The 144179-nt window shown below is 35.4% G+C and overlaps 10 protein-coding genes, 1 long non-coding RNA gene and 2 pseudogenes across 11 annotated transcripts; 3 read left to right on the top strand and 10 right to left on the bottom strand.

Annotated features, from left to right (window-relative positions):
- Nucleotides 1–14875: 14875 nt before the first annotated feature.
- Nucleotides 14876–16309, bottom strand: LOC130049591 (uncharacterized). Its single transcript, XM_056147425.1, has one exon. It carries the CDS (start codon nt 16307–16309, stop codon nt 14876–14878), a length of 1434 nt encoding a protein of 477 aa, XP_056003400.1.
- A 10895-nt stretch (nt 16310–27204) lies between these two features.
- Nucleotides 27205–29743, bottom strand: LOC130049895 (tripartite motif-containing protein 45-like). Its single transcript, XM_056148115.1, has one exon. The coding sequence runs from the start codon at nt 29117–29119 to the stop codon at nt 27212–27214; it is 1908 nt and encodes a 635-aa protein (XP_056004090.1). The 5' UTR covers nt 29120–29743; the 3' UTR covers nt 27205–27211.
- Nucleotides 29744–49422: 19679 nt separating this feature from the next.
- LOC125662089 (tripartite motif-containing protein 45-like) lies at nt 49423–52230 on the top strand. The gene has a single exon (XM_056148114.1). The coding sequence runs from the start codon at nt 49671–49673 to the stop codon at nt 50472–50474; it is 804 nt and encodes a 267-aa protein (XP_056004089.1). The 5' UTR covers nt 49423–49670; the 3' UTR covers nt 50475–52230.
- Nucleotides 50495–51565, top strand: LOC130049590 (uncharacterized). Its single transcript, XM_056147424.1, has one exon. It carries the CDS (start codon nt 50495–50497, stop codon nt 51563–51565), a length of 1071 nt encoding a protein of 356 aa, XP_056003399.1.
- An 856-nt stretch (nt 52231–53086) lies between the features above and the next one.
- LOC125661057 (tripartite motif-containing protein 45-like) lies at nt 53087–55440 on the bottom strand. Its single transcript, XM_048892936.2, has one exon. It carries the CDS (start codon nt 55099–55101, stop codon nt 53809–53811), a length of 1293 nt encoding a protein of 430 aa, XP_048748893.2. The 5' UTR covers nt 55102–55440; the 3' UTR covers nt 53087–53808.
- Nucleotides 55441–71593: 16153 nt separating this feature from the next.
- On the bottom strand, nt 71594–90031 carry LOC125662078 (uncharacterized). Its single transcript, XM_056148113.1, has 2 exons — nt 87378–90031; nt 71594–71646 (listed from the first exon to the last, which is right to left on the bottom strand). Exon 1 carries the CDS (start codon nt 88357–88359, stop codon nt 87436–87438), a length of 924 nt encoding a protein of 307 aa, XP_056004088.1. The 5' UTR covers nt 88360–90031; the 3' UTR covers nt 71594–71646; nt 87378–87435.
- LOC130049589 (tripartite motif-containing protein 45-like) lies at nt 71633–73507 on the bottom strand. Its single transcript, XM_056147423.1, has one exon. The coding sequence runs from the start codon at nt 73505–73507 to the stop codon at nt 71633–71635; it is 1875 nt and encodes a 624-aa protein (XP_056003398.1).
- On the bottom strand, nt 76135–80327 carry LOC130049588 (signal recognition particle 19 kDa protein-like). The gene is made up of 3 exons (XM_056147422.1): nt 80304–80327; nt 79885–80017; nt 76135–77029 (listed from the first exon to the last, which is right to left on the bottom strand). Exons 1-3 carry the CDS (start codon nt 80325–80327, stop codon nt 76896–76898), a joined length of 291 nt encoding a protein of 96 aa, XP_056003397.1. The 3' UTR covers nt 76135–76895.
- Nucleotides 90032–96527: 6496 nt separating the features above from the next.
- Nucleotides 96528–97961, bottom strand: LOC125661051 (uncharacterized). The gene has a single exon (XM_056147421.1). The coding sequence runs from the start codon at nt 97959–97961 to the stop codon at nt 96528–96530; it is 1434 nt and encodes a 477-aa protein (XP_056003396.1).
- Nucleotides 97962–100981: 3020 nt separating this feature from the next.
- LOC125654300 (uncharacterized) lies at nt 100982–104521 on the bottom strand. The gene is made up of 2 exons (XR_008798248.1): nt 104132–104521; nt 100982–102523 (listed from the first exon to the last, which is right to left on the bottom strand). It is a non-coding gene; the product is annotated as an uncharacterized LOC125654300 (long non-coding RNA).
- An 18159-nt stretch (nt 104522–122680) lies between these two features.
- Nucleotides 122681–123094, top strand: LOC130049587 (E3 ubiquitin-protein ligase TRIM63-like). The gene has a single exon (XM_056147420.1). The coding sequence runs from the start codon at nt 122681–122683 to the stop codon at nt 123092–123094; it is 414 nt and encodes a 137-aa protein (XP_056003395.1).
- Nucleotides 123095–126441: 3347 nt separating this feature from the next.
- LOC130046565 (E3 ubiquitin-protein ligase Midline-1-like) lies at nt 126442–128763 on the bottom strand (annotated as a pseudogene).
- A 12390-nt stretch (nt 128764–141153) lies between these two features.
- On the bottom strand, nt 141154–143955 carry LOC130049894 (tripartite motif-containing protein 45-like; annotated as a pseudogene).
- Between the last annotated feature and the right edge of the window lie 224 nt (nt 143956–144179).

Raw genomic sequence — 144179 nt, 5'->3', positions numbered from 1 at the left:
ATTACTGGAATATAATATATCTATCTTATAAAGGGATTTTTTTCCAAGATTGAGACCATTTAAGGCCGAGTATAGATCTATCTAAAGGTTTGAATTCTAGATAACTAAATAGTGATACTGTTCTCCCTGTACGTCGGGGTTTATAATGTTCGCAACACTTGGGGCGGATCCAGGAATTCCGGTGAGGGGGTGCAACGTTTCTGTGAGGCTTGGGGCCGCCATGAGACCGCTAGTGGGTCAAGAACAAAGCCCTGAAGGAAGTCCAGGGGGCGAAGCCCGCTTGGGGTCCCGGTTGGATTTTACAAATTTTATAAGGTTTGAAATATTTCTCCTATGTAGTAATTTTTACTATTTTCTATAATTTTTACATGTAATAAGGTAAAATTAATAAAACGACGCTAATATTAAGGGTTTTTGGAACAAAAAAATGTAAGTTTTCCTATTAAAAGTAATTCAGTAAATCAAAAGATTTTGTCAGTTATTCCTACGAGAGTGGAAGAATTCCTTCTGTTATCGTTTACATTTTTCTAAACAAGAGACCACAATTTACCTTAAATTTGAAAATGTTAGGGGGGGGGGGCTGCGCCGCCCTTAAATCCGCCACTGACATCAATGTGCAGAATATAGTCACACTGAAAATGTGTGCAGAAACGGAACAAAGCTGTGACGTAGGCAGAGTATTCAGAAACATGGAATCCTATGTGGGACATAAATAGACCTAATCCGATTTGGTGGCGAGGTGGTGGTTAAGGTTTAGATTCGATTTATCTATAGACTAATTCAACACAGTAATACGTGGGTAACAATTACTGTATTGATATTTCAAGATGAGAAATACTAAATTTGGACGGATATACAGTTTTCAAACTTTCGGAACTTCCTTTTAAGAATGTATACCTGGACGGATCCAAGAATTGCAGCTATTGGGGCGCAACTTTATGAAGCAGGAGGTTGAATTGATAAAGTGACGCAGATTTTAAGGGTTTTAGGGAAAATGTTCTCCCAATAATAGTAATTCAATAAGATTTTGTCATTGATTTGTCTCTACTTCTTTTGTTGTTTACATTGTTTTTAGCAAGAGACCACATTTTACCTCAAATTTGACAATTTTAGAGGGTGGGCGGCTGCACCCCCCTTCAATCCACCACTGTATACATATATTTCAGATTTAGAAAATATTTAACGTGGTTCATTAACTAACTTTTCATCTTAAATGCTTCGTATAGGCACCTTAAATAAAGCATTATTTCTTCATCGGAAAAGTAAAACAAGTTCTTAATTATATTATAGGAATGGGGAAAATAAAAACGGAGCACACAGGGATTCGAACCCGGGTCCTCTGAATTTTCTTGATGACACCAGCCCGGGATCTTTATCCTCTGGCAGACATTTCCATCTGTCAGTTCCAGGGCTGATCTACGGCACCATGTAACGGAATAGGATAATATCCAACGGACCACACCGAAATGCGAACCTGACCCCCCTGAATGCCTAATCAGGTGTTCTACCAACTAAGGTATCTGACCATCGGTGTTCGAATTCGGCTGACCGCTACATTCCACCCTCCCTAAATTGCCTTCATCCTCAGAGACATGCAACCCAGATTATTTTCGCTCCTGTCAGGACAGCATGCTTTGCAGGGGTGGTCACGGCACCAACTGTAGTATATAGGGGAGAGAACATTTGTGGCTTGGCCGGTATAGTAGCATAGACCCCCCGGAAAAACAGACCCGGGAAAGATCTTCCCCATAGGGGGAAAAAGCGCCCAGGCATATAATTCCCCCTATATACAAAGTCAGTATAGAATTTCCCTCTTGTTGGAAAAACCGTCCTAGTATAGAATTTCCCCCTCCTGTTTCCATATACTGGAATATTTTTCTTCTCATGTAGAAGCTTTTAAATAAATATAGAATGAAGCAAATCCATGTAGCTGAATATAATAATCAATGAAATTTATTATTATTGCTATAAAGAGGTATCTACTTGTTATCAAAAAAATAGTTACAGAAAGAAACAAATATGTGTTTTTAAATTGTTATAGTTTAATGAAATATATATATGCGCTCGTTAATATTAATAATATAATAAAATAAAGGAATTCTGTGGAGTTGTTGAAGTTGGGTTTACACGCTGAAAACTTTGAATTGCGCTTAATAAATACAATACGCTTCCCAAGACTTGAACAGTGATCAATATTATCAGAGTTTTTCGTAAAAAGTCGACTAAAAGATATACATGTACAATTAGAATATCTAAAAAGTAAATTAAATGCACCGTATAAATAAAACTAACCGTTTATTTGAATTCGAAATTTTGAATTAAAAAGACATTAACTTCTTCCCAACTTCATTATTGCAGATGTTAGATACTCGTAGATAACATCAAAGACTTGAAATGTATGATGAATTTTGATATACCATTACACGATTTGAATAATTTCCTTTAAAAAAAAAAAGGCCCCAAACATAAGATGATGATTGTGATACACAAGACCCTGCTCAAAATTAAAAAAAATAATAAGAATTCCTGGGTCCAGATAAGCAAGAAAATTTTAGTAATAGAACTGGAAATGGACACATAGCTAAAATGTAAGAAGGGGGAAAACGCGTACTGTCATTTAGACGGAAATTCTATACTGTGGCGATTTTTCCTGGGGGGGGGGGTAATTCTTCCTCGAGGGAAATTCTATGCCAGACTCATCTTTCCAGGGGAAATGTCTATCCCGGGCCCATTTTTCCGGGGGGAAAGTCTATGCGGGGGATATTTTATGCTACAACACCGGGAATCAAACCCGGGGCCCCTACATTGCTAGTCAGGTGCTCTAACCACTATGTTATATAGGCTATATATGCATATACAAGACCATCATGGAAATTATTATCTTGCATCACCATTTCCCTTTTCCAATGCCTCATGTGAAAAGGGGTTTTCTACAATGAAGAGAATAAAAAGTGGTTGGCGTTGTAGTCTAAATAATGAAACCATGAACATTTTAATGCGCATAGACATGTGTGGTAAGAAACTGGAAGACTTCGAGCCCAGACCTGTTGTCAACAGGTGGTGGATCAGTGGAATGAGGGTCAAGAGACCCAACATCGCACCCTATGGCCCACATCAGTGACTGACTTATCCAAACACAAGACTAAGTAATCATGGGAAAATCACTTATTAAAATAAAGCACAAAAAAGCATTGTTTAATATATTTTTAAAATTTTTGCCTGTAGGTTTTCATTTTAGCCTGTGGATTTTATATCCACAGGCTAAAATTAGCCTGGGGTAAAAATGTTAATTTCGACCCCTGAGAGGGCGATATCCATGGTCCGTATAGTCCTAATTACTACATCCCCCCTCCTTTAATTTGTCAAGTTGTAAAAAAAGATATATCGGACAAATACATATCAAAAGAAATTGAAATGACCAAAGTTAAGAAATATTGCTATTTTGTTTTTAGATTTCAGTCAAACTAGATAAAAGAAAGGGCTTATGGGCCACATCCTTCGCCCGAAACAAATTGCCTATATTTAAAGATCCCCCTATGTAGTTGTATGTAAAACTTAGATCATATCACCTATTGTGATCCCACTTAACCTCCGGTGCCATGATTGCAACAAACTTGAATCTACACTATGTCGGAGATTGATTGATTGAATCTTGCTTAACGTCTAGCTGGAGATTTTTTCACTCATATGGAGACGTCACCAAGACCGGTGAGGGACTTCAAATTTAGGCCAATGCTTGGCGCTTAATTTTTTGCCATTGAGCAGTGAGGGTTCTTTAGCGTGCCACACCTACTGTGAGACGGGACATCCGTTTTAAAGGTCATCTCCAAGGACCCGTGACATTCACACCTGATGCCGAGCGTTTGGCGATGGAATTATTTTAACGACTTAGGTCTGTCGCGCCCGGGATTCGAATCCCGGACTACCTCTTGCGGGGCGAACGCTCTAACCTCTTGACCACCGCGGCGATCTATGTGAGAGAGCTTCCATTTTCTGGCTCAGTTTTTCTAGAGAAGACTTATAAAAGATTTTACCTACATATTAGGATGTAAAAAAATGATCCCTTATTAGGGCCTTACTCTAAGTCCGGGGGTTATGGTTTTAACACACTCAAATATGCACTATGTCAGGAATCCGTTATGTAAATTTGAACTTGCATGAACCAATGGCTCGTGAGAAAACTTTTAAATGACTACATCCAATGTTTTGTGATTATCTCCCCTTTGAAAGGGACAGTGGTGCCTTGTACCAAGTTTGATTGAAATTGGCTGACTAGTTCTGGAGAACATTAAAAATTGAGAGTGCATCTTCATTATCATATATCCTTGGAAAAAAGTATTTTTCCTCATTTCAACCAACTGGAATCCACTTCACCCAAGGATGTTTTGTGTTAAAGTAATTCCACCCTCCTGTGATGTCATCAGATTTTGCAAAATCAATGATTTATATAGATTTATGCATAATAGGAACATAAATTTTGTTGGAGTCTTTTCTGATAGGTATTGTAAAAAATCTTGTTAGGATAAATTATTTCAAAAGTCTTAAGTTATAGATGAATAATGAATGATACGTTTTAAAATATTGAATCCAAGGGCAATAACTCTGTTTTTAATGATTTCTTTATCAAGTCTATTATGCGATATATTTCCTTTATTTTCTACAGACATTCTGTATGTTTTTGTGAAGATTCAGTTTCATGAAATTGTTATGAATGCTATTATATCATCATAACCAGTTGGTATGAAATTTTGATAACGCTGTTTAAGGAAAATTGCTATTTTCTGACGGTGATATATGATTCTGTTGATGTACGTCTCACATCTTAAAAAGTGTGATGACCTATGTATTTTATTTGATAATTTGTTAGTTTTAACTCTAATGAATGAAAATAAATACACTTTTCAAACTTGTATCAGATAAAACCGCGAGTATGGAGTTACCTTAAATTTAGTTGAAATTGGCCTGGTGGTTTGGAAAAAGATGAAAATGTGAAAAGTTTACGACAGCAGACAATGGAAAGTTTTGATGAGAAAAGCTCACATATCCCTTTGCCTCAGATGAGCTAAAATACCAATTCCGATCAAAATTGATAGAATATACTAAATCAAATTGTTGTTAATGTTATGCCTTTTTCATGAAGATATTTTGATAAATTCATTTCAATTGTCAGTCTTTTTATATCAAGGGCATGTAGTTTTCTGATTACAATATTCTTTATGACAACTTTTGAAATAATTCCTATTGGGATTGGTTTAAATTTGAAAATCGGAATATTTCTGAATTTTGGCTATTTCAAATAAATGATTGACGATGTAACTTGACACAAACTTTAACCTTGGCCACAACTTCTTACTAAATCAAAGTAAGTCCATTATATCAATTTTGAATCCATTTGATTTTTCAGTGGTTTGGAAAATGTGTAACCTTGTCGATGTCCCTCCTAATCAGGGGTGGATCTTGGAGTTCTGGTTGGGGGGGGCGTGGAATTCGTTTCCAGAGGCAGGGGGTCGAGGGCCGCCCTAAAGCCCCTAGTTGGTCCAAGGCAAAGCTCTGGTGGGGCCCCGGGATTGAATCCCTCGGGAGCTCCTGAATGTTAGTAATTTCAAGAGTAAAATTCAACCATGTAATTAGCCGTCACAAGTAAAGTTACACCCCCTCTTACAAACACACCTTTATCACTACTCAAATGAGGCAAAATTTATCATCCGTTGATTTTTTTGTCTAATCAAACTTATTTGCTCGACATTGAGCTGTGATTTTAGTCCATCTGTTTGTATTTCTTGGAATTGAATCCCCCCTACTCACACCTCATAGGTAGATCCAGGAATTTGTGAAGGTGGCGGGGGATCTAGTACTTGATCGATCTTTTAGCTATTTTTCACAATCTCCAACCCCACTCATTTACACCTTTTTTGCTTGTGTACATAACATTTTAGGGAGATCTTCGGACAGTTTATACATCTATTTGCTTTCTTTTTACTATTTGTTTCTCGCGTTCTAGTCATTTTTATCCATATATTCAGATTTTATATAAAATCTTTTTAAAAAAAGTGATTCAAAGGTTACTCTCAATAGGCTCTGCGGTAAGTGGTGTAAAATCCTGCATTCTGAGGATTTCCTGGACTTCTTTTTCACTTTTCAATTTTCTGCTTCTTAAGGAGGTTCTCTACATCATCACAATGGCTGACGTCCTTTTAAAACATGGATAAAAATATAAATATCAGCAATATTTGTCTATTCATTTAAAACATTCTTGCCTAACTGAGTAGCTCAGTAGGTTCGCACATCGACTGTTGAATGGTAGATTGCGTGTTCGAGTCCAACGGGGTTTTGAATTTTTCTCAGAGTACTTTCAACTAAAATTGTATTGTTTGACTAAATAAAGTAAATTTGTTTTCAATTTCAAAATATTGTTGTACATATCCAACACTTTTATCCATATCAAATTTCCCTGGTGAAGCATACCTCCTTGAAGGAAACTTTTATGTTGCATATACTGTTTAAGAATTTTATGGGATAGATGTACTTGTATTTAACGAAAATATCATACATGTAAAATTTATACGTTACGAATTTTGATGCAACAGATGTGCACTCGACAAATAATGTCTCTTCAGTGATGCTAAACCCAAATGTTTGAAATCCGGAATAAAAATGAACTTTTAGAGTTATTTTATGGGGGAATATAAATCTAAATATATAGGAGTATTTCGTCTTATTCATCGGGGAATTAAATGATATACTGGTGTTGATAAATTTGAATGATGCTATTACATGCAAATATCCACCATTCATATCATTTTGACGCGAAGTCTCCTTAAAATTGAATAACTTTACTTTCTTTCCGCAAAGGGGGAGGGGACCCATCGACTGGAGCCCTATCTTCTGGATCAACCCTTACATCTTTTCCTAACATGTTACGTCTCTTGTCTCAAAATATGTTTCTCGTTTTTAAAATAAAAAGTAAATTTGGAAAAAAAAAATAATAGCCAATAAAAAAATAATGCATGATTTCGGGGAGGGGGGGGGGGGGGGGGCTGCAAAATATTAAACCATGGTATATATAAACAACTCTCGAGAAACGCATATTAGTATTTCTATTGAAAATATATATATAAAATCAACTCGGAATCTTTATACAGTTATTCATTTATGTGTGTACATTTCTTCTACTTATGTAAAATATGGATTTATAGACTTTGTGTATTTTGACGTTCACCTTTTAGAATCAATTATTATAGATATGATTTGATTTTACTTCTTTTTATAGTATGCAGTGATTTGTAACATACTTTGAAAATTGTAGGGGGGGGGGGGGTCAATAATTCCGCCAGTGCTAATCAGTCCTAGCCTCATGGCAACCTATGTAACTTTACTGGTGCCCCTTCTGGCCTGCCATTGCCTTGTGGCAACCTTTTTGGCTTTTGACCACTTGTCAAACATACAAATCAACCTTCGTAAATGTGAATGTCTTAATATGTACAGGTAAATTTGTCTAGATAAATAAATCTTCTAATCTATTACCGATAAACAGATCACAAACTAGTCCAAATAAAAAATTAAAAAAAAAATGAAAACAGCATCACAGGTGTTGATATAGATAAACTAGAATAACCAATAAGATCCAGCATCACATGTGTTGATATATATACACTAAAATAACCAATAAGATCCAGCATCACACGTGTTGATATAGATACACTAAAATAACCAATAAGATCCAGCATCACACGTGTTGATATATATACACTAAAACAACCAATAAGATCCAGCATCACATGTGTTGATATATATAAACTAAAATAACCAATACGATCCAGCATCACATGTGTTGATATATATACACTATAATAACCATTAAGACAACATATTTATTTTTTAAGATTTAGAATCGACCGGTAATGTTTGCATTTATAATAAATTGGTATATTCGCTTTTTCGCATCTATTCACTTCCGTTCCATGTTAATTGTAATTGTAATTGTAATGAAACGATTTATATAGCGCCCTATCAACATTAGTTCTCTTTACAAATGTGAAAGAAAATTTGCACATACATGTGAATAAAATATTCATAGTGTCAGAATTAAAATGCATAATTATTATATTAATATATAGCGCCTAATGTAATGATATGATTACCCTAATAACATATGAAACAATTTAAAACAAGCCATAGTAATAATTAAATACATAGAAAGTGCATAGGTGTAACAACAAACGGCAAAGGCTTTTTGTATGTAAGGGCACTAAGTATATCAAAATAATCACAAATTAAAAGCTAATCTAAAATAGATGCGTTTTGAGGTCCACTTTAAAACTAGACGGCGAAGGACATTGTCTGAGGTTAAAAGACAGTGAGTTCCAGATACTCGATGCAACCTTGTCTAAATGTCAATTCCCATATGTTTTCGTACGTGTCCGAGGTACCTCGAAAAGATGCAGAGATTCGGATCTTAGTGATTTTGTGGGATTGTAAACTGCAAGGATATCCTTTATGTAAACTGGAGAAATTTGAAAGTATGAAGAGGTATCTTATATTGAATTCTGTATTCAACTGGGAGCCACTAAAGATCTATTAGAACAGGAGTAATATGGTCGAATTATTTTGAGCGTGTTACTAATATTGCAGCTGTGTTCTGTGCCCTCTGAAGTTTGCTGGTGTGTTGAGAATGAACATCATAAATGATTGCATTTCTGTAATCTAATCTGGATGTAACTAGTGAGTTTACTAGAGTTTTACATGCTTCATCATTGATAAATGAACGCTATTTAAATGAACGAATAATCGACCAGTAATTTTTACAATTATAATCAATTGGTATATTTACCCTTTCGTATCTATTCACTTCCGTTCCATGTTAATATCCCTACGTAGCTTTCACACAACAAAAACAGTACTATATCAACAATACACAATACAAATAAAGAATATATGGGTGAAATAGCACTGACGACTTCTTGGTTTCATGCCTATCAGACAGTGATTTAGATATAAACCTTGTTTCAAACAGTAAACTATTACCATTGTAAAATCCTAACATACCGACTAGCATATAGTATAGTATATGAATTTAATGTTTTATCCTGTCTGGGACGACGAGGCAGTACCATGACATTATCTTTTGAGTTTTCTCACTTTGTACATATAACTGTCAATAGTATACATACAAACATTGACATGATGTATGTCACGTGAAATTTTATTTGTATGTTGATTTTTTAGTTCAGTTTTGTTTTGTAAAACCAAACGTAGCTTTATCCTGCTTGGGGCCTCTTTTAAATTGTAAATACCCCTTTATTAAAACCCACTCTATTGGAGCACAACACCGCCAGTTCGTGCTCTCATTAAGAACCGAGCTGTCATGCTGTCATAATTGTTTCGCTGTAAGAAACGTATTGTGTAACTCATATGCATATCATTGCTAGAGTTTGTGTATCTTGTTATAATATGAAATAACTTATATGTATAACAGTGTATGCTGTATATATCCATGGATAATGCAAAGTAAGGTTTCAACCTGAAAACCTTTGTGTATGTGTTCGTTTATATAGCATGACATTATTGTCATAGGTGCTACCTATAGGTGTGTATACCAAGTACACATGTACCACGTACGACAGTATAGAAACCAAACATTTTGGGGATTATGACAACATACATCAGCGTAGTGGATCTGAGTTTAAGCCAGACGCTATTTGAGGAAAGTTTACGCTCAACGCCATAAACCGAGACTATAAACTTAAAGTTTAGTTGTATACCAAATAAATATGTAAATTGTTTCTGTGACTTTATCATTTATGTCATTCTAGCACGGCTATCCGTGACAATATAATACATGTAACATTAGAGTATGCCTAATACATGAAAACAGAAAGAATGACAAACTGTAATGATTTAGAATATTATGTAGAATGAAAAATGTCAACATGAAGAAATATTCAAATTATCATCACAAATCAGTCCATTCCGGTCAGTATGTTGTCCACGACTAAATACTTACATTTATCAGATTTTTACTCCTGTATCCAATGGATATACCACTACATAAACTATTATTTCCTACACCGTTTGTGACGTCACAATTAAACGTCAATTTTACATGTCAGGAAGTAAAATTCTCAACACTACAGTAACGTAAATAAATAGCCTTAGGGGTTAGCATGTGATAAAAAAAACATCTTATTGTTTGTGTCTCAGGGATGGAAAACACACAACTCGCTGAATATTAATCTAGCAGACAAATTTTAACTGAATAAAGTGAAAAAAGGTCATGTTTAGAACACTATAGCTCAGTAACAAGCGTTACGACCCCAGTTTTTCTTCTTCATTCCCTAATTCTCCTTCAATACATAAATCAAAAATACACTTCCCAAAATTATGACATTACTCCAAATGCCAGGTGCGAACCTCTTTAAAAACCTCGATGGAAATATTTTACATCAGCCTTGATCTAGATATTTCTAGATCTATATTAATCTATCCGTGTCCAGTATCTTTTTTTTTTTTTTATTGGGAATCGTTGCACTTTAGGTAGTTTTCAGTCCAGAAAGAGAGAATCACGATTCTCGTTTGAAGACAATGTAACCTTTTGGAATTGAAATATTCCAACGAAAAGGAAAGGGTTGTAATCATTGAAATACCTCAGATCTCCCAATGCACTATAGGAGAATAACAAAACTCGAGATACTTTAAAAACTTGATAGAGAGGAAAGATAAATATTACCTGGTGTTGATGTTTCACATCCGAGTTAACACATCAGGAGATTTTCCGCATATGACCATGTTTTAAACAAAGGAAGACCACACAGTGATCAATGTAAAACTTATATGGTACCAATTGTGATGCAACAGATGCGCATTTCGAAAAATAATATCTCTTCAGTGATTCTCAATGGAATTTTTTGAAATCGGAATAACATTAAACTTTGTAATAGTTGTTTTATGGAAAAACATAGTGCCAAAAATTGGAGTCAAATTCGTCTAACGATAAAAGCTATGTATGGGGGAGATAATCCTTGATTTCAAAATTAATTCCTAAATTTTATCACAACAATAAAATATACATCCGTATTTTCAAGCTTGTAACAAAGTACTTAGCTAAAGGGCTGAAGAGACCCTCGGTGACTAACAGTCCACCAGTCCACCAATCTGATGATTTTTTTAAAATCAAAATGTTCCAAAGAAAGGGAGGGAGTACAATTACTGAAACACATCACATACTCCTCTCAACTGTACAAGAATTACAAACCTGAGATACAAAAGAAGCTTTCAGAGAAGAGGGAAAAGGATAAATATAACCTGGTGTTTATGGACATACTTTTTAAACATAACCAGCCACTTGTAATCCATTTACAGCGGGACAAAGAAATTGGGGAATTTGCCGATCTGATTTGATCCATGCATTTTTAAAATATATACATGATTACATATATATATATATATATATATATACATATTATGAAGTTACATATTTCCATATGTTACTTAGTATGCAGCAATGACAAGATCGATATAGCAATATATATAGAGGTTTACTCTTTGGCATCTGTGTCTTAAATCAGCTGATCGGTGACCTGACTCAGTTTCGTTACGCCGATTTTAGATGAACACGTTTAATTTTTACCAACCTGTTGAAAAATGTTGACATCGTCTGGCAATAGTTGGCTTTCATCTTCATTCCATTCTTGCTCTTTCGTTTAAACACTCAACAGTAGGCATATTTGATAACAATATTATTCAACATGAAGGAGACGTTTTTGCAAATCTCAAAATACCAGGCTGTAATACCTGAATATGTGTATTTTTAATATTTCTTTTTTTCCAAAATGAAAATAGAGCACGGAGATATCGTTCTTACAGCAAAATCGATATTTTCCAAGAGAAAAAAGGCACAGCACTGAGTAAAGGCACGGCTCCGGAAAAAGGACACGGTGCCGGAAAAAGGCACGGAGAGGGAAGAAAAACACGAAGCCGGGAAAAAGGGGGCACGGCACCTCGCCATGATAAAACACTACCAGTGAATCAACCAGACTTAATGAACACGGGAGAGTGTGTAGTTTCCTAAAGACTTAATATCGTGCAGAAATATAGCACAAAATGCACACGAAAACAAATCAAAGGATATGTATAACCTCATTTCAGCTTTACATTTTAATCTTCACATCTAATGTTGAATTCTTAGGAAAGGAGCATTCACAACCAATGTACAAAATCTTAGGTTTATCAGTGTGCAGGGATCGAAAATAAAACCCACGAACTCCCTTTTGCAAAGCTAGCTTCAAAAGCCTGTTTCAGTATGTTCAGTGGGTTGACACTTCGGCTTCGTTCTATAACGTGTATGTGCGAGTCATTCAACGACATCATTGTTTATATTTGATCTTCTATCAAAATTGCATTTATTCACATAAAAAGAAAAAAAAAGATACATTTTTCTGTTCGATTTCATTGAGCATATTCTCAACTTTCTGGTAATATAAGTTTTTTGGAGTGTGCTACCTCTGCACATTCTGAACAAAACGTAGTGCAAATTACCACCATAATCAGTTGTTTCAGATAACAGTTCGAAGGAGTCCGTCACCTGAAAAAAAATCTTACTGAATCCGTACCCGAATACTTTAAGTTTATCAAATTATGTAACTCTGACCCACTAATTAAGAACAACCAGATCTGAACATAACATGCACAGATAGACAAGTTAAATATCCAACAAAGAAAGAAATCATGAAATCTTCACTTTAAAGAAAAAATGTGTGAGTGGGAAATTGCACTAAGGTGGGGTTTCCTTATTACACACGACTAAATACTTACATGTAATTCATGTTTACTGCTTATCTAGTGGATATCACCAATTACATAAATTCTGATCATTACACTATGTTTTCCTGCGCCGTTTGTGACGTCACAAATAAACGTTTATTTTACGTAGTTTGTTTATAACTTATGAGGATGTAAAATTCCCAACAATACATATACGTAAATAAATAGCCTTAGGCAGGTTCATTTTGTAACATGTGATAAAAAGAATATATCATGATTTGTGACTCAGGGCTAGAAAACACATAACTCGTTGACTATAGATTGTATCAATCCACGGACCATGGGGTATCCTATATTTCTAGCATTCTATCCATAGTTTAAAGCATTAATACGGTAGCAAATATTCACATTAATGCCTCGTTCACACGGATGCGCATTAAATTTTACTTCACATTAAATTTGATGCGAAGTAAAATAATGCGCATTAAATTAATTCATATTAAATATCGTTCACACGGCGGTAATATTTAATGCGAAGTAAACTGATGCGCATTAAATTCGTATATCATCTCTAAATTAAAGGGTGTGAGAAATGAATTAAAGGATTGACTGTATTATTATTTTTATAGATCTATATTTTAATGAATATTGGGTAGATACAGAATTTATTGTTCAAAACACTGGGCCTATGTAACTGATTTACACACACAAAGAGTTTAGTCGTGTTTGTTTTATATGTTCCCAAGAAATAACTTGTTATTTCCTCTCACGACCAACATTCATTCTAGACAATATATTGCTTCTTCTTGAGCCCAGTTTAAAAAACATCAGAACGTCTCTTTCACCATTCCACTGAATATTGTTGTGACGTAATTTTTATTACCATTACGTATTATAAGTCTACTATGACGTCACATGGTATAAAAAGCCTTTAACAATGAAAGGCATATTTGTTTTAAAAAATGTAAAAAACGAAAATCATATGATTACTAATGTAAAACATGTTTTGTCTTATTTAAAAGCAATTCCTTCCATATGTATTGCTCATTATGTCTATGTAAATTTAGCACACATTTACGTCTGACTTTATCTAATGACATGATGTTTGTACATGTTTTTAGTGATTATTATCATTTTGATTAGTTTTTCGCATTAATATATATAGCTGACCACGGGTATGATGCATGTGACCCAAATTTGCCATTACACATGCGTGTATATTTAATGCGAATTAGCTTCGCTTTGCGTTCACACGGAGCTAATGCAAAGTAAATTTAATTCGCATTAAATCGCGACGTCAATTTTGATTCCAAGTAAACTAATGCGCATTAAAATCTCTGTGTGAACGCGGTTCAGATTTAATTCACATTAACTTACGTTTAATGCGAATGAAATTCTTCATGTGATCGAGGCATAAATCGCGACGTCAATTTTAATTCGAAGTTAACTAATGCGCATTAAAATCTCCGTGTGAAGGCGGTTCAGATTTTATTCGCATTAATTTAGGTTTAATGCGAATCAAATTCTTCGTGTGAACGAGGCATAACTCCAATAATTAAACCAATTGGACAATTAGAAAGACCACATCCGAAATTGTTTCCGATAAAAATGAGTAAATGTTATCAAATTTGAGAATCCAAAATATGTGACCCCATTACAGATGCAAAAAAAGATATATTGGGTTATTATTGCACCCCCACCCATTATTTTGGATAGAAGTAGTGAATGAAAAGAAAAAAGTGTAAAAAGTTATGAATTAAACCAATGAGCGCTGCCCCCGCTCTCATTTTAAGAAATCGGAGCTTGGACTATTAACAATTTAGGTGATCTTAGTTTATGAAGTCTAAAAATTTCACCTTCACTTACCCCAACCAACCAGGATTTAAAATTTTTAAAGTGGGAATTTTGTGTTCTCAAGAAAATTAGGTTAACCTCCGGCTGTCCCTCTTTTTATTTGAAAAACAATGTTATATGCAAGTAATTTAAGACATAAAAAACTTGACACTTGACACTTGTGAGATAACAATGTTTCCTTGAATGAAGGTACCACTTGCAATGTTTGTATAAGACCGTTGATGTTTCTCTGAATATTTTATTAAGACAAAATTATCGAAATCTACATGTTATACACCTTTATGATTTTTAAATTGCTACACACACAACACATACTCCTCTCCTCCATTAGTTTAATAAACACTGGCTGTGGAATATCCTCGATAATCCTAATGAGACTTCCAGCACCAGACAACACGTGGATATTGTCACTTCCTCTAGCGGCAACAAAGATATTACCGACAGAGTCTACATTAAGTCCACGGGGATCTTTCATTTTGAGATGTTTATGCTGCCAGAGGGTGTCTCCCTGATCCGTGATGGCGGTTACTGTATTCAGGGAACAGTTGCTGTACACAATATGTCCATCTTTTGTTGTACTTATGTTAAATTTGCTACTGCCTTCAAGTTCATATTCTCTAAGTTTTTTACCAGACATATCAATTTTTATAATCTTTTTTCCACATGCTGCATAACAAGCTCTATTGTGCTTTGTTATTCCATACACTATTTCGTTGATATTTATACTCCGCAGTTTATGTAAATCAGACACAGCAAAAACTTCTATAGATTTCGTTGAAAAACACGTCACCAGTAGTTCCTCTCCAGCTTGTATTGCTTCAAAAGGATAACTCAGTCCATCAATGACTTCCGTGGATTTCCAGTCTTTGTTATAAATAAAACAAGTGCCACTAGATTTGCAATTTACAACTACAAAGTTACCATTCGACAGAAAATTCCCAGTCCACACATTCGGATTTTCTCCAGCAATGCTGAATTCATTAACTAAAGATAACGCAATGTCATGTACATCGTACGTGATGTGACGATCAGACTCAGCATATTCAATATCTCCAAAAGATTTCATATTTCTCACTTCTTTCAGAACTTGTGACTTTCTTTCAGATATCGTTATCTGTTTCTTCGTGAATTTAAACTGTTGAAGCTGTAAGAGCCTCTCTTTCACTCTGTAATAAGTAGTTAACATTTCAGCGTCATTCTCTGGCTCTTTAGCTCTTTCAATATTCCGGCAGCAGTAATTTGTACACTGTATACCATCAGTAAGTACATTTGTACAATCACCCAACTCCCCCCTTCCTTTCTTCAGCGCACCTGCTACTTCATCTAAATGTCTGTTCTTCAGCATTTCTAAGTGATCAACACGTTCTTTGAATTCCTTTTCTGTTTCCTCTATGATTTCGTCCACTGAGTTCTCTATTTCTGCTACATTCTTCTCTTGCTCGCTCTTTGCTTTTGTCAGTTTCTTTTCCAGGTTCTTCACATCACCAAAAAGTACATCCAGTTGGCCATTTTCTTTTAAATGTTTTGCCGCAACTTCGACAGTATCAATACTTTCGCATTTTCTGTGACTTGTTCCAAAACACAACGAACAGCAGGACTGCTGGTGATCGTTACAGAAGAATTTGATTGTTTCTTTTTTAAGTTCAGGGCAACCGTGGGTATTTCCTGATGAGGGAATTACGTTACCGGATTTCATCTCGTTCAATTGACATACGATATGGTCTTTTAAGAGCAGTTGTCTTTTGTGATGTTTCGTGCATATTTTACATAGATATTCAGTACATGACAAACATATCCCCGTAGCATTTTCATTTTCGTTATCTCGCAAACAGGGATCACACAGTTTCTCATCAGGCTTATGAACGATTGCCTCTAAAACTTCATTCAACGGAAATAGCCCCGCCCACTCGTCTGACTTATGGAAGGCTCCAGGACAGGGTATGTACTCGCGGCATAATGGACAATGAAATCCCAAACGAGGCTCCGTAGATTTACACACATTAACAATGTAGGAAGATAAACAACCTTGACAGAAGGAATGTGTACACGGTAAAAACCTCGGCGACTTGAACTTTTCGAAACATATAGAACACAATGTAACATCCTCCATCGAAGAACTATCTAGTGATGTTGCCATCTTTATATTACAAATCAACTTTCGGTTTCATTTCAAATTCGGCGAACCCGCTGTAACCTCGGCGATCTATTTTTTTAAACCATGGAATATTACACTGTGGTGTTTGTAGATGAAGTGTCGATTATACACATTGTCATTGCCAACAAGCACATAAAGCATATATTTCACTGTCCTCCTTGTAGATCCAGAGTGTAAAATATCCGAAGCCAACCTCGGCGTGTAGAAACGGGACAATTTCTAGGGACATGGAAACCTATGCGGGACATAAATAAGTGTAATTTGAATTTGTTAAGGTTTGAATTCTATCAAATATGTAAACATCTTTTTTTTTCAATGTTTATCTATTACTGGAATATAATATGTCTATCTTATAAAGGGATTTTTTTTAAGATTGAGACCATTTAAGGCCGAGTATAGATCTATCTAAATGTTTGAATTCTAGATAATTAAATAGTGATACTGTCCTCCCTGTACGTTGGGGTCTATAATGTTCGCAACACTCGAGGGCGGATCCAGTAATTCCGGTGAGGGGGCGCAACGTTTCTGTGAGGCTTGGGGCCGCGATGAGGCCACCAGTGGGTCATGGCCAAAGCCCTGATGGGAGTCCAGGGGGCGAAGCCCGCGTGAGGTCCCGGCTGAATTTTACAAATTTTATAAGGTTTGAAATATGTCTCCTATGTAGTAATTTTTACTATTTTCTGTCATTTTTACATGTAGCAAGGTAAAATTATTAAATGGCGCTAACATTAAGGGTTTTTGGAAGAAAAAATGTAAGTTCTCCCATTAAAAGTAATTCAGTAAATCAAAAGATTTTGTCATTAAGGCCTATCTCTCCGGGAGTGGAAGAAATTACTGCTTTTATGGGTTACATTTTTCTAAACAAGAGACCACGATTTACCTTAAATTTGAAAACTTTAGGGGGGGGGGGGGCTGCGCCGCCCTTAAATCCGCCATTGACATCAATGTGCAGAATATATTCACACTGAAAATGTGTCCAGAAACGGATCAAAACTGTGACGTAGGCAGAGTATTCAGAAACATGGAATCCTATATGGGACATAAATAGACTTAATCCAATTTGGTGGCGGGGTGGTGGTTAAGGTTTAGATTCAATTTATATATAGACTAATTTAACACAATGATACGTGGGTGGCAGTTACTGTATTGATATTTCAAGATTCGAAATACTAAATTTGGACGCATATATATAGTTTTCAAAATGTCGGAACTTCCTTTTGAAAATGTATATCTGGGCGGATCCGAGAATTGCACTTATTGGAGCGCAACTTTATGAAAGAGGAGGTTGAATTGATAAAGTGGCATAGATTTTAAGGGTTTGGGGGAAAAGGTGTTAGTTCTCCCAATCATAGTAATTCAATAAGTCAAAAGATTTTGTCATTAATTTGTCCTTACTTTTGTTGTTTACATTTTTACAAAGAAGAGACCACAATTGACCCCAAATTTGAAAAACAAAAATAAGAGGCCGGCGGCTCCACCCCCTTAAATCCACCACTGTATACATACATTTCAGATTAAAAAAGATTTAAAGTGGCTCATTAACTAATATTTAATCTTAAATGCTTCGTATAGACACCTAAAATAAAGCATGATTTCTCCATCGGAAAAGTAAAACAAGCTCTTGATTATATTACAGGAATGGAGAAAATGAAAACGGAGCAGACAGGGATTCGAACCCGGATTCTCTGAATTCTCTTAAAGACACCAGCCCAGGATCTTTATCTCCTAGCAGACATTTTCACCTGACAGTTTCAGGGGACTGATCTATGAAACAGAATAGAATAATATGCAACGGACCACACCGAAATTCGAACCTGGCCCTCTGAATCTCTAATCCGGTGTTGTATCAACTAAGCTATCGGACCACCGGTGTTCGAACTCGGCTGACCGCTACATTTTTCCCTCCCTAAATTGCCTTCATCCTGAGAGAGACATAACCCAGATTATGTTCGCCCCTCTCGGGACAGCATGCTTTGCAGGGGTGGTCACGGCACCAACTGTAGTGTATAGGAGAGAGAATATTTGTGGCTGGGACGGTGTTGTAGCATAGACACCCCCCCCACCCGGAAAAACGATAGATCTTCCCCATAGAAAGAAAAAGCGCCCAAACATATAATCTCCCCTATGTACAAAGTCAGTATATAATTTCCCTCCGGGCGGAAAAACCGTCCTGTATAGAATTTCCCCCTCCTCTTTCCGGATTCTATATACGGGAATAGTTTTCTTCTCATGTAGAAGCTTTTGAATAAATATAGAATGAAGCAAACCCATCCAACTGAAGATAAAGATCAATGAAATTTGTTATTATTGCTATAAAGAGGTACATGTTATAAAAAAAAAAGTCACAACAAGAACCAAATATGTGCTGTTAATTGTTATAGTTTAATGAAATAGATATGCGTTCATTAATATTACGATATTCATAAAATAAAGAAACTTGTTTGAGTTGTTGAAGTTGGGTTTACACGCTGAAAACACGATATCCATGGTCCGTATAGTCATAATTACTACATCCCCCTCCTTTAACTTGTCAAGTTGTAAAAAAAGATATATCGGACAAATACATATCAAAAGAAATTGAAATAAAATGACCAAAGTTAAGAAATATTGCTATTTTGTTTTTAGATTTCAGTCAAACTAGATAAAAGAAAGGCCTTATGGGCCACATCCCTCGCCCGAAACAAATTCCCTATATTTAAAAATCACCCTATGTATTTGTAGATAAAACTTAAATCATATCACCTATTGTGATCCCACTTAACCTCCGGTGCCATGATTGCAACAAACTTGAATCTACACTATGTCGGAGATTGATTGATTGAATCTTGCTTAACGTCTAGCTGGAGATTTTTTCACTCATATGGAGACGTCACCAAGACCGGTGAGGGACTTCAAATTTTAGCCAATGCTCAGCGCTTAAATTATTGCCATTGAGCAGTGAGGGTTCTTTAGCGTGCCACACCTACTTTGAGACGGGACATCCGTTTTAAAGGTCATCTCCGAGGACCCGTGACATTCACATCTGATGCTGAGCGTTTGGCGATGGAATTATTTTAACGAGTTAGGTCTGTCGCGCCCGGGATTCGAACCCCGGACTACCGCTTGCGGGGCGAACGCTCTAACTTCTTGACCACCGCGGCGATCTTTGTGAGAGAGCTTCCATGTTCTGGCGCAGTGGTTCTAGAGAAGACTTATACAAGATTTTACCTACATATCAGGATGTAAAAAATTGATCCCCTATTAGGGCTTTACTCTACGTCCGGGGATTATGGTTTTAACACACTCAAATATGCATTATGTCAGGAATCCGTTATGTAAATTTGAACTTGCATGAACCAATGGCTCGTGAGAAAACTTTTAAATGACTACATCCAATGTTTTGTGATTATCTCCCCTTTGAAAGGGACAGTGGTGCCTTGTACCAAGTTTGATTGAAATTGGTTCACTAGTTCTGGAGAACATTAAAATTTGAAAGTGCATCTTCATTATCATATCTCCTTGGAAAAGAGTATTTTTCCTCATTTCAACCAACTGGAATCCCCTTCACCCAAGGGTGTTTTGTATGAAATTTAGTTGAAATTGGCCTGGCGGTTTGGAAAAAGATGAAAATGTGAAAAGTTTACAACAGCAGACAATGAAAAGTTTTGATCAGAAAAGCTCACATATCCCTTTGTCTCAGATAAGCTAAAATACCAATTCCGATCAAAATTGATAGAATATACTAAATCAAATTGTTGTTAATGTTATGCCCTTTTCATGAAGATATTTTGATAAATTCATTTCAATTGTCAGTCTTTTTATATCAAGGGGATGTAGTTTTCTGATTACCATATTCTTTATGACAACTTTTAAAATAATTCCTATGGGGATTGGTTTAAATTTGAAAATCGGATTATTTTTAAATTTTGGCTATTTGAAATAAATAATTGACGATGCAACTTGACACAAACCTTAACCTTGGCCACAACTTCTTACCAAATCAAAGTAAGTCCATTATATCGATTTTGAATCCATTTGATTTTTCAGTGGTTTGGAAAATGTGTAACCTTGTCGATGTCCCTCCTAATCAGGGGTGGATCTTGGAGTTCTGGTTGGGGGGGGCGTGTAATTTGTTTCCGGAGGCAGGGGATCGAGGGTCGCCCTAAAGCCCCTAGTTGGTCCAAGGCAAAGCTCTGGTGGGGCCCCGGGATCGAATCCCTCGGGAGCTCCTGAATGTTACTAATTTCAAGAGTAAAATTCAACCATGTAATTAGCCGTCACAAGTAAAGTTACACCCCCTCTTACAAACACACCTTTATCACTACTCAAATGAGGCAAAATTTATCATCCGTTGATTTTTTTGTCTAATCAAACTTATTTGCTCGACATTGAGCTGTGATTTTAGTCCATCTGTTTGTATTTCTTGGAATTGAATCCCCCCTACTCACACCTCATAGGTAGATCCAGGAATTTGTGAAGGTGGCGGGGGATCTAGTACTTGATCGATCTTTTAGCTATTTTTCACAATCTCCAACCCCACTCAATTACACCTTTTTTGCTTGTGTACATAACATTTTAGGGATATCTTCGGACAGTTTATACATCTATTTGCTTTCGTTTTACTATTTGTTTCTCGCATTCGAGTCATTTTTATCCATATATTCAGATTTTATATAAAATTAAAAAAAAAAAAAAAGTGATTCAAAGGTTACTCTCAATAGGCTCTGCGGTAAGTGGTGTAAAATCCTGCATTCTGAGGATTTCCTGGACTTCTTTTTCACTTTTCAATTTTCTGCTTCTTAAGGAGGTTCTCTACATCATCACAATGGCTGCCGTCCTTTTAAAACATGGATAAAAATATAAATATCAGCAATATTTGTCTATTCATTTAAAATATTCTTGCCTAACTGAGTAGCTCAGTAGGTTCGCACATCGACTGTTGAATGGTAGATTGCGTGTTCGAGTCCAACAGGGTTTTGAATTTTTCTCAGAGTACTTTCAACTAAAATTGTATTGTTTGACTAAATAAAGTAAAGAAGTAGGTACAGTTTCTACAGTCATATGGCCCAAAATATTGATGATTTCACTTGGAGCTCAAATCCTGGCATTCAATTAAGGAATAGTTTAGCAAACCCAAAATTCACTCAGTTTGATCAGCAAAATGATTTGTGTCATATAACGAGAGCTTGAAGTTGGCATAAAATTGCAAAAATGCCACAAATTCAGGTTGTTTTCCTTTTAGAAAACATACAGCGCATGCGTCGAGCAAATTCATATTGAAGCATGTTTTTCATTTCAAAATAATACACAATATATATCATTTTCATTTTGCTCGACAAATGCGCACATCTTTTCCTGAGCAATAATTTGTATGACATTTGACAGTTTTCAGGCTTATTTTGAGAAAAAGGTGGGAAATGTCTTATTCATGATGTCATAATGCTATCCATTTAGGACTATCATTCTGATTTTGTTGACATAGTATACCTGGCATTTATTTTACTTTCTTAAAACACTGATTAAAGTTAATTCCAGACACATTTTATAGAGAGAAATTTGTTGGGCCTTTTTATGTATACAACCGTACCTTGTTCTTTGAAAGTTTTCAATTTCAAAATATTGTTGTACATATCCAACACTTTTATCCATATCAAATTTCCTTGGTGAAGCATACCTCCTTGAAGGAAACTTTTATGTTGCATATACTGTTTAAGAATTTTATGGGGTAGATGTACTTGTATCTAACGAAAATATCATAAATGTAAAACTTATACGTTACGAATTTTGATGCAACAGATGTGCACTCGACAAATAATGTCTCTTCAGTGATGCTCAACCCAAATGTTTGAAATCCGAAATAAAAATGAACTTTTAGAGCTATTTTAGGGGGGAATATAAACCTAAATATATAGGAGTATTTCGTATTATTCATCGGGGAATTAAATGATATACTGGTGTTGATAAATTTGAATGCTGCTATCACATGCAAATATCCACCATTCATATCATTTTGACGCGAAGTCTCCTTAAAATTGAATAACTTTACTTTTTTTCCGCAAAGGGGGAGGGGACCCATCGACTGGAGCCCTATCTTCTGGATCCACCCTTACATCTTTTCCTAACATGTTACGTCTCTTGCCTCAAAATATGTTTCTCGTTTTTAAAATAAAATGTAAATTTGGAAAAAAAATTAATAATAGCCAATAAAAAAATAATGCATTATTTCGGGGAGGGGGGGGGGGCTGCAAAATATTAAACTATGGTATATATAAACAACTCTCGAGAAACGCATATTAGTATTTCTATTGAATATATATATATAATCAACTCGGAATCTTTATACAGTTATTCATTTATGTGTGTACATTTCTTCTACTTATGTAAAATATGGATTTATAGACTTTGTGTATTTTGACGTTCACCTTTTAGAATCAATTATTATAGATATGATTTGATTTTACTTCTTTTTATAGTATGCAGTGATTTGTAACATACTTTGAAAATTGTAGGGGGGGGGGTCAATAATTCCGCCAGTGCTAATCAGTCCTAGCCTCATGGCAACCTGTGTAACTTTACTGGTGCCCCTTCTGGCCTGCCATAGCCTTGTGGCAACCTTTTTGGCTTTTGAACACTTGTCAAACATACAAATCAACCTTTGTAAATGTGAATGTCTTAATATGTACAGGCAAATTTGTCTAGATAAATAAATCTTCTAATCTATTACCGATAAACAGATCACAAACTAGTCCAAATCAAAAATAAAATAAAAAATGAAAACAGCATCACAGGTGTTGATATAGATACACTAAAATAACCAATAAGATCCAGCATCACATGTGTTGATATAAATACACTAAAATAACCAATAAGACACAGCATCACACATGTTAATATAGATAAACTAAAATAACCAATAAGATCCAGCATCACATGTGTTGATATAGATACACTAAAATAACCAATAAAAACCAGCATCACACGTATTGACATAGATACACTAAAATAACCAATAAGATCCAGCATCACATGTGTTGATATATACACACTAAAATAACCAATAAGATCCAGCATCACATGTGTTGATATATGTACACTATAATAACCATTAAGACAACATATTTATTTTTTTAAGATTTAGAATCGACCGGTAATGTTTGCATTTATAATAAATTGGTATATTCGCTTTTTCGCATCTATTCACTTCCGTTCCATGTTAATTGTAATTGTAATTGTAATGAAACGATTTATATAGCGCCCTATCAACATTAGTTCTCTTTACAAATGTGAAAGACAATTTGCACATACATGTGAATAAAATATTCATAGTGTCAGAATTAAAATGCATAATTATTATATTAATATATAGCGCCTAATGTAATGATATGATTACTCTAATAACATATGAAACAATTTAAAACAAGCCATAGTAATAATTAAATACATAGAAAGTACATAGGTGTAATAACAAACGACAAAGGATTTTTGTATGTAAGGGCACTAAGTATATCAAAATAATCACAAATTAAAAGCTAATCTAAAATAGATGCGTTTTGAGGTCCACTTTAAAACTAGACAGCGAAGGACATTGTCTGAGTTTAAAAGACAGCGAGTTCCAGATACTCGATGCAGCCTTGTCTAACCGTCAATTCCCAAATGTTTTCGTACGTGTCCGAGGTACCTCGAAAAGATGCAGAGATTCGGATCTTAGTGATTTTGTGGGATTGTAAACTGCAAAGATATCCTTTATGTAAACTGGAGAAATTTGAAAGTATGAAGAGGTATCTTATATTGAATTCTGTATTCAACTGGGAGCCACTAAAGATCTATTAGAACAGGAGTAATATGGTCGAATTATTTTTGAGCGTGTTATTAATATTACAGCTGTTTTTGTGCCCTCTGAAATGTGCTGGTGTGTTGAGAATGAACATCATAATTCAATGCATTTCCGTAATCTAATCTGGATGTAACTAGCGAGTTTACTAGAGTTTTACATGCTTCATCATTGATAAATAAACGCTATTTAAATGAACGAATAATCGACCAGTAATTTTTACATTTATAATCAAATGGTATATTTGCCCTTTCGTATCTATTCACTTCCGTTCCATGTTAATATCCCTACGTAGCTTTCACACAACAAAAACAGTACTACATCAACAATACACAATACAAATAAAGAATATATGGGTGAAATAGCACTGACGACTTCTTCGTTTCATTCATATCAGACAGTGATTGAGATATAAACCTTGTTTCAAACAGTAAACTATTACCATTGCAAAATCCGAACATACAGACTAACAGTTTATATATGAATTTAATGTTTTATCCTGTCTGGGACTACGAGGCAGTACTATGACATTATCTCTTGAGTTTTCTCACTTTGTACATATAACTGTCAATAGTATACATACAAACATTGACATGATGTATGTCACGTTAAATTTTATTCGTATGTTCATTTTTAGTTCACTTTTGTTTTGTCAAACCAAACGTAGCTTTATCCTGCTTGGGGCCTCTTTTAAATTGTAAATACCCCTTTATTAAACCCCAATCTATCGGAGCATAAAACCACCAGTCCGTGCTCTCAGTAGGAATCGAACTGTCATGCAAGATTGATGCATTCATCTGAGCACATTTTCACCAGAATGTTATGACAGCAATTACAAAATAACTATTGCAGACACTTTGACTTTGTTGTAAATGTTGCCCATTTTCAGCTTGTTCGGAGGAGATTTTTATGTAATGATCTTTATATAGTATTTCCTTTGTTAAAAAGGTCCTAAAGCTTCCAACGATCTTTATTTAGTTATGTGTTTTGTGGTTGTTTCGATACCAGTTTTATTTTTCATAAAAGTGTTCGCTACATAGTCCTGTTTGTAAAGTTACGGCGTGTAGTACTGGCCATAATTGTTTCGTTGTAAGAAACGTATCGTGTAACTCATGCATAGAATTGCTAGAGTTTGGTGTATCTTGTTATAATATGAAGTAACTAATATGTATAACGGTGTATGCTGGGATTTATCCATGGATAATGTAAAGTAAGGTTTCAACCTGAATACCTGTGTGTATGTGTACGTTTATATGACTTTATTGTCGTAGATGCTACCTTGTAGTGTGTACTAAGTACACGTGTACCAAGTACAGCAGTATGAAAACCAAACAATGGGGAGCATCGATATATGTGTTGTGTCTACGTATGACAGCAGTCATAAGCATAGTGGATCTGAGTTTAAGCCAGACGCCTTTGAGGAAGCTTATGCTCAACGCCATAAAACGGGATCAGAAACTTAAATTTTAGTTGTATGCCAAATAAATATGTAATTTGTTTATGTGATTTTATCATTTATCCCATTCTAGTTATCCGTGAAAACGTAATACATGCAACATTAAATTATTCCTAAGACATTAAAACAGAAAGAATGACCAATTGTATTGATTTAGAGTATTATGTAGAATGAAAATGTCAACAGGTTCTGTCCCACATGAAGAAATATTCAAATTATCATCACACATCAGTCCATTCCGGTCAGTATGTTGTCCACGATTAAATACTTACATTTATCAGATGTTTACTCCTGTATCTAATGGATATGCCACTACATAGACTATTATTTCCTACACTGTTTGTGACGTCACAAATAAACGTCAATTTTACATGTCAAGAAGTAAAATTATCAACGCTACAGTAACGTAAATGAATAGCCTTAGGGGTTAACATGTGATAAAAAAAAACATCTTATGATTTGTGTCTCAGGGATAGAAAACACACAACTCGTTGAATATAAATCGTATCAAATCACGAACCATGTGAGATCCCATATATCTTGCATTGTATCCATAGTTTAAAGCATTGACACAGGAGCAAATGTTCACATTAACTTCAATAACAGAACTAATTGGACAATTAGATAGACCAGACCAAAAATTGTTTATGCTAAAAAAAAAATCCAAAATCTGTGATCCCCTACATATGAAAATACAGATGGATTATAATTGGGTGCCTACTGTCGTCTGTACCATTATTTTGGATAACAGTAGTGATAGAGAAAAATAAAAGTGTAAAAGTTATGAATTAAACCGATGAGTTCCACCCCTTTAAGAAATCGGAGTTTAGGCAAATTTATTTAGACAATTTTTAGTTTATGAATTTTAAGTCTCAAAATTCCACCTTTACTTCTCCGTACCACTCACGGTATTTATTATGTTGAAAGTTAAGAAGGAATTTTCCATTCCTCATCAAGAATTTTAGGCTAGCCTTTGCTTTTATCTGAAAAACGGTGTTTTGTGCCTGTAAGTTAAGGCAGAAAAAAATACAGCTGATACTCATTAGTATTCTTGTGAGATAACAAAGTTTACTAGAATGAAGGTAATACTAGCAATGTATATGGATAAGACAATTTTCATATAAACATTAATGTTGATTTTTTTCTGAATATTTTATTACAACAAAATTAACAAATTCTACAATTTATACACTTTCATGATTCTACGATTGCTACACACACAACATATACTCCTCTCTTCCATTAGTTTAATAAACATTGGCTGTGGAATATCCTCGATAATCCTAATGAGACAGCCAGCGCCAGACAACACGTGGATATTGTCACTTCCTCTAGCGGCAACAAAGATATTACCGACAAAGTCTACATCGAGTCCACGGGGTACTCTCATTTTGATATGTTTATACTGCCACACGGTGTCTCCCTGGTCCGTGATGGCGGTTACTGTATTCAGGGAACAGTTACTGTACACAATATGTCCATCTTTTGTTGTACTTATGTGAATATTGTAATTGCCTTCGACTTTATATTCTCTAAGTTTTTTACCAGACAGATTGAATTTTATAATCTTATTTCCACATGCTACATAACAAATTCCATTGTGTTGTGTTATTCCATACATTGTTTCGTTGATTTTGATACTTCGCAGTTTATGTAAATCAGACAAAGAAAAAACTTCTATAGACTTCGTTCCATCACACGTCACCAGTAGTTCTTCTCCAGCTTGTATTGCTTCAAAAGGGTAACTCAGTCCATCAATGACTTCCGTGGGTTTCCAGTCTTTGTTATAAATAAAACAACGTCCATCAGGTATGTAATCTGCAAATACAAAGTTACCATTGGACAGAAAATTCCCAGTCCACACAATCGGATTTTCTCCATCAATGCTGAATTCATTAACTAAAGATAACGCAATGTCATTTACATCGTACGTGATGCGACGATCAGACTCAGCATATTCAACATCTCCAAAAGATTCCATATTTCTCATTTCTTTCAAAACTTGTGACTTTTTTTCAGATATCGTTATCTGTTTCTTCGTGCATTTAAACCGTTTCAGCTGTAAGAGCCTCTCTTTCACTCTGTAATACGTCATCACCATTTCAGCGTCATTCTCCGTCTCTTTAACTCTTTCAATATTCCGGCAGCAGTAATTTGTACACTGTATACCATCAGTAAGTACATTTGTACATTCACTTAACTTCCCCCTTCCTTTCTTCAGCGCATCTGCTACCTCATCTAAATGTTTGTTCTTCAGTATGTCTAGGTGATCAACAAGTTCCTTGAATTCCCTTTCTGTTTTCTCTATGATTTCGTCCACTGAATTCTCTATTTCTGCTACATTTATCTCTTGTTCGCTCTTTGCTTTTGTCAGTTTCTTTTCCACGTTCTTCATATCACCTAAAAGAACATCCAGTTGGCGATTTTGTTTTATATTTTTTGCTGCATCTTCAACAGTATCAATACTTTCGCATTTTCTGTGACTTATTCCTATACACACTGAACAACAGGACTGCTGGTGATCATTACAGAAGAATTTGACAGTTTCCCTTTTATGTTTTGGGCAGCTATGGATATTCCCTGATTCGGGAAATATGTTGCCAGATTTCATCTCGTTCAGTTGACATATGGTATGATCTCTTGAGAGCAATTGCCTTTTGTGATATTTGGTACACACCTTGCATAAATATTCAGTACAAGACAAGCAAAACCCGATAGCATTTTCACTTTCGTTTTCTCGTAAACAGGCATCACACAATTTCCCATCAGGTTTCTTAACGATTGTCTCTAAAACTTCATTCAACGGAAATAGCCCCGCCCACGCATCTGGCGTATCGAATGCACCAGGACAGGGTATGTACTCGCGGCATAATGGACAATTAAATCCCAAACGAAACTCTGTAGATTTACACACATTAACAATGTAGGAAGATAAACAACCGTGACAGAAGGAATGTGTACACGGTAAAAACCTCGGCGACTTGAACTTTTCGAAACATATAGAACACAATGTAACATCCTCCATCGAAGAACTGTCTAGGGATGTTGCCATCTTTATAAATGACAAATCAACTTTCGTTTTCATTTCAAATCCGGCGAATCGGCGTCTAAATTTTCGAAAACAAATGGAACACACCGTAATGTCTATAAATGAACTATTGTCAAGCACATACCAAACTAATAATTTCACTGTCCTTCCTGTGGAAAGAGATTATGGGAGAAAACTTTCATTCACACTGTACCACGGGTCACGGGACAAGACTGTGGCGTAGACCCTTAATAGAAAGTATAGTGTCATGAACATGGAAGCCTATGTGAGGCAAGAGTAAATGAAATAAAAACAGTCTCTGCTTCAATCTATCAATACGTGAGTGACAGTTAAGGTGTTCTTCTTCTGAGATCAGAAATATTAACGTTTGATCAACATGCAGGTTTCGAAATATCGGCGCTTTCTAATAGTAAACGGTGGCGAATGTAGATATAATTTAAATATCCAGGCCTCAACAGTAATTATTGAAGTTTTGCGAGGAGGACTGACTCGTACATTCAACGGCTGACTTGGACATTTAAATCTGCGTATTGTATTGAAGCAGAAAATCGTTAAACATATTCAATGTCGAATGGTTGTTATAGTATTGTGGTAGGCCCGTTACGTTTTAAACCATTTGAAACTATTTGATTTGCCTGAGTTAAAATAAACCCACAAGGCCATTAATTCAGTTGTTTGTTGTTGTTTTTTTGCATGCATACATATATGGAAAATATATCACGATTAATGTTTTAGTTTTCCAACGTCAATGCATTATTATGAATCGAATATAAGTTTATAGTTTAGGGATATTTTGACAGTAAATGTTGTTGATAAAAAAAAAAACAACAGTTGCTGTTTATCTCAAAAAATGAAATGTTGACCGTTTCATTTTTTTGATTTGATTACTTATTATTCAAAGTATTTTGTATATTGTTGCAAATGTAAAACGTATATGTTACCAATTTTAATGCACCAGATACGCATTTCGACAAATAATGTCTCTTCAGTGATACTTAACCGAAATGTTTGAAATCCGAAATAACGATAAATTGCTAGAGCTATTTTAGCTATTTTAATGTAGATTCAATCCGCATTTGTTGAAAAACTTTGTTAACACTTGCACAACTGTGTACAACGTAGAAAGGCAGTTAGCATTTAAAAATGATTATGTTGATGTTTTTGAGAAGAAATGGAATGCGTGACATGGATTTATAGTTTTATATGATGTAGGAGATATATGTAATTGTATACATTAGCATTGGTGTATTTAAGGTATTATCAATGTGATAACAGTACATTTGATATACATGTACACTTGACAACCTATCAGATTAACATTAATCTGTACATATCATAAGCCAGAGAAACTTCATTCTTTTCTATCCCTTTTCCTCTTTTTTTATCTTTGAATGAATGCACATTAGAGTAGATGTGTGAGTAAATGGTAGATAAAATACCCGTACTGTCGAGTTAGGTGGGTTTGTAAAGGCATGATGATAAACCCTGACTGTCATTATATGAATAAATGTTGTGTGAAGAAATTCTTTGTGGTTTGCTTATTACAAAATGTATAAATTTGTCATACAGCTTTATTCGGTCATCCACACATATACAACACAAAACATTCTAAACGTACAAGAAGTTCGGAATCACATACATGTATATATCTATTTAGCTTCAGATATGTAGCTCTCTGGGAAATAACCCCTTATAAAATCCTTCAATTCACAGCTCGCGATCGAGGCCTGATATCGCTGTATTTTGTCATCGCCATATCATAATATAAAAAAAATATTTCTAACATTTTTCCCACTACACTTGTGTCCAAACATTCACGAATTTTATGTCCAGTGTTTGTGTTTATTATAAATGAACACCGAATACGTACATATTGGATACAATGGATAGATAAAAAGATCAGTAGGGTTCTAATTGTCTGTTAACTAACATGGTAACGTCTACAAACGAAATGCTTTGAAGGTATGGCGTGTGTTCGGTTGACAACAGACTTTAATGAATGTTTGGAGGTGAGTTTGGACACAAATTCATCGAGGAAACATATAAGAAGTTAGTTCTTTGAGACGGCGATGCAAGAATATAGCGATTTTCCCGATTCAACTGTTAGTGTAATTTTCTGTGAAGTGCATGAACGGTTTTTCTGAAAGGTAGCTCTCGTCCGCCTCCGTGTTATGTTGAAGAGCTAAAGATAAGAAGCTACACATATATATTTTGGAAAAAAAATAATTATAATATTCGTGTTACCAGACTTAACAAAACTGGATATGTCAAAGGCGTAACACAGTGAATCCATGTGCATACACTGAGAACTACCCGTCTACCAATTGGAAAAATCATTTACAAAATTCAAAATGTTAACCTAAATTTGAAAAAGGAAAAATAAAGTTTTATGAAATGACTCAATTTCCCTTTTCCTAAAAACTACAATATCAAAGTTATTTTCTATACATTGAACAACACCAGAAAGACACTCGCAAACAAATATCAACTGTAAACCAGACAACTTACAGAGACTAGACGAATGTCACTAAAATGCTGAGGAAAAAACATCGTCAGGCCTTGAGAGTTCGGGGTTATGAGACAGAGTAGCTCGAGCAATAGCAGAGACCGACCTGAAATCCTGAAATCCACCCATCATTTACTACTTAGATATCCGTCGTTATACATAAAATGACTTTCCTAGTGTAATAATCCCCACATATCTAAAACACTTGACACTCATTACACACATTTAGTGCATTTGAAATACCCATCACATTCCGTGTACATTTCAAAATACATTATGGAACGCGCTGATTTACAAAATGTTGTTCACAAAAAGATAATTAGCCTGACGATTCAAAGGCTATCACAGAAAAAGCAGTAGGATATGTAAATACAAATGAATGTGTAGGTATATGCATCGATCACATGGATACAACCCTAGATTAAACGTATAGATGCACGAAATCAGCGTAGTTAAAGCTTGAATGTATACACTCCTACATTCTCCAGCATTTAAAATTGATATTTCATTTGTTCATGATGCATCAGTTACCTAGCTACACTTTATATCTGAGCATGTGCTAAAGGGGCATTAACTTTACAGGACTAATTTTCGCGAGTTTTGTCCTTCAATGTTTCACGATGGTTTGAATGTCGCGGATTAACACCTTCGAATAGTTCGTCTTTACTCCCTAATCAATGTTTACTAGGATTACCTCCCGTGTTTTGTATAAAACATACTACATACGTTTTTACTTTCGGATAAGTTTTCACTATTGCTGGTAATGAGTTTTCGCTTCAGCTATTAAGATAAAAATTGTCACTTGTAATTTGGAGTTTGTTCACTAGTATTTTCGAATCCAAGAGGTCGTTTACATCTGTTCATTGATGTCGCTTCTACATTTGTTAAGAAAGAACAATCCCCAAGGGTTAGTGCTCCCCCATTGTCAATTCTACCTTGTTCCCCGCAAGATAGACGACCCTGAAGATGCAGGAATCACAGACGTGCACAATGACTCTGTGGAAAAAAAGTTTTCAATATTCTGTTGAGAAAACGTAACTAGGGATTATATGATACACATTCACCTGAGACACGTTAAAGAATAACTAAATATGCATTGATAATGAACCATCAAAAGTTACACATCATTTTGCAAATAAATATAAACAAGATTACAGTTAGGAGTATTCTCCCCATCGACGTCCCTTGCATTTGGGGAAATACGATGATTTCAGACATGTGCGTCTGAAAGTGTTGTCAATACAAAATTTTAATGACAGGTGTAGGGGGTTTTATGTATAAAAAATAAGAACATTTTGTCTGAATTACCATTAATAGTGATAGAATAAAATCATCACTCTCCAGAATGAGTTTTAGAAAGCGGAAGGCCACCAAAGGCATGAATACGTTGCGAACTGACGTTGAACGAATTTACTCTAAAGCCAAAAACATAACATTTCTGGCTCACTTGTAATTAATTGGAACCGGACTGGTGTCAGCATCATTCCATTTGGGTAATGGACAATAGAGTGAGCAGGTAAAATCTTGTTTCAACAATAACTGCGGAGTTACCGTTTAGCGGTTTTTTTCGCGGGATTGAAATTTACCGATTACTGGTTCAAAGGTATGCTAATACTAATACTTTTACCATAATAAATTTTGGCGGACAAGGAAGTTCTATCGCTGTTGCAAATACTGAAGTCGCAATTGAGTCCATATTTGACGAGTGAAATTTTGGCGGAAAGCTATTTAACCGCTAAAACAAGCTAAATTTATCACCCCGCGGAAAACCCCCGCTATGCGGTATCTTTTTTTTGTTTTGATTTTATCATTATAACATCTACTAATCAAATAATGTAAGAAATGTTAAATGAGAAATAGTTGTGTACTTTTCTTAAAGTCTTGAATTAGTAAATGACAAATATATTAAAAATTAAAGCATTTTACAGGTTCAAAACAAATCCAGATTAAAGGATATGACGACAAACACCAGATATCAACTTTACTATCAGTTCTTTTTTACCAAGGAACTACTAAAAATAATTTCCTGACTGAATGAAATTGATTTGAGAACGTCCTAAATTGAGTCGATATGTAGAAAAAAATATTTTGCCGAGTGTGACAGCTCCTTGAATAAAATAGCACTTTGCAATTTTGATCTTTTTAAAGGGCGATGGGAGAAAGACTTTTTAAACTTCTTGATGAAAAGGTCATTATAGTTGTTTTGTACCGAAACATGCACTGACCGCCTCCAACCTCTTTATGTACAAATGAATAATTATTTTAATTATTTGCTCAAAACAATTTCAAAATCATTACGCAAGTCAAGTCGAACGAAATCTTATATTGAAGTTGTAGAAATTGACATGAAATTATCTTTGATTAAACCTCTTCAAGCTAAGTGGTCTATGCAGGCTGTCGAAATTCTATCAAAAGAAAATGATCTGATCAAAGGTGCATTTGTATTTGTTGGCATTTAAATCTGTCTGTGTGCTGAGGGTGTAACTACACATACTATTATTGACTCCTAATAGTGATTAAATGCTACTTTGTACATATTTTATAGTTTCGTGTTTGAAAAACGAGATAACAAAATTGTTTCTAAATGTACTTAATATCTGATGAATGCATATGTAAGGTGAAGATAACGAACAGCGACCAATCTCATAATTCCTACAAGCAATACAAAATAGACAATTGGGCAAACACGGACCCCTGGACACACCAGAGGTGGGATCAGGTGCCTAGGAGGAGTAAGCATCCCCTGTTGACCGATCACACCCGCCGTGAACCCCATATCCTGATCAGGTAAACGGAGTTATCCGCAGTGAAGATTAATTTGTCCATACCTCTATAGTTTAAATAATAAACTTCAACAAGTATTTTTATATATTCAATATCATTGTTTATATTTGATTTTTTGTAGAATCGCATTTATTGATATAATTTAAATATTTTCCTTTCGATTTCACTGAGCATATATTTCACTTTCCTGGTAATATAGGTTTTCGGAGATTGCTATCTCTACACATTCTCAACAAGACATGGTGCGTATTGCCACCATAATAAGTTGTTTTAGATAAAAGTTCAAAGGAGTTCGTAATCCTACTGGATTCGTGTCCGAATACTTTAGGTTGATCGGATTAATTAATTCTGACTCGCTGATTAAGAACAACGATATCTAAACACAACATAGACAGACACGTTAAGTATCCAACCCGAGAAAGAAAACACGAAATGCTTCATTTTAAAGAAAACATTCGGGAATGGGAAATACAACAAAGGCAAAGTCTCCTTGCTGCACAGGACTAAATACCTACTTTTATCACGTTTCCTCCTTTATCCAATGGATATCACCCATTACATAAAATATAATTCTTACACTGTTTACATTGTGAACTGAAAACGTTTATGACGACATACCGTACTGCACAGTCAATATGATTAATAGCAAATGTTACTTCCTTTCGAATTGTTGAGTTTCATAATTCAAAAGAATATTGAAGCAGAATGCAATGTCTTCTATTGAGATCTAAATGTGTATTTGTGGAGATTGTATTTGCTAAATTCATATTGCAATTGGTGGAGTGCAACATTGATTTCAAGAATGAATTTATCATTTTTTCGTTTGATGGAGGTATACGAGAAAAAGGACGGAAAAAGTTTTCCGTCTTTCTTTCGTGATATACATCCATCCAACGACAAAATAATCAGTATATTCAAATGGACGTAGTAATTTGTGAATATACAAATTGAAAACCTTTAACTAAAACCGTTAATTTTTAATGGCGGCTTCCACGAACTATTGCTTACTGTTGAGCAAACGGGTTTCTTGTGGAGAGCAGTTTTAAAAGGATGAGTTAGAGATAAGTCCTGTTGAGAGAAAATTGTTGAAATTGTGTTGAGTGGGACTAAAATTAAGGTTCAATGTCTGTACTAACGTGCATGATCATGATTCTCTTGAGGGTTGTCACGGTGAACAAGTGAGTGTTACAGAGTTTTCTCTCTCTCGAGTTTTATCAGTGAATTCCTAAGGCGTCAAAGATCTCGTAACGTCTTACGGACGCCTCGTCTCGATGCCCACTCATCAACATTTTATACCGGAGTTCGAAACAATAGGAGTCAAGGGTTACGGTATTGCAGTATATCTGAGGCAGTGTGCGGTGTATCTGGTATTTGGGTTTGTGACAGTTGTCGCAAGGTAAAAATTAGACATATTTCCTGAAAGTCATGTTGGTAAAACTTTTAAATAGCAAACAAGTTCAACATAACATCGATTTGCACAATCAATGCAATCCTTTACAAACGTTCTCATGCAACTGAAATAACCGATAGGAAAACTATACGGACGTAGCTTTTGTTGGAAAATTTACAAGTCATTCAAATGAACTCGATATATATCCTGTCAAATTTTTGTTTATCTGTTTGCTAGTGGAATAATCAAAATGAAAGTTAGATATGTATTTGATGACTGTAACTTCAAAGAATAGATATGGCGTGTATACATTTGTAAACAATAACATGCTTCCTAAGAGAAGAGCAGGAAAAATGTGTCTTCACGGAATCCTTCTAGAGATCAATAAAAAGTACACGTGTAGTTATTAGTTATCGGATGATTGGTTAAATAATGTGACCGACTTTCATTTTTGAATAGGATAACTGATAAAACAATACCGATCACATTATTTCTCTCGTATCTAGTACATATATTTTCGGAATCGTTATTACACAATCACTAATGAGTGTGGATGGATAAAAGTAAACTAATGGCAAATTGTTAATTTCATACCCATTTACAAAATCTGAATAGGCACTTTTCACATCATTTCACTGTGATAAAGTTTCCTTTCATTATATGGCGGAGGGTAAGTTGTGAGATTCATAATACTCAAGAAAATTGTAGTGAATTATTCTTCATTAACGGCAAACTGACAACTCAACTGTATGACAAACGGGATGATTTCAGCTTCTCCATCGTCAACTTCCCATATTTGTGTAGCAATATTCCATTATTACCTGCATATGGTGTTTATATATCTCAACTGATTCGATATGCAAGAGTCTGTTCTGGGTATAGTCAGTTTTTAAATCGAGGTAAGCTACTGACAAACAAGTTGATGGTACAGGGATTTCAACAGTCGCGATTGAAGTCAGCATTTCGCAAATTCTATGGTCGTTATAACGATCTAGTTCGTCAATACAACCTCGCATTGGGTCAAATGCTGTCTGACGTGTTTCATATCGATTGTTAAGCCGTTCTTGGCACACTGATTTTGACTGCGGATAAATCCGTTAGCATGATCAGGATATAGGGCTCACGGCGTGTGTGACCGTCCAACAGGGGATGCTTATTCCTCCTAGGCACCCGATCCCACCTTTGGTGTGTCCAGGGGTCCGTGTTTGCTCAACTATCTATTTTATATTGCTTATAGGAGTTATGAGATTGATCAGAGTTCGTTATCTTCACCTTGCATTCTGTAGTGCATTGGAGAACAGTCGTCCTAAATTGGATGCCTACTAAACGAGGTTAATTACGTCACATCGTCTCGTGAAAATAAAGACAACCGACTACATACAATCTGATCAAATTTTGCTGAATAAACAAGTGAAGGTTAGAAATTGGACTGATTATGTGAAATATCAATACCTATTAGAGTAAGTGACAAATTGCAAGTCAATGCATCGAAGTCATGCAAACTAAAATGCCGTGGACACAGAATGAATTGCAATCAATATTTGTCAGTATACCGTATACCGTATTCATCAACAACGTAGATATTCTCTATGTATGACTTTGCACTGTATTGTTGATCAAGTATTTTATAATGACACTGCATGACAATGACTATTCAGTGATGTCTAGACTTATTTACAGGACCGTATACACCTTCTGAAACAGACTACTCTGTATGCTATTAATGGATTGTTCTTAGCTCACCTGATCGCCTGTTACCTGTCATTTGTCCGTCTCTGTCTGTCCGTCCGTCTGTAAACTTTTTACATTTTCGACTTCTTCCCCAGAACAACAGGGCCAATTTCAACCAAACTTGGTCAAGAGCATCCTTGGGTGAAGGGCGTTCAAGTTTGTTCAAATGAAGGGCCATGTTCCTTTCAAAGACGGAGATAATCACCAAAATGCAAAAATAGGGTAGGGTTATTTAATATAAGAATCTGTTTAAGAACCACTGGGCCAGAAAAGCTGAAAAATACAAGAAAGCTTTCTGACATTGTGCAGATTCAAGTTTATTCAAATCATAGTCCCGGAGGTTGGATGGGGTCACAATAGGGGATCAAAGTATTACATACAAATATATAGGAAAAATCTTTAAAAATCTTCTTCTCAAGAACCACTGAACCAGAAAAGCTGATATTTATGTGAAAGCTTTCTGACATAGTGCAGATTCAAGTTTATAAAAATCATGGCCCCCAGGGGTAGGATTGGGCCTGAAGCGGGATCAAAATTTTGCATACAAATATAGGGACAATCTTTAAAAATCTTCTCAAAAACTATTAGGCCAAGAAAGTGGAAATTTACATGAAAGTTTTCTAACATAGTGCAGATTGAAATTTGTTCAAATCATGGCCCCCGGGGATAGGATGGGCCATAATAGTTTTATACAGTTTCATAATAGATCAAAGTTTTACATACAAATATATATGGAAAATCTTCTCAAAAACTACCAGGAAAATTGAAATTTACATGAAAGCTTTCTGACATAGTGTAGATTCAATTTTATGGAAATCATGGCCCCCGGAGGGTAAGATGAGGCGACAATAGGGGATGAAACTTTTACATACAAATGTATAGGGAAAATCATTACAAATCTTGTTCTGAAAAATCACTCGACCAGAAATGTTTACTTTCACATGAAAGCTTCCTGATATACTGTGAAACTTCTCCAAACCGGCCGGCTCTCGGACCGGAAAAAACGGCCGGTTTAGAGGGATGGCCGGTATACCGAGAATTTAGCAATGATAGACGTTTTATCTCAATATTCACAAACTAGGTACTGTTCACTTTGATCTGGTGATCTATGATCAATTATCGGTGGAGATTAAATTAGTCCGCTTGTACTTAAAGGTAATTATGAATTACAAAAAATATTCTCGCTGAAATCATCTTTCAAACTGAAAATTTATAACAGGATACATAAAGAAAACACAGAGACCTATTATTGGAATCCCTCTTACCTATAAAAACTCTGTTTACATTCATCGCTTATGTCATTAACAATTTTGTTTTGACGTTTTTAAAAAGTACAGTAGTAAATATGAAATTGTAATTTGAATATTTATTTGGAATTTTAAGTCTATGGAAACCAAGAAAATTTAATATATCTTTTAATAATTATCATTAACAGTCATGGGTTTGTTCTTTATTAACTACCGCTTATATCCATACGACAGTATGGTGATACAATATGACGTTCGATTCCGTATTCATTTAATATGTTCCTAACTGTTTTTTACATTTTGTACAGAATTTGGAAGGGTCTCTTGGATTAGCTAAGTGTCAATTAACACCCTTGACAGCACAGGTAAACAATAGAAATTAAAGAGGCCACTAGTGTGTTTCACACCTCCGGTCGATAATTTCCCACCTGGCCGGTCAGTCAGTCAATTTGCACACCTGGACGATCAACCTCTGACCAAAATTTTCTTGTCTTCAAAACGTGGCCGGTATGTTAAGGGTAAATTACACATGTTTGTTAACAAATGTACTTTAAAAAAGTGGCCGATGTCCGGTTTTCAGGGGTGGCCGGTTTTGTAAGACTTTCTTTGTAAGGAAATGTTAAGATTTCTGCCGGGACTTTGAAAATCGGCCGATATTCAGGGAGAACCGGTTTTCTGAGGGGCCGGTTTGGAGAAGTTTCACTGTAGTTCACATTCGAATTTTGAAAAAAATCATGACCCCCTGGAGTAGGTCGGGCCACAATAGGGATCTCAGTTCTACATGCAAACATACAGGGGAAATCTTTACATATGAGCCAAGGTGACTCAGGTGAGCGATGTGGCCCACGGGCCTCTTGTTTCGTGTAAATCTACTGGTGATAAATGACAGAAACAGAGAGAGGATAATTTTTTGTATGTATTAGGTTTCATAAATTCATCGTATCTCTCATCACCATTCTTCAGAGCATGGATACGGTTTCAATACAGAGGACCTTAAATAAAATCTCAAGACAGAGGGCCGTAATAAAATCTCAAGACGGAGGACCTTAAATAAAATCTTAAGACAGAGAACCTTATATAAAATCTCAAGACGGAGAACTTATATAACATCTCAGGACATTCAAGGCAGAGGACCTCGAATAAGAGACTTTAGATAAGAGATCAAGATGTAAGACCTTAAATAAAACTCAAGATGGAGGATCATGAACAAGCTATTTTATATATGATGAAAATCCACATTTGTTTTGCGAATATTACTTCCAAACATTCAGTGTACACACACATATCTGTCCACAAAGCATGTACTGCATTTAGTGGGAGTCCCCTCCGTGGAGTGTATATATCTCTTTGTCTACACAGCATGTACAGTATTTAAAGGGAGTCCCCTCCGTGGAGTGTATATATATATATATATATATATATATATATATATATATATATATATATATATATATCCATGTCTACACAGCATGTACTGTATTTAGTGGGAGTCTCCTCCGTGGAGTGTATATATATATATATCCCCCTGTCTACACAGCATGTACTGTATTTAGTGGGGGTCCCCTCTGTGGAGTATATATATATATATTCCCCTGTCTACACAGCATGTACTGTATTTAGTGGGGGTCCCCTCTGTGGAGTATATATATATATTCCCCTGTCTACACAGCATGTACTGTATTTAGCAGGAGTTCCCTCCGTGGTGGGTACATATACCCCGTCTGCTGTGCATGCTATGTGTTCTGTGGAGTGATTTGCTTTCATACAGGGCGATGTTTACTAACAGTGTATGCTATGTGTGTTGGTTATCAACAGTTTGGATTTAATATAAAACTTCTTAACAGCTGATATACCTGTAGAAACCCAGTTTAGAAAAGGTCCTTAGTTTCCCTTGCTTGTCATAAGAGGTAACTAAATAGGGTGGTCTTTCCAATGAGATAGCAAAAGCCTAGACCCCGTGTCACAACAGATGTGGCAATATAAAGATCCCTCCTTGCTCAAAAGCTGTAAGTTCAGAGCATAAGTGTAAATTTTGCAGCCTTTCACTGACAATGGTGACGACTCCATATGAGTGAAATGTTTTCAAGCGGAACATCAAACAATATACACCATAGTAGCCATTAACATTGTGTCATTGACAGTTGGCCTAAACTGAATTTGTAGCATGCATTTAAATTCAAGTTAGATTGCCAGCTAATGATATGTTTTTGTCTATCCTTAAACAGCTGTTTAAATAACCAACACTACTTTGTGACAAATCGAAACTTGCTGTTTTAGTGACCACAGTTTCAGGATGCTGGTATTTTAGTCGTTATGTGATGATATGATAGGATTGATTTAGCTAGAATTGTGAGTAAGCTTTCAGATCTAGAAACATGTAGTCATGCAGTATCCATCATTTCCATGACATCATCATGTCAAAAATTCTATGTCTGGAATTATGAAATTATCCAATGCCATTTTGATTTCTTTACTACAAACTTAACATTATTGGTAATCTCTATTCACTGGCAGACTTAATTTCCATGCTCTTCCATGTTAATGATCTCTATTCACTGGCAGCTTTAATTCCCATGCTCTTCCATGTTAATGATTTAGATTTGTTTTCAAATGATCACATATTGTTTACTAGATGTTTTCCATTTTCATTTCAGTTGCGAAAAGCTTACTTTAAACAGTTAGAAGAAATCACTAGCCTAAAAGAGCAGATATCGTTAAAAGACAAACGGATACGGCAGCTAGAGGAAGAAATCTCAATGTTAAAAATCCCGGTCACTCGGGACGACGTCGGACCGGATCACAGTGACTGCTGAAGTGCCAACTCTCAAGTCCCCAATGTGCTAGTCCTTGTTCTCGCATTAACCATTCCAGCCAGTCCAAATGTAGGTGTGCATTTTCTTGACCAGTAGAAGTACAAGTCGACAGAGACCGGTCTTGCGTTCAATACACCTTTGAACTTTTAAACTTTGTTTCCACATTGCATTGCGTCCTGTTTTGGAGGTAATAGAGCTATAGCATGATTTCAAGAGACAATGATCTGGATGCAAAATTGAACATTTGAACTTTGCTTCTGAGTTGTAATGTGTTCCTGTTTTGGAGGTAATAGATCTATAGCAAGATATCATGTGACATTGATCTGGATGTAATCTATTTATAGCAATATATCACGTGACATTGATCAGGATGTAATCTATTTATAGCATGATATCACGTGATAATGATCTGGATGTAATCTATTTATAGCAAGATATCACGTGACATTGATCTGGATGTAATCTATTTATAGCATGATATCACGTGACAATGATCTGGATTTGATCAGCCATGCGATGTGCCAGACAGTGAGTCCCTCTGTAAGTTTATGATTTTAGACACTCTAGAGTCTATTACAGTACAATAATATCAACACACAACATCACAAGACCTTTGCTAGTTTTGTGCTTGTGCTGTCAAAATGAGGGACGTGAATTTGGTGCGACTTTTAAACGGGAGATGAGTGACGAGAGGTTGATGTGACTTTATTGGGATATGGAAGGTGTCTTTTACCTGTATGCATTGTGGTATTATTATCTGAGATGAGTGACATTGTGAATGTATGTATATGGGTTTTTAAAGAATGAGATACATTCCACGTTCACTAATCATCTGACTTTGATCAACCTCGTTTTTAATCGAATGTTTTGTGTAATTTAGAAATGCATTAGCTGTGTATGTACTTATTGTAGGACCTAGATTATGGACAATTGTACCATGTTCATGACCATTTTTATTTTTAGCTCAGACCTACAGAAGAATATAGATACCTATGATGCATGCTTCCATATTAAATCTTATGTATAGTGATTTATTCATCAGTATAGTGTAACACGGTTATAGCAAACCTCCAGGGCTTGTGAAGAGTTGGGTCATTCTCCACTCATAGGCAAATTATCATTCCACAGTAAGTGTAAATTCATTATAACTGTGTTCATTATAAGCTTGTTGCACTGTACATACAGCTTTGTCACAGTTGCAGGAGACTTCCAAAGATCAATTCTATGAGTTACTGTAAAAAAATCACGGTCATGATTTACATTTACTACAAGATTTGATAACTGTTAACAAAGATTGTCGTAACCAATGAGTGATTTTACAAACTGTGTTTTATTTATACAGGTACAGCAGTGTTGTTTTTTTGTGATTTTTATGTGATATTCAATGTGTACAGTAATCTCTATTCTTTGTTTGTTGACGTGTTCAGGGGTGGATCCAGGATATTTCAAGGTGGGGTTATAATTCACGATGTTAGAAACCAATTTTGTACTTGCAATTTTATTTAGTAGTCACAAACTCCTACTGTCAGATAGGATTCACTGTCAGATTGGATTCATTGTCAGATGGGATTTGATGGGATTCACTGTCAGATGCGAACCAATATTAGGGAGGAACCACTGTTAGATAGGAAATCCACTGTCATTATTGGGAAATCTACTGCTGGGGAATGAATTTTCATTACTAAAGAGCTAAGCATCAACATGACTGAAATGGGTACAACACTTGTGGACATCCCTGGTATGTGAATAAAATTTGGTTTTAACATGGAAGTTTTAATATCCCTTTACAATTTTATCATAGAAACATAGAGTTCCCAAGTGCCTGACTTCCTGTAGTATACTTCCTCCCAGATAGATCCGCCTATGCTTACTGGTAATGCTTATTTAACACTGATTCATTATTTAGATTGTTCTAGACTACACTTGTTTCGTAGTTGTGTTTCATCTCAGAAATTGAGGGTTTTTTATTTTTGTATGTTTGTGTGCCAGATAATTAGTACATCTTCAGAGACATGCTTGTGAATGGTGAATCCATAATGTTATTAAAGAGGGAGGAAGTTCTTTGTTTGATATTTGCATGGACAGAGTTTAATAATTTTCGGAAAATTCCATCCTTAGATTTTTGGAGCTTTGGTGGGCGTTTCACAATGTTCTCATTTTTGTAACATTGAAAACACTGTAGACATATGACTTCTGATACTAATGTGACAGGATTAAATTGATCGTAGATAAAACAAATTATTTCTAATACAGTTAAACATACTTATAGTGAAGTGCTAAGGTGAACAATTACAGTAAAACATGCTTATAATAGTGAAGTGCTAGGGCGAACACTTTTATAGTAAAACATACTTGTAATTAATTACTGGGGATGAACAATTTCAATTCATTATAAACGTGATTTGTTATACCTCAGAAATTTATAGCACAATTTAAAAATTACGGGAAATAAAAGTCACTTCGCTGTAAACGTGAATTCATTATAAGAGTGTTTGATGTAATTGTGCTTTACTGTAAGTTTGAAATTATTATAAAGGTGTTTTTATTGTATATTTACATTTTCTAAACTGGAAGGAAATTTTGTTTGATTTTTTAAGGAAGCTACCTACTTGTAGAATATTAAAGTATACCTCTAATTAGACAGAAACTACCAGACACAAATTGATAATTGTTCATATTGGTGATTATATATTGGGCATTAAACTCATTTTGCTCAAATAGAACTGGAATACAGATACACTTAAAGTGTTTGGTAATGTAGACAATGTTCAGTTTGTCGTAATTTGATTTTAGTTAAGTTTTATGTTTTATGATGTAACAACTTGTGTATTCTGATTTCAGAATTACCCCAACCACAAAAAATATGCAACATGTCCAAATGTTCTTGTCAAAAGAAAATTAAATCAAATATTTGACCATGGTCGACATCTTTAATTTTTACAATTGTAGCACCAGCTTCCTAGAATCCCTTCCTGTACGTGTTCTATACAAAACTAAAAACACTGATATTCACATATTTTAACACATTGCATCTACATCACGCTATCATTGACAAGTATAAGTTGTTTTTATACAGAAGAGGACTGCATGTTTTATGAAAATAAGTCGTTATGATTTTATTTATGAAAATAAGTAATTCTGTGTTTTCATCTAAACTTGTAGCTCTGTTTCTTTTTATCAAAGCAGGTGATTCAGATTTTCTTTTAGCAGATAATGATAAGGTTATTTTTAGCAGATAATGATAAGGTTATTTTTAGCAGATAATGATAAGGTTTATTTTTAAAAAGTAGAACTGATTGTTTTTTTAATAAAACAAATGAGTTGGATAATATTTTTATCTTTACGAATAATTTTTATTGTTGGTCACATTTTTGATCACGGCAAGTAGAGCTAAGTTATGGTATAGACAAATTTAACTTATAATGTACATATTAACTTTACATACATTCCGGGAACTTGCTGTACTTTAGATAGGAGCTAGTCTGTATTTCTAGTGCTGTAGGAATATCGGGATACATGGCTTACATTATGAATAGAATATATGTCAGCTATATAATATGATTATCTTAAACATGTACAAGCGATATTGAAGATAAAAGCATGTTAAACGTTGGATTTTTTCGGATGTCCATCCTACTGATTTTAAATTCAGATCTTAACGTTGGACATTATATCACTGTAAGTAGTACAGACAATCTCTTGTTATACAGTAAAAGACAGTTATAGCGAACCTCCAGCGCCATTAAAACAGCACTACAGACAAAGTCTAGTTATACAGTAAAAGACAGTTATAGCGAACCTCCTGCGTCATTAAAACAGCACTACAGACAAAGTCTAGTTATACAATAGAAGACAGTTATAACGAACCTCCTGCGCCATTAAAACAGTACTACAAAGTCTAGTTTTACAGTAGAAGACAGTTATAGCGAACCTCCAGGTCCATCAGAAACAGTTTCTTTTAACCAAACTTCGTTATATCCAATATTGTTAAGGAGAATAAATATGACTTCGCAATAAGCTTGATAAGCTTGAATTTGTTATAAACGTGAATTCGCAAGAAGCGTGAGTTCTCCATGAGAGTGAATTCGTTATAACTGCGAATTCGTTATAACCGTGAATTCGTAATAATATTGCTTTACTATGTTGCTGCTAAATCATTCCAAATAAGTGTCCAAAAATTATGGTATCGAGTTAATTCAGCCATAGCTTAACTTTCATAGAGTAGCAATAATTCAAAGTAAACTAATGTGTAGTTAACAAATGTACCATAGAATCTCTGTTCAAAATAAAATACGTGTGTCTTTCTTTACACAATCACAGATCTGTCTCATTCATCAGGAGATAAAAAACAAACCCAATATCAATCCATATTCTATCAACAATGTTTGTTAAAATGTTATCCATCTATTAAAACTACCACACGGAAGACCGCCAGCGTGTATGTAGGATTAGTATTGTGTGAGCAAAGAAATGAATGACAGCTTTTTATATATTTACTTGTATAATCAAAATGTAATACAGGAAGTATTGCTGCTATTCCGATGAACTGTATTTAGTATATACCGTTTGTCTATAACAGGCATATATTTTTATGTCTTTTGTTTGTCTATAACAGGTATATACTTTTTTAATGTATTTTATTTGTCTATAAGATGTATAGAATTCCATGTCTACACATGTACGCATTATTGTAAATGAAAAGAAATAAAACGTTTTTGTATTTATTTGCATTTTTTATTTTGGACGCTGCAGATCTTCAACACTTTCGCTTGCATTAACTTACAAAGATTTCCTTTGAACAGTTTTGTTAATTGAAAGAATACACATGTTAAATATAGATAAATTAATTCTATACACTCTTTAGAATTTTAGATAATGTTATTATTTCTTATGTAAAATATAAACTTCTTTTTGTTTTGATTGATTGTTTTGATGTTTTCCGCCACACTCAACAATTTTTCAGTTATATGGTGGCGCCCAGTTTTTATTGGTGGAAGAGAGAACCCAGATACAATGTACCTGGGGAGAGACCACCGACCTTTCGAAAGTAAAATGGGAAACTTTCTCGCTTACCGGCACGAGCGGGATTCGAACCCGCGCCGAAAGAGGTGAGAGGCCGTGTGATTTTCAGCGCAATACTGTAACCACTCGGCCACGGAACAAATTCTTTAGTAAATGCAACGTATTTAAAAAAAAAAGCATTGATTAATGTAAAAAAAAAAAAAACCCAACCTTTTTATGTTTCATTGTAATTCTAAATAATGTATGAATGTGTTGGCTCATTACTTGTGATTAAAAATATAGTTCTTGACACACTGATTTTGACTACTGATAAATCCATTAACCTGATCAAGATATAGGGCTTAAGGTGGATGTAAGCGGTCGACAGGGGATACTCTCTCCTCATAGGCACCTAATTCCACCTCTGGCATGTCTAACGGCCTGTGTTTGCCCTGCACTTAATTTCGTATTCTTAGGTTGATCATTGTTTCTTATCTTCACATTTTTAGGATGGGTCAAAGCTGTGTACCCAAGTAACTCCGGATTGCTGTGGCGACACTCTCATAATATCGGCCAAATGTTGAACCAAGTTACACACTTACCCCACTAACTCGGACATATAATCTCGACATTCTCACAATATCGGCCAAATGTTGAACCAAGGTGCACACTTACCCGACTAACTCGGACATATTATCTCGACATTCTCACAATATCGGCTAAATGTCGAGTCAAGTTGCACACTTATCCCACTAACTCGGACATATAATCTCGACATTCTCACAATATCGACTAAATGTTGAGTCAAGTTACATACTAACCCAACTAACTCGGACATATAATCTCGACATTCTCAAAAAACATTGGCCCAATATTTGTCCAGCGTTTTGTTCTCATCTAACCTCGGTGCCCTAGGATGATTGTTATAGTGTTGTGACGATACAATCTGATTCAAATCAGATCCTCTCTCACCGATACACTGGAGAGGGATCTAACAACACTAAGTGTGAGCTCATGCCAACTATCTACACTGTATTGCTTATAGGAGTTATGAGATTGATCACTGTTCGTTATATTCACCTTTCTATCAAATGAAGGCTCTCGTCAACGTGAAAGTTTCCTGTTATATCGGAACATACTTGGTATTTATCATGCGCATGTCGATAATTACCGAGAAACACGGGATAATAATCGAAGAAGGTGGTGGCGGCCATGATCGATGTTAGAATACCACAGAAAATATATTTAACGATAATGGATGTATAATATATACGATCGTCATTTGTTCTTCCTTTAACGCTGATATTTGGAGTTCGTTTGAACACTTCATGGATCGATGCCAATTTTTGTGTACACTTCAGTAAAACGATTCCTGATTAGTCCTTCATTATTTGTCAAGTTATTGTTATTGGTCGAATCTTTATTGAATTATTCATGAGACGGTGGTCAATAACACGACCTCAAATGCAATGCTGTCAGATCTGTCTCCAGTGTAACGGTTAGAGAAGACCTGATCTTGATACGCAACTTCCGAGATATCAGCTCTTTTGTGATGGCGGTACGTTCTGTATTCTGTTGAACGCTTTGGTGGGTACAAGATGTATAAATACAGTATAGACTGGCTATCTAAATAAGGATGAAAGCGTAAAGAACAAGGTACAATTGTGTACATAAAAAGGCCCAAAAAATTTCTCTTGATTTAAATGTGTCTTGAATCAAGCTTGATCTGTGTTTTGAATAAGTTAAATACATGCCAAGTACACAATCTCAACTTAAATCGAAGTTATTTCTAATTTTATAGCATTATTACGTCATGAATAAGAGTTTTTCCCGCCATTTTTCAAAAAGAGTTTGATAACTGTTAAATTTGATCCAGATTATTGCTTAGGAAAAGGTGTCCCCATCCGTCGAGCAAAATGCAATTAATATATATTGTGTATTAAGAGAAGGCGAAAAATGTATTTGAATATGAATTTGCTCGACACATGGGCTGTATGTTTTCTGAAGGGAAAACACCCTGAATTTATGAAATTTTTCATTCATTTTGGCATTTTTGGCAATTTTATGCCAACTTCACGCTCCTCTCATACAACACAAAGTAATTTCGGATCAAATTAAACGTAGTTTTGATTTGCTTATATATTCCTTATTTGAATGTCAGATTTTGGGACCCCTGCTGAATTCATCTATTTCCTGGACCAGATGACAGTAGAAACTGTACCTACTTCTTTTCTTTTTATCAACCGTTGGTATACATTATACTGACAATATCAAGAATATTTTGTTTGAATTACGCCATTGCATTAAATATGAACTTATTGTTTATTTCCTCTGCTATGTAAGTGATACTTTTATCAAAGAAAGATGGTGATTATCAATTTTTGTTTGAGCTATTTTATTATCAAATACTCATAAACTTACTAAATGTGTGTGTTCCAGCAGTTCGGGTTGCTGCATGACGCCTGATAATCACCCTTTAGACAATATATGAACACAACGATCAGCATTTGTACCCACCGCGTGAGTACAAAAACATTTTGCGCCTCACCGTCCGTAAGAGGTCAAAAAGGGAAATAACTCTTGGGCAGCTCGGTAATTGTGTATTAGATTGCGTCTTGCGTATCATTATATTGTGTGGAATATAAAGTATATGATAATAGATAGCTCCGGAATTTTTAAGACTGCATGTGCGTCTAAATTTAGACTTTTTTTAAATCCTGGAATATCAAGAGATTAATTGTCACATTGAATTTAAACCTTTAATCTCCTATCTAAATTACTTATGTCCGACATAGGCTTCCATGTTCCCGAATACTATACTTCCGGGCAGAGATCTACGTAACAGACTTGTTTTATAACTCGTTGCACTTTTATCAGTGTGAATGCACGTTTTGTCCAATGATTCTCATGGGAAGGACGGTGCATTAGACTCTTAATATACAAGGGCAGTGAATTTATGGTTTATTTTCTTGTCAGCAATGACAACGTCTACAATCGATATTTCATTTACAGACATCACAGGGTGTTCCATTTGTTTCGGAAAATTTATAACGCCGAGGCTAAAACGGGTACGCTGAATTCGTACTGAAAGCGAAAGTTGAATTGTGATAGAAAAATGGCAACTTCACTAGACAGCTCTACAACGGAGGATGTTACATTTTGTTCGATATGTATCGAAAAGTTCAAGTCGCCGAGGTTTTTACCGTGTACACATTCCTTCTGTCACAAGTGTTTATCTTCCTACATTGATAATGTGTGTAAATCTACGGAGCCTCGTTTGGGATTTAATTGTCCATTATGCCGTGAGTACATTCCCATTGATAATGCCTTGGGTGAGCCAGAGAAGTGGGCAGAACTTTTCCCTGAAAACGAAGTATTAGGAAAACTTTTACAGGAATCAGAACAAACACAATGCGAGACTTGCTTACGACAGAGCGAAGTAGAGTATGCAACCGATTTTTGTTTCTTTTGCATGGAATATTTGTGCAAATTGTGTACAAAATATCATAAAAGAAGTCTAACAACACTTGACCATAAGACAGTACCAGTGAATAAAATGAAAGGAATGAATATTACACCGAGAATTGGTAGAGAAAATATGTGTTCAACACATCAGGATAGAAAACTAGAGCTATTTTGCAACGATCACGAAGAGCCATGCTGTGCAATGTGTGTCAGTACGGAACACAGAAAATGTGAAAGTGTTGATGCTATAAAGAAAACTGCTGAGACTCTCAGAGAGATTCTTAGTCATAATTTCGACAGCCTGTCTGAAGACATACATATTCTTGAAAACAAATTAGTAGATGCAAAGAAGGAACAAGAAAGGTTCGTTACAGAATGGATGATAAAGCAGACCAGATTACAGAGAATACCACGAGAGAATTTCGGGTTGCTATCGATCACTTGCAGCATCTGAAAAATGAGTATCTAACAAAAATGGCTACCGCTGTAAAGAGAAATAAAGAAAAATACGAAAAATGCATAGACACGCTATCAGATGGAATTCAATGCACAGATTACTGTTACAGAAATATTGAGGATTGTAGAAAAAGTCAGGATGACATCGATATGGTTGTGAAGTACTATAAAAGCAGAAAAATATTTGAACAACTCAAAAATTACGAATTTACACAAATACGCATAGGGCTTAAGGAAGGAAAGGATCCTATTTTGGAAGATATCATGGATCTTGAAAGTTTTCCTGGTGCAGTATTTTCAGAGTCCCTATTTGATGTCAAGTCTGATCTGAGAAGAGTTGAGTTATCTTTATTAAATCATTTTAGCATTGATGCAGGCTGCGTATGTGATGGTACGTTTTTATCAAATGGAGAGTTCGTTCTATCATGGCTGTCGACAAAAAGGCGGGGTTGTAAAAGGAGCAACAATGGTAAATGCTTCTTTTATAACAAAGTGTTTGCGTGCACAAGATCCATTGACTTGTCTTCAGAACCTTTCGGTCTGTGTGAAAAGGCACGAGAATTATTAGTGGCATGCCACGGTTCAAGATCCATTGAAAGGGTATCACTTTACTCTTATTCCAAATCATCAAATATGATATTCACCAGTCTTCACAAAAACTTTGGAATAGCAAAGAAGGATGCTTACTTTTACTATGCATGCAATGACAAAATCGTGAAGATAAACGAGTATGAAAGAATAATGAAAGAGTACAGCGCAGAGACTGGCGTGAAGCACATCGTCGCCACGAAAAAACACATAATATACAGTAACAGAAAAACACACGTCGTAACAGACGGAGGTCAAACCGTGTGGAAATGCGACAGTCCACATCTTAAATTTCTGTGTGGCCTTGACACGGACTCTGATGGTAATATCTATGTCGCTGGTAAATCCAGTGACAATGTCCATGTGTTGTCCAGTGAAGGCAAATTAATTCGACTTTTTGAGGACATTCCGAGACCATACTTTATGAAAATAAACAAAGCGAGAAATACATGTTGCGTGTGTAGCAATCGAAAACACATCAAAGTGTACGAATTCAAATAATCCCAGCGCTCCTCTCTCAGTGTTGTGATAACAGTGAAGTTTATGCAGAACATTAGAATAGTATTTTTTTCTATATGTTCAAATGTTGGATATAAAGAACAAATATGAAACTTTGATTCTCTGTAGTATTGTAGTTGTTAATTAATTGTAGTTGTTAATTAATTGTAGTTGTTAATTAAAAAGAATGAACAAATGGAGATAACGAACATCTGATTTGCACTTGTATGGCGTGCGTTTTGTTCTGATGTGATATTTCAACTCTAACACGGTACGAACGGACAAGAGTCATGGGCTTGATGGTATTTTTCACAGCAAGCAGTGTCACTTTTCGTCTATATGATTGTTCTATCGTATATTTCCGACTGAGCAAAACTAAGTATATACACGAGTGATAAAACTTGCATTCTTAGTCCGGGCATAAACATAATGCAGGGACAAATTTCGTAAATGGCTAACTACGAAATGTCAATATCTCGGCGAAAAATAAATACCAAGAAATAGTGACGACTAATTTCATAAAATAACACTTGAATGTTAATTGACACACAGTCAAGAGATACTTTATTCACTTTAATTACATATTTTACAGGTTAGGGAAGGGCCTGATAATCATTCTGAAAAGGTTAAATCGGGAAAAAAGATTAATATCAATTTCACATGTTTTATTTCTATCAATATCAACTTTGATTCGCTATGTCCTGAGTGTTTTTGATGAGCAACGAATGTTTTAAATAGATTGTTTGACATTTTATATTCTGCAATAATCTAATCCTCTCCTTTTTTATTCAGACGTTTTCAGGATAGGGCTAGAAGTCCACGGGATCTTCGTAATGATGCCAATATTTTTTTAATGAATAACCTTTAATAAAATCCTTGTATTTGTATCAAATGCTGTTGTTTACACAATAAATACTACCGACTTTGTGCTTGGGCATGTTTGAATGATTGATTGATTATTGTTTGAGAAAGGTGTTTTTAATTAAATATATTTACAACATTCAAGATTCTTGGTTTGCTATGCCATGCTTATTATCGTGAGATCTCGTCAGTAAATCTACTGAAAAACCTCAACATTGACAATCAGCGCGAAAATGTAGTTACTTGAGTCATTCCGACAAAAAAGGACAAATCATGTGGTGGCCGAGAAACGTACACTCTGCTGTTGCTTTTTAACTTGATATTTTAATACCGACGAAATCGCTTTCACCTCCGTGCTCGTCCATTGATGTAAACACTACCTTATATGGCATATGCAAATAATTTGACAACTGGAAGTTGAAACTTCAGTACATCAAAGATGGCACACAAATATGAATCAAGAAATTGGAATACATCGAAAAGTTGCAGGTTGTAAATTCATATATTGACTAAGAAATAGAGAATAGCATTTCAATTACGTAATGGAAGTCAGCAAATGTTTAAAATGATCGAAAATGTTGCGGGAGTGAATCACTCTCGCATTTGCACCATTACGGAGATCCTAAGGAGTTGTAGCCCCCTCAAAAAGAAAGAAAGAAATAATCGGAGAGGGCTGCATTAGCGCAGCTAACATTTTATAGGAAAGGTGAAGATAACAAACAGCGATCAATCTCATAACTCCTATAAGGAATACAATATACAATAGGACTGTTGTTCAGAATCAATGTAATGTCATGTTCCTGGGAAACTTAAACTTCAAACACTCTTATGCGTTTTGATATATCAAAAGCACATATAATGCCCCTCTCTTCATTTAATTTAAAGAATGTCGGGCTCGGGATGTCTTCGAACACCCTAATAAGTTCCCCGGTTCCAGACAACACGTGGACGTTATTGCTATCTGTTCCTGTAACGTATATGTTACCGACAGAGTCTTGATCGATTCCACATGGACATTTCAGGTTACGATTTTTATACTTCCAGACAATGTCTCCCTGATCGGTTATCGCTGTCACTTTTTCTATTTTCCAATCACTGTACACAATAAGTCCAGTGCTTGTTGCAAGTATATTTACATTATTTGCCCCTTCTACATCGTATATTTTCAATATCCTACCCACGCTATCGATTTTAATGATTTTCTTTCCACACGCAACATATATGTCACCCCTCCGGTTTGTTATTCCAAAAACTGATTCAGTCATGGGAATACTTCGAAGTTTCTGTAAATCTGATGAAGAAAATACTTCAATACTTTTTGAGCCGCTGCAAGTCACAAGAACTTCTTCATCGTTTTCTATCAAACCAAATGGTTTCTTAAGACTTTAACCAAATATACTGGGGACCCAATGTTTGTCCAAAAACATGCATTTCCCATCATCTCTGTAATCCGCTATCACAAAAGTGCCATTAGACAGAAATATACCATCGCACACGACATCCCCATCAATGCTAAATTCCTTTATTAAAGACATTTCTACAGTTCGAACATCAAAATAAAGTTGACGAGAGGATTCGGTATGGTGAACGTCAGAGAGAGCTGTCATATTCAAGATTTCCGTCAAAATAGGATCCTTTTTTGCAGAAATCATGATGCGCTTTCGTGAAAAATTCACGTGTTTTAAATGTTCATACGTTATTTTCGACGTATGAAACTTCATTATGAACTCCGTTTCATATTCACTGATTCGGGCTTGTTCAAACATTTTGCTGCAATACTCTGCACATTGTATTCCATCCGTTAAGGTGCCTATGCATGTTTGCAATTTTTCCTTGCTTTTCTTCAGAGAACTGGATATTTCTTCTATATGTTCATGTTGCAATTTCTGTAAGTGGTCAAGAAGAGTTTTAAAATCCTCTTCCGATCTTGCTATCATTTCATCAACCGAATTTTCGATTTCCGTTATATTCTTCTCTTCTTCGTCTTTGGCCTTTTCTAATTTACTTTTAAATTTGTTTACATCATCCATAATGGAGTCAACCTTGCCACTTTCCTTAAAAACATGTACAGCATTTTCAATAGTGTCAAACTGCTCACATCTCCTATGCTCCATGCCACCACACATTGCGCAACAGGGCTGTTCGTGATCAAAGCAATATAACCTAATCTTTTCATCCTTATGGGTGGCACAGCTGTTTGAGATATCAACAATGGATGTTCTGTTCGCCGATTTCAGTTCATTTAGTGGAGATACTTTGTGGTCTCGTGACGACATATTCTTCCTGTGGCATTTCGTACATATTTTGCATAAATGTTCTAAACATGAAAAGCAGTAGTCCGAGGCCTCCTCTTCTTCTTTTTCTCTCAAGCATGGCTCACAAAGCAATTGGTCTGATTTGTCTACAATTTTCCTCAACATTTCATTCACAGGAAAAAGCCCCGCCCACTCGTGTGGCTTATCGAAGGCGCCAGGACTGGGCGTATACTCACGGCATAATGGACAATTAAATCCCAAACGAGTCTCCGTAGATTTACACAAGCTCACGATGTAGGAAGATAAACAACCGTGACAGAAGGAATGTGTACACGGTAAAAACCTCGGCGACTTGAACTTTTCGAAACATATAGAACACAATGCAACATCCTCCATCGAAGAACTGTCTAGTGATGTTGCCATCTTTATAAATTACAAACCAACTTTCGCTTTCATTTCAAATTTGGCGAATTTGTCGTAACCTGGACGTTCAACTTCTTTTTCGAAACAAATGGAACACATTATGTTTGCATCTGTAAATGAAGAGTCGATGGTCGACGTTGTCATGCCAAAAAGCACATAAATCATAAATTTCACTGTCCGTGTAGATATAGAGAATACAATGTCCGCAACACCGACGTGCAGAAAACACACACTGAAAATGTCTTCAGAAACGGGACAAAACTGTGACGTAGGCAGAGTATTCAGAGACATGGAAAGCTATGTGGGACATAAATATACCTAATCCTTTTTTGGGGCGGGGTGCTGGTTAAGGTTTGGTTTGTATTTATATAAAGAATAATTTAACACGACGATACATGGGTGACAGTTAATTAATGTATTGATATTCCAAAATTAGAAACACTAGATTTATTCGCAGACCATTCAATTTCAATTATAATTTTTGTTTAGATGGAGGAGTTCGCTTCCTGAAATTGATTTTTACTAGATCCGTGCCTAAATGCTTTAAGTTTATAAAATTATCTGACTGTGGCCCTGTGGTTAAGGAGAAACATATATGTAAATAACAGGCACACATAGATTAGATAAGTGTTTGGCTGAATAAGAACTCATCTCCAACCGGAGAACGAAATGACAAATTCCTTCATTTTAAAGACAGAATGTGGGTGTACAAAATTGCATTAAGGTGGAGCTCCCTTATTGCACGAAAACAAATTCTTACATTTCTAACATTAACCCAGGAGCAAATATTCATATTGATTTAAATAGCAAGACCAATTAGATTGATTGATTGATTAAATATTGTTTAAAGTCCCTCTCGAGAATCTTTAACTCATATGGAGACGTCACCACTGCTGATGAAGGGCTGCAACATTTAGGCCTATGCTCGGCGCTTACGGCCTTTGAGCAGGAAGGGCTATTTATCGTGCCACGCCTGTTGTGACGCGTGACCTCGGTTTTTGCGGTCTCATCCGAAGGACCGCACCATTTAGTCGCCTCTCACGACAAGCAAGGGTTACTGAGGACCTATTCTACAGTTAGAAAGAGCACAACCAAAATTGTTTATTTTTAAAGTATAAATTGAAATTTCAAATCTTCTTCCCCTACATAGGAAATAAAGATGTATTGGGATTATCACAATTCACTACTGCTATCAAAATATGGAATTTCGAGGCTAGAGAATGAAAATATGTGCTGGAAAGTTATGAATTTAACCCATGCAGCGAAGGGTCAGTACCCCCCCCCCCCTCCTTTCTCCACTGATTTGAGGATTCGAAGTTTATATCATAACATTTATTTCTCTTGTTATGATATTTATGATTTTCCGGTATTCGGGGTATCCCTTATAGTTACAGGGTCTTAGCTCAATGAAATCACTACGAGTTCATTCTCCCCTTATGAATTACTAACCAATTCCTTTAGTGATAACTACGGAACCAATCTCAATTCCAATGCGAAAAGTCCAACCCGTTAACTTTGGTGTATAGCGTCCTCGGCACCTAAAAACAGGAAGACTTCGTCAAAATTTAGCAAAGGAATTCTTTATTTTTAACACACACATTTAATAAATACAATTTTATATTTACAAATATAAAGTGAAGTTTAAACATCAACAAATAAATAATCAATAAAACAATCCATTATCTTAGCATATTCAACAAGTTCATCTTATAAACTACAAAATCACATAACTTCTTACCTAAAAACAGCAATACTTCGTCAGAATTTAGCGAAGGAATTCTGACGACTTTTCGCCTTGTGCGCGTTTTTATACCACCTATTATTATTCTTAAATAACTCCTATCCTAATAAGGGGATTCAGCATTATTATCTCCCTGTCTCTGTGTGAGAAGCTATTTATTTCTGATCCTACCCCAGTGGTCAGTTAGTGCATCCTTACCCACTGACCAAGTACACAAGTTATTTCTAAAATATGTGCATTATCTATCAACCTGCAAGTGTCCGTAATTATTGTCGGCTTGCCGAGTTTACTCAATAATGCTTATCGCTCCATTATTTTTGTTTATCAGCAAAATGCAAAGATCATTAAACTATGTCATTTTCTTTTAGAAAATGTATAATTTCATTTACAATGTACACTGAAATATTCATTATGATATTTAGGTAAAATGTTCCTGTTTTAGTTCATGAAGTCTCCAAATCCCCCTTTATTTCCCCATCCCATCCGCCCACAATTTAGGATTTTGAAACTAGTGGATTCTAAAAAATTCTAAAGAACTTTTAGTAAACTTGAAATCACAGAATTTTCCCCAAATCAATAGCATTAAAACCTATGACTTTTCAACACTATACACGACCATTCCTCACGATAAATTAAAGACTAGACTTTTTGACATCATAGACAGTTGCTTCTTCAACAAAAACGGAAAACGGAAATATTCATATCTAGTGATCAGTCATTCAAAAACTTACTTTGTTAAACACCACTCTGATTCCACGCACAAGTACTCTGAAGTTGAAATAAAAAATATGCTAGAGTTCCTCATTGACAATATCTTCGTGGTCTTTGGTGATCAGGTCTTCCAACAGTCTGTTGGAATTCCCATGGGCACGAATTGTGCTCCTTTGTTAGCTGACCTGTTTTTATATTCATATGAAGCATAATTTATTCAAAAACTTCTACGTGAAAAGAAAAAATCTCTCGCTGTGACCTTCAATTCGACTTTTAGATATATCGATGACGTTTTGTCTATTAACAATGATAACTTTCATTCATATGTCGATTTGATATATCCCTGTGAGCTCGAAATAAAGGATACCACAAAGTCGTCCACTTCTGCTTCATACTTGGATATTTTATTGAATGTAGACATTAACGGCAAACTAACAACTCAACTGTATGACAAACGGGATGATTTCAGCTTCTCCATTGTAAACTTCCCACATTTATGTAGCAATATTCCATGATCACCTGCATATGGTGTTTATATATCTCAACTGATTCGATATGCAAGAACTTGTTCTGGGTATAGTCAGTTTTTAAATCGAGGTAAGCTACTGACAAACAAGTTGATGGTACAGGAATTTCAACAGTCTCGATTGAAGTCAGCATTTCGCAAATTCTATGATCGTTATAACGATCTAGTTCGTCAATACAACATCGCATTGGGTCAAATGCTGTCTGACGTGTTTCATACCGATTGTTAAGCCGTTCTTGGCACACTGATTTTGACTGAGGATAACTCCGTTTACCTGATCAGGATATGGGGCTCACTGCGGGTGTGACCGGTTAACAGAGGATGCTTACTCCTCCTAGGCACCTGATCCCACCTCTGGTGTGTCCAGGGTCCGTGTTTGCCCAACTATCTATTTTGTATTGCTTGTAGGAATTATGAGATTGATCACTGTTCGTTATCTTCACCTTGCACTATCAAAAGTTAGATCTGGTGGCATTGCTTTGCTGTTTAGAGATTCACTTGTGAAGTGTGTCACAGTAATTAACACAAATTGTAAATATGTATCCTGGTTTAAAATGAACAAATCACTGTTTAATATTGATGAAGATATTTATTTCGGTGCTGTATACATCCCTCCTGAAGGAAGTAAATACTCATCTCCTGATTGTTATGTTGAGATTGAACACGAATCAATCAATATAAGTAGAGAGTGTAAATATGTATGTTTGATGGGAGATTTCAACTCGAGAATTGGAAAATTAAATGATTTTGTTGAAGTGGATGATTTTTTAACAAATGTCAAACAATGTAATTCTGTTGAAATTGAAAATATTGATATTTTATCATTTTTTGACAATATCAATATCTCCGCAGTCAGAACAGCGCAGGATACCTCAACTAATAATTTTGGTTATAAATTGATAGATTTTTGTGTGAATAATAATCTATATATTGTAAACAGTCTTTTGGGTAATGATAAAGGTGTTGGAGATTTTTCCTGTAAAAACAGAAGCACTGTGTATTATGTGTTATCAAGCAGAGAACTGTTTAATATTTTAATGAAGTTTGATATTTTAGATTTCTGTGCTTTATTTTCAGATGTTCATAATCCTATTTCTTTTTGTATCTCTACAGTTCAGAATTTTACCACTTTAAAAAAAAAAAATGAACATCAAAGTACAGGTGAAAATCAGCCACGTGTGAAATTGTGGTGCGCGGACAAAGCTGACGTTTTTCGTAATGGTATTGACGTTCAGGCCGTAAATAATATTGAAAGTTACTTGAATGAATTATCCACTAGGTCTAGTATTTGTAAAGCAGACATTACCAAGGTAGCAAATGATATATGTAATGTGTATTTGAACACAGCCAGTGAAGTATTTGGAGTTACAAAAAATGTACAAAAAATGAAAAATAAACCCTGGTTCAATAGAGAATGTAGAGCTGCAAGAAGAAAATTTCATTTAGCGAAACGACTTCATAATAGGCACACGACAGCAGAAAACAAAGACAATCTTAAAACAATGAGTAAAAACTACAAACGTATAATGGATAGTTGTATGAAAAAGTATAAGTTTGAAATAGCACGTACACTGTCTGAACTGCGCTCTACAAACTCTAAAGAATATTGAAAGATCTTAAATTCATCAAATAAAAATAAGAAATGCGCCGTCGATATTAACGAAATGTTCCAGTTTATGAGGAATCTTAATTTAGGTGATTCTAATGACGATTTAACAGGGAATTTTGATAATTTTGATTTTGTTCCAAACGATGGAGATACCTCTGATGAGTTCCTTAACACTGTTATTACTGACGACGAAATAGAAAAGGCTGCTAGAAAACTTAAACACGATAAAGCACCTGACTATGATAATGTATTAAATGAACATATCTCATCAACTTTGTCAATATTTTTACCTGTGTATAAGAAACTTTTTAATATGATTTTTGACAGTGGCTTTGTTCAAGATGAGTGGTTACTTGGAGTTGTTAAACCTATATACAAAAATAAGGGTGATCCAACATCACCGGAAAATTACCGCCCTATTACTTTGTTAAGTTGTCTCGGTAAACTTTTCACATGCATTTTAAATAGTTGACTGGAGGCATACGCCGAGGAAGTTAATTTGATTAATGAAAATCAAGCTGGGTTTAGGAAAAACCATTCAACATTAGATCATATTCTTTCTTTACAGTTTTTGTCACACACTCTAATGAGTAAAAAAAGAAATTATTTTGCGCATTTATTGATTTTAAACAAGCATTTGACACTGTGTGGAGAAATGGTCTGTGGAACAAGTTAACTACAAACGGTATCAAGGGAAAATGTTTTACTTATATCAGAAATATGTATATGGGAATTAAATCAATGATTAAGATAAATGGCATGTCAACTGACTTTTTCACATGTAATGTTGGGGTAAGACAGGGCGAACATGTATCCCCATTTCTGTTTGCTTTGTATATTAACGATCTTGAATATTTTTTACAAGAAAAAGGCATTATTGGCCTACATAGTGTTACTAATTCAATTGAAGAAGAACTTATGTTGTACTTGAAACTTTTAATTCTGCTATATGCAGATGATACAATTATAATGGCTGAATCTGCTGATGATTTACAATGTGCGTTGAATGAATTTTTTATATACTGTACCCAGTGGAAATTGAATGTTAATGTCGATAAAACAAAAATTTGATATTCTCAAAGGGTCCATTGATGAAAAGGCAATTTTACTATAATGGGGGTGTGATAGAGAATGTAAAAGAATTCAAATATCTCGGTATTATATTTTCTAGATCAGGGTCTTTTTGTAGAGCTAAGAAACATTTATGTGAACAAGCCCAGAAAGCTATGTATGGAATTATAAGGAAAATTAGATTGTTTGATTTACCAATTAGTTGTCAATTTGACCTGTTTGAAAAAGTAGTTTTACCAGTTTTAATTTATGGATGTGAAATATGGGGGAATGAAAATTTACAAGTTGTAGAGCGCATTCACTTAAAATTTCTGAAACACATTTTTCAGCTGAAAAGCTCTACGCCCTCATTTATGGTATATGGTGAAACAGGTCGTTTCCCAATCTATATTAATATGTATAGCAGAATGATTTCATACTGGGCTACATTATTGCAAGGTTGTGACTTTAAAATTGTTAATGTACTTTATAAATTTTTGCATACACAATATCTTAACGGTACTGTTAAGAACCCCTGGTTTGAATGTATTCATCGAATTTTAAACATGTGCGGTCTTTCAAATATATGGAATCAACAAAAGAACATAAATGTAAAATGGATAACAAATACTGTCAAACAAAGACTTAAGGATCAATTCATTCAAACATGGTCGAGCGATATGTTCAATTCATCTAAAGGTAAAATATACAGAACTTTTAAAATAGACTTTGGACCAGAAAAATATTTAGAAATATTGTCAAAAAAATTTAGAACTATTTTTCTTTAATTTCGCACCACAAATCACCGCCTCCCTATAGAGACTGGTAGATGGATTGATATTCCATATAATGAAAGATTTTGTGTTTTGTGTAAGGAATCGAAAATTCCAAACGAATTCCATTATATATTAGAATGCAATGCTTTGTCAAATATTAGAAAAGAATACCTACACAGTTGATATTACACAAGACCTAATGTTATTAAATTTCATGAAATTATGTCAACCAGTAAGGTTAAAACACTTAAAAAACTCTGTATGCTTATCTCGAAAATCTATGAGTTAGTCTGTCCTCCTTAATATATTTTCTAAATACTTTTTCAATACATGTATATTTGTACATATTCTGACCTTATTCTTACTCAAATGTATGTTTACTTAATGCACCTCATGTACCATGTATAATGTGGTTTGAGTGAATAAAATGAACTTGAACTTGAAACTCGGCCATTTTTAATTGTTTGTGAGGAATTTTAAGCAGGCTAACTTTCCGCCTTCCACGGTCCCTTGAAACACGGTTTTAGACAGAAGCTATTTCATATTTTATATGATACTAGTGAGTACATTTGAAGAAAAACAATGACTGATCGATTGATTGTATATTGTTACGTATTGTTTAACGTTCCTCTCGAGAATATTTCACTCATATGGAGACGTCACTATTGCCGCGGTAAGGCTTCAAAATATAGGCCGCTATCCTCGGTGCTTATGACCATTAAGCAGGGAGGGATCTATATCGTGCCACTTTTGCTCTGACATGGAGCCTCGATTTTTGTGTCACCATTTACGACAAACATTTACTGAGAACCTACTGTAACCCGGAGCTCCACAGGAAAAGAAAACAACGAATATCCTCAATAATCCTAACGAGTCTGCCAGCGCCACATAGCACGTGAATATTGTCATTTAGGAAAGCAGCAAAAACATTTTGCATGTTTACTATAGATAGACTAAAATTAACCAATAAGACAATATACTTATCTTTTAAAAATTTAGAATCAATCAGTAATTCAAAAAACTAAAATAATTCAGTGTACTTGTTCTATCATATATATTCATTGCAATTTCATGTTAATAATCTTAGTTAGCATTCACACAAGAAAAACAAAATACAAATGTAAATGCCATGATATTGCTGCTTGCTCTAAATAAAAAGTAGACAACAAAAACTAAAGGCCGATACACAGCCTACACAAAAATGGCTGCAGATGACAGAAGGGTGGACAGTGGGTCTATAAAATCCAGTTGGCAGATCAAACATAACTTCTCTCTTGTGTAAAATCAATGATTGCCATGTGACCCAAATTAGCTCAACTGAATGGTTAAAAATGAGAAATCAAAGAATAGGATAAACAAGGAATTAGAGATCAACATATAAAGATTGTAAAATAAGTTCCAAATAGCCGCGCTAGTCCGTCAGTCCAAGACCGAAATCAGGGAGATCGATAAATATGAAATATTATCCCGCCTTTGAGCCAGTAAAATCATAGTAAAGTTATAATTGAACATACAATAATATTTCAGGTGCCTTAGAAAACTGGTATTTATATTTTTTTCAACCCATCTTCTTTTTTCTTAAATCAGGAGACTTAATCGTATTTTCAGAAGCATCAAGAAAATTAATTCACATACAAATATCAGTATATTTTCATAGCGAGGAAAGTATTGTGACGCTTATAATGAATATAATTATATTCTACATGTAGTGGTAAACTTCCAGAGTTTTTCAAAGAGATATATGTAATTATTAATGGCCTTGAGCTAATCATTTATGAAAGAAGAATTTTGGAAAATGGAGACAATTTTATTTAATTCAGCCATATCAAAAGAATGATAATGCAAAAGATTGACAAATTACTTACAGCACCAATACATGGATGTCAATAAAAATATCCTTTAAACTCAGGCGTGAAACATTTATCTAATGGCAAACCCGATTAATAACAACGCATCTCGGAAAATGGCTTATGTCATGCGATTTAAGAAGAATTTATTATTATTAAAGTTTTTAAATGAAAAGGTGTAGATAACGAACATTGATCAATCCCATAACTCTTATAAGGAATACAAAATATAGAGTTGGGCAAACACGGACCCCTGGACACACCAGAGGTGGGATCAGACAAACACGGACCCCTGGACACACCAGAGGTGGGATCAGACAAACACGGACCCCTGGACACACCAGGGTAGGATCAGGTGTATGGGCAAGCACATCAACATCTTGTTTATTGAATCAATCAACTCTTTAAATTCATTAATCAATGAAATAAAATAATCTCATCACAACAACAAACCATATGTATGTTTCCATATTTCTATACATCCGATATTATGAATTTTCGCCAACTTAATGTAACTGGTAACTGCCACGTAATTGAGCTGGCGGTTGGCACTTGGTTTAATTTGCGACCGTCATTTATCTAACCGGTGACCACTTAAATTATATGGCAGCCGTCCCTTAATTTAGACATGCCGACTGTCTATTTAATAAAACACCTTTGTACTACTGAGTTATTAGTTTTGTAAGAGTTGAAAATAGTCCACAGACTCGTAGAATCAGTTGTTAAAGTGTTGGAACAGCCGAAGGAGAATTTGTCTTCTAGAAGTGCTAACAAAGCATAATTAGGATCTCAAAATCTCTTTTGTCCAAGCTTTATACTCCTAAATTGATTGGAGGTCAGCTCCCTTGGTCTTTCAATTCATCAGTTCAGTCAAGGTTAAATATTTTACTTTCATTAGTACCATTAAATGAGTGGAGTGATGGCTAACTCCATCATTTATCTTATTTTACCTGTAAAATAACATAATTTGCATGTAAAATAACGAAATATAAACGTTGCCAAAGGTTGAGGACAGCACTTGCTTCCAAGTACAAAATACGTTAGTCTATAAAGTACACAGTAAGATTTTTTCGTGCGCGAATATATTTGTCGACATTTGATATGGACATTCATATAACGTTGTGAATTAACAACACAATCGGTTTCGGTTACAGTAGTTGATCCCCTTTTATTTTTGGAGAGAGAGAGATCGAGAGAGAGAGAGAGATCGAGAGAGAGAGATCATATTATGATTATCAGTATAATAATAACTAAAGAATATGAATTTAATTACTGACACTCGTCTGGTAGATTAAGTAGCGGTCGCCATATAAATTAAGTATTGACCGCAAGATCAATGCATACTAATTATATACCCTGGCACCCACCGGCTTTCACGCATATAAAGACGCTGCTAACTTCGGTACATTTTCACAAGTCAAGGGTTATTGATTCTTTACCTCGCATTAACCCTTTAACATCAGTGATTATCAAAAAGTTGGGATTGTTCTGATTGTTTCCACACAAGAGTGGGAACCAATGAGAAAGCGGTTCTATTTATAACAACGCGAAGCGAGAGATTCAAATAAAAACCTGTGTATTGATATGGCTATTGATACGGCTATTCGAATCGTTTTAAACAATATTATCTAATGCGCAAATATTTTAAAACTTGATGTACAATCAATAAACATAATTAGTGGTGTAAATATTACAATCAATACAGCAGTATGAGATTGCGTCATTTGTATCCATGTACACTATAACAAGATGCAATGATTTCATTGGATGTTCTATCTATAGTAGGTTGTGTAATGATCTAAATGAGCCGAACTTTTATATAGCGACTGATGTCAAGTGTTAGTGCGAAGCATAGAGGCTAAGCCCGTTTTGGGCCCAAACTCTTGTGATATCATTTATTGTATTCGGGCCCAAATCGGGCTAAGCCCCTGTGGTGCGATGTAACGAATCAATAACCGTTGACTTGTGAAGATGACTTCGGTAATATACAAGATATCCATGACAGTAGGGGCGAGTCGCCTTCATCTTACTAATGTCTACTGTGACACCCTTGAGGAGGTCATTATGTCTTAAACACTGGCAATAACTTTAGGATGAACAAAAAGTGGTGTTATAATTCGTTCTTAAACACAGGTGGAAAGGTCCGTGATATACTTCAATATTTACATTGATGTTGATGCAGTAAATTAGTTCAATCCCTTCTCAAAATCGATTCGGACACCTGTAACGGACACACATTAGGCATTGTCTCCCCTATTATTGTTAGCCCCCATCCCCTCATGTTGATTTGGTGTTCAAGTGTGTGTAATATACTTATATTTGTAATACGTTCCCTTTGTTGGGATTAGATATGATTACTTATACAACACCTAGACTTCATATGGCTTCATATCCGATTCTGAATTCTCATTTCGTAGAACCCTCTAAATACACATTGGCAATAAGACATACAATAATTCTGAAAAAATCCTATTGCAAACGTTATCGTACATTCATCGTGATCAATCAAATTTGTCACCGAATTTCAGAAACCGGTACCTGTGCACTTCACGTGTCACGGGTGGGTCTACAATGTTCAAGTCGCTGATTCAAACTCGTCTTTCTCTGTCATTTCATGTCTTTGCCTACTTCATTTGTTTGGTAGATAGTAACTATTTCCCGAAAGTATGCTTTTTGATAAATACACCTAGTCCTTTATATCACCTTTCACATGTAATTCGTACACAATTTTATCAATTTCAACACTCTAGACCCACTTGTGAAACGCGAAGGAAGTATGAGACGGAAGCACGGGTTTTCTGAATTTCCCGACGAATTTGGTTGATCAATATATATCTAAGACATTCTATGTAATATAGTTTTTAAAGCAATATTGTGTATCTTATGAGAAAATCGATTTGATACTGGTCGCAGTAGCTCAGTGGTAGAGCTTTCACTTCGTAACCGGGAAGTCAATCCCAAGACGTAAACATAGATGATGCCTGCTCTTTCCCAAAACGTTCTGCATTAAGAAGGACCACGGATCTCTCCGACATGACCTTAAAACGGAGGTCCGTGTCACGGCAGGCGTTGCACGTTACACATATAAATTTATATATCCGTACGATAGATTCACTACTCTGGTCTTAAAGCGCGTAGATTGTTTTCTATGAATTCATACATCAAGGCATGTAAAATGTACCAATGTCGTGAATACTGTGCAGCCACAAGATGAGCCAATCAACATGGACACAAGAATGAATATTTCAGAACAAACATGTGAATTATTATAGGACTGTATTTCGGCACAACATCCCCTCATTTGTTCTTCATTACATCACCCAAACTGATAGTCCTTGGTCCAAAAATGCATTATTTCATTTCCAAATAAAGACATACAAAGACTCCGTTAAAAGTTATATGTTATTAGTTCAATCCGCAGCCTCGTTCCTGGACGCTTTATAAATAGTTTTCGTCGTATCAACTTGTACACCTACGTATATTCTGATAGCTCTTGATTCAAAGATGTTAAATTTTAGAAAACTAATATTGTATATCACTGCAGATATTGACTCTATAACATTTTACTACTGCAATACGGCACTATGGCGGCGTTTAGTGCTGCCCATAATATTTGGAGACAAGAAAAATGTTCCTGGCGCCTTTTTACAGCTTTGTGATATTGAGAAGTTTGTGAACAGAAAAATCCTATTTTAACACCGCATCGTCAACGTACAACCAACGCAATACAGTGAGATGATAACCAGTTTTTGTATTTCCATTCTCCTTGAATGCTGATTTACATGATTGTTTTTGTATCAATCAAAACCTGGCGATTTAACGTAGGTCGCGGGTTTAGACCTTTTTTACCCCCTCGAAAACCCCACCTGAAAATTGGACCGATGTATCTTGACAATGTATATGCAATTCTGTGAAAATTGTTTTTCATTAAAAAGCACAGTTTTTTTTTTTTAGTAATTAGGTTTTCAACATACCATTGTTTTAACGGCAGTGACACTGTTTTCCATTGAATTATATAGGACATAAGTGATTGACTTTGTGTGATTCATCTTTTAAGTAGACAGAATTTGGGTACTGTTAATTTTGTTAATATTAGTATCAAAGCGAAACAAAAACAATTTGATTTTTTTCTGTCTTTTTTCGGGGGGGGGGGGGGGGGGGGATATCGCGTTCGTTTTATAAAGAAAGAAATATCAAAGTTTGATTTTAAAAAGAGAAGGAATTCATCAAAGCAGAACATTTTAACAAACAACGTTACAATTAAATAATCGCGACGTCATTCAACGACGTCATTCATTTACTTTTCATGCGTCACTTCAAAAAGAACTCAAAACAACGTTATTGACTCTTGGTTTTAAGGGGAAATCAAATTTGTATGAACAATATAATTAATTATTTACAAAATACATGTTGCAAAATTTCTTAACTTATATGAATGTGTACATATATTGACCTATATATCTTATTCGTTTTGCAAGGCTAATAATTGAAATTCTTTTCTTCTTTTGCCATCGCGTGATCGCATTAGCAATGAATTAACTAATATTATAGTATAATTTCAATTATGAATCCCACTAAGGTTGAATGTTTAGTTTCACATAGTTTAATCAGGTTTTGATATTCTAACCAGAAATGGAACCAAAGTTGTACCTATCTTACACTATATTCATGTTTATCCACCCCCCTCCCCCTACAAACACATGGAAAGGCTCACTTTCCAAACCAAACAACGGGTACCTGTAAAGTGCGAAACGAAAGGAAATCTACCGAAACGAAACAAAATCCACCGAAACGAAACGAAACAGGTTGCATAACCGAGCTCTTTTAATTGTAATAATAAAGAATGGTTACAGTTTGGGGAAACACACTAAACGAGGGGTGGGGTCGTCGACATTGGATCCGTCTTTTGACATAGATACATTGTTTGAAGAAGCTGGTGATTGAGAAAATTGGAATCAGGAAGAGCTCTTAACCTCTTATTTCATTTCTAACTGCTGAGGTGCGAGTACTTACAGTAATGGAAAAAATTAAATAGTATAACATATATGAATGCAATTCGGTAAGATATATATATATATATATATATATATATATGTATTATTAAAAATTATTATTGATATATAAAGAGTCTAAAAATTCTATTCATTTGGGTTGTTGCTAAGACGTGGAATTGAAAACGGACGGAGAACGGAAATTTTTGTTATGCAATAATATCAGGAGGAGGTCAGCATTTTGTAAAATCAAAAGGCTTATGAACAAGAGAAGCAGAAATTACAAAGAGAACGGGAGGACATACTAAAAATCCACCGTTTGATATACTACATACAAATACAGAATATCCGCATATATATATATTTGTCTGTAAAGCAAAAAATACTGAAACATATATGTATGTCCAAAGGTGGATCCAACGCCGGCGACTCCACCCGGCGGTAAGTGTGTTTCTCCGGACCTCTGAGATTGTAACGCTCCGTTCTGAAATTTATGGATCTGAAACTAATTGCACATGGAATTTAATCAACTTCGGATGTGTACTTTGTACTTACTCACCTTCCCTTTCCAACTTTTGAAACTTTGTATCAGTCAAGCCGAAAGCCTACACCAAAGGGGAGGCGAATCTTATTTATACGTGGTAACTTTCACAGGAGCCTAAGATACCATTTTTAAATATTATAATTAAATGAGTTCGGTTATGCTATCTATTTCGTTTCGTTTCGGTGGGTTTCGTTTCGTTTCGTTTCTATTTCGTTTCACACTTTACAGGTACCCACCAAACAACCCCTTGAAAACATGAACGCGTTTTAAAACTATGCTTATTTTTAACTTGTATTACAGATTCACTTGAAACGTCTGTTACTTTTTCTAATTAACTTCACTCTCTTGTTATTATAGAATTTAGAGTTTTCAGCCCGTTGTAGTGTTTGAAATAACCGTGCACCCGACCGTCCGAGATGCATGAATTTTACCACGGGCGAATAAATTTCTTGGTATAGACACCCGATCGGACGTGAAAAAATTTCCGCTAAATGAAATTATTGTACCTGTAACAAAATGGACAGATCTCATCAATTTAGTATATTTTACTGCATATTCAACTGTATATCAAATTTCAATAAAAATAATGAACTAGAAACGAATTAGGTCCGTCGTACTCCATTAGAAGATGTATACTTGTAGTAATACATGTAAAAGTAAGTTTTAAATATGCAGTTATTTTCTCAGGGTTAGTAGGTCTTTGGCTGGGCGAACAACTTTACAAGAAATCAGCCCTGCATGTCTAGCTAATTTTAAAAGCGAATTTCAAATACTCTTTGATGTGGGCAGTTGTAAGAATACCTGTATTGTATACTTCCTGTTCCCCAATGATGCCGGCATTCATTGTGTAAATATGATCGATTCTCTCTCTCTCTCTCTCTCTCTCTCTCTCTCTCTCTCTCTCTCTCTCTCTCTCTCTCTCCCACATCACCAACCCACCACTCAAATGTTTATTTATTAAATGAATATTTAAAACAATAGGTAGATCTTGTTAAAGGTAAGGTATTTGAACAGAGAACTTTGCATCTTCCCCAACTCAATCGAGTCATTTACATTATGTTTTTTGATAGTATGACTTATAAGTATATCATAAACTCATAGTACATGTGATGAATTACAATAGCTACCGTTATGGCCACATAAACAATTAGAATAACAAGTAACAATTCCAACGAGACTATAATGACCAAACAATTTTCAATCGACAAGCATTGCCCGGTCTTAACCAGTATTGACCACCGGCCCGGTCAATACTCATATTGACCACATTTCTGCCAACACTGATTATAATAAAATTCAGCCCGTATGTATTACAATGTAAATAATGTGTACATGTACTAAATAGGCATTCATACTTGATATAAGAAATCTTATCGAAGGTAAAGTTAGCAACCGCGAATTCGTTAGTTAGAGCTCCTCTGGTGTCATGGCTAGCACTCAAATGCATGCAGGGATTGCTCTTTTGCAAATTGCTCCATAGTTACAAGTGAGAATCCCGAATCGTTTGGATATGGAGGCGACGCGATAGGCATTGCCCGGCGTTAAAGAACCCCCACTGCTACGGTCGTAGCCGATAAGCATTGATCTAGATTAGTGTTACTTCCCCTACAACTGTTGACGTCACAATATACGGGGAGTATAACAAGAATATGAAATGCAGGCAAGTTATAAACTTACACCTATTTCAATGGAAATAAATGTACAATGTACAATACTGCTTAAGACCGGTCAATGCTTGTCGATTGAGAATTGTTTGGTCATTATAGTCAAATACAATTGTACAATGATTTTGACTGCGGATAACTCCGTTTACCCGATCAGGATATAGGGCTCACGGCGGGTGTGACCGGTCGATAAGCGATGCTTACTCCTCCTAGGCACCAGATCCCACCTCTGGTGTGTCCAGGGGCCATGCTTGCCAATCTATCTTTTTTGTATTGCTTGTGGGAGTTATGAGAATGATCAATTTTTTTTAGTCATCTTCACCTTTCATACAGTAAATAGAAATCATTACCCTTAGTATATATTTTACATATTGTTGATTGTTTTAGAATAACGAATACATAATCCGTATTTTATATCATTTTTATTTACTGAGACTGACAACTGCCGATTATGTACAGTGACAATTTATTCGCTTCTTCTGACAAGCCACCGAATCAACCAAAACAAAAAAACAAAAAATAGTAGAGTTTCCTACATACTTGATGTACAGCAATACAAATACATGTAAATGAAATATTGTATGTGGCGAAAACATTGTAAGATATTTATAACCTCATTTTAGCTTTAAGGTTATACATATTGATTCACTATCAATGGATTCAGTCTTAAGTCTGACGACGTACTGGAATCAAAAATAGAGCCCAAGACCTCCCTTGAGTGAAACCATTCAGCAAGAACAGTGGGTTGACACAGACGATTTTTGTTAAGTTAAAATTCAGCGAGTCATCGAACGAAATCATATTTTATATTTGATTTTCAATTAGAATTGCATTGATAAAATTGTCCAACGACTTGTATTTTGGCATATTTTATCTCATGGAATATTTTAAAACAAATCACAAAAATCTACAGTTTATACACTTTCATGATTGTGTAATAGCTGCACACACAACAAACACTCCTCTCTTCCATTAGTTGAATGAAGGCAATACTTCCAATGTATGTATAAGATAACTTGTGTGAACACTAAAGTTGATTTTTCTTATTTTATTAAGGCAAAGTTACAAAATCCTACAGTTTATACACTTTCATTATTTTGCGATTGCTACACACACAACACATACTCCTATCCTGCATTAGTTTAATAAACACTGGCTGTGGAATATCCTCGATAATCCTAAGGAGTGTACCAGCACCAGACAACACATGGATATTGTTACTTTGTTCAGCGGCAACAAAGATATTACCGACAGAGTCTACATCAAGTCCACGGGGTTGTTTCATTTTGAGATGCTTATACTGCCAGATGGTGTCTCCCTGGTCCGTGATGGCGGTTACTGTATTAAGGAACCAGTTACTGTACACAAGATGTCCATCATTTGTTCCACTTATGTTAACATTATTATTGCCTTCAACTTTATATTCTCGAAGGTTTTTACCGGACATATCAATTTTTATAATTTTACTTCCACATGCTACATAACACGCTCCATTGTGTTTTGTTATTCCATACACTGTTTCGTTTATATTGATGCTTCGCAGTTTATGTAAATCAGACGCAGAAAAAACTTCTATAGACTTCGCTAAATGACACGTCACCAGTAATTCTTCTCCAGCTTGTATTGCTTGAAAAGGGTAACTCAGTCCATCAATGACTTCCGTGGATTTCCAGTCTTTGTTATAAATAAAACAACAGCCACTACTGCTGTGGTCTGCAACTACAAAGTTACCATTTGACAGAAAATTCCCAGTCCACACATTCGGATTTCCTCCAGCAATATTGAATTCAGAAACTAAAGATAACGCAATGTCATGTACATCGTACGTGATGTGACGATCAGACTCAATATATTCAATATCACCAAAAGATTCCATATTTCTCACTTCTTTCAAAACTTGTGACGTCATTTCAGATATCGTTATGTTTATCTTCGTGAATTTAAACCGTTTAAGCTGTAAGAGCCTCTCTTTCACTCTGTAATAAGTAGTTACCATCTCAGCGTCATTCTCCGTCTCTTTAACTCTTTCAATATTCCGACAGCAGTAATTTGTACACTGTTTACCATCAGTAAGTACATTTGCACAATCACTTAACTTCCTCCTACCTTTCTTCAGGGCACCTGCTACTTCATCTAAATGTTTGTTCTTCAGTATTTCTAGGTGATCAACAAGTTCTTTGAATTCCCTTTCTGTTTTCTCTATGATTTCGTCCACTGAATTCTCTATTTCTGCTACATTTTTTTCTTGTTCGCTCTTTGCTTTTGTCAGTTTCTTTTCCAGGTTCTTCACATCACCCAGAAGTACATCCAGTTGGCCATTTTCTTTTATATTTTTGGCCGCATCTTCGACAGTATCAACACTTTCGCATTTTCTGTGCTTTGTTCCTATACACACTGAACAACAGGACTGCTGGTGTTCGTTACAGAAGAATTTTATTGTTTCCTTTTTATGCTCAGGGCAACCGTGGATATTTCCTGATTCAGGAAATATGTTCTCTGATTTCATCTCGTTTAATTGACATATGGTATGGTCTCTTGAGAGTAATTGCCTTTTGTGATATTTGGTACACATCTTACATAAATATTCAGTACAAGACAAGCAAAACCCGATAGCGTTTTCACTTTCGTTTTCTCGTAAACAGGCATCACATAATTCCCCATCAGGTTTCTTAATGATTGTCTCTAAAACTTCATTCACAGGAAATAGCTCCGCCCACTCGTCTGACTTATCGAAGGCTCCAGGACAGGGTGTGTACTCGCGGCATAATGGACAATTAAATCCCAAACGAGGCTCCGTAGATTTACACACATTAACAATGTAGGAAGATAAACATCCGTGACAGAAGGAATGTGTACACGGTAAAAACCTCGGCGACTTGAACTTTTCGAAACATATAGAACACAATGTAACATCCTCCATCGAAGAGCTGTCTAGTGATGTTGCCATCTTTATGAATTACAAATCAACTTTCGGTTTCATTTCAAATTCGGCGAACCCGTTGTAACCTCGGTGTTCTGAATTTTCCGAAACAATTGGAACACAGTGTGATGTCTGTTGATGAAGTGTCGATTGTCGACATTGCCATTGCCAACAAGCACAAAAGGCACACATTTCACCGTCCTTGTAGATCTATAGTCTAAACTGTCCGCAACAACGACGTGCATAAACTGTCTCCAGAAATGAGACAAAACTGTGACGTAGGCAGAGTAGTCAGAAAGATGGAAAGCTATGCGGAACATAAGTAGGCCTAATCTGATTTTAAGGGGGGGGGGGGTAAGGTTTAAATTCGATTTATATACAGGCTAATTTAATACAGTGATACGCTGATGACAGTTGTATATGGTATTCCAAGATTAGAAATGCTAAATTTAGACGCAAACGCAGTTTTCAGAATGTCGGAACTTCCTAAAAATGTACATACCAAGGGCGGATCCAGGAATTGCAGTTATAGAGGCGCAAGTTAATGAGGCAGGGGGTCTGGTGGACCCAGGGTGTGAAGCCCCCAGGAGCTCTTGGAATTTACAGATTTTTTAACGCTCAAAATTATCTCTTATCTAGTCATTTGAACTATTTTCTGTCATTTTAAATGAGATTAAATTAAAAGAAAATGACGCAAATTTTAAGGGTTTTGAAAAAAAAAAGTACGTTCTCCAAATAAAAGTAATTCAATAAATCAAAAGATTTTTTCATTTATTTCGCCGAGACTGGAAGAAATTATTGCTTCTTTTATCGTTTACATTTTTTTTTTATAAACAAGATATCCTTAAATTTGAAAATTTAAGGAGGGGGGGGGGGGCGCCTTAAGTCTACCACTGTATACATACATGTAAGACTATAGAAAAAGTGTTTCATCTAATGCCTCGTATAAGCATTTTGTATAAAGCATGATTTCACCATCGTAAAAGTAAAACAAACTCTTAATTATATTACAGGAATGGAGAAAATGAAAACGGAACTTACTGGGATTCGAACCCGGGTCCCTGGAATTCTCTTGAGGACATCAACCCAGGATATTTATTCCTTGACAGACATTTTCACCAGTCAGTTCCAGTGGCTGATCTACGGCACCAAATATAACGGAAAAGGATAAAATGCAACGGACCATACAGAGATTCGAACCTGGACTCCCTGAATCTCTAATCAGGTGTTCTACCAACTACCGGTGTTCGAATTCGGCTGACCGCTTACATTCCTCCCTCCCTAAATTGCCTTCATCCTCAAACACACAACCCAGATTCTTTTCGCCCCTGATTTGAACACACTTGAATTTGCACTGTGTCAGGAATCCGTAACGTAAATTTGAACTTGCCTGACCCAATGGCTCTTGAGAAAACTTTTAAATGACCCCATCACATTTTTATGATTATCTCCCCTTTGAAAGGGGCATGGCCTTTCATTTCAAGACAATAGGGTTTCCCTTCACACAATGATGCTTTGTACCAAATTTCATTGAAATTGGCTTGCTAGTTCTAGAGAAGAATAAAATGTGTAAGTGTATCTTCATTATCTCTCCTTAGAGAAGGGCATTGCTCCTCATTTCAATCAACTTGAATCCCCTTCACCAAAGGGTGCTTTGTGTTAAGTTTAGTTTAAATTGGCTAGGTGATTTGGAAGAAAATGAAAATGTGAAAAGATTACAACACCAGGCAACGAAAAGTTTTGATCAGAAAAGCTCACATAACCCTTTGCCTCAGATGAGCTAAAAATACCAATTCCAATCAAAATTGATAGAATTTACTAAGATAATCAACTTATTGCTAATTTTATGCACTTTCATGAAGATATTTTAATAAATTCATTTCAATTGTCAGTCATTTTATATCAAGGGCATGTAGTTTTCTGATTACCATATTCTTTATGACAACCTTTATAATAATTCCTATTGGAATTCGTTTAAATTTGAAAATCGGAATATTTCTAAATTATGGAAATTTTATTTCAATATTTGACGATGTATCTCGACACAAACTTTAACCTTGACCACAACTTCTTACCAAATCAAAGTAAGTTCATGATATCGATTTTGAATCCATTTGAATTTTCAGAGGTTTGGAATATGTGAAACTTTGTGCATGTCCCCCCTAATCATCCCTAGCCTCATGGCAACCTCTGTAACTTTACATGTGTCCTTTCTGGCCTGTCTTAGCCTTGCGACAACCTTTTTGGCTTTTGACCACTTGTCAAACATACATATAAAACTTCGTTAATGTGGACGCCTTAGGTCCAGGCAAATTTGTCCAGATAAATAAATCTTTTAATCTATTACAGATAAACAGATCACATGTCACAAACTAATCCCAATAAAAATATCCTCCTCAAACTGATGCATGAAATGGTGAAGTTAATGAACTGATCAATCTCATAACTACTATATAAGCAATACAAAATAGAGAGTTGGACAAACACGGACCCCTGGATAAACCAGAGGTGGTATCACGTACCTAGGATGAGTAAGCATCCCCCGTCGACCGGTCTCACCTTATTATTATTGATTATTATCTTATTTGTCAATATCCAAATAAAAAAAAAACCCAGCATCACACGTGTTGATATAGATAAACTGAAATAACCAATAAGAGAACATATTCATTTTTCAAAACTTTGAATCGACCAGTAAGTTTTACATGTATAATCAATTGGTATATTTGCTCTTTCGCATCTATTCACTTCCGTTCCATGTTAATATCCCTACCTAGCTTTCACACAACAAAAACAGTACTACATCAACAATAAACAATACAAATAAAGAATACATGTGTGAAATATCACTGACGACTTCTTAGTTTCATGCATATCAGACAGTGATTGAGATATAAACCTTGTTTCAAACAGAAAACCTTTACCATTGCAGACTCCGAACATACAAACTAGCAGTTTTTATATGAATTAATGTTTTATCCTGTCTGAAATTGAGAGGCAGTACCTTAACATTAGTTCTTGAGTTCCCTCACTTTGTACATATACATATATAACTGTCAATAATACACAAACAAACATTGACATCATGTATTATATATAACATCAAATTATCCCTGTGGTGTGAAGACAGAAGTGATATTGACATAATGTATTATGTATAACATCAAATTATTCCTAGGACGTGCAAACAGGAAGAAATGACAAACTGTAATGTTTTAGAATATAATGTAGAAAGGAAAATGTCACTATGTCGTGTCGCACATGATGGATTATTCAAATTCTCATCACATATCAGTCTATTCCAGTCAGTATGATGTCCACTCACACCAGCCATTGTCATCCAAACACTTCTTCTCTGTGTATCGCTGTTTATCTCCCCTTTATATCCCTGATTATTTCCCCTTTATATCCCTGACTATTTCCCCTTGCGTCCTTTCTTTGACTTTGCGGATGTCTGCTGTTGAGCTGGGGCAGGCTGGGAAGATGCGCCCTGAATCCGCGATTTTAATTTTGGAATTTTCTCACATATAACTTCCAGAACCGCTTTCCCTGCAAAAAAAGAGTGTTGTTTCAACCAATCGATATTCTTTATGATTCTACATTAAACAAGAGGCCAACAGGCCTTAACGGTCACTTGAGTACTAAAAAAAAGTACATGTATCACTACTCGAAAAGACTACATGTGTATTTATGAAATCTAGGGAAAAATTCCCGTTCTGAATATCTAAGCTAAATTCTAATGTTCAGGAACAGTATAAAACAAGATGTGTTTTAAAACTTCAATGCCCTCAAAAGTGCATACACTGATGAAAGGTTTTACATAATATAATATGTGTATTAACATTAAAAGATATGACTTATTTGGTCGCATCTAAGATCAGTGTAAACCCTGGGGTTGTAAAATTCACCATTTTTTGTACATCCTTTTTTGCTATTCCTTAGTATACATTTAGATTTTATACAGTATCAGCAAACTTAAATATGTCCTTCCAATCACTGTTATAATTTTGACACCATCCTTAAACCAAACCCTTACCCCTAGGCTTATGGAATTTGCAATTTTTGTAAAGGACTACCTACTCTTTCTAAATATCCATTTAGTTTCAATTTAGTGTTAATAGCACTAAAGATGTTTAAATGTTTTACACATAAATACTATATACTAAGTTTGGCCCCACACTGGGGTCAGAACCCCTACCCTGGGGATCATGAAATTTACAATTTTGGTAGAGACCATCCTGCCTTACATCACTATGCATTTACTTTGTCTTACACATGTGCAGTTCTAGGAAGAAGACTTGTATAAATTGGTCAATTTTTGGCAGTTGTTGCCCTGTCTCTAAGGCCTCAGGGGTCCAAGAGTCCTGAAATTAAAAATTGATGTCCCCCTTGTTCTTTAGATGTGTCATACCAAATTTGAAAAGAATGGGGATAATAGGTATCAAGAAGTTAGAAATGTCCAAGTGTTAACACACGACGGACGACGCACAAAAGCGGAGGACAACCAATTAAGTTTACTCAGGTAACCTAAAAACCAAGGAGACTTTACATTGTTTTTACTTGAGGCAGGCAAACCTCAACCAAGTGCATTGGAATTTGTTATTCTTTATGTATAAACAAGAGGCACTGTGAGCAATGCTTACTAAGGATACCCTTTGCTTACCCCAATCTCCCAAAGGGTGTTGTTAATAGGTATAAATTACCTTTCCTGAGTGTCTAAAAGAAAGGGCATGACAAAACCTTGGGTAGTCTCTTTTCTAAGAGTGCACTTGACCTTTGACCTTTTGACACCAAATTCCATAGGGAACACCTTTGTCCCATGGGTAGTCAATATGTATGATATGGAGACTGTAGGTGGAAAGGATAACCCTTTAGAGCCCGGAAACTATATTGCTACTTCGATGTCCACTGCACTTGACTTCTGACCTTTGACCCCAAATTCAATAGGGAACATCTTCATTCCATGGGTAGTCCATATGTATGATATGGTGACTGTAGGTGGAAAGGATAACGCTTTAGAACCTGGAAATCCTATTGCTAGATGTCCAGTGCGCTTGACCTTAAGACCCCAAATCTGATGGGCAACATCTTTGTCTCATGGATAGTCCATGTGTTTCATATGGTGACTGTAGGTGGAAAGGATAATGCTCCAGAGCCCGGAAACCATTGCGTCTACAGACGAAAGAACAGACAGACGGACAAACCGATTCCAGTATACTCCCCCCCCCCACAACTTTGTTGCGGGGGGGTGTATAAGATGCAATAAAAATATACAATTGCAGTGTATTTACAAAATACAGAAAATATATATAGAATGTAAAGAGACTAGTAAATATTGGACATATTTTAAATTGCTATCATATCATAAAAGCTGACTCCCTTTTCCAACAAAATATTTAATATGTATAATGCCAGAAAATGGCTGCCTGCTCTGAAAAGAGCTAAGTAACAAAGTCAAAGTTTATACATATTTCAGATTCTTCAAAAATGTGCTTTATCTGATACATGTTTTGATTTAGGTGTAAAGAGGTTTCTCTTTTGATAACGAGATTGCTCATCTGATACCGAAGCTTTGTCAATACGTGACAAGTTATCATGAATAATCATGAGACAAAGACAAACACTGTACCTACACTACTGTACATCATTAATCAATATTCACTTCATATTCTAAGTTGTGGTATAGGATCAGTAACTCTGTTTGATCTGTTAAAATAATAGATCCCTGCAGTTCCCTTACACTTATGTATATGAGTATTCGGAGGTGCGAGTGTGACAGACAAATCCAGTACGGGATCAGTAACTCGATATCCTCTGACAAATCCAGTACGGGATCAATAACTTGATATCCTCTGACAAATCCAGTACGGGATTAGTAACTCGATATCCTCTGACAAATCCAGTACGGGATCAGTAACTCGATATCCTCTGACAAATCCAGTACGGGATCAGTAACTTGATATCCTCTGACAAATCCAGTACGGGATTAGTAACTCGATATCCTCTGACAAATCCAGTACGGGATCAGTAACTCGATATCCTCTGAAAAATTCAGTACGGGATCAGTAACTCGATATATTCTTACATTTCCGGGTCATTGCTACCTCCTTGGAGCAATAGTTTTTACCGTTTTTCGTCTAGGAAATGGTAACTTTTACTTTCAAAGCCTGGAGTTTAGAAACGATGACACTGCCTACGATAATATTGTAAGTTTGGGGCAGCACAGGATCGAGAATCAAATTTGGACCACCCCCTTCCTTCCTTGTTGTATAGCGAACACTCAACCTATTGTGACTGGTCTGAGAAAACATGACCAATTTTCATTGCAGGAGCGAAGGTTAATGGGAGTAGAAACTTCATTTTCTAGTTTGGTGTATACAAGGAATGCTTTGTAGAGTTCTTACTTGTTTTGAATTCTGGCATAACATATCCATCATTTTCATCTCTGAGCTGCACTCGGATACGACCTCGGACTTTTGGGTCTCTGTGATCTAGTTCTCTAGGATATACTTTATTCTGAAAAATTCGACGACAATACTAGAAATGGTTCCCATAACAATGCACAACAAGAGGCCCACAGGCCTTATCAGTCACCTGAGTATTACCTAAATGTGTGGTAGTTTCGGTTTAACTTTTACTTTTATTTCTGAATTTTGCTCCCATGTAATATTGCATTTTAGCAAACCCACTTTATCTTTCGGCCAATAACTTTAATGACAATTTGTTTTCCTTAAATTACTATATAAGGCCATGCAGCCAACAATTCGTCGACACGAGACAGATGGCCGTGCTAGCAACACTTCTCCTCCCAATCTTCCTATACTGGAATCACATCTACTTTATCCATTTTGTCGTTATACTTTCAGTTTGCCACATTTAACTTACTAAATTATAATATTACCTTTGGGTTGGGAGAATTTGTTGATAGTTTGTAGGCTAAGTTCTAAGCTTTAGGAGTGTCTGTTTGTCATATTCATACTGGTAATAAATTCGTAAAGTGTTGTCAATCTTATTTTCATTTCTATTAACTTCATAGTGTAGCTGGGTCTTTTGTAAGTCACCACTATGAAATGAAATAAAACGAGCACAACACAAAGTACAGAGTATACGAACGCAAGATATGTTACAAAGGTATCATTAGTCCCAAGAAGTAGTCCCAAGAGGTAGGAAATTTAATCTAAATAGAATTTTACCTCACTGTAAATACACCAATGATAATACACAAACTAGTATCAGTTTATAAGGCAGTGATTCAGATTGGTGTTGACCACCAACAAATGGCCGATAAGTATTCAAGGTGGCTTACTAAAGGCTTAGTAAAGTCATCAGAAAGGCCCAAATTTTCTTTTTTCGCTCGGTATGGCCGATCGTTTTTTAGTGATTGCCGGCAACGGAAAAATAACTGCTATCCGTCTTGGTTCGTCATAATAAATACAAGTACTCGATTGATCTGTTTGTATAGAATAATGATTTTAATTGGTTTTCGTAAAACGACGCCTAATCAAAATTACTTTGAGAGAAAAAATGATAAACTGGTACCCATGTTTATCTCGCTTCTGTTAAACTGGTTCCCCGCTGAATGATGCTACACACAAACAACGGTTAATCGGTACTTTGGTTAGCCCAAAAGAGCGGATTTCATTGGTCAGTTGATTTTTATGTCTCACTAGAGAGATTCCGAATGGTAGAGTCGGTGACGTCAAACTCTACTGTCCTACGTTACGAACTTTCGCACTTCATAGGCCTACTTCACTGTAACGTAGTGTAGTCGACTGTGACGTCAAAGTTAGCGTCGTTGTTGTTTTGAAAGGAACTCTCGTTATTCGCGTGAAATGACGATGAAGCCCGAATCCTGGCCGTCAAAAATTGTTGTACGCGTAGAGAACCGAGATAACAGGGAATCAGTTTATCTCGGTTCTCTTTGTGTGTGACACTTAACGTATCATGCTATATTCGTAGGGAAGAAGCAGTAACCCCCAATGTTCAAAGTCTTGGTTTTATCAGTTCGAAAATAAAGCCCATGAACTCCGAGGGATTTTTTGCAAATCTAACTACAGAAACCTGCTTTAGTAGGTTCAATGGGTTGGCACTTAGGCTTTGTTCAGTAAAATGTATGTTTGAGTCATTCAACGACATCATTGTTTATATTTGATTTTTTAGTAGAATTGCATTTATTCACATAATGAAGAAAATTCAAATATTTTATTTTCGATTTTAATGAGCATGTTCTCCACTTTCCTGGTAGTATTGATTTTTGGCAGGTGCTACTTCTGCACATTCTAAAACAAGACATGGTGCAAATTACTACCATAATCAATTGATTTAGATAAAAGTTTGAAGGAGTCCGTCCTCTGAAAATAAGTCTTACTGGATCCGTGCCCTAATGCTTTAAGTTTATCAAATTATGTAACTCTGACCCACTAAAGAACAACCAGATCTGAACATAATATACACAGATAGACAAGTTAAATATCCAACCCAGAAAGAAATCATTAAATTCTTCATTTTAAAGTGAGAGTGGGAAATTTCACAAAAGTGGAGTTTCCTTGTTGTACATGACTAAATAGGCCTATTAACATTTATCACATGTTTACTGCCTTATCCAGTGTTTACAAAATGTCAGGAAGTAAAGTTCCCAACAATACAATAACGTAAATAAAGGGAGTTAACATGTGATAAGAAGAAAATCTTATGGTTTGTGGCAAACGGATAGAAAAAAAAACACAACACGTTGAATATAAATCATATCAAACCATGAACCATGGGAGATGCCCAATACATACATATGTATATTTCTAGGACTGTATTCATAGCTTAGAGCGTTAACAAGGGAGGGAATCTTTATGTTAACTTCAATAACAAAACTATTGTTCACGGTGTTAAAAATAAATGTTAATGATTTTGAAAATCCAGAATATACGACACCCTTCAATGGCAAATACAGATATCATGGGTGACTACTGTCGCCTCCCCCATTATGTTGGATAGCAGTTGTGCTTGAGAAGAATGAAAGTGTTAACGTTATGAATTGAACCGAAGAACACTCCATCCTCGTTTTAAAAAATCAGAGTTTGGGCAAAACAAGGTAGGCGATTTTAGTTGATTAAGGATATGCGGGACGATGATCACGTGATGGTTGCGAATTTATTTTAAATTTAGAACCGGACGCAGCGTAGTTAAAGTTCACAATGCTGTACATACACACTATATTACGTCATAATAAAAAAAAAAAGTCCGTCACGACGTTGTATCGCGGGGAAAATGTCATCATATTTTGTCGTAATTTGCTACCACTGTCAAGTGTCCTGTGTAAATCTGTTGAATTTTTGTCAAATGGTAATTTTCATTTTATTTCATGGAATTTACAAGTCTCCTTTTCATATACATTACATATATTACTTGTATATATATAGTATGCGCCACAGTAATTTTGATAGTATAGCCCATAGATGAAAAGAATATAAATTTGAAAGTTATTAATAACAGATATTTTGCCAAGCCTAACCCCAAGTGAACATATGAATGTATAACTTCAAGGACGCCTACCTCAAAATCAAGATTAGCTTCACCCTGTCATATTTCTACAGGAAGTTAGGTATATGAATAGCTTTTAATTGCAGTGTTTGCAAAACAATTCATTGAGAGGTTTTTGAGCAGTGCTTCATTTAGTATCTGGACTACCCTGTTTTTAAGTACTAATTTCCACCCAAATTCCTTAAATTTTCCCAATTTCTTATTATATGGTTATGTTTAAGCATGTTTTTATTATATACTTTATATTTTGCATATATTCTAAAGATTATTGTAAAGATATAGATAAAAATTCCATCAAATTATTTTTTTGATGGAATGATCTTGTAAAATTCACAATTTTCGAAAAGGGGGTAATTCAAAGCTTATTACCTCCCTTGCATACCTAGAAAGTGGCCATGAAATTTACACACATTGTACAGGACATCCTGATGGTGCTTCATGAAAAAAAGAAAAAAATATTCATTGACTAGTTATTTTGGCCACATCGTCCCGTATGTCCTTAAGTCTAAACATTCAATCGTCACTTCCCCCACGATTTACTATTTTAAAAGTGGGAATTTTGTATATTGCTTGTTGAAATTTGTAGGCTAACCTCCGACTGCACCCTATCTTTATTTAGAAAACGAGTCGATAATATGTGCCTGTAATTTAAAGCTGACATGAATTAATAAATATAGTATAATTCTATATGTCCGCCATATTTCTTTGAAAATCCGCCATATTAGTTGGATATTCTATTGTTATATGTATCAGGGTTCGCATGGTATATAAGTTGACGAGTTTTGCTACGCTTCACTTCACATCAGTGTCTTCGATTTACTTGTGCGGGTAGCTTCGACAGGTAACATGTACATCTCCAATATTAATTGATAGGACATCAAGAAGAAATGAAATCACGTTTTGGAACACCACACAGTGCTCAAAATTACAATAAGCATACCGGACAGTAGTAAATCATTTTAAAAGCTTTGGATACATAAATATAGAATGCCTTTTCTTTACGTGAATGTACGTACATTTGCAGTAAATATGTCAAAACTATACAAAAAACGCGGAGAAATATTTCATCTATTATCTATTGATAAAATGGAATAAGCAAAGAGTAGAAAATCTATACCATTGACACTTACTTCAAGCAAAATGCAAATATATAAATACTACTGTAGTTATGCACATGACATAGGTGCTCGCCATGAAAACGCATCGAATGCGGACGACTATTTACCCGGGTCTACTCCTAATATCTGTAAAGGATCACAGATGTACGTGTACACTTGTCGAAAATACTCTAAGTAGTAGTAAAACTCCTTTCATTTGCATAATCCATGAAACAAAACGATAAGCTCCATTTGAATCCCAACAGTAAATACCATTGTACAGACTGTAACACACTTCGCCCACACCGATCAGCTATCTTCAATCAGGGGGAGTATCAGAGTATAATATTTACCCTGTATTGTGCATGAATCCTTATACCGTGTTATTTACTGGTCAGAGAATTGCAGATTTATAAATCAGGAAATCATTTATAGGTACATAAATTGTTCATACATATATAATTTGCATATACAACACTATACGAGTGTATGGGATGAGAGAGAGAGAGAGAGAGAGAGAGAGAGAGAGAGAGAGAGAGAGAGAGAGAGAGAGAGAGATGGTGTGTGAAAATAAATGAACTTAAGAAGATATCTTGGGTGACAACCCCCTTCCCCACTTGACCCCAGCTTGAAAGTTCTGATATAATACATGTAGCAGAAGACACACACCACCACCAATTAAGAAAATTAGGATATTATGAGGCACTCATAGTAGCTAGAGGACTCTAACCACCCCATCCCACCCCAACGATTGAGGAAAATGAAGTGTAAGGGGAAATTATTGAGGCAGGCAAAGTAAAAGACTCTTTAACCCTTCACCCCCACATTAGGTCTTTGAACATCGGACAAAACATCTTGGTTTGTTTGGGTTTTTTGTTTTATTTTATTGCTGTTTCCGTTAATCTTTTTTAAATTATTATTTTGAAAGGCAAGACATTTTGAAGAATTCAATTCTCCGTTATTTCTTCCTGTTGTACCCCCCCCCCCCCCCCTATGAAAAATGACGATACATATCTGATTATTACATGTGAATTATGCTTTGCAACACATGCATGTATACTAATTGTATGGTGTATAATTGCACCTTTTACCAAGTGTTCCTTCATTTACACAGTGTAAGGAATGGTAAACCAAAATCACAAAACAAAATACATAAATACCAATATATTTTTAAGCGTTGTAACTTCATTCACGAATACATAAATACATGTATTCAGAAAACTCGCATGCATGCATTGCAGAACTAGATTATATATGTGTTTTAACGTTTCTGTAACATGCCATAATGATTACTTTCAGGCTCGAGTGTAATTTATTCATAAATATTTTCATTTCGTAAATATGGCGCAATGGATATATACTGAAAGTAGACATACCTCTGTACGTCGAAATTTCAAATTCAAATGTATTTGATTAGATGTTAGTATTCATAAATCAGTAAAATTCGTGTTGAAGTTTTATTCGATATGATACAGTGTCAATATACATGCATTAGTAGGATATGCAAAAGGCAAGAGTATAAACCTTTTCCTTTTTCATTATTAGTATCAATATCTATATGATCACGAAAAAACATTATATAATTTATATCCGGATTCATATACCGATTTAGATATCAATAGAAACAAAGCTGCATAGTTGGGGAGGGGGGTTAATGAGTCTGATGAAATTAAAAGAAGGAACCCCACATTTGCATTCAAGCTCGATGTACTTCAAAATGAATTCATTTCTGCTCTGACTGAAAGCATGATTCTAAATTCGGGAACGAATCTTGTATCCAAAATCATTAATAGGGGACACACATAAATTCGATCTCCTTTGAAATTTAATAAAATGCAGATATGCACCTTTCTTTCAACACAAATTGATATATTGTTTCAGGCATGCATATAGGGGTTTGGGGTGGAAAGGGAGGCTGGTCTGCTCTCCCCACTTTTTTGACAATTTACTTTTTCCCGTTATTCTAACATACAAAGTCAGTATTTTCTAAATGCACAGTTCAAACTAATATCTTTTTAAAAATTTGTAATGAATACAATTATAAGCATCAACTCCTGTAAGTTTCCAATATATTGTCAATCACAAATTTTTAAATAGCTGGAAATTTTTAATGCTTGTAAGCTTACATTTATATCAGTGATCAATTTTCTTTCCTTCTTTGAAATATCGAAGTAGGACGCGCGCCGTCTCTCTCTCTCTCTCTCTCTCTCTCTCTCTCTCTCTCTCTCTCTCTCTCTCTCTCTCACCTGTTCAATCAATGAATATGGACATACAGAGACCGTAAATAATTATATCGTTCCCAAAGAGACAATAAAACTATATTTTAGTTTATATATTTCCTTTTATATGTGTCTGCGTGTGATCAACTGTTTATTATGGATTGCAAATGTAATACCCGCATTTTCACACAGATGTATATTTCGATCATTATTCCCTTATTTGTATATCCAAGTTTGTATATAATCATCGATAAATTTTGAATTATGCATGCAATATATCCAACCAGATGCTCAGTGTATATGATTAGATCCCAATTTCTATAAACTACAAAACCTCGACCAGACAAGCATTCAATACAGGAAAAATTTTCGACTCTGACATCTCCCCTGATTGAAGACACTCTGTTTGGCACGGGTGAAGTGTGTCGCAGTCTGTATAATGGAATGACAACGTGTTGTAAAGTTCTAACGAGATACAAATGGAGTTTATCATGATTTATCAGGGGGGGGGGGGGTGGCGAATATGCCATGTGCATTACATATTATGCATATGGCATGCACCTGTATTTTGCAAGAATTGATATAAATAATAGATTTTTTGCTCTTTGCTTATTCCATTCTATCAGTAAGTAATTGGCAAATGATTTATCCGCATTTATTTCATAAGAAATTGCAAATACTTGCATGCACTTGCAAGTATTTTTTTTTTATAGCATTTTTTTCCAAATTATCTAAACTTTCAGAATGTTGCATTGGTATACAATAAATGTTTTGTTGTTTTGAGCAAAGTATAATGTTTTAAAATGTGATTTTATTTGTTTCTCATTCCCTATATATTACTATAGGACATGTGCACTGGTCGAGTCCACCTAGAAAAATCACTCAGGTGTGACAATCACATTTAGGGTATATACGGGTAGAGTAAATTAGGCTACCTGAGAGAAATATGGCGGATGAGAAAGGTGTTCATATTTATTAATTCATGTCAGCTTTAAGACAGAAAAAAAACTCTACAGCTAATACTCGTGAGTATACTTGTGAAATAACAATGTCTCCTTGAATGAGGGTGAAACTGGGTATTTTATGAAGACAAAATTAACGAAATCTACAGTTTATACACTCTCACGATTTTGAAATTGCTGCACACACAACATATACCCCTCTCCTCCATTAGTTTAATAAACACTGGCAGTAAAATATCCTCAATAATCCTAAGGAGCGTACCAGCACCAGACAACACGTGGATATTGTCACTTCCTCTAGCGGCAACAAAGATATTACCGACAGAGTCTACATCAAGTCCATGGGGTTGTTTCATTTTCAGATGTTTGTACTGCCAGACGGTGTCTCCCTGGTCCGTGATGGCGGTTACTGTATTAAGGGACAAGTTACTGTACACAAGACGTCCATCTCTTGTTGCACTTATGTAAATATTATTACTGCCTTCAACTTTATATTTTCTAAGTTTTTTACCAGACATATCAATTTTTATAATTTTACTTCCACATGCTACATAACACGCCCCATTGTGCTTTGTTATTCCATGCACTGCTTCGTTTATATTGACACTTCGCAGTTTACGTAAATCATCCACAGAAAAGACTTCTATAGATTGCGTTCCATAACAGGTCACCAGTAGTTCAACTCCAGCTTGTATTGCTTCAACAGGATAACGCAGCCCATCAATGACTTCTGTGGATTGCCAGTCTTTGTTATAAATAAAACAATTGCCATCAGATTTGTAATTTGCGACTATAAAGTTACCATTTGACAGAAAATTCCCAGTGCACACATTCGGACTTCCTCCACCAATACTGAATTCAGAAACTAAAGATAATGCAATGTCATGTACATCGTACATGATGTGACCATCAGACTCAGCATATTCAATATCTCCAAAATACTTCATATTCCTCACTTTTTTCAAAACTTGTGACTTCGCTTCTGATATCGTTATCTTTTTCTTTGTGAATTTAAACTGTTTCAGCTGCAAGAGCCTCTCTTTCACTCTGTAATACATCATTACCATTTCAGCATCATTTTCCGTCTCTTTAGCTCTTTCAATATTCCGGCAGCAGTAATTTGTACACTGTATACCATCAGTAAGTACATTTGTACAATCACCTAACTTCCCCCTTCCTTTCTTCAGGACACATGCTACTTCATCTAAATATTTGTTTTTCAGTATTTCTAAGTGATCAACAAGTTCTTTGAATTCCCTTTTTGTTTTCTCTATGATTTCGTCCACTGAGTTCTCTATTTCTGCTACAGTCTTCTCTTGTTCGCTCTTTGCTTCTGTCAGTTTTTTTCCAGGTTCTTCACATCACCCAAAAGAACATCCAGTTGGCCATTTTCTTTTATTAGCTTTGCCGCATCTTCGACAGTATCAACACTTTCGCATTTTCTGTGTTTTGTTCCTATACATACTGAACAACAGGACTGCTGGTGATCGTTGCAGAAGAATTTGACAGTTTCCCTTTTATGTTCGGGGCAGCTATGGATATTTCCTGATTCAGGAAATATGTTGCCGGATTTCATCTTGTTCAATTGACATATGATATGATCGTTTGAGCGCAAATTCCTTTTGTGATATTTGGTACACATCTTGCATAAATATTCAGTACAAGACAAGCAAAACCCGATAGCATTTTCACTTCCGTTTTCTCGTAAACAGGTATCACATAATTTCCCATCAGGTTTCTTAACGATTGTCTCTAAAACTTCATTCAACGGAAATAGCCCCGCCCACTCGTTTGACTTATCGAAGGCTCCAGGACTGGGAATGTACTCACGGCATAATGGACAATTGAATCCCAAACGAGGCTCCGTAGATTTACACACATTAACAATGTAGGAAGATAAACAACCGTGACAGAAGGAATGTGTACACGGTAAAAACCTCGGCGACTTGAACTTTTCGAAACATATAGAACACAATGTAACACCCTCCATCCAAGAACTGTCTAGTGATGTTGCCATCTTTATAAATTACAAATCAACTTTCGGTTTCATGTCAAATTCGGTGAACCCGTTGTAACCTCGGTGTTCTGAATTTTCCGAAACAAATGGAATTTGTGTTGATGAAATATCGATTGTCGATATTATCCTTGTCAACAAGCACAAAAGGCACACATTTCACCGTCCTTGTAGATCTAGAGTCTAAACTGTCCGCAACATCGACGTGCAGAAAATGTCTCCAGAAACGGAACAAAAGTGACGTACATGTAGGTAGAGTATTCAGAAAGATGGAAAGCTATGTGGGACATAAGTAGGCCTAATTTAATTTTAGAAGGCTAAGGTTTAAATTCGATATACAGGCTAATTTAATATATAGTGGTACACTGATGACAGTTCATGTATTGGTATTCCAAGATTAGAAATACTAAATTTAGACGCAAACGCAGTTTTTAAAATTTCGGAACTTCCTAAAAATGTATATACCAAGGGCGGATCCAGGAATTGCATTTATGGAGGCGCAAGTCAACGAGGCAGGAGGTCTGTTGGCCACGTTGGTGGAGACCCACGGTGCGAAGCCCCCGTGAGCTCTTGGAATTTACAGATTTTTTAGCACTTGAAATATATCTCTTATCTAGTCATTTGAACTATTTTCTGTCATTTTAAATGAGGTGAAGTTAAAAACAAATACGCAAATTGTAAGGGTTTTGGGGAAAAAATGTACGTTCTCCCAATAAAAGTAATTCAATAAATCAAAAGATTTTGTCATTTATTTCGCCGAGAGTGGAAGAAATTATTGCTTCTTTTATCGTTTACATTTTTTATAAACAAGAGACCCTTAAATTTGAAAAATTAAGGAGGGGGACACCTTAAGTTCACCACTGTATACCTACATGTAAGATTTAGAAAAAAAATTAAGTGGTTCATTAAACTAATATATCATCCAATGCCTCGTATAAGCATTTTGTATAAAGCATGATTTCACCATCGGAAAAGTAAAACAAATGTTACAGGAATGGAGAAAATGAAAACGGAACTTACTGGGATTCGAACCCGGGTCCCCAGAATTCTCTTGAGAACATCAACCCAGGATCTATATTCCTTGACAGACATTTTCACCGGTCAGTTCCAGGGGCTGATCTACGGCACCAAATGTGACAGAAAGGGATGGAATGCAACGGATCACACCGAAAATCGAACCCAGGCCCCCTGACTCTCTAATCAGGTGATCTATCAACTAAGCTATCTGACCACCAGTGATGTAACCCGGCTGGCCGCTACATTCATCTCTCCCTAAATTGCCTTCATCCTCAGAGACACACAACCGAGATTCTTTTCGCCCATGGCAGGACAACATGCTTTGCAGTGTGGTCATGGTACCAACTGTAATATATAATGGGGATAGAATATGTGTGGCTGGATCTGGAATCAAACCTGCCCGGGACTCCTGCATTACTAGTCAGGTCCTCTAACCACTGAGCTATGTAGGTCGATATAGTGTCATTTACTACAGTCCCCCTCCTTTAATTTGTCAAGTTACCAAAAATATCTATCAGACAAATACATATAACAGGAAATTGAAATGACCAAATTTGAGAAATGTTGCTATTATTTTGTAGATTTCACTCATACCAGAGGAAAGAAGAGGTTTATGGTTTATTTAGCTCCGGTGTCATGATTTTAACAAACTTAAATCTACACTATCTCCTGGAGCTCCCATGTTCTGGAGAAGATTTATAAAAGATTTTACCTACACATCTGCATGTCAAAAGTTTGACCCCTTGTTATGGCCTCACCCTAACTCCAGAGGAGGTTATGATTTTAACACACTTGAATCTGCACTATGTCAGGAAACCGTTCTGTAAATTTGAACTTGTCTGACCCTGTGCCTTTTGAGAAGATTTTTAAATGAACCCCATCACATTTGTTTTGTTACCTCCATTTGGAAAGGGTCATGACCATTCATTTGAACATAATATAGCTCCTTTCACAAAAGGATGATTTGTACCAAGTTTGATTGAAATTGGCTCACTAGTTCTGGAGAAGAAAATTTGTTAAGTGCATCTTCACTATATTGCCCCTCATTTCTATAAACATGAATCCTCTTGACCCAAGGATTTTTTGTGTGTGAAGTTTGGTTGAAATTGGCAAGGTGGTTTGAAAGAAGATGAAAATGTGAAAAAGTTTACGATAGCAGACGAGAAGTTTTGATCAGAAAAGCTCACATAACCCTTGACCTCAGATGAGCTAAAAATATCAAATCCAATCAAAATTGATAGAATTGACTAAATTAATCAAATTGTTGCTAATGTTATGCACTTTTCATGAATATATTTTGATAAATTCATTTCAAATGTCAGTCATTTCATATCAAGGGAATGTAGTTTTCTGATTACCATATTCTTTATGACAATTGTTTAATATTTCCTACTGGCATTGGTTTAAACTTGAAAATTGCAATCTTTCTGAATTTTGGCTATTTCATTTCAATATTTGATTATGTATCTTGACACAAACGTTAAATTTGGCCACGACTTGTTACCAAATCAAAGTAAGTTCAATATATCTGTTTTGAATCCATTTTATTTTTCAGAGATTTGGAAAATGTGTGACCTTGCGTATGTCCCTCCTAGTCAGCCCTAGCCTTGTGGCAACCTTTTTTGTGTTTTGACCACTCGTCAAACATACAACTCAACCTTCATAAATGCAGACGCCTTAGGTCCAGGTAAGTTTGTCCAGATAAATAAATCTTCTAGTCTATTACCGAGAAACAGATCACATGTCACAAACTAATCCCAATAAAAATGTCCTCCTCAAAGTGACACATGGAAAAGGGAAGATAACGAACTGTGATCAATCTCATAATTCCTATAAGAAATACAAAATGGAGAGTAGGACAAGCACGAACTCCTGGATAAACCAGAGGTGGGATCATGTGCCTAGGAGAAGTAAGCATCCCCTGTCGACCGGTCTAACATTGTTATTATTGATTATTATTTTGTCGTTACTATCCAAATTAATGAAACCAGCATCACACGTGTTGATATAGATACACTAAAATAACCAATAAGATCCAGCATCACAGGTGTTGATATATATACACTAAAATAACCAATAAGAACCAGCATTACACGTGTTGATATAGATACACTAAAATAAACAATAAGATCCAGCATCACGTGTGTTGATATAGATAAACTAAAATAACCAATAAGATCCAGCACAACACGTGTTGATATAGATACACTAAAATAACCAATAAGAACCAGCATTACACGTGTTGATATATATACACTAAAATAACCAATAAGATCCAGCATCACATGTGTTGATATAGATAAACTAAAATAATCAATAAGATCCAGCACCACACGTGTTGATATAGATACACTAAAATAACCAATAAGAACCAGCATTACACGTGTTGATATATATACACTAAAATAACCAATAAGATCCAGCATCACGTGTTGATATAGATACACTAAAATAACCAATAAGATCCAGCATCACATGTGTTGATATAGATAAACTAAAATAACCAATAAGATCCAGCACCACACGTGTTGATATAGATACACTAAAATAACCAATAAGAACCAACATTACACGTGTTGATATACATACACTAAAATAACCAATAAGATCCAGCATCACACGTGTTGACATAGATACATTAAAATAGCCATTAAGACAATATATTTATTTTTTAAGACTTAGAATCGACCGGTAATATTTACATTTATAATAAATTGGCATATTCGCTCTTTCGCATCTATTCACTTCCGTTGCATGTTAATTGTAATTGTAATGAAACGATTTATATAGCGCCCTATCAACATTAGTTCTCTTTACAAATGTGAAAGAAAAGATAATATAAAATCGATTTGCACATTCATGTGAATAAAATATCCTTAGTGTCAGAATTAAAATGCATAATTATTATATTAATATATAGCACCCAATGTAATGATATGATCACCCTAATAACATATGAAACAATTTAAAACAAGCCATAGTAATAATTAAATACATAGAAAGTACATAGGTGTAATAACAAACGACAAGGTTTTTTTTGTATGTGAGGGCACTAAGTATATAAAAATAATCACAAATTAAAAGCTAATATAAAATAAATGCGTTTTGGGGTCCACTTTAAAACTAGACAGTGAAAGACATTGTCTGAGTTTAAAAAACAGTGAGTTCGAGAGACTCGATGCAGCCTTGTCTAAACGTCAATTCCCATATGTTTTCGTACGTGTCCGAGGTACCTCGGGAAGATGCAGAGATTCGGATCTTAGTGATTTTGTGGGATTGTAAACTACAGGATATTCTTTATGTAAACTGGAGATAGGGTGTTGAGAAATTTGAAAGTATGAAGAAGTATCTTACATTGAATTCTGTATTCAACTGGGAGCCACTGAAGATCTATTGGAACAGGAGTAATATGGTCGAATTATTTTTGAGCGTGTTATTAATATTGCACCTGTGTTTTGTGCCCTCTGAAATGTGCTGGTGTGTTGAGAATGAACATCATAGATCAATGCATTTCCGTAATCTAATCTGGATGTAACTAGCGAGTTTACTAGAGTTTTACATGCTTCATCATTGATAAATGAACGCTATTTAAATGAACGAATAATCGACCAGTAATTTTTACAATTATAATCAATTGGTATATTTGCCCTTTCGTATCTATTCACTTCCGTTCCATGTTAAGATCCCTACGTAGCTTTCACACAACAAAAACAGTACTACATCAACAATACACAATACAAATAAAGAATATATGTGTGAAATAGCACTGACGACTTCTTCGTTTCATGCCTATCAGACAGTGATTGAGATATAAACCTTGTTTCAAACAGAAAAATATTACCATTGCAAAATCCGAACATACAGACTATCATATAGTATAGTATATGAATTTAATGTTTTATCCTGTCTGGGACTACGAGGCAGTTCCATAACATTTTCTCTTGAGTTTTCTCACTTTGTACATAAAACTGTCAATAGTTTACACACAAACATTGACATGATGTATGTCACTTTCAATTTTATTTATATGTTCAATTTTAGTTCAGTTTTGTCTTGTCAAACAAAACGTAGTTTTATCCTGCTTGGGGCTTCTTTTAAATTGTAAATACCCCTTTATTAAATCCCAATCTATTGGAGCATAAAACCGCCAGTCCGTGCTCTCAGTAGGAATCGAGCTGTCATGCAAGATGGACGCATTCATCTTATCACACTTTCAACAGAATGTTGTGACAGCAATTACAAATTAACTACTGCAGACACTTTGCTGTAAATGTTGCCCGTTTTCAGCTTGTTTTGAGGTGACTTTTATGTAATGATCTTTATATAGTATTTTTTTTTTGTTAAAAAGGTCCTAAAGCTTCCAACTATCTTTATTTAGTTATGTGTTTTGTGATTGTTTCAATATCGGTTTTCTTTTTCATAAACGTGTTCGCTACATAGTCCTGTTTGTAAAGTTACGGCGTTAGTACTGGCCATAATTGTTTCGCTGTAAGAAACGTATTGAGTAACTCATATGCATAGAATTGCTAGAGTTTTGTGTATCTTGTTATAATATGAAGTAACTGATATGTATAGCGGTGTATGGTGGGATTTATCCATGGATAATGTAAAGTAAGGTTTCAACCTGAACACCTGTGTGTATGTGTACGTTTATATGACTTTATTGCCGTAGGTACTATCTTTTAGTGTGTACCAAATCAATGTGTACCAAGTACAACAGTATGAAAACCAAACAATGGGGAGGATCGATATATTTGTTGTGTCTACGTATGACAGCAGTCATAAGCATAGTGGATCTGAGTTTAAGCCAGACGCCTTTGAGGAAGTTTAGGCTCAACGCCATAAACCGGGACCAGAAACTTAAATTTTAGTTGTATACCAAATAAATATGTAATTTGTTTCTGTGATTTGATCATTTATCCCATTCTAGCACGGTTATCCGTGAAAATGTAATACATGCAACATTAAAGTATTCCTAGGACATGAAAACAGAAAGAATGACAAACTGTAATGATTTAGAATATTATGTAGAATGGAAAATGTCAACATGTTCTGTCCCACATGAAGAAATATTCAAATTATCATCACACATCAGTCCATTCCCGTCAGTATGTTGTCCACGACATTTATCAGATGTTTACTCCTGTGTTCAATACATTGCTGGATCCAGTAAGTGCTCTACCAAGCCCCTATCTTTGCTCCTCACGAAAATGTTAACAGCTGTGAAGGAGAAACTTCAAACTTACTGTGCGACTACATATGCCAGAAGTTGTGTTAATGAAATGTGGATTCTAAAAAATTCTAAAGAACTGATCACTGTTCGTTGTCTTCACCTTGCATATATCACTACATACATGCAACCTATCATTTCCAACACCGTTTGCGACGTCACAAATAAACGTCAGTTTTACATGTCAGAAAGTAAAATTCTCAACAATACAGCAACATAAATGAATAGCCTTAGGGGTTGACATGTGATAAAAAGAATATCTCATGGTTTGTGTCTCAGGGAGAGAAAACACACAACTCGTTGAATATAAGTCGCATCAAATCACGAATCATGTGAGATCCCATATATCTAGCATTGTATCCATAGTTTAAAGCATTGACACAGGAGCAAATCTTCACATTAACTTCAATAACAGAACTAATTGGACAATTAGATAGACCAGACCAAATATTGTTTATGCTAAAACAAATCCAAAATCTTTGATACCCTACATATGTAAATAAAGATGTATCATAATTGGGTGCCTACTGTCGTCTCTACCATTATTTGGATAGCAGTAGTGAAAGAGAAAAATAAAAGTGTAAAAGTTATGAATTAAACGGATGAGTTCCACCCCTTTAAGAAATTGGAGTTTCGGCAAATTTATTTAGGCAATTTTAGTTTATGAGTTTTAAGTTTCAAAATTCCACCGTCACTTCTCCATACCACCCACGGTAGTTGAAAGTTAAGTTGGAATTTTCCATTCCTTATCAAGAATTTTAGGCTAACCTTTACTTTTATCTGAAAAACGGTGTAATGTGCCTGTAATTTAAGGCAGAACAAATTACAGCTGATACTCATTAGTATTCTTGTGAGATGACAAAGTTTCCTAGAATGGAGGTAATACTAGCAATGTATATGGATAAGACAATTTTCATATAAACATTAATGTTGATTTTTTTCTGAATATTTTATTACGACAAAATTAACAAAATCTACAGTTTATACACTTTCATGATTCTGCGATTGCTACACACACAACACACACTCCTCTCCTCCATTAGTTTAATACACATTGGCTGTGGAATATCCTCGATAATCCTAATGAGACTGCCAGCGCCAGACAACACGTTGATATTGTCACTTCCTCTAGCGGCAACAAAGATATTACCGAAAGAGTCTACATCAAGTCCACGGGGTACTTTCATTTTGATATGTTTATACTGCCACACGGTGTCTCCCTGGTCCGTGATGGCAGTTACTGTATTCAGGGAACAGTTACTGTACACAATATATCCATCTTTTGTTGTACTTATGTGAATATTGTAATTGCCTTCGACTTTATATTCTCTAAGTTTTTCACCAGACAGATTGAATTTTATAATCTTATTTCCACATGCTACATAACAAATTCCATTGTGTTGTGTTATTCCATACATTGTGTCGTTGATTTTGATACTTCGCAGTTTATGTAAATCAGACAAAGAAAAAACTTCTATAGACTTCGTTCCATCACACGTCACCAGTAATTCTTCTCCAGCTTGTATTGCTTCAAAAGGGTAACTCAGTCTATTAATGACTTCCGTGAATCTCCAGTCTTTGTTATAAATAAAACAACGTCCATCAGGTATGTAATCTGCAAATACAAAGTTACCATTGGACAGAAAATTCCCAGTCCACACAATTGGATTTTCTCCATCAATGCTGAATTCATTAACTAAAGATAACGCAATGTCATTTACATCGTACGTGATGCGACGATCAGACTCAGCATATTCAACATCTCCAAAAGATTCCATATTTCTCATTTCTTTCAAAACTTGTGACTTTTTTTCAGATATCGTTATCTGTTTCTTCGTGCATTTAAACCGTTTCAGCTGTAAGAGCCTCTCTTTCACTCTGTAATACGTCATCACCATTTCAGCGTCATTCTCCGTCTCTTTAACTCTTTCAATATTCCGGCAGCAGTAATTTGTACACTGTATACCATCAGTAAGTACATTTGTACATTCACTTAACTTCCCCCTTCCTTTCTTCAGCGCATCTGCTACCTCATCTAAATGTTTGTTCTTCAGTATGTCTAGGTGATCAACAAGTTCCTTGAATTCCCTTTCTGTTTTCTCTATGATTTTGTCCACTGAATTCTCTATTTCTGCTACATTTATCTCTTGTTCGCTCTTTGCTTTTGTCAGTTTCTTTTCCACGTTCTTCATATCACCTAAAAGAACATCCAGTTGGCGATTTTGTTTTATATTTTTTGCTGCATCTTCAACAGTATCAATACTTTCGCATTTTCTGTGACTTGTTCCTATACACACTGAACAACAGGACTGCTGGTGATCATTACAGAAGAATTTGACAGTTTCCCTTTTATGTTTTGGGCAGCTATGGATATTCCCTGATTCGGGAAATATGTTGCCAGATTTCATCTCGTTCAGTTGACATATGGTATGATCTCTTGAGAGCAATTGCCTTTTGTGATATTTGGTACACACCTTGCATAAATATTCAGTACAAGACAAGCAAAACCCGATAGCATTTTCACTTTCGTTTTCTCGTAAACAGGCATCACACAATTTCCCATCAGGTTTCTTAACGATTGTCTCTAAAACTTCATTCAACGGAAATAGCCCCGCCCACGCATCTGGCGTATCGAATGCACCAGGACAGGGTATGTACTCGCGGCATAATGGACAATTAAATCCCAAACGAAACTCTGTAGATTTACACACATTAACAATGTAGGAAGATAAACAACCGTGACAGAAGGAATGTGTACACGGTAAAAACCTCGGCGACTTGAACTTTTCGAAACATATAGAACACAATGTAACATCCTCCATCGAAGAACTGTCTAGGGATGTTGCCATCTTTATAAATGACAAATCAACTTTCGTTTTCATTTCAAATCCGGCGAATCGGCGTCTAAATTTTCGAAAACAAATGGAACACACCGTAATGTCTATAAATGAACTATTGTCAAGCACATACCAAACTAATAATTTCACTGTCCTTCCTGTGGAAAGAGATTATGGGAGAAAACTTTCATTCACACTGTACCACGGGTCACGGGACAAGACTGTGGCGTAGACCCTTAATAGAAAGTATAGTGTCATGAACATGGAAGCCTATGTGAGGCAAGAGTAAATGAAATAAAAAGAGTCTCTGCTTCAATCTATCGATACGTGAGTGACAGTTAAGGTGTTCTTCTTCTGAGATCAGAAATATTAACGTTTGATCAACATGCAGGTTTCGAAATATCGGCGCTTTCTAATAGTAAACGGTGGCGAATGTAGATATAATTTAAATACCCAGGCCTCAACAGTAATTATTGAAGTTTTGCGAGGAGGACTGACTCGTACATTCAACGACTGACTTGGCCATTTAAATCTGCGTATTGTATTGAAGCAGAAAATCGTTAAACATATTCAATGTCGAATGGTTGGTATAGTATTGTGGTAGGCCCGTTACGTTTTAAACCATTTGAAACTATTTGATTTGCCTGAGTTAAAATAAACCCACAAGGCCATTAATTCAGTTGTTGTTGTTTTTTTGCATGCATACATATATGGAAAATATATCACGATTAATGTTTTAGTTTTCCAACGTCAATGCATTATTATGAATCGAATATAAGTTTATAGTTTAGGGATTTTTTGACAGTAAATGTTGTTGATAAAAAAAAAAACAACAGTTGCTGTTTATCTCAAAAAATGAAATGTTGACCATTTCATTTTTTGGTTTGATTACTTATTATTCAAAGTATTTTGTATATTGTTGCAAATGTAAAACGTATATGTTACCAATTTTAATGCACCAGATACGCATTTCGACAAATAATGTCTCTTCAGTGATACTTAACCGAAATGTTTGAAATCCGAAATAACGATAAATTGCTAGAGCTATTTTAGCTATTTTAATGTAGATTCAATCCGCATTTGTTGAAAAACTTTGTTAACACTTGCACAACTGTGTACAACGTAAAAAGGCAGTTAGCATTTAAAAATGATTATGTTGATGTTTTTGAGAAGAAATGGAATGCGTGACATGGATTTATAGTTTTATATGATGTAGGAGATATATGTAATTGTATACATTAGCATTGATGTATTTAAGGTATTATCAATGTGATAACAGTACATTTGATATACATGTACACTTGACAACCTATCAGATTAACATTAATCTGTACATATCATAAGCCAGAGAAACTTCATTCTTTTCTATCCCTTTTCCTCTTTTTATCTTTGAATGAATGCACATTAGAGTAGATGTGTGAGTAAATGGTAGATAAAATACCCGTACTGTCGAGTTAGGTAGGTTTGTAAAGGCATGATGATAAACCCTGACTGTCATTATATGAATAAATGCTGTGTGAAGAAATTCTTTGTGGTTTGCTTATTACAAAATGTATAAAGGACTAAGACCATGTTTAGCTATATCGGCCCTGTGGTGTGTTAAAAAATAAAGCAGAATGAATTGAAATAAAATTGTTACCATTTGATAATATAATCTTTATACCATCGCGACGTACCAAGATTTCCCCGCCAAAACGTCAGCTTGTGGAATTCTATACAAGACAAAACCGGTATCGGTCTGGTTTTCTGCAGAAATCTCCACTTTTTTCAAATTTAGTCATATAATTCATATAAAACACGACCTTCGATCCAGAAACTGAATGTAGTCTATCAAAATCTATCAATACAAATAAATTTTGCACGAACGATTTTTTGGATCGAAAGGTGTGCTGTTGATGAATATCAACTTTGAATTAAATCAAGAGCAATCCGGAATTATTTATGTTTGTGAGAGTTGTGGGTATTTTATTAATTATGTTGCTTTGAAAAATTAAAACAATATACTTATGTGGAGTCTACATCATTTCCATGCAGAATACACCCCTATGTGGTGTTTTTATCACAGGTTTGTGCAGGAATTCTAAAAGCTATTGAATTTTGATGCGTAAACAAACGAATCTGCTGTCCGACAAATCGGACCTTCAATGCTATAGAAAGTTTTTATTTAGACGACACCAACAGAATTACTAAGATCAAAATGAAAAGAATTTATAGAACATGCATTGATATAACTAAAACTATTGCCGATATATCGAAAGTATAACGTTAACTAGGGCAAGTAAATGTATGAAGGATTTTTGAATGAGTAATGCCATAGACGTCGTAGCTTAGTGGTAAAGAGCACGTCCTTCAATCGGGAGATCCGGGTTCAATTCCTACCCGTGTCGATTTTTTTTTTTAAATCATACTGTTAACTACATTTTTCTTTGCGTTATTGAAAAATTAATTTCTTTCAAGACACTGAAGATAAAATTATACTTTAATACAAATAAAAATCAATAGGCCTATGTAATCACAGAACACCAAGAAAATATGCAAGGATTACAGATTACATTTTTTAAAATTAATTGAAAAAAAAAACACCCCAAAATACTTTATTTTCGGACTTGATTTTATTTCAAAGTATGTACCAGCAAAAGATAATGGAAAGGAAAGTTTTTCCAATGCATCTAATGTACAGAAGAAAAGTCAGAAAAAAGGTGAATCCATTAGCTATTTGTCATTTCCTGCAGAGTAAGAACTTTCTTGTTGAAACCACCACATGCTATATTGTGTAGCAAGTGTAGACATGTGTGTCAGTAAATTCACATCCAACAAAATTGTCACAACCAATCTCGGCCACTTCCTGAGACAAAGTCTCTACAGACAATTTCAATACCTCTCGACAGAACCAGGCCTGGGGTAATGGTAATTAAATGACAGCCAGTTTCAATGTAATGGGGGTGTAATGGACCATTTTTGCATTACAAGTAATGGTAATGTAATGCACACTGTACTGCACATTATTTTTCATTACATTTACACTACTTCAAATATTTGATGATATTTTGAAGATTTAGAATAATTCATTATATTAGTGATTGACTGAAGCATCTGAAAAATTGATGACAATCAAATGCAATGAATAACTTAATAGATATGTTTCCTAACATTGCTGAATATTTTGTGTACTTATATTAAAAATCATAATACAGAAATAATTTTTCTGCCATTTCTTTAATATCTGACAGTATGTTATGTAAATGTGTAATGTAAATTCACTCTCAAGTAATGTAATACATTATATTTCAAAATAGGAGTAATGGTAATGTGAAATTTTCTAGGTAATGTAAGGCGTTACATTGCTATGTAATTGACCTCAAGCCTGGATAGAACACCTTCTCATGCATATATGCAAGTGCCTTGGACCCCAACTTGTCATTTCCTCTTTTACAAGATTTTCAGCATTTCTTCATAGAGATAATTTTCCAACTGCAAGGTGTCCAAGATGATGAATTCAGACCTGACCAGTGTTTTTGACAATTTGTTAACTTTTGACTCTACACTTTTTATCAGGACAACCATTCTTGAACTCATTCAAAAAGGACATTTATTACGACATTCATAATTCAACATGCAGATTTTCATTTGAATCATCAAATATAAATTCTTCCAATTAATAACACCCCCCCCCCAAAAAAAAACCCACTTTAAAAACCTCCACAGGTATATTTCAAATGACATAGAACCATGGTATCAGGATGTCTCTGGAAGTGCCATGGGTTAATAAGGGTTAAACTTCAGAGTCGACATGTTTTTTCCAAGCAATATAGTCTTGTTTGGATCCAGTTTTTCCAGTTCTGATATAACTGCCTGATACTGTACAATGTAGGTGTCAATCTGGTCCCCCTATTGTGGGAATCTGTTTCCACATAACTGCTGTATAATCTGGTACCTTGCTATTGGCAGGCACAACAAGGAAGCTATTCCTGCAGTGATGTCCAACACTTATCCGCATGTGTCACTGATGCCACTATCATTGATGAATCTGATGGCAGTGATGATAGCATTATTGAGGAGTAGGAATATGGATTCTTGTCAATCTGATTCATGTCACCCTTGCCATACATTTTTGCTGTACATATTATATCATCCTGAAATTCAAATTACTCCAGTATTATATCATTATCAAAACTATATCATAAATGAAAGGTGAAGATAACAAACAGTGATCAATCTCATAACTCCTACAAGCAATACAAAATAGATAATTGGGCAAACACGGACCCCTGTATTATAATATTCATATAAAAGTTGTACTTTCATGCCCTCATGTATTTTCATTGATATAGAATTCAGAAAAATTACATTTATGTATTCGGTGGGAGATTGACATGTCTCCAACTAAACAATAGAGGACAGTTTAGCTACATGTACATTTCTGCATAAATAATTATATACACAAACATTTCATTTGAATTTGATTCCCCATCTAATAATTTTTGTTGTAGCTAATGTTGATATATTATCTTACTTCACAATTATCAGCAAATTCACAAAATATTTTTATCTTTCATACTCTTTCTTGTGGTAGATGTATGGAAAAATTTAATATTCAATAATATAAAGGAGATTTAAGCTAACAAAAAATTATATGCTTAAATCATGGTAGTACCCATGAAATTCAACATTCTCTGAGTGATTCTATGTCTAATCCCAATGAAGGCATGTAAGTTGTAAGCGTAATTGTTGAAATTAAGTTTGACATGTTTACAATTTATCTTGAAATAAGGCATATTTAAATTATAAAACCAAACTGTTCTTATGATTTTCCTGGCTTAATGGTGCTTTTAAGTATTTAAAAATTATTGAATGTAAAAATCATTCCGACTTTTCTAATCCATGTTTCCGCGTAAGGCCAAAAAAAAAAATATATATGTTAATTGGTTTCCACTTTCCCGACCTACCCTAATCAAAAATTTCTGTTGACCCCAACACATTTTTTTCTATTCTCACATATTTTGCAAATGTCATCACTACAACAAGAATATATTTATTGACTTATGAAGTTATTTATTATGCACTAATACCAGACAGATTCCAAAACACAGAAACAGTTTTTGTTTACAGTAAATTGAAGAAATGTATCGATTCATCATACAACTTTTATTTGATTACTAAATAATCACTAAGTTAAGTTTAAACATAGTAGAATACTAGAATACCAAATCATTCGAAAATTATTCAACCTATAACCCCCCACAGGCCTACATGTTACCCCAGAGACATATACCATTATGGAAATATACATCTTTTTACAATTATATGTCTCTTTAACCTATACAAATACTTTTTAGACCATACAATGATACATGGAAAGTTCAAAGTGTAAAGTGAGTCAAACATCATGTAAGAAAATTCAAATAGACCCGAGAAGGTCATGCACTCGGAATTGAAAATGGCATGATCGTGAAACAGCTGATTTTTCTGATCAGCTGATATACATACAATTTTAAATCTTAACAATATATAATTATAATAGATAAACAATAAATATATGTTGACAACAGTTAACAGATTTGTTGTGGGATTTCCAACAGCCCAGTGCGTGAATATTATGAGTTTATGTCAACACACCACAGGCGCACCATACTATACGTTCCATGCGACTTGTTTATTATTTTTAAGAGCAATCGGTACACCTATTTGGTTATACAGTTTAACGAGTAGAGGTGAAGTATATTCATATTTCTAAAACTTACGTTGAAATGCGATGAGTACATCCTCTGCAACTTCCACGAAAAGCGCAAACAGGTTAACGGCGAGGCGTGTGAAAATGGCCGAATGAAGGATTGAAAAATATGGTGTGCCATTCGGGCTATAAGTAAAATAACCTTCTTGCGTATTTGGGAAAGAAAATTTCTTTTTCAAGATCTTATTATATATTAAACCACTCATTGCATAATCATGTTTTACAATACGTTACCACTTCTAATAATATATAGCGACGTTGTATGACGCAATCTTAAAAAGTAGCGCAAATTATAGGATTTATACTAGTAATGTAAACCTAAAAATTGTGTTCTTTCACCAACTCTACATATAAAAACCAGTACATTACAGGAAAAGAACATGTTAGAGAATATTTCTAACAAAAAACTATTCACTTTGGACGTTAGGCCGAATTTTGATAAACATGGTCTTAGTCCTTTATCATACAGCTTTATTCGGTCATCCACACATATACAACACAAAACATTCTAAACGTACAAGAAGTTCGGAATCACATACATGTATATATCTATTTAGCTTCAGATATGTAGCTCTCTGGGAAATAACCCCTTATAAAATCCTTCAATTCACAGCTCGCGATCGAGGCCTTATATCGCTGTATTTTGTCATCGCCATATCATAATATAAAAAAAATATTTCTAACATTTTTCCCACTACACTTGTGTCCAAACATTCACGAATTTTATGTCCAGTGTTTGTGTTTATTATAAATGAACACCGAATATATACATATTGGATACAATGGATAGATACAAAGATCAGCAGGGTTCTAATTGACTGCTGACTAACATGGTAACGTCTACAAACGAAATGCTTTGAAGGTATGGCGTGTGTTCGGTTGACAAGAGACTTTAATGAATGTTTGGAGGTGAGTTTGGACACAAATTCATCGAGGAAACACGTAAGAAGTTAGTTCTTTGAGACGGCGATGCAAGAATATAGCGATTTTCCCGATTCAACTGTTAGTGTAATTTTCTGTGAAGTGCATGAACGGTTTTTCTGAAAGGTAGCTCTCGTCCGCCTCCGTGTTATGTTGAAGAGCTAAAGATAAGAAGCTACACATATATATTTTGGAAAAAAAATAATTATAATATTCGTGTTACCAGACTTAACAAAACTGGATATGTCAAAGGCGTAACACAGTGAATCCATGTGCATACACTGAGAACTACCCGTCTACCAATTGGAAAAATCATTTACAAAATTCAAAATGTTAACCTAAATTTGAAAAAGGAAAAATAAAGTTTTATGAAATGACTCAATTTCCCTTTTCCTAAAAACTACAATATCAAAGTTATTTTCTATACATTGAACAACACCAGAAAGACACTCGTAAACAAATATCAACTGTAAACCAGACAACTTACAGAGACTAGACGAATATCACTAAAATGCTGAGATAAAAACATTTTCAGGCCTGGAGAGTTCGGGTTAAGAGACAGAGTAGCTCGAGTAATAGCAGAGACCGACCTGAAATCCTGAAATCCACCCATCATTTACTACTTAGATATCCGTCGTTATACATAAAATGACTTTCCTAGTGTAATAATCCCCACATATAGATAACACTTGACACTCATTACACACATTTAGTGCATTTGAAATACCCATCACATTCCGTGTACATTTCAAAATACATTATGGAATGCGCTGATTTACAAAATGTTGTTCACAAAAAGATAATTAGCCTGACGATTCAAAGGCTATCACAGAAAAAGCAGTAGGATATGTAAATACAAATGAATGTGTAGGTATATGCATCGATCACATGGATACAACCCTAGATTAAACGTATAGATGCACGAAATCAGCGTAGTTAAAGCTTGAATGTATACACTCCTACATTCTCCAGCATTTAAAATTGATATTTCATTTGTTCATGATGCATCAGTTACCTAGCTACACTTTATATCTGAGCATGTGCTAAAGGGGCATTAACTTTACAGGACTAATTTTCGCGAGTTTTGTCCTTCGATGTTTCACGATGGTTTGAATGTCGCGGATTAACACCTTCGAATAGTTCGTCTTTACTCCCTAATCAATGTTTACTAGGATTACCTCCCGTGTTTCGTATAAAACATACTACATACGTTTTTACTTTCGGATAAGTTTTCACTATTGCTGGTAATGAGTTTTCGCTTCAGCTATTAAGATAAAAATTGTCACTTGTAATTTGGAGTTTGTTCACTAGTATTTTCGAATCCAAGAGGTCGTTTACATCTGTTCATTGATGTCGCTTCTACATTTGTTAAGAAAGAACAATCCCCAAGGGTTAGTGCTCCCCCATTGTCAATTCTACCTTGTTCCCCGCAAGATAGACGACCCTGAAGATGCAGGAATCACAGACGTGCACAATGACTCTGTGGAAAAAAAGTTTTCAATATTCTGTTGAGAAAACGTAACTAGGGATTATATGATACACATTCACCTGATACACGTTAAAGAATAACTAAATATGCATTGATAATGAACCATCAAAAGTTACACATCATTTTGCAAATAAATATAAACAAGATTACAGTTAGGAGTATTCTCCCCATCGACGTCCCTTGCATTTGGGGAAATACGATGATTTCAGACATGTGCGTCTGAAAGTGTTGTCAATACAAAATTTTAATGACAGGTGTAGGGGGTTTTATGTATAAAAAATAAGAACATTTTGTCTGAATTACCATTAATAGTGATAGAATAAAATCATCACTCTCCAGAATGAGTTTTAGAAAGCGGAAGGCCACCAAAGGCATGAATACGTTGCCAACTGACGTTGAACGAATTTACTCTAAAGCCAAAAACATAACATTTCTGGCTCACTTGTAATTAATTGGAACCAGACTGGTGTCAGCATCATTCCATTTGGGTAATGGACAATAGAGCGAGCAGGTAGAATCTTGTTTCAACAATAACTGCGGAGTTACCGTTTAGTGGTTTTTTTCGCGGGTTTGAAATTTACCGATTACTGGTTCAAAGGTATGCTAATACTAATACTTTTACCATAATAAATTTTGGCGGACAAGGAAGTTCTATCGCTGTTGCAAATAGTGAAGTCGCAATTGAGTCCATATTTGACGAGTGAAATTTTGGCGGAAAGCTATTTAACCGCTAAAACAAGCTAAATTTATCACCCCGCGGAAAAGCCCCGCTATCCGGTATCTTTTTTTTTTGTTTTGATTTTATCATTATAACATCTACTAATCAAATAATGTAAGAAATGTTAAATGAGAAATAGTTGTGTACTTTTCTTAAAGTCTTGAATTAGTAAATGACAAATATATTAAAAATTAAAGCATTTTACAGGTTCAAAACAAATCCAGATTAAAGGATATGACGACAAACACCAGATATCAACTTTACTATCAGTTCTTTTTTACCAAGGAACTACTAAAAATAATTTCCTGACTGAATGAAATTGATTTGAGAACGTCCTAAATTGAGTCGATATGTAGAAAAAAATATTTTGCCGAGTGTGACAGCTCCTTGAATAAAATAGCACTTTGCAATTTTGATCTTTTTAAAGGGCGATGGGAGAAAGACTTTTTAAACTTCTTGATGAAAAGGTCATTATAGTTGTTTTGTACCGAAACATGCACTGACCGCCTCCAACCTCTTTATGTACAAATGAATAATGATTTTAATTATTTGCTCAAAACAATTTCAAAATCATTACGCAAGTCAAGTCGAACGAAATCTTATATTGAAGTTGTAGAAATTGACATGAAATTATCTTTGATTAAACCTCTTCAAGCTAAGTGGTCTATGCAGGCTGTCGAAATTCTATCAAAAGAAAATGATCTGATCAAAGGTGCATTTGTATTTGTTGGCATTTAAATCTGTCTGTGTGCTGAGGGTGTAACTACACATACTATTATTGACTCCTAATAGTGATTAAATGCTACTTTGTACATATTTTATAGTTTCGTGTTTGAAAAACGAGATAACAAAATTGTTTCTAAATGTACTTAATATCTGATGAATGCATATGTAAGGTGAAGATAACGAACAGCGACCAATCTCATAATTCCTACAAGCAATACAAAATAGACAATTGGGCAAACACGGACCCCTGGACACACCAGAGGTGGGATCAGGTGCCTAGGAGGAGTAAGCATCCCCTGTTGACCGATCACACCCGCCGTGAGCCCCATATCCTGATCAGGTAAACGGAGTTATCCGCAGTGAAGATTAATTTGTCCATACCTCTATAGTTTAAATAATAAACTTCAACAAGTATTTTTATATATTCAATATCATTGTTTATATTTGATTTTTTGTAGAATCGCATTTATTGATATAATTTAAATATTTTCCTTTCGATTTCACTGAGCATATATTTCACTTTCCTGGTAATATAGGTTTTCGGAGAATGCTATCTCTACACATTCTCAACAAGACATGGTGCGTATTGCCACCATAAACAGTTGTTTTAGATAAAAGTTCAAAGGAGTTCGTAATCCTACTGGATTCGTGTCCGAATACTTTAGGTTGATCGGATTAATTAATTCTGACTCGCTGATTAAGAACAACGATATCTAAACACAACATAGACAGACACGTTAAGTATCCAACCCGAGAAAGAAAACACGAAATGCTTCATTTTAAAGAAAACATTCGGGAATGGGAAATACAACAAAGGCAAAGTCTCCTTGCTGCACAGGACTAAATACCTACTTTTATCACGTTTCCTCCTTTATCCAATGGATATCACCCATTACATAAAATATAATTCTTACACTGTTTACATTGTGAACTGAAAACGTTTATGACGACATACCGTACTGCACAGTCGATATGATTAATAGCAAATGTTACTTCCTTTCGAATTGTTGAGTTTCATAATTCAAAAGAATATTGAAGCAGAATGCAATGTCTTCTATTGAGATCTAAATGTGTATTTGTGGAGATTGTATTTGCTAAATTCATATTGCAATTGGTGGAGTGCAACATTGATTTCAAGAATGAATTTATCATTTTTTCGTTTGATGGAGGTATACGAGAAAAAGGACGGAAAAAGTTTTCCGTCTTTCTTTCGTGGTATACATCCATCCAACGACAAAATAATCAGTATATTCAAATGGACGTAGTAATTTGTGAATATACAAATTGAAAACCTTTAACTAAAACCGTTAATTTTTAATGGCGGCTTCCACGAACTATTGCTTACTGTTGAGCAAACGGGTTTCTTGTGGAGAGCAGTTTTAAAAGGATGAGTTAGAGATAAGTCCTGTTGAGAGAAAATTGTTGAAATTGTGTTGAGTGGGACTAAAATTAAGGTTCAATGTCTGTACTAACGTGCATGATCATGATTCTCTTGAGGGTTGTCACGGTGAACAAGTGAGTGTTACAGAGTTTTCTCTCTCTCGAGTTTTATCAGTGAATTCCTAAGGCGTCAAAGATCTCGTAACGTCTTACGGACGCCTCGTCTCGATGCCCACTCATCAACATTTTATACCGGAGTTCGAAACAATAGGAGTCAAGGGTTACGGTATTGCAGTATATCTGAGGCAGTGTGCGGTGTATCTGGTATTTGGGTTTGTGACAGTTGTCGCAAGGTAAAAATTAGACATATTTCCTGAAAGTCATGTTGGTAAAACTTTTAAATAGCAAACAAGTTCAACATAACATCGATTTGCACAATCAATGCAATCATTTACAAACGTTCTCATGCAACTGAAATAACCGATAGGAAAACTATACGGACGTAGCTTTTGTTGGAAAATTTACAAGTCATTCAAATGAACTCGATATATATCCTGTCAAATTTTTGTTTATCTGTTTGCTAGTGGAATAATCAAAATGAAAGTTAGATATGTATTTGATGACTGTAACTTCAAAGAATAGATATGGCGTGTATACATTTGTAAACAATAACATGCTTCCTAAGAGAAGAGCAGGAAAAATGTGTCTTCACGGAATCCTTCTAGAGATCAATAAAAAGTACACGTGTAGTTATTAGTTATCGGATGATTGATTAAATAATGTGACCGACTTTCATTTTTGAATAGGATAACTGATAAAACAATACCGATCACATTATTTCTCTCGTATCTAGTACATATATTTTCGGAATCGTTATTACACAATCACTAATGAGTGTGGATGGATAAAAGTAAACTAATGGCAAATTGTTAATTTCATACCCATTTACAAAATCTGAATAGGCACTTTTCACATCATTTCACTGTGATAAAGTTTCCTTTCATTATATGGCGGAGGGTAAGTTGTGAGATTCATAATACTCAAGAAAATTGTAGTGAATTATTCTTCATTAACGGCAAACTGACAACTCAACTGTATGACAAACGGGATGATTTCAGCTTCTCCATCGTCAACTTCCCATATTTGTGTAGCAATATTCCATTATTACCTGCATATGGGGTTTATATATCTTAACTGATTCGATATGCAAGAGTCTGTTCTGGGTATAGTCAGTTTTTAAATCGAGGTAAGCTACTGACAAACAAGTTGATGGTACAGGGATTTCAACAGTCTCGATTGAAGTCAGCATTTCGCAAATTCTATGGTCGTTATAACGATCTAGTTCGTCAATACAACCTCGCATTGGGTCAAATGCTGTCTGACGTGTTTCATATCGATTGTTAAGCCGTTCTTGGCACACTGATTTTGACTGCGGATAAATCCGTTAGCATGATCAGGATATAGGGCTCACGGCGTGTGTAACCGTCCAACAGGGGATGCTTATTCCTCCTAGGCACCCGATCCCACCTTTGGTGTGTCCAGGGGTCCGTGTTTGCTCAACTATCTATTTTATATCGCTTATAGGAGTTATGAGATTGATCAGAGTTCGTTATCTTCACCTTGCATTATGTAGTGCATTGGAGAACAGTCGTCCTAAATTGGATGCCTACTAAACGAGGTTAATTACGTCACATCGTCTCGTGAAAATAAAGACAACCGACTACATACAATCTGATCAAATTTTGCTGAATAAACAAGTGAAGGTTAGAAAATGGACTGATTATGTGAAATATCAATACCTATTAGAGTAAGAGACAAATTGCAAGTCAATGCATCGAAGTCATGCAAACTAAAATGCCGTGGACACAGAATGAATTGCAATCAATATTTGTCAGTATACCGTATACCGTATTCATCAACAACGTAGATATTCGCTATGCATGACTTTGCACTGTATTGTTGATCAAGTATTTTATAATGACACTGCATGACAATGACTATTCAGTGATGTCTAGACTTATTTACAGGACCGTATACACCTTCTGAAACAGACTACTCTGTATGCTATTAATGGATTGTTCTTAGCTCACCTGATCGCCTGTTACCTGTCATTTGTCCGTCTCTGTCCGTCCGTCTGTAAACTTTTTACATTTTCGACTTCTTCCCCAGAACAACAGGGCCAATTTCAACCAAACTTGGTCAAGAGCATCCTTGGGTGAAGGGCGTTCAAGTTTGTTCAAATGAAGGGCCATGTTCCTTTCAAAGAGGGAGATAATCACCAAAATGCAAAAATAGGGTAGGGTTATTTAATATAAGAATCTGTTTAAGAACCACTGGGCCAGAAAAGCTGAAAAATACAAGAAAGCTTTCTGACATTGTGCAGATTCAAGTTTATTCAAATCATAGTCCCGGAGGTTGGATGGGGTCACAATAGGGGATCAAAGTATTACATACAAATATATAGGAAAAATCTTTAAAAATCTTCTTCTCAAGAACCACTGAACCAGAAAAGCTGATATTTATGTGAAAGCTTTCTGACATAGTGCAGATTCAAGTTTATAAAAATCATGGCCCCCAGGGGTAGGATTGGGCCTGAAGCGGGATCAAAATTTTGCATACAAATATAGGGACAATCTTTAAAAATCTTCTCAAAAACTATTAGGCCAAGAAAGTGGAAATTTACATGAAAGTTTTCTAACATAGTGCAGATTGAAATTTGTTCAAATCATGGCCCCCGGGGATAGGATGGGCCATAATAGTTTTATACAGTTTCATAATAGATCAAAGTTTTACATACAAATATATATGGAAAATCTTCTCAAAAACTACCAGGAAAATTGAAATTTACATGAAAGCTTTCTGACATAGTGTAGATTCAATTTTATGGAAATCATGGCCCCCGGAGGGTAAGATGAGGCGACAATAGGGGATGAAACTTTTACATACAAATGTATAGGGAAAATCATTACAAATCTTGTTCTGAAAAATCACTCGACCAGAAATGTTTACTTTCACATGAAAGCTTCCTGATATACAGTGAAACTTCTCCAAACCGGCCGGCTCTCGGACCGGAAAAAACGGCCGGTTTAGAGGGATGGCCGGTATACCGATAATTTAGCAATGATAGACATTTTATCTCAATATTCACAAACTAGGTACTGTTCACTTTGATCTGGTGATCTATGATCAATTATCGGTGGAGATTAAATTAGTCCGCTTGTACTTAAAGGTAATTATGAATTACAAAAAATATTCTCGCTGAAATCATCTTTCAAACTGAAAATTTATAACAGGATACATAAAGAAAACACAGAGACCTATTATTGGAATCCCTCTTACCTATAAAAACTCTGTTTACATTCATCGCTTATGTCATTAACAATTTTGTTTTGACGTTTTTAAAAAGTACAGTAGTAAATATGAAATTGTAATTTGAATATTTATTTGGAATTTTAAGTCTATGGAAACCAAGAAAATTTAATATATCTTTTAATAATTATCATTAACAGTCATGGGTTTGTTCTTTATTAACTACCGCTTATATCCATACGACAGTATGGTGATACAATATGACGTTCGATTCCGTATTCATTTAATATGTTCCTAACTGTTTTTTACATTTTGTACAGAATTTGGAAGGGTCTCTTGGATTAGCTAAGTGTCAATTAACACCCTTGACAGCACAGGTAAACAATAGAAATTAAAGAGGCCACTAGTGTGTTTCACACCTCCGGTCGATAATTTCCCACCTGGCCGGTCAGTCAGTCAATTTGCACACCTGGACGATCAACCTCTGACCAAAATTTTCTTGTCTTCAAAACGTGGCCGGTATGTTAAGGGTAAATTACACATGTTTGTTAACAAATGTACTTTAAAAAAGTGGCCGATGTCCGGTTTTCAGGGGTGGCCGGTTTTGTAAGACTTTCTTTGTAAGGAAATGTTAAGATTTCTGCCGGGACTTTGAAAATCGGCCGATATTCAGGGAGAACCGGTTTTCTGAGGGGCCGGTTTGGAGAAGTTTCACTGTAGTTCACATTCGAATTTTGAAAAAAATCATGACCCCCTGGAGTAGGTCGGGCCACAATAGGGATCTCAGTTCTACATGCAAACATGCAGGGAAAATCTTTACATATGAGCCAAGGTGACTCAGGTGAGCGATGTGGCCCACGGGCCTCTTGTTTCGTGTAAATCTACTGGTGATAAATGACAGAAACAGAGAGAGGATAATTTTTTGTATGTATTAGGTTTCATAAATTCATCGTATCTCTCATCACCATTCTTCAGAGCATGGATACGGTTTCAATACAGAGGACCTTAAATAAAATCTCAAGACAGAGGGCCGTAATAAAATCTCAAGACGGAGGACCTTAAATAAAATCTTAAGACAGAGAACCTTATATAAAATCTCAAGACGGAGAACTTACATAACATCTCAGGACATTCAAGGCAGGGGACCTCGAATAAGAGACTTTAGATAAGAGATCAAGATGTAAGACCTTAAATAAAACTCAAGATGGAGGATCATGAACAAGCTATTTTATATATGATGAAAATCCACATTTGTTTTGCGAATATTACTTCCAAACATTCAGTGTACACACACATATCTGTCTACAAAGCATGTACTGCATTTAGTGGGAGTCCCCTCCGTGGAGTGTATATATCTCTTTGTCTACACAGCATGTACAGTATTTAACGGGAGTCCCCTCCGTGGAGTGTATATATATATATATATATATATATCCATGTCTACACAGTATGTACTGTATTTAGTGGGAGTCCCCTTCGTGGAGTGTATATATATATATCCCCCTGTCTACACAGCATGTACTGTATTTAGTGGGGGTCCCCTCTGTGGAGTATATATATATATTCCCCTGTCTACACAGCATGTACTGTATTTAGTGGGGGTCCCCTCTGTGGAGTATATATATATATTCCCCTGTCTACACAGCATGTACTGTATTTAGCAGGAGTTCCCTCCGTGGTGGGTACATATACCCCGTCTGCTGTGCATGCTATGTGTTCTGTGGAGTGATTTGCTTTCATACAGGGCGATGTTTACTAACAGTGTATGCTATGTGTGTTGGTTATCAGCAGTTTGGATTTAATATAAAACTTCTTAACAGCTGATATACCTGTAGAGACCCAGTTTAGAAAAGGTCCTTAGTTTCCCTTGCTTGTCATAAGAGGTAACTAAATAGGGTGGTCTTTCCAATGAGATAGCAAAAGCCTAGACCCCGTGTCACAACAGATGTGGCAATATAAAGATCCCTCCTTGCTCAAAAGCTGTAAGTTCAGAGCATAAGTGTAAATTTTGCAGCCTTTCACTGACAATGGTGACGACTCCATATGAGTGAAATGTTTTCAAGCGGAACATCAAACAATATACACCATAGTAGCCAATAACATTGTGTCATTGACAGTTGGCCTAAACTGAATTTGTAGCATGCATTTAAATTCAAGTTAGATTGCCAGCTAATGATATGTTTTGTCTATCCTTAAACAGCTGTTTAAATAACCAACACTACTTTGTGACAAATCGAAACTTGCTGTTTTAGTGACCACAGTTTCAGGATGCTGGTATTTTAGTCGTTATGTGATGATATGATAGGATTGATTTAGCTAGAATTGTGAGTAAGCTTTCAGATCTAGAAACATGTAGTCATGCAGTATCCATCATTTCCATGACATCATCATGTCAAAAATTCTATGTCTGGAATTATGAAATTATCCAATGCCATTTTGATTTCTTTACTGCAAACTTAACATTATTGGTAATCTCTATTCACTGGCAGCCTTAATTTCCATGCTCTTCCATGTTAATGATCTCTATTCACTGGCAGCTTTAATTCCCATGCTCTTCCATGTTAATGATTTAGATTTGTTTTCAAATGATCACATATTGTTTACTAGATGTTTTCCATTTTCATTTCAGTTGCGAAAAGCTTACTTTAAACAGTTAGAAGAAATCACTAGCCTAAAAGAGCAGATATCGTTAAAAGACAAACGGATACGGCAGCTAGAGGAAGAAATCTCCATGTTAAAAATCCCGGTCACTCGGGACGACGTCGGACCGGATCACAGTGACTGCTGAAGTGCCAACTCTCAAGTCCCCAATGTGCTAGTCCTTGTTCTCGCATTAACCATTCCAGCCAGTCCAAATGTAGGTGTGCATTTTCTTGACCAGTAGAAGTACAAGTCGACAGAGACCGGTCTTGCGTTCAATGCACCTTTGAACTTTTAAACTTTGTTTCCACATTGCATTGCGTCCTGTTTTGGAGGTAATAGAGCTATAGCATGATTTCAAGAGACAATGATCTGGATGCAAAATTGAACATTTGAACTTTGCTTCTGAGTTGTAATGTGTTCCTGTTTTGGAGGTAATAGATCTATAGCAAGATATCATGTGACATTGATCTGGATGTAATCTATTTATAGCAAGATATCACGTGACATTGATCAGGATGTAATCTATTTATAGCATGATATCACGTGATAATGATCTGGATGTAATCTATTTATAGCAAGATATCACGTGACATTGATCTGGATGTAATCTATTTATAGCAAGATATCACGTGACATTGATCACGATGTAATCTATTTATAGCATGATATCACGTGATGATGATCTGGATGTAATCTATTTATAGCAAGATATCACGTGACATTGATCTGGATGTAATCTATTTATAGCATGATATCACGTGACAATGATCTGGATTTGATCAGCCATGCGATGTGCCAGACAGTGAGTCCCTCTGTAAGTTTATGATTTTAGACACTCTAGAGTCTATTACAGTACAATAATATCAACACACAACATCACAAGACCTTTACTAGTTTTGTGCTTGTGCTGTCAAAATGAGGGACGTGAATTTGGTGCGACTTTTAAACGGGAGATGAGTGACGAGAGGTTGATGTGACTTTATTGGGATATGGAAGGTGTCTTTTACCTGTATGCATTGTGGTATTATTATCTGAGATGAGTGACATTGTGAATGTATGTATATGGGTTTTTAAAGAATGAGATACATTCCACGTTCACTAATCATCTGACTTTGATCAACCTCGTTTTTAATCGAATGTTTTGTGTAATTTAGAAATGCATTAGCTGTGTATGTACTTATTGTAGGACCTAGATTATGGACAATTGTACCATGTTCATGACCATTTTTATTTTTAGCTCAGACCTACAGAAGAATATAGATACCTATGATGCATGCTTCCATATTAAATCTTATGTATAGTGATTTATTCACCAGTATAGTGTAACACGGTTATAGCAAACCTCCAGGGCTTGTGAAGAGTTGGGTCATTCTCCACTCATAGGCAAATTATCATTCCACAGTAAGTGTAAATTCATTATAACTGTGTTCATTATAAGCTTGTTGCACTGTTCATACAGCTTTGTCACAGTTGCAGGAGACTTCCAAAGATCAATTCTATGAGTTACTGTAAAAAATCACGGTCATGATTTACATTTACTACAAGATTTGATAACTGTTAACAAAGATTGTCGTAACCAATGAGTGATTTTACAAACTGTGTTTTATTTATACAGGTACAGCAGTGTTGTTTTTTTGTGATTTTTATGTGATATTCAATGTGTACAGTAATCTCTATTCTTTGTTTGTTGACGTGTTCAGGGGTGGATCCAGGATATTTCAAGGTGGGGTTATAATTCACGATGTTAGAAACCAATTTTGTACTTGCAATTTTATTTAGTAGTCACAAACTCCTACTGTCAGATGGGATTCACTGTCAGATTGGATTCATTGTCAGATGGGATTTGATGGGATTCACTGTCAGATGCGAACCAATATTAGGGAGGAACCACTGTTAGATATGAAATCCACTGTCATTATTGGGAAATCTACTGCTGGGGAATGAATTTTCATTACTAAAGAGCTAAGCATCAAAATGACTGAAATCGGTACTTGCAACACTTGTGGACATCCCTGATATGTGAATAAAATTTGGTTTTAACATGGAAGTTTTAATATCCCTTTACAATTTTATCACAGAAACATAGAGTTCCCAAGTGCCTGACTTCCTGTAGTATACTTCCTCCCAGATAGATCCGCCTATGCTTACTGGTAATGCTTATTTAACACTGATTCATTATTTAGATTGTTCTAGACTACACTTGTTTCGTAGTTGTGTTTCATCTCAGAAATTGAGGGTTTTTTATTTTTGTATGTTTGTGTGCCAGATAATTAGTACATCTTCAGAGACATGCTTGTGAATGGTGAATCCATAATGTTATTAAAGAGGGAGGAAGTTCTTTGTTTGATATTTGCATGGACAGAGTTTAACAATTTTCGGAAAATTCCATCCTTAGATTTTTGGAGCTTTGGTGGGCGTTTCACAATGTTCTCATTTTTGTAACATTGAAAACACTGTAGACATATGACTTCTGATACTAATGTGACAGGATTAAATTGATCGTAGATAAAACAAATGATTTCTAATACAGTTAAACATACTTATAGTGAAGTGCTAAGGTGAACAATTACAGTAAAACATGCTTATAATAGTGAAGTGCTAGGGCGAACACTTTTATATTAAAACATACTTGTAATTAATTACTGGGGATGAACAATTTCAATTCATTATAAACGTGATTTGTTATACCTCAGAAATTTATAGCACAATTTAAAAATTACGGGAAATAAAAGTCACTTCGCTGTAAACGTGAATTCATTATAAGAGTGTTTGATGTAATTGTGCTTTACTGTAAGTTTGAAATTATTATAAAGGTGTTTTTATTGTATATTTACATTTTCTAAACTTGAAGGACATTTTGTTTGATTTGTTAAGGAAGTTACCTACTTGTAGAATATTAAAGTATACCTCTAATTAGACAGGAACTGCCAGACACTAATTGATAATTGTTCATATTGGTGATAACTCATTGGGCATTGTAACTCATTTTGCTCAGATATAACTTGATTACAGATATACTTAAAGTGTGTGGTAATGTAGACAATGTTCAGTTTGTCTTAATTTGATTTTAGTGAAGTTTTATGTTTTATGATTTAACAACTTGTGTATTCTGATTTCAGAATTACCCCCACCACTAAAAATATGCAACGTGTCCAAATGTTCTTATCAAAAGTAACATTAAATCAAATATTTAAATCAAATATTTGACCATGATAGACATCTTAATTTTAATAATCTTTTTACAATCTTTCCAGAATTCATTCCTGTTCATGTTGTATACAAAAAACAAAACTACAAACATTGATATTGACACATTTTAACACATTACATATACATCACGCTATCATTGACAAGTATGAAACTGTTTTCAAACAGAAGAGGACTGCCTGTTTTATGAAAATAAGTCGTTATGATTTTATTTATGAAAATAAGTAATTCTGTGTTTTTATTTAAACTTGTAGTTCTGTTTCTTTTTATCAAAGCAGGTGATTCAGATTTTCTTTTAGCAGATAATGATAAGGTTTATTTTTAAAAAGTAGAACTGATTCTTTTAATAAAACAAGTGAGTTGGACATTTTTTTTTTAATCATTGCAAATAATTTTTATTGTTGGTCGCATTTTTTATCACGGCAAGTAGAGCTAAGTTATGGTATAGACAAATTTAACTTATAATGTACATATTAACTTTGCTTTATATACATTCCGGGAACTTGCTGTAAATTAGATAGGAACTAGTCTGCATTTCTAGCGCTGTAGGAATATCGGGATACATGACTGATATTATGAGTATAATAGATTTCTGCTCTATAGTGTGGCTAGCTTTAAACACATACAAGGGATGCTGTAGATAACAGCATGAGAAACGTTGGAGTTATTCGGACGACCGTTGTACTGAATTTAAATTCAGATCCTAACGTTGGACTTACATTACTGTAAGCAGTACAGACAAAGTCTAGTTATACAGGAAAATACAGTTATAGCGAACCTCCTGCGCCATTAAAACAGCACAACAGACAAAGTCTAGTTTAACAGTAGAAGACAGTTATAGCGAATCTCCAGGGCCATCAAAAACAGTTTCTTTTAACAAGGAGAATAAATACGACTTAAATTTGTTATAAGCTTGAATTCGTTATAAGCGTAAATTCGTAATAATATTGCTTTACTATGTTGCTGCTAAATCATTCCAACTAATTGTCCAAAAATTATGATATCGAGTTACATGTATTTCAGCCATAGCCTAACTTTGATAGCGTAGAAATAATTTAAGTAAAATAATATGTAGTTCACAAATATAACGTAGAATATCTGTTCAAATTAAAATACGTGTGTCTTTCGTTACACAATCACAGATCTGTCTCATTCATCAGGAAACAAAAACCAAACCCAATATCAATCCATATTCTATCAACAATGTTTGTTAAAATGTTATCCATCTATTAAAACTACCAAACGGAAGACCGTCAGCGTGTATGATAGGGTTATTATTGTGTGAGCAAAGAAATGAATGACAGCTTTTTATATATTTACTTGTATAATCAAAATGTAATACAGGAAGTATTGATGCTATTCCGATGAACTGTATTTAGTATATACCGTTTGTCTATAACAGGTATATACTTTTTTATGTATTTTTTTGTTTGTTTATAAGATGTATAGCATTCCATGTCTACACGTGTACGCATTATTGTAAATGAAAAGAAATAAAACGTTTTTGTATTTATTTGAATTCTTTATTTTGGACGCTGCAGATCTTCAACACTTTCGCTTGTATTAACTTACAAAGATTTCCTTTGTACAGTTTTGTTAACTCAAAGAATAAACATGTTAAATATAGATAAATTAATTCTATACACTCTTTAGAATTTTAGATAATACTATTATTTCTAATTTAAAGTATAAACTTTTTTTTTCATAAATACAATGTATTAACAAAAGCATTGATTAATGTAAAAAAAAATGTTTCATTGTAATTCTAAATAAGGTATGGATGTGTTGGCTCATGACTTGTGAAAACTCGCGATTAAAAATATAGCTCTTGACACAGATTTTGACTACGCATAACTCCATTTACCTGATCAAGATATATGGCTTATGGCGGATGTAACCGGTCAACAGGGGATACTCTCTCTTCATACGCACCGAATTCCACCTCTGGAATGTCTAATGGCCCGTGTTTGCCCTATTCTCAAGTTGATCACTGTTTCGTATCTTCACATTTTTAGGTCAAAGTAATTAGTTGTGTACCCAAGTAACTCGGGATTGTTTTCGCGACATTCTCACAATATCGGCCGAATGTTGAGACAAGTTGCTTACTTACCCAACTAACTCGGACATATAATCTCGACATTCTCTAAAAACATTGGCCCAATATTTTCTCATCTAACCTCGGTACCCTAGAATGATTGGTACAGTGTTGTGATGAAATCAGATCCTTACTGAGAAGCACGGGAGAATAATCGAAGGTTGTGGCGGCCACGATCGATGTTAGAATGCCACAGAAAATATCTTTTAACGATAATGGATGTATAATATTTAATACCGAGCGAAGCTCGGACGGGCCGAAGGCCCGTCCGCGAAGCAAGGCTCTAAATGCAACACGTATGTAAAAGAAAAAAGTCAAATTCAGCAAAAGAAAAAGAGATAATTTCTATATACGTCCACTTAAATTTTCGTGATCCATATGGGCGCCGCCATTTATTTTTTCATTACCTGCTTCAACAGTTATTCGTGTTTTATTTTGAATGCCAATAATAGAAGACTCTGACGTGCAATTCGTAATTTAAACACCCAATTTGTTCAAAATGAATAGTATAATTATCATTATAAAAGGTTTTAGCAAATAATTACATATAACACCATAATACGACTAAATAGATGAAAGAATTCATGAGTTTCTTTGAATAAAAATTTACGATAAAATTACGGTTACTTTTTTACCATTTTGAATTTATTGGTTAATTTTGTTTGGTTTTATAACGGCCTTTTTCATTGCATACGGAATGTATTATTGTTGTTTATAATTGTTTGCTTTGAAAAAGAGAAAAAAGTCGAGGCTAAATGTGACGTCACAATGCACAGTTGACGTCGCCTTGCGTTTTATTTCCCGCGTTCAATGAATAGGCGGATCCTGTAAAACTGTTCTCCCCATATAAACCCCTTGAATATTGAGATCTTACTGGGTTTTTAGCGCAAGGAAAATTTCTTTAAAAATATATATTTTTAAATGAATCATAATCTACCGTACTTAACGGAATTATGATTACCACTTGGGACACTCCAATGACCATTACATGCTCCGCTCGGTCCAACGGTCACACCGTATACATATTATATACGATCTACATTTTCCCTTCCTTTAACGCTGATATTTGGAGTACCTTTGAACATTTCATGGATGGATGCCAATTTTTGTGAACTTGCAATCCGATTACGCTTCAGTAAAACGATTCCTGATTAGTCCTTTATTATTTGTCAATAATATGACCTCAAATACTATGCTGTCAGATCCGTCTCCGGTGTAACAGTTAGAGCAGATCTGATCTTGATTCGCAACTTCCGAGATATCAGCTCTTTTGTGATGGAGGTATGTTCAGTATTCTGTTGAACGCTTTGTTGGGTACAATATGTATACATACAGTATAGACTGGCTATGTAAATAAGGATACCAGTTCTGAAAGCGTAGATTTTGTTTATATCAACCGTTGGTATACGTTAAACTGATCATATGAAGAATAATGTTTTTTTTTTTAATTCAGCCATTGAATTAAATATGAAATTATTGTTTATTTTCTCTTCCACGTGAGTGATATTTTATCAAAGAAAGATGGTGATTATCGATTTTTGTTTGAGCTATTTTATTATCAAATACTCATATACTTAACTAAATGTATGTGTCCTTGCAGTTCGGGTGGTTGCATGATGTCTGGTAATCACCCTTTAGACAATACATGATAAGCATTTGTACGCACCGCGTGATTACGAAAACATATTGCGCCTCACCGTGCGTAAGAGGTCAATAAAGGAAAATAAGTATTGGGTGTTTATCTTCCTACATTGAAAATGTGTGTAAATCTTCGGAGCCTCGTTTGGGATTTAATTGTCCATTATGCCGTGAGTACATTCCCATTGATGATACCTTAGGTGAGCCAGAAAAGTGGGCAGAACTTTTTCCTGAAAACGATATATTGGGAAAACTTTTAAGGGAATCAGAACAAACACACTACCAGGCTTGCTTACGACAGAGCGAAGTAGTGGATGCAACCGATTTTTGTTTCTTTTACATGGAATATTTGTGCAAATTGTGTACAAAATATCATAGAAGAAGTCTAACAACACTTGACCATAAGACAGTACCAGTGAATGAAATGAAAGGAATGAATATTACACCGAGAATTGGTAGAGAAAATATGTGTTCAACACATCAGGATAGAAAACTAGAGCTATTCTGTAACGATCACGAAGAGCCATGCTGCGCAATGTGTGTCAGTACGGTACACAGAACATGCGAAAGTGTTGATGCTATACAGAAAACTGCTGAGACTCTCATAGAGATTCTTAGTCATAATTTCGACAGCCTGTCAGAAGACATACACATTCTTGAAAACAAATTAGTAGATGCAAAGAAGGAACAAGAAAGGTTCGTTACAGAAATGGATGCTAAAGCAGACCAGATTACAGAAAATACCACGAGAGAAATTCGCGTTGCTATTAATCACTTGCAGTATCTGAAAAATGAGTATCTAACGAAAATGCCTACTGCTGGAAAGAGAAATAAGGAAAAATACTAAAAATGCATAGACATCCTATCAGATGGAATTCAATGCACAGATTACTGTTACAGAAATATTGAGGACTGTAGAAAAAGTCAGGATGACATCGATATGGTTGTGAAGGACTATAAAAGCAGAAAAATATTTGAACAACTCAAAAATTACGAATTTACACAAATACGCACAGTACTTAAGGAACAAAAGGATCCTATTTTGGAAGACAATGTCTTGAAAGTTTTTCTGATGCAGTATTTTCAGAGTCCGTATTTGATGTCAAGTCCGATCTGAGAAAAGTTGAGTTATCTTTATAAAATCATTTTAGCACTGATGCAGGGTGCGTACGTAATGGTACGTTTTTATCAAATGGAAAGTTCGTTCTATCATGGCTGTCAACAAAAAGCGGGGTTGTAAAGGGAGCAACAATGGTAAATGCTTCTTTTATAACAAAATGTTTGCGTGCACACGATCCATTGACTCGTTTTCGGAATCTTTCGGTCTGTGTGAAAAGGCAGGGGAATTATTCGTGACATGCCACGGTTCAACATATATCGAAAGTGTATCACTTTACTCCCATTTCAAATTGTCAAAGAGGATATCAACTAGTCTTCCAAAACACTTTGGAATAGCAAATAAGGATGCTTACTTTTACTGTACATGCAATGACAAAATCGTGAAGATAAATGAGTATATGGAAGAATGATGAAATAGTACAGCGCAGAGACTGGCGTGAAACACATCGTCGCCACGAAAAAAACACATAATATACAGTAACAGAAAAACACACGTCGTAACGGCTATTACAGATGGTGGTTAAACCGCGTGGACATACGACAGTCCACATCTTAAATATCCGTGTGGCCTTGATGCAGACTCTGGTGGTAATATCTGTATCGCTGGTAAATCCAGTGACAATGTCCATGTGTTGTCCAGTGAAGGAAACTTAATTCGAATTTTTGAGGACATTCCGAGACCAGACTATGAAAATAAACAAAGCGAAAATTATCTGTTGCGTGTGCAGAAATCGAAAACACATCAAAATGTACGAATTCAAGTAGTCCCAGCGCTGCTCTCAGTATTGTGATGGAGTGAAGTTTATACAGAATTCGAAATAGTAAAAATTCTGTATAATCAAATGTTGGTGTAGAATGACAAGGTCATGTTGCACCCTAGAATATGAACAACAAATATGAAATTTTGATTGTCTGTAGTATGGTAGTTGTTGATTAATTAAAAAGAATAAAAGAACAAACAAATGAAGATCACAAACAGCGAAAAAGCCCATGACGTCTACCGACCCTGAAAAAAAAAGAATGAAAGGTGAAGATAAGGAACAGTGATCAATTTCATAATTCCTATAAGTAATACAAAATAGAGAGTCTAGGTACCTCATCCCACCCCTGGTGTGTCCAGGGAACCGTGTTTGCACGACTCTCTGTTTTGTTTTGCTAATAGGAGTTATAAAATTGATGAATGTTCGTTATATTTCATTTCCAGTTTTATACACCCGTCATTATGCTATGGCGCTGTCCGGCTGGATGTCCGTCCATCCGTCCCGGGTCATGTTTTCTGGAGTTTTTTCCGTAACAAATGCATGTACAACTTTGAAATTTGGTCACAATTATTCCCTCAAGAATTGTAAGAGTGAGTTTGCATTTCAGCTGGATTGGTCTATCTTTGACGTATTTTAGGGCTATAAGTAGGTCAAACAGTTTTGCGGACTTTTTTCCGTTACTGATACAGATATTGCACTGGAAGTTTAACATAAGCTTCCTTTCAGAGGAACACGAGTTCAGTTTGCATTTCAGCTGGATTGGTTCGTCCGTCCGTGACCTACATTAGGACTAAATATTTGTTTTTGATTATGGATACGATATTGCCCTGATACTTAGTCATAGGCTTCTCTCAGAGGAATACAAGTTCAGCTTGCATTTCAGCTAGACTGGTTCATCTTTGGCCTACTTTTTAAAAAAAAATAGATCAAACAGTTTTCCGGGCTTTTTTTCAATATAGATACAGATATTACCCTTGCATGTTGTCAAAGGCTTCCTCGCAGAGGAATACAAATCCAGTTTGCATTTCAGCTGGATTGGTCCATCCTTGACCTACTTTTTTGAAAAAATAGGTCAAATGGTTTTCCAGAATTATTTTCATTACGGATACAGATACTGCCCTAATATTTAGTCAAAGGCTTCCTCTCAGAGGAATACAAGTTCAGCAGGATTGGTCTATCCTTGACCTACTTTTGGACTAAAATAGGTCAGACGGTTTTCGGAGCTTTTCCATTACGGATGGAGATATTGCCCTGATATTTAGTCAAATGTTTCCCCTCAGAGGAAGACAAGTGCAGTTAACATTTCAGCTGGATTGACGCACTAGGACCTAGAGTAATTTATGGATAGAAGTAGGTCAAACAGTTTTCCAGATTTTTTTTTGTTTGATGACAGGTATTGCTCTGAAATTTAGTCACAATCTCCCTTTCAGTGAAATACATAATCTATTAACACTTTAAACATTTCCATTTAATTGGTGCACCATTACCTACTTTAGGGCTAAAAGTAGATAAAATGATTTCCTGAACTTTTTATCATAAATAAATATTGCATCAACATTTTGTCACAACCTCACTCTCGGTGAAAATTTATTACATAATCAGTTCACATGTGAGATGGATTGGTGCACCACGAACCACTTTAAGTCTTCTCTATTCAGAATGTGTGATGTATCAATTCAGAGTGCACAATATGCTTCTAGGTTGAATTTCACTGTCCGACGGGCGTATATTCTACCGTTTGCAGTACTCTTGTTATATATTGTTAGGGAAGGATCTGACAAACAAGTTGATGGTACAAGGGTTTCAACAGTCTCGATTGAAGTAAGCATTTCGCAAATTCTATGGTCGTTATAACGATCTAGTTCGTCAATACAAACTTTCATTGGGTCAAATGCTGTCTGACGTGTTTCATACCGAGTGTTGAGCCGTTCTTGGCACACTGATTTTGACTGCAGATAACTCCATTTACCTGATCAGGATATAGGGCTCACGGCGAGTGTGACCGGTCAACAGGGGATGCTTACTCCTCCTAGGCACCTGATCCCACCTCTGGTGTGTCCAGGGGTCCGTGTTTGCCCAGCTCTCTGTTTTGTTTTGCCTATAGGAATGATGAAATTGACCAATGTTCGTTACCTTTCATTTCGAGTTGTTATATATTGTTGAGGAGGACGTGATACTTATTCTGTTGAATACACCTTTATTTCGCAAAACTTTAAAATTATCCTTCCAATTTGCCAATGAAAAATGTAACAAATACTGGGGTGTACAAGCAAAACAACTACCAGTACAATGAAAAGATCAAATCAGTAAAAGAAAGATTTATGTCAAATCTATGGTTTTATTTTATTTCTTTTGATATCAAATTCAATACGTTATGTCCTCAGTGTTTGTGATCAACAACAATGTTTTAAGAATATTTTCTGACATTGTATAGCACTGTCGCTGTTGTTGTTCAGAATCAATGCAATGTCATGTTCCTGGGAAACTTAAACTTCAAATACTCTTAGGTCTTTAAGATTACTACAAACACATATAACACCCATCTCTTCATTTAATCTAAAGAAGATTGGTTTTGAGATGTCTTCCAACACCCTAATGAGTTCACCGTTTTCAGACAACACGTGGACATTGTTGCTATGTCTTCCTGTAACGTATATGTTACCGACAGAGTCTTGATCGATTCCAAATGGAAATTTCAGGTTACGATTTGTATACTTCCAGGCAATGTTTCCCTGATCGGTAATCGCCGTCACGTTGTTTATCTTCCAATCACTGCACACAATAAGACCAGTGTTTGTTGCAAGTATGTTGATATTATTTACCCCTTCAACGTTATATGTTTTCAATACCCTACCCGCGTTATCGATTTTAATGATTTTCGATCCGCACGCAACATATATGTCGCCCCTCCTGTTTGTTATTCCAAAAACGAATTCAGTCATGGGAATACTTCGAAGTTTGTGAAAATCTGATGAAGAAAATACTTCAATACTTTTTGAGTCACTGCAAGTCACGAGGACTTCTTCGCCCTTTTCTACCAAACCGAATGGTTTCTTAAGATGTTCACCAAATATGCTGGAGAAAAGACGTGTCAAAAGACACGCATTTTCCATCATCTCTGTAATCCGCTATCACAAAAGTGCCATTGGACAAAAATATACCATCGTACACGACAGCCCCATCAATGCTAAATTCCTTTATCAAAGACATTTCTACAGTTCGAACATCAAAATAAAGTTGACGAGAGGATTCGGTATGGTGAACGTCAGAAAGAGCTGTCATATTCAAAATTTCCGTTAAAATGGGATCCTTTTTCGTAGAGATCATGATGCGCTTTCGTGAAAAATTCACGTGTTTTAAATGTTCGTACGTTAGTTTCGACGTATGAAACTTCATCATGAACTCCGTTTCATTTTCACTGATTCGGGCTTGCTCAAACATTTTGCTGCAATACTCTGTACATTGTATTCCATCCGTTAAGGTGCCTATAGATGTTTGCAATTTTTCCTTGCTTTTCTTCAGAGAACTGGATATTTCTTCTATATATCCATGTTGCAATTTCTGCAAGTGGTCAACAACAGTTTTAAAATCCTCTTCCGATCTCGCTATCATTTCATCAACCGAATTTTCGATTTCCGTTATATTCTTCTCTTCTTCGTCTTTGGCATTTTCTAATTTACTTTTAAACTTGTTTACATCATCCATAATAGAGTCAACCTTGCCGCTTTCCTTAAAAACACGTACAGCATTTTCAATAGTATCAAACTGCTCACATTTCCTATGTTCCATGCCACCACACATTGCGCAACAGGGCTGTTCGTGATCAAAGCAATAGAACCTAACCTTTTCATCCTTATGCGTGGCACAGCTGTTTGAGATATCAACAATGGATCTTCTGTTCGCCGATTTCAGTTCATTCAATGGAGATACTTTGTGGTCTCGTGACGACAAATTCTTCCTGTGGTACTTCGTACACATTTTGCATAAATGTTCTAAACATGAAAAGCAGTAGTCCGAGGCCTCCTCTTCTTCTTTTTCTCTCAAGCATGGCTCACAAAGCAATTGGTCTGATTTGTCTACAATTTTCCTCAACATTTCATTCACAGGAAAAAGCCCCGCCCACTCGTCTGGCTCATCGAAGGCGCCAGGACTGGGGGTATACTCACGGCATAATGGACAATTAAATCCTAAACGAGTCTCCGTAGATTTACACAAGCTCACGATGTAGGACGATAAACACCCGTGACAGAAGGAATGTGTACACGGTAAAAACCTCGGCGACTTGAACTTTTCGAAACATATAGAACACAATGTAACATCCTCCATCGAAGAGCTGTCTAGTGATGTTGCCATCTTTATATTACAAATCAACTTTCGGTTTCATTTCAAATTCGACGAATTTGTCGTAACCTCGGCGTTCAACTTCTTTTTCGAAAGAAATGGAACACATTATGTTTACATCTGTAAATGATGAGTCGATGGTCGACGTTGTCATGCCAAAAAGCACATAAATCATAAATTTCACTGTCCGTGTAGATATAGAGAATACAATGTCCGCAACATCGACGTGCAGAAAACACACACTCAAAATGTCTTCAGAAACGGGACAAAACTGTGACGTAGGCAGAGTATTCAGAGACATGGAAAGCTATGTGGGATATAAATATGCCTAATCCTTTTTTGGGGCGGGGTGCTGGTTAAGGTTTGGTTTCTATTTATATAAAGAATGATTTAACACGGTGATACGTGGGTGACAGTTGATTAATATATTGATATTCCAAAATTAGAAACACTAGATTTATTCGCAGACTATTCAATTTCAATTATGATTTTTTTTTAGATGGAGGAGTTCGCTTCCTGAATTGATTTTTACTAGATCCGTGCCTAAATGCTTTAAGTTTATAAAATTATCTGACTGTGACCCTGTGGTTAAGGAGAAACATATATGTACATAACAGGCACACATAGATTAGATAAGTGTTCGGCTGAATAAGAACTCATCTACAACCGGAGAACGAAATGACAAATTCCTTCATTTTAAACACAAAATGTGGGTGTACAAAATTGTATTGAGGTTGAGCTCCCCTATTGCACAAAAACAAATACTTACATTTCTAACATTAACCCAGGAGCAAATATTCATATTGATTTAAATAGCAAGACCAAATAGATTGATTGATTGATTAAATATTGTTTAACGTCCCTCTCGAGAATCTTTCGCTCATATGGAGATGTAACCACTGCCGGTGAAGGGCTGCGACATTTAGGCCTATGCTCGGCGCTTACGGCCTTTGAGCAGGGGGAGGGATATTTATCGTGCCACACCTGCTGTGACAAGGGGCCTCGGTTTTTGCTGTCTCATCCGAAGGACCGCACCATTTAATCGCCTCTTACGACAAGCATGGGTTACTGAGGACCTACTCTACAGTTAAAAAGAGCACAACCAAAATTGTTTATTTTTAAAGTATAAATTGAAATTTCAAATCTTCTTCCCCTACATAGGAAATAAAGATGTATTGGGATTATCACTACTCACTACTGCTATCAAAATATGGAATTTGGAGGTTAGAGAATGATAATATGTGCTGGAAAGTTATGAATTTAACCCATGCAGCGAAGGGTGTGTACCCCCCCCCCTTTTCACTGATTTGAGGAGTAGAAGTTTATATCATAACGTTTATTCTTTTGTTAAGATATTTATGATTTTTTTGTATTCTGGGTATCCCTTATAGTTACAGGGTCTTAGGTCAATGGAATTAATACGAGTTCACTCTCCCCTTGTGAATTATCAACTAATTCATTTAGCGATAACCACTGAACCAATCTCAATTCCAATGCGAAAAGTCCAACCCGTTAACTTTGATGTATAGCCTCCTCAGCACCTAAATACAGCAAGACTTCGTCAGAATTTAGCGAAGGAATTCTTTATTTTTAACACACACATTTAATAAATGCAATTTTATATTTACAAGTAAAGCTTCAACATCAACAAATAAATAATCAATAAAACAATCCATTATCGTAGCAAATTCAACAAGTTAATCTTATAAACTACAAAATCACATAACTTCTTACCTAAAAACAGCAAGACTTCGTCAGAATTTAGCGAAGGAATTCTGACGACTTTTCGCCTTGCGCACGTTTTTATATCACGTATAGCTATTCTTAAATAACGCCTATCCTAATATGGGGATTCAGCATTCTCATCTCCCTGGCTATATGTGAGAAGCTATTTATTTCTGAATTGACCCCAATGGTCAGTTAGTGCATCCTTACCCACTGACCAAGTACACAAGTTATTTCTAAAATCTGTGCATTGTCTATCAACCTGCAAGTGTCCGTAATTATTGTCGGCTTGTCGAGTTTACTCAATGCAAGGTGAAGATAACGAACAGTGATCAATCTCATAACTCCTACAAGCAATACAAAATAGATAGTTGGGCAAACACGGATCCCTGGACACACCAGAGGTGGGATCAGGTGCCTAGGAGGAGTAAGCATCCCCTGTTGACCGGTCACACCCACCGTGAGTCCCACATCCTGATCAGATAAACGGAGTTATCCGCAGTCAAATCAGTGTGCCAAGAATGGCTAACAATCGGTATGAAACACATCAGACAGCATTTGACCCAATGCGAGGTTGTATTGACGAACTAGATCGTTATAACGACCATAGAATTTGCGAAATGCTGACTTCAATCGAGACTGTTGAAATCCCAGTACCATCAACATGTTTGTCAGTAGCTTACCTCGATTTAATGCTTATCGCTCCATTATTTTTGTTTATCAACAAAATGCAAAGATAATTAAACTATATCATTTTCTTTTAGAAAATGTATAATTTCATTTACACTGAAATATTCATTATGATATTTAGGTAAAATGTTCCTGTTTTAGTTCATGAAGTCTCCAAATATCCCTTTATTTCCCCATCTCATCCGCCCACAATTTAGGATTTTGAAACTCGGCCATTTTTAATTGTTTGTAAGGAATTTTAAGCAGGCTAACTTTCCGCCTTCCCCGGTCCCTTGAAACACGGTTTTGGACAGAAGCTATTTCATATTTTATATGACACTGGTGAGTAAATTTGTAGGAAAACAATGACTGATCGATTGATTGTATATTGTTACGTATTGTTTAACGTTCCTCTCGAGAATATTTCACTCATATGGAGACGTCACTATTGCCGCGGTAAGGCTTCAAATTATCGGCCGCTATCATCGGCGCTTATGACCATTAAGCAGGGAGGAATCTATATCGTGCCACTTTTACTCTGACATGGAGCCTCGATTTTTGTGTCACCATTTACGACAAACATTTACTGAGAACCTACTCTAACCCGGAGCTCCACAAGAAAAGAAAACAATGAATATTCTCAATAATCCTAACGAGTCTGCCAGCGCCAGATAGCACGTGAATATTGTCATTTAGGAAAGCAGTAAAAACATTTTGCATGTTTACTATAGATAGACTAAAATTAACCAATAAGACAATATATTTATCTTTTAAAAACTTAGAATCAATCAGTAATTCAAAAAACTAAAATAATTCAGTGTACTTGTTCTATCATAATTATTCATTGCGATTTCATGTTAACAACCTTAGTTAGCATTCACACAGGAAAAACAAAATACAAATATAAATGCCATGATATTGCTGCTTGCTCTAAAAAACAAGTGGACAACAAAAACTAAAGGCCGATACACAGCCTACACAAAAATGGCTGCAGATGACAGAAGGGTGGACAGTGGGTCTATAAAATCCAGTTGGCAGATCAAACATAACTACTCTTTTGTGTAAAATCAATGATTGCCATCTGACCCAAATTAGCTCAACTGAATGGTTAAAAATAAGAAATCAAAGAATAGGGTAAACAAGGAATTAGAGAACAACATATAAAGATTGTAAAAATAAGTTCCAAATAGCCGCGCTAGTCCGTCAGTCCAAGACCGAAATCAGGGAGATCGATAAATATGAAATATTATCCTTCCTTTGAGCCAGTAAAATCATAGTAAAGTTCTAATTGAACATACAATAATATTTCAGGTGCCTTAGAAAACTGATATATATACTTTTTTAACCCATCTTCTTTTTTCTTAAATCAGGAGACTTAATCATATTTTCAGAAGCATCAAGAAAATGAATTCACATACAAATCTCAGTATATTTTAGCATGAGGTGCATATTCATAGCGAGGAAAGTATTGTGACGCTTATAATGAATATAATTATATTCTACATGGAGTTGTAAACTTCCAGAGCTTTTCAAAGAGATCGATGTAATTATTAATGGCCTTGAGCTAATAATTTATGAAAGAAGCATTTTGGAAAATGGAGATAATTTTATTCAAAGATTGACAAATTACTTACAGCACCAATTCCATATTTTGAGTCGTGAGTAGGACAAACAACTTTGGTGCAGGACTGGTAACTCTACCTGGTGACCTGTCCTGTTGACCAGTGTCCTAGTTAAAATGCAAAGCTGAGAACATTGTAGCCATGTTATAACAGTCTTTCTTATAAAATGTGCATGTACTGTTTGTGTATGTTTCATAATCGCAGTATCTATATGAAAGTAGAATTCATATGAAACTATCAATCACAATAAAAGCAACACCCCCCCCCAAAAATCAACCCACTAATAGCTTAATTACCTGTCCAGCCATCACCAGACATTCACACGTTCATTTATTTGTTTGTGTCAAGTCCTCCTGAGAATATTTAACGTATAATAAGTTAAGGTATCATCAAATTAAACAGGGCCGTGACAATCAAATAGAGCTGTGGAATTAAAATATAACAGTGCAATTTAGACAGAGCTGTGGAATTTAAATACAGATGCAGATTTTAAATAGTGAAAATTAAATAGAGCTGTGGAATTTAAATACAGATGCGGAATTTAAATAGTGAAAATTAAATAGAGATGTGGAATTTAAATACAGATGCAGAATTTAAATAGTGAAAATTAAATAGAGCTGTGGAATTTAGATAGAGATGCGGATTTAAATAGTGGAAATTAAAAAGAGCTGTGGAATTTTCAAAGGTGAAGCATAGATACAATGAATAAAGAAAGATCATTTTTCTGCTAAATTAATAATTCACAGGTGCCCCCTTACACAAATTATCAGAGGTTAAAAAAAAAATCCCAATACATGGATGTCAATAAAAATATCCTCTAAACTCAGGCGTGAAACATTTATCTAATGGCAAACCCGATTAATAACAACGCATGTCGGAAAATGGCTTATGTCATGCGATTTAAGAAGAATTTATTATTACTAAAGTTTTTAAATGAAAAGGTGAAGATAACAAACAGTGATCAATCTCATAACTCTTATAAGGAATACAAAATATAGAGTTGGGCAAACACGGACCCCTGGACACACCAGAGGTGGGATCAGACAAACACGGACCCCTGGACACACCAGAGGTGGGATCAGACAAACACGGACCCCTGGACACACCAGAGGTGGGATCAGACAAACACGGACTCCTGGACACATCAGGGTAGGATCGGGTGTATGGGCAAGCACATCAACATCTTGTTTATTGAATCAATCAACTCTTTCAATTCATTAATCAATGAAATAAAATAATCTCATCACAACAACAAACCATATGTATGTTTCTATATTTCTATACATCCAATATTATGAGTTTTCGCCACCTTAATGTAACTGGTAACTGCCACTTAATTGATCTGGCGGTTGGTACTTGGTTTAATTTGCGACCGTCATTTATCTAACCGGTGACCACTTAAATTATATGGCAGCCGTCCCTTAATTTATACATGCCGGCTGTCTATTAAAAAAACCCTCCGTACTACTGAGTTATTAGTTTTGTAAGAGTTGAAAATAGTCCACAGACGCGTAGCATCAGTTGTTAAAGTGTTGGAACAGCCGGAGGAGAATGTGTGTTCTAGAATTGCTAACAAAGCATAACTAGAATCTCAAAATCTCTTTTTTCTCCAAGCGTTATACTCCTAAATTGATTGGAGATCAGCTCCCTTCGTCTTTCAATTCATCAGTTCAGTCAAGGTTAAATATTTAACTTTCATTAGTACCATTAAATGAGTGGAGTGGTAGCTAACTCCACCATTTATCTTATTTTGCCTGTAAAAATAACATACTTTGCATGTAAAATAACGAAAAATAAACGCTACCAAAGGTTGAGGACAGCCATTTAGTTCCATGTACACAATACGTTAGTCTATAAAGTACTCAGTAAGATTTTTTCGTCCGCGAAAATATTTATCGACATTTGATATGGGTATTCATATAACGTTGTGAACTAACAACACAATCGGTTTCGGTTACAGTAATTGATCCCCTTTTATTTTTGGAGAGAGAGAGAGAGAGAGAGAGAGAGAGAGAGAGAGAGAGAGAGAGAGAGAGAGAGAGAGAGGGAGAGAGAGAGAGAGAGAGAGAGAGAGAGAGAGAGAGAGAGAGAGGTCATATTATGATTATCAGTATCATAATAACTAAAGAATATTAATTTAATCACCGACACTCGTCTGGTAGATTAAGTAGCGGTCGCCATATGAATTAAGTATTGACCGCAAGATTAATGTACATTAACTATATACCCTGGTACTCACCGGCTTTCACACATATAAAGACACTGCTAACTTCGGTACATCTTCACAAGTCAAGGGTTATTGATTCTTTACCTCGCACTAACCCTTTAACATCAGTGATTATCAAAACGTTGGGGTTGTTCTGATTGTTTCCACACAAGAGTGGGAACCAATGAAAAAGCGGTTCTATTTATAACAACGCGAAGCGAGAGATTCAAATAAAAACTTGTGTATTGATATGGCTATTGATACGGCTATTCGAATCGTTTTAAGCAATATTATCTTATGCGCAAATATTTTAAAACTTGATGTACAATCAATAAACATAATTAGTGGTGTAAATATTACAATCAATACAGCAGTATGAGATTGCGTCATTTGTATCCATGTACACCATAACAAGATGCAATGATTTCATTGGATGTTCTATCTATAGTAGGTTGTGTAATGATATAAATGAGCCGAACTTTTATATAGCGACTGATGTCAAGTGTTAGTGCGAAGCATAGAGGCTAAGCCCGTTTTGGGCCCAAACTCTTGTGATATCATTTATTGTATTCGGGCCCAAATCGGGCTAAGCCCCTGTGGTGCGATGTAACGAATCAATAACCGTTGACTTGTGAAGATGACTTCGGTAATATACAAGATATCCATGACAGTAGGGGCGAGTCGCCTTCATCTTACTAATGTCTACTGTGACACCCTTGAGGAGGTCATTATGTCTTAAACACTGGCAATAACTTTAGGATGAACAAAAAGTAGTGTTATAATTCGTTCTTAAACACAGGTGGAAAGGTCCGTGATATACTTCAATATTTACATTGATGTTGATGCAGTAAATTAGTTCAATCCCTTCTCAAAATCGATTCGGACACCTGTAACGGACACACATTAGGCATTGTCTCCCCTATTATTGTTAGCCCCCATCCCCTCATCTTGATTTGGTGTTCAAGTGTGTGTAATATACTTATATTTGTAATACGTTCCCTTTGTTGGGATTAGATATGATTACTTGTACAACACCTAGACTTCATATGGCTTCATATCCGATTCTGAATTCTCATTTCGTAGAACCCTCTAAATACACATTGGCAATAAGACATACAATAATTCTGAAAAAATCCTATTGCAAACGTTATCGTACATTCATCGTTATCAATCAAATTTGTCACCGAATTTCAGAAACCGGTACCTGTGCACTTCACGTGTCACGGGTGGGTCTACAGTGTTCAAGTCGCTGATTCAAACTCGTCTTTCTCTGTCATTTCATGTCTTTGCCTACTTCATTTGTTTGGTAGATAGTAACTATTTCCCGAAAGCATGCTTTTTGATAAATACACCTAGTCCTTTATATCACCTTTCACATGTAATTCGTACACAATTTTATCAATTTCAACACTCTAGACCCACTTGTGAAACGCGAACGAAGTATGAGACGGAAGCACGGGTTTTCTGAATTTCCCGACGAATTTGGTTGATCAATATATATCTAAGACATTCTATGTAATATAGTTTTTAAAGCAATATTGTGTATCTTATGAGAAAATCGATTTGATACTGGTCGCAGTAGCTCAGTGGTAGAGCTTTCACTTCGTAACCGGGAAGTCAATCCCAAGACGTAAACATAGATGATGCCTGCTCTTTCCCAAAACATTCTGCATTAAGAAAGACCACGGATCTCTCCGACATGACCTTAAAACGGAGGTCCGTGTCACGGCAGGCGTTGCACGTTACACATATAAATTTATATATCCATACGATAGATTCACTACTCTGTGCTACGTTTTCCAAATCAACTTACGGCAAAGTCGCAAGTCTTAAATTGTATTACACATTTATTACTTTAAGTGAATGAAGTAAAACTTTTCTGAGGCTTAATTTAACATTTTAAAAAAAAATTGCAGTTGGAGTGACCTGACAATAAACCTGAAAATTCCAGTATGTAAAGTTTTGTCGTAAGTTCTTTTGTAAAAAGCGCGTAGATTGTTTTCTATGAATTCATACATCAAGGCATGTAAAATGTACCAATGTCGTGAATACTGTGCAGCCACAAGATGCGCCAATCAACATGGACACAAGAATGAATATTTCAGAACAAACATGTGAATTATTATAGGACTGCACTGTATTTCGACACAACATCCCCTCATTTGTTCTTCATTACATCACCCAAACTGATAGTCCTTGGTCCAAAAATGCATTATTTCATTTCCAAATAAAGACATACAAGGACTCCTTTAAAAGTTATATGTTATTAGTTCAATCCGCCGCCTCGTTCCTCGACGCTTTATAAATAGTTTTCGTCGTATCAACTTGTACACCTACGTATATTCTGATAGCTCTTGATTCAAAGATGTTAAAATTTTGAAAACGAATATTGTATATCACTGCAGATATTGACTCTTTAACATTTTACTACTGCAATACGGCACTATGGCGGCGTTTAGTGCTGCCCATAATATTTGGAGAGAAGAAAAATGTTCCTGGCGCCTTTTTACAGCTTTGTGATATTGAGAAGTTTGTGAACAGAAAAATACTATTTTAACACCGCATCGTCAACGTGCAAGCAACGCAATACAGTGAGATGATAACCAGTTTTTGTATTTCCATTCTCCTTGAATGCTGATTTACATGCTTGTTTTTGTATCAATCAAAACCTGGCGATTTAACGTAGGTCGCGGGTTTAGACCTTTTTTACCCACTCGAAAACCCCACCTGAAAATTGGACCGATGTATCTTGACAATGTATATGCAATTCTGTGAAAATTGTTTTTCATTAAAAAGCACAGTTTTTTTTTTTAGTAATTAGGTTTTCAACATACCATTGTTTTAACGGCAGTGACACTGTTTTCCATTGAATTATATAGAACATAACAATTATTGACATTGTGTGATTCAAATTTTAAATAGACAGAATTTGGGTACTGTTAATTTTGTTAATATTAGTATCAAAGCGAAACAAAAACAATTTGATTTTTTTCCTGCTTTTTTTCGGGGGGGGGGGGGGGGGGTATCGAGTTCGTTTTATAAAGACAGAAATATCAATGTTTGATTTTAAAAAGAGAAGGAATTCATCAAAGCAGAACATTTTAACAAACAACGTTACAATTAAATAATCGCGACGTCATTCAACGACGTCATTCGTTTACTTTTCATGCGTCACTTCAAAAAGAACTCAAAACAACGTTATTGACTCTTGGTTTTAAGGGGAAATCAAATTTGTATGGACAATATAATTAATTATTTACAAAATACATATTGCAAAATTTCTTAACTTATATGAATGTGTACATATATTGACCTATATATCTTATTCGTTTTGCAAGGCTAATAATTGAAATTATTTTCTTCTTTTGCCATCGCGTGATCGCAGTAGCAAGGAATTAACTAATATTATAGTATAATTTCAATTATGAATCCCACTAAGGTTGAATGTTTAGTTTCACATATTTTAATCAGGTTTTGATATTCTAACCAGAAATGGAACCAAAGTTGTACCTATCTTACACTATATTCATGTTTATCCACCCCCCTCCCCCTACAAACATATGGAAAGGCTCACTTTCCAAACCAAACAACGGGTACCTGTAAAGTGCGAAACGAAAGGAAATCTACCGAAACGAAACAAAATCCACCGAAACGAAACGAAACAGGTTGCATAACCGAGCTCTTTTAATTGTAATAATAAAAAATGGTTACAGTTTGGGGAAACACACTAAACGAGGGGTGGGGTCGCCGACATTGGATCCGCCTTTTGACATATATACATTGTTTGAAGAAGCTGGTGTTTGAGAAAATTGGAATCAGGAAGAGCTCTTAACCTCTTATTTCATTTCTAACTGCTGAGGTGCGAGTACTTACAGTAATGGAAAAAATTAAATAGTATAACATATATGAATGCAATTCGGTAAGATATATATATATATATATATGTATTATTAAAAATTATTATTGATATATAAAGAGTCTAAAAATTCTATTCATTTGGGTTGTTGCTAAGACGTGGAATTGAAAACGGACGGAGAACGGAAATTTTTGTCATGCAATAATATCAGGAGGAGGTCAGCATTTTGTAAAATCAAAAGGCTTATGAACAAGAGAAGCAGAAATTACAAAGAGAACGGGAGGACATACTAAAAATCCACCGTTTGATATACTACATACAAATACAGAATATCCGCATGTATATATATTTGTCTGTAGAGCAAAAAATACTGAAACATGTATGTATGTCCAAAGGTGGATCCAACGCCGGCGACTCCACCCGGCGGTAAGTGTGTTTCTCCGGACCTCTGAGATTGTAACGCTCCGTTCTGAAATTTATGGATCTGAAACTAATTGCACATGGAATTTAATCAACTTCGGATGTGTACTTTGTACTTACTCACCTTCCCTTTCCAACTTTTGAAACTTTGTATCAGTCAAGCCGAAAGCCTACACCAAAGGGGAGGCGAATCTTATTTATACGTGGCAACTTTCACAGGAGCCTAAGATACCATTTTTAAATATTATAATTAAAAGAGTTCGGTTATACTATCTATTTCGTTTCGTTTCGGTGGGTTTCGTTTCGTTTCGTTTCTATTTCGTTTCACACTTTACAGGTACCCACCAAACAACCCCTTGAAAACATGAACGCGTTTTAAAACTATGCTTATTTTTAACTTGTATTACAGATTCACTTGAAACGTCTGTTACTTTTTCTAATTAACTTCACTCTCTTGTTATTATAGAATTTAGAGTTTTCAGCCCGTTGTAGTGTTTGAAATAACCGTGCACCCGACCGTCCGAGATGCATGAATTTTACCACGGGCGAATAAATTTCTTGGTATAGACACCCGATCGGACGTGAAAAAATTTCCGCTAAATGAAATTATTGTACCTGTAACAAAATGGACAGATCTCATCAATTTAGTATATTTTACTGCATATTCAACTGTATATCAAATTTCAATAAAAATAATGAACTAGAAACGAATTAGGTCCGTCGTACTCCATTAGAAGATGTATACTTGTAGTAATACATGTAAAAGTAAGTTTTAAATATGCAGTTATTTTCTCAGGGTTAGTAGGTCTTTGGCTGTGCGAACAACTTTACAAGCAATCAGCCCTGCATGTCTAGCTAATTTTACAGCGAATTTCAAATACTCTTTGATGTGGGCAGTTGTAAGAATACCTGTATTGTATACTTCCTGTTCCCCAATGATGCCGGCATTCATTGTGTAAATATGATTGATTCTCTCTCTCTCTCTCTCTCTCTCTCTCTCTCTCTCTCTCTCTCTCTCTCTCTCTCTCTCTCTCTCTCTCCCACATCACCAACCCACCACTCAAATGTTTATTGATTAAATGAATATTTAAAACAATAGGTAGATCTTGTTAAAGGTAAGGTATTTGAACAGAGAACTTTGAATCTTCCCCAACTCAATCGAGTTATTTACATTATGGTTTTTGATATTATGACTTATAAGTATATCATAAACTCATAGTACATGTGATGAATTACAATAGCTACCGTTATGGCCACATAAACAATTAGAATAACCAGTAACAATTCCAACGAGACTATAATGACCAAACAATTTTCAATCGACAAGCATTGCCCGGTCTTAACCAGTATTGACCACCGGCCCGGTCAATACTCATATTGACCACATTTCTGCCAACACTGATTATAATAAAATTCAGCGCGTATGTATTAAAATGTAAATAATGTGTACATGTACTAAATAGGCATTCATACTTGATATAAGAAATCTTATCGAAGGTAAACTTAGCAACCGCGAATTCGTTAGTTAGAGCTCCTCTGGTGTCATGGCTAGCACTCAAATGCATGCAGGGAGTGCTCTTTTGCAAATTGCTCCATAGTTACAAGTGAGAATCCCGAATCGTTTGGATATGGAGACGACGCGATAGGCATTGCCCGGCGTTAAAGAACCCCCACTGCTACGGTCGTAGCCGATAAGCATTGATCTAGATTAGTGTTACTTCCCCTACAACTGTTGACGTCACAATATACGGGGAGTATAACAAGAATATGAAATGCAGGCAAGTTATAAACTTACACCTATTTCAATGGAAATAAATGTACAATGTACAATACTGGTTAAGACCGGTCAATGCTTGTCGATTGAGAATTGTTTGGTCATTATAGTCAAATACAATTGTACAATGATTTTGACTGCGGATAACTCCGTTTACCCGATCAGGATATAGGGCTCACGGCGGGTGTGACCGGTCGATAAGCGATGCTTAATCCTCCTAGGCACCAGATCCCACCTCTGGTGTGTCCAGGGGCCATGCTTGCCAATCTATCTTTTTTGTATTGCTTGTGGGAGTTATGAGAATGATCAATTTTTTTTAGTCATCTTCACCTTTCATACAGTAAATAGAAATCATTACCCTTAGTATATATTTTACATATTGTTGATTGTTTTAGAATAACGAATACATAATCCGTATTTTATATCATTTTTATTTACTGAGACTGACAACTGCCGATTATGTACAGTGACAATTTATTCGCTTCTTCTGACAAGCCACCGAATCAACCAAAACAAAACAAAATAGTAGAGTTTCCTACATACTTGATGTATAGAAATACAAATACATGTAAATGAAATATTGTATGTGGCGAAAACATTGTAAGATATTTATAACCTCATTTTAGCTTTAAGGTTATACATATTGATTCACTATCAATGGATTCAGTCTTAAGTCTGACGACGTACTGGAATCAAAAATAGAGCCCAAGACCTCCCTTGAGTGAAACCATTCAGCAAGACCAGTGGGTTGACACAGACGATTTTTGTTAAGTTAAAATTCAGCGAGTCATCGAACGAAATCATATTTTATATTTGATTTTCAATTAGAATTGCATTGATAAAATTGTCCAACGACTTGTATTTTGGCATATTTTATCTCATGGAATATTTTAAAACAAATCACAAAAATCTACAGTTTATACACTTTCATGATTGTGTAATAGCTGCACACACAACAAACACTCCTCTCTTCCATTAGTTGAATGAAGGCAATACTTCCAATGTATGTATAAGATAACTTGTGTGAACACTAAAGTTGATTTTTCTTATTTTATTAAGGCAAAGTTACAAAATCCTACAGTTTATACACTTTCATTATTTGGTAATTGTTACACACACAACACATACGCCTGTCCTGCATTAGTTTAATAAACACTGGTTTTGGAATATCCTCGATAATCCTAAGGAGTGTACCAGCACCAGACAACACATGGATATTGTTACTTTGTTTAGCGGCAACAAAGATATTACCGACAGAGTCTACATCAAGTCCATAGGGTTGTTTCATTTTTAGATGTTTATACTGCCAGATGGTGTCTCCCTGATCCGTGATTGCGGTCACTGTATTAAGGTCAAAGTGACTGTACACAAGATGTCCATCCTTTGTTGTACTTATGTTAATAGTACGGCCTTCAATTTTATATTCTTTCAGTTTTTTACCAGACATATCAAATTTTATAATCTTATCTACACATCCCACATAACACGCTCCATTGTGTTTTGTTATTCCATACACTGTTTCGTTTATATTGATACTTCGCAGTTTCTGTAAATCAGACGCAGAATAAACTTCAATAGATTTCGTTCCATTACACGTCACCAGTAGTTCTTCTCCGGCTTGTATTGCTTCAAAAGGGTTAGATAATCCATCAATGACTTCTGTGGATTTCCAGTCTCTGTCATAAATAAAACAACAGTCACTACTTCTGTAGTCTGCAACTACAAAGTTACCATTTGACAGAAAATTCCCAGTGCACACATTCGGATTTCCTCCAGCAATGCTGAATTCATTAACTAAAGATAACGCAATGTCATGTACATCGTACGTGATGTGACGATCAGACTCAGCATATTCAATATCTCCAAAAGATTCCATATTTCTCACTTCTTTCAAAACATGTGACTTCATTTCAGATATCGTTATCTGTTTCTTTGTGAATTTAAACTGTTGAAGCTGTAAGAGTCTCTCTTTCACTCTGTAATATATCATAACCATTTCAGCGTCATTCTCCGTCTCTTTAGCTCTTCCAATATCCCGACAGCAGTGATTTGTACACTGTATACCATCAGTAAGTGTATTTGTACAATCACATAACTTCCCTCTTCCTTTCTTCAGGGCACCCGCTACTTCCTCTAAATGTTTGTTCTTCAGTATTTCTAGGTGATCAACAAGTTCTTTGAATTCCCTTTCTGTTTTCTCTATGATTTCGTCCACTGAATTCTCTATTTCTGCTACATTTATCTCTTGTTCGCTCTTTGCTTATGTCAGTTTCTTTTCCAGGTTCTTCACATCGCCCATAAGTACATCCAGTTGTCCATTTTGTTTTATATGTTTTGCCATATCTTCCATAGTATCAACACTTTCACATTTCCTGTGCTTCGTTCCTATACACACTGAACAACATGACTGCTCATGATCATTACAGAAGAATGTTATAGTTTCTTTTTTATGTTCTAGACAGCTATGGATATTTCTTGATTCAGGAAATATGTCCCCGGATTTCATCTTGTTCAGTAGACACATAGTATGGTCTTTTGAGGGCAAATGTTTTCTATGATGTTTGGTACATACTACGCATAAATATTCAGCGCAAGAAAAGCAGAACCCGGTAGCATTTTCATTTTCGTTCTCTCGTAAGCAAGGATCGCACAGTTTCTTATCACGCTTATGAACGATTGTCTCTAAAACTTCATTTAAAGGGAAAATCCCCACCCACTCTTCTGGCTTATCGAAGGCTCCAGGACTGGGAATGTACTCGCGGCATAATGGACAATTAAATCCCAAACGAGACTCCGTAGATTTACACACATTAACAATGTAGGAAGATAAACACCCGTGACAGAAGGAATGTGTACACGGTAAAAACCTTGGCGACTTGAACATTTCAAAACATATAGAACACAATGTAACATCCTCCATTGAAGAGCTGTCTAGTGATGTTGCCATCTTTATCAATTACAAATCAACTTTCGGTTTCATTTCAAATTCGGCGAACCCGTTGTAACATCGGCGTTTTAATTTTTCCGAAATAAGGGAACACACCGTGATGTCTGTAGATGAAGTGTCGATTGCCAACAAGCACACAAGGCTTAAATTTCACTGTTCTCATTGTAGATCTTTAGTCTAAAACATCAAATATTCGCAGCCAACCTCTGCGTGTAAAAACAGGACAAGATTGTGACGTAGTTTCTAGGGATATGGAAACCTATGCGATATAAAAGTAAGCCTAATTTGATTTTGTTAAGGTTTTAAATTGTATCAAATATTAAGACTAGAATAACAATAATGACACGTGGTTGACACTAAATGTATCGATATTAAAAGATTAGAAACACTGAATCTAAAAGTACACGCTGTTTTCAAATCAAGGAGCTTCCTAATAATTTGTTAAAGATATATACTCCTCTCTGAAAAAATATTGAGAAACATCAGAGAGCT

The sequence above is a fragment of the Ostrea edulis genome, chromosome 8 (genome assembly GCF_947568905.1).
Source record: "Ostrea edulis chromosome 8, xbOstEdul1.1, whole genome shotgun sequence".
Lineage (NCBI taxonomy): Eukaryota > Metazoa > Mollusca > Bivalvia > Ostreida > Ostreidae > Ostrea > Ostrea edulis.
The sequence above is the reverse complement of the archived record's forward strand: the minus strand, read 5'-3'. Positions and strand labels throughout refer to the sequence as shown.

Coding starts and splice junctions, on each gene's coding strand:
- LOC130049591 (XM_056147425.1), bottom strand. CDS start 16,309: ATGAAATCCGGTAACGTAATTCCCTCATCAGGAAATACCCACGGTTGC.
- LOC130049895 (XM_056148115.1), bottom strand. CDS start 29,119: ATGAAAACGAAAGTTGATTTGTCATTTATAAAGATGGCAACATCCCTA.
- LOC125662089 (XM_056148114.1), top strand. CDS start 49,671: ATGGCAACTTCACTAGACAGCTCTACAACGGAGGATGTTACATTTTGT.
- LOC130049590 (XM_056147424.1), top strand. CDS start 50,495: ATGGCTACCGCTGTAAAGAGAAATAAAGAAAAATACGAAAAATGCATA.
- LOC125661057 (XM_048892936.2), bottom strand. CDS start 55,101: ATGGCAACATCACTAGACAGTTCTTCGATGGAGGATGTTGCATTGTGT.
- LOC130049589 (XM_056147423.1), bottom strand. CDS start 73,507: ATGGCAACATCACTAGACAGCTCTTCGATGGAGGATGTTACATTGTGT.
- LOC130049588 (XM_056147422.1), bottom strand. CDS start 80,327: ATGGATAAAGTAGATGTGATTCCA. Junction 80,018..80,303: donor ATAAAGTAGATGTGATTCCA/GTATAGGAAGAT, acceptor AACCATTTCTAG/TATTGTCGTCGAATTTTTCA. Junction 77,030..79,884: donor TATGCCAGAATTCAAAACAA/GTAAGAACTCTA, acceptor CTTTTTTTGCAG/GGAAAGCGGTTCTGGAAGTT.
- LOC125662078 (XM_056148113.1), bottom strand. CDS start 88,359: ATGGTAATGATGTATTACAGAGTGAAAGAGAGGCTCTTGCAGCTGAAA.
- LOC125661051 (XM_056147421.1), bottom strand. CDS start 97,961: ATGAAATCTGGCAACATATTTCCCGAATCAGGGAATATCCATAGCTGC.
- LOC130049587 (XM_056147420.1), top strand. CDS start 122,681: ATGAATATTACACCGAGAATTGGTAGAGAAAATATGTGTTCAACACAT.